This window comes from Apus apus, chromosome 4 (genome assembly GCF_020740795.1).
Source record: "Apus apus isolate bApuApu2 chromosome 4, bApuApu2.pri.cur, whole genome shotgun sequence".
NCBI lineage: Eukaryota > Metazoa > Chordata > Aves > Apodiformes > Apodidae > Apus > Apus apus.
In genome coordinates, this window is record NC_067285.1 from 82,973,214 (window position 1) to 83,117,392 (window position 144,179).

General features: G+C 37.3%; 1 protein-coding gene across 1 annotated transcript; it reads right to left on the reverse strand.

Annotated features, from left to right (window-relative positions):
- Positions 1-6,773: 6,773 nt before the first annotated feature.
- Positions 6,774-117,399, reverse strand: FAT1 (FAT atypical cadherin 1). Its single transcript, XM_051617770.1, has 30 exons — positions 117,382-117,399; positions 106,423-109,708; positions 75,805-76,119; positions 57,773-57,834; positions 54,198-54,527; positions 53,464-53,674; positions 51,259-51,327; positions 49,217-49,356; positions 41,580-41,855; positions 41,156-41,366; positions 34,302-38,369; positions 33,468-33,664; positions 31,951-32,104; positions 30,282-30,515; positions 28,583-28,972; positions 27,001-27,215; positions 26,447-26,584; positions 25,993-26,136; positions 23,618-23,815; positions 18,629-19,430; positions 17,580-17,711; positions 17,308-17,471; positions 16,218-16,680; positions 15,573-15,726; positions 15,187-15,297; positions 14,339-14,970; positions 13,959-14,096; positions 11,880-11,939; positions 9,423-9,458; positions 6,774-8,483 (listed from the first exon to the last, which is right to left on the reverse strand). Exons 2-30 carry the CDS (start codon positions 109,685-109,687, stop codon positions 7,858-7,860), a joined length of 13,935 nt encoding a protein of 4,644 aa, XP_051473730.1. The 5' UTR covers positions 109,688-109,708; positions 117,382-117,399; the 3' UTR covers positions 6,774-7,857.
- Positions 117,400-144,179: the final 26,780 nt, after the last annotated feature.

A 144,179-nucleotide genomic window follows, 5' to 3' on the forward strand; every position in this document is an offset into this window, starting at 1 on the left:
GATGAAAAGTGATTTCAGAAACAGAGCAGTAAAAAACTTCTGCCTGGTTCAGATTTCACACTAGAAACTTCATTCAGGCAGCTGCATGAAAATTCCTGCATCTTGCTGAAATACTAAAAAAAACCCCAACCAACCCACCCTAAACCATCTGAAGGTCAAGTGAATCATTTGTTTTGAAGAGAAAACACCTTGTTCCTTTTACTTAAACAGTCAAAGAACAGAACTGAAGTAATTCATAAAAAAAAAAAAAGAGAAGGCACTAGTACAACTCTCTTCTACACCTTTATTCAGTGCTCCATACTACTGGAACAATTGTCCTTTTTGTGGGAAACCCTTGGTAAAAAACCTGCTTTACAGAAAGGACTCTGTTTTTTCCATTTTTTACCTTCAAAATTAGAGCTGGTTTCTGTGTAAATCTGTTTTTCAGGAAATACTATGCTGATTATCTTTAGGTGGTAATTTTAACTTAATACTTTCACCTGAACCTTAAATGCTACATCGTGGGAACCTGGTGCATGGTTCATCTTGCTCTGTATCCTGTCTTTGTCAGCAGCAATGTCCTGAGGTAGTTTTAGTTGGCTGGCCCCCAGATAACATGGGCCTCTGATCCTTAAGTGTCAAGTCAGTGCCATATTGTTTTTGATACTGCTTATTCTTGTTCATTAATATCCTTTTATTGTGTGGTTTTCATGCTAATACATTGAAAAGCAGTAAAACATCTCAACTTTTCCCGCAGTGGAGATAGATGCAGGGGGGAAAACATCTGCTTGTCTTGAATTCTCCAAGGTTACTGCTACACCTTGATCTTTCATTAGTTTTATATTTACAGATTCTTCAGTGGAACTTTCTGCTTTTAATGTGTTTATTTTAAAACCTTAATTTTTGATGTTTGAAAACTGTTCCTCAAATGTTTCTGTATAATCTTACTCTGCATTGTACTTGCAAAGTTGATTGCTTCTTATCTTCCTCACTTTTATATAACTTCAACCTGCTTGAATTTGTAGGCTTCCTTGCTTTGTGGTTGTACCATGCCAGTCTCCTTTTTGTCTGTCAAGTCCTGGTTTGATAAATAGTACAAGCTTGCCAATATGACATCTTTCTACAATCTGTGCTCCATGCTAAGAATTGCCTTTTAGCTGCCTCTCTTAGTTCTCTTTCAAAAGTGTCCTCACTTCTGTGTTGTTTGGGTGTTTTTGATCATGGCACTAAGAAGCTTTGGCTTTTGATGCTCCAAAAAAGTTTTAAATTGAAACTGTCTTGTTAAATGCTATGTATTCAACAGTATTGTTATTCATTGGGTACTGTGTACTGCAAAGGACAAATTCAAGAGCTGCTCTTGCTCTTTGGGGCTCATGGTGTGTTTTATGCAGTGAAGGACTCTCTCACAGGGCTGAGGTTGAAAGAAGTTGCACAGAAGTTGCATGAAATACCAATACAAATGGGAACTTGGGAGAGGACAGGTACCCCACTGGTCTGCAGGCAAGGTATTATATTTAACTTTGCAGTAAGTGAACAATACATTGGAAACTCAGATCAACTGAGATTTTAATTGTTAATTAGTCTGAAATAACTCCTTTCACTAGAGGATTCTTTTTTCATTTTTTTCATTACCTCTGAGAATCTGTAGGTGTTTGGCTATTAATAGATGTTGATATGTCTAGCTATTGTTAATAGCAAAGCACACTATAGAAATGAAGTATTTTCAGCCTTGTACGCTAGTCACTGGACAAGGACTAACTATTCAATTTACTCTTGATACTTAGAGCATCTGACTTTGTAGTGTGAGAGATAAAATGGGTCTGTTACAAACTTTCTTTAAGACTGTAACCCTGTTGGAGATCGGCCAGGTGGAACACTTGTCAGTGTTGTTTTTTGTTGTGTTTGTTTGTTTTAACTGAAGACTATTCTTTTTTGTATAGAGTCCTAAAATGGATTGATTTAAACAAATTTCTGGCAGAGTGGTTAAATCAAAATCGAACATGAGTATGGGGGAAGATGTTTCTGCCTTTTCCCAAGGAAACTGACTAGTTACAGCCAAAAGGAAAAAAAAACAAAATAAACAAAACACCTAAAGATCAAGGGTGCTTAAAATAACATGCTTCTTTCCAGATACAGGGAAATAATCTCTGGCATTTAAAGTACAGCATAACTGGACATTTTCCTTGTTTGAGGGGTGACTCAGTAATATCTGAATGCAGGTACAGCCTGAGCTGAATGTCAGCTCCTTATTGTGAGAGCTTTTCTCCACTTGTTTTAACAGTAAGTGTGCCATTGCCTTCTGGGAATATAAATACAGCCCTCCCTCCTGCATGCTTGTGCTGCTGGGTTAAGAGGGGAGGAATTTTGGTAATCTGCAAAGTGGCTGTGGACTGTTGTAGGGTTTTGGCAACAGGATTTATTAACCTCCACTAGAACTGAGGAAGTAGAGGGGAAATGAACTGCCCCACGAGACTGAGGAGGTTTAATCTTGAGTCTGCCTCACTTCCTCATAATGTTAAAATGCTAATTGAAGGGATTTTTAGGGTGGCTGATAGGAAAGTCATGGCAGCAATATAGTGATACATTAGGATTCTAGTAGCCTTGTTAAGAGGAATTTCTTTTTAATCTTAGAAAGGCTGTCCAGGGCAGCACAGAAAGATTTGCTTTCTCCAAAGTAAGATGGAACTTTAACTTGAGGAGCACTGCTCCACATCTAGCTCTCGGAAAAGCTTCTACACTGAGCAAGAATTAGCCCACCCTGAATCAGAGGAAGCCTCTAGACCACAAATTTCTAAAATACTGAAGGCATGCCCTACTAAAAGACTGTGAAACTATTTTTAGAATTTAGTTTCTTGGACTTAACGCAAAACCTCTCTGCCTCAGCTGCTCTCTACTTTTAGTAGCTGTCTTCCTGTGATTTTCAAAATTCCTCATGTTTTGCTTCCATGCATTGCCTGGCTCTGAGCTGATAATTTGTTGTTGCTGTGGGTTTTCGGGTGTGTGGTATGGTGTTTTTGTGTGTGTATTGTTAAGTGGGGTTTTTTTTCTGTCACCGTTGTTTTGTTGCTCTTGTTTTCTTGGGGCACAAGGTGCATCTTTTGTCTTTTCCCATTACCCAGATAAAATGGCTTTCTTGCTTCCTCAGCAGGGGTTCTCAAGGTGGGTAATCGGTGAAAGACACATTTCAAGTCTCTACCTCAGGAAAAATAAGCTTTGTTCTCCTGCTTTCTAGGTGTTTCTGAACAGCTATACTGAGTTTTTGGAGGCGAGTTCTCTGAAATTTCACTGGGACAGAACAGCTTTTGGCATCAAAAAAAAGTTCAATACATTCAATCAAGCTCCAATTTTCAGGCTAATTATATTTTTAGCCTTTTTCTCTGTGAGTGGAGGTCTCTTTTCCTTCTTTTTTTCCAGAAGTGGCCATCGCAAGGTACCTGTTGCTTTAAATGGGAGGCATTTGAATTCATATGCTATAAGTTACTGTTAATGCTTCAAATTCTTTGGAAAAGGAGATGGAATTAGAAACTGGAAACTTTTTGATGCACAGCACAGTCTTTTCCTATGTGTTTCTTCAAAGAGTAAAGCATTTTCTGAAATTAATTCATCCTGCTTAGCATGTTTTCCAGTTGGTACCCTGGGGGTTATGTGAATGAGTCATGCTGTCATTAATTGGGCTTCTTGGTGCTTTTCCTCATGCTGAGGGTTTCTACTCCAAACATATGAGAAAATAAGAAACTGAAAAATTATCATCTGGGGAAGAAAGTTTGGAAGGGCCTGTGGCTCAGCTTTGATAACTTTTTAAATGAAGCTGTTTACTCTTGTTATAACAGTTATAATGTCGTGTTCTTACTGATGGCCTCGACTTTTGCGTGACCACTGCAAATGCCTTTTTCTGCATGTGACATTCTATTAAATTTGTGTTATGATCTGAATATGGGAAGATGATTCTAATAAGGTTTCCACTAAACTTTTGTCTCTAAGATCAAAGCAGAGAGCTCATTTTCTCGCTTTGTGGTTGTACTGGATATTCTCTGATTTTTCTCCCCCAGCCCCAGCTGTGGAAGAATGAGTAATGCTGCCAAAAATCAGGTCTGCTTCAGTGTGCTTGCTTTAATAGGGATTTTGTCTTTAATACTTTTAGGAAGGCTTGTATGGGCTTGGAAGCCTTTTAATGCTAAAAATTGTGAAGGGTTATGAAAAGAAAGTGAGGCACCCACCTCATGGCTGTCTGACTTGGGTGTGGAGTGTGAACAGAGCTTTGTTGTCAAGCACATGAACTCCTTGTGTGCAGGCTTTGGGTACTTTGGTGCAGCAGTGGCTGCTTAGTGTGTAGAGATGAGATCTGGGCAGAGCTTGTGATACTAAGTCTGGAGCAGTCGTTCTAGGCAGTTAGGTGAACTGCACCTATTCAGCACTGGTCTGTGTCTGCAGACAGGTGTCAGTCATGACCCCTGACAGAGCACGGACCGATCCATACAACTGTCGTCAAGAGCTTTACAGATTCAAGGTAGCTGTGGTGCATCTCTTTCCTCTCTCCCTAAAAGCGTGGGTCTCGTGTTTTGCAGTTAGGGACTGATTTAGTACCTTTTGTGGCTTGAGTGGATTCAGATTTGTATCCCTTGGGCAGTGCAGGAACTCTCTTTAGACTTGGTTGCCTGGTCCAGTACTTGCTTGACAGAGCAGGGAACGGAGGACAATCTAAGATGTAATTTATACCAAAATACAACTTGACTAAGTAACTCTGGAGGAGGGCCCGAAACATGGCAGTACCTGCTTGTGTTCCTTCATGTTAAGTGTACCCCTCTGACCTTGAAGTTCTAAGACGAGGTGTGTGTTAAATACTGACTGAAAGGACTTTTTTACAGGATTGTCTGTTGTTGCTTGTACTTCAGTACTATTAATCAGGTAGAATTGTAGTTGCTCTCTGCTCTAAGGAAAAATGACATTTCATACACCCCAAATAAAATGTAGATTGGACAGAAGAGCACATGATTAAGGGACTGAAGCCTCTTCCATGTGAGGAGAGGCTGAGTTAGGACTGTTCAGTCTGAAAAAGAGAAGGTTCAGTGAGAAATTTATAAATGTTTATAAATACCTGATGTGAAAATGACAGAGCCAGGCTCTTCTTAGTGATGGCCCATGGCAGAACACCAAGCGATGGGTACAAACAGAAATACAGAAAACTGCATCTGAACATAAACCTTGTACTGTGAGGGAAGATGAACACTAGGATAGGTTGCCCAGACAGGTTTTAGTGTCTCTGTTCTTGGAGATAGTCAAGAGGTGCCTTCAAACCTCAACTGTTCTGTGATTCAGGGTATTGCTTTAAGACCTTTTAATATGGATATGCCAGCTACTCAAAATTTGACTGTGTCAAACAGCAATGCACTGCTGTATTGGAGTTTTAATTGGGTTAAAAATGTCACCAGCTTGATCTTCTGTATTGTTGTAGCCCTGTGTGGGAAAGGGGAGGAAAAAAAAAAAGGATATTCCAATACTTTCAACATAAGGTTTTCTTGGAGTCTCTTTAGAGAGTAGTGAGATTATTATTTGTTTTCAGCATGATGTTCTACATTAGCCTCAGTTCACGGTACTATGAATAGAAGTAAAATTAAGTGTTTATATTCCTGTATCAATTAAAAAAATAATCTGTTTTCAGACCTTTCTGCTGTAAATGCATAACTTAAGAGAACTTGTGGGCCAGGCTTTAATCTTTAGTGGGAGTGTCTATCAGCTGAAAAATGATGGAGGTCTGCATAGTGTTGTCATCTTGCTGACTCTTAAAGTGTCATTCCTACAGAGAAGCAGTTATTAAGAAATTTTGAGCAGAAATGCTACTAAGCTTAACCTTCATAGCTCAGGATGGACCTTAACCAGTGATCCTAACTACTGTAGAGTGCATGATACCCTTTACTGGCAGTTCTGCAAGTTTATTTTAAAGCTAGTAAGAAAATGCTATGGCTGTGGCCAGTGTAGAAAAAGCTCTTCATTATCAGGGTGAATATTGCAGCTTACAGCCAGAACATGATTTCAACTAATTTATGGCAGCCTTTTTACGTAAATCATGAGATTCTTACCTGCATATAAACAATTTAACACTGAGGAATGTCTGTGCCTGGCTCTGGGCTCTGTCCTGTAATTCATCCATTTCCATTAAACAGCTGCCAGGGTGGGTGTTTTTCCATTTTATGCATAAATAACACTCTAAATACAAATCCAGTACCCTGTTCTCCCCAGCTGGTGCATGGCCTAGGCTTAGCTCTCATGCCCCAGAGAATCTGCAATGTTGTACCTTTCCAAGCTACAGAATTTTGAGACAGTAGAAAAAACAGAGGCAGAGCTCAAATGATGCCAGGATATATTAAAAATTCACTAACGTGCTGGGAAATCTGTTCTGACCTTAAGAAGTGTCTCTCATGCAAGAGGCAAATTTATGCTAGAGAACATTGTTAGAGGCTTTGTTCTAGTCAGAAAAGCAGGTGGATAATATACAGCTAAAGTGTATCCTGTCTTGACTTCTTCAAGGTAAACTTCTAGTGTGAACTCGTGCAAGAGTTCAACTGAAATATAATTGCATAAAAATCCCAATGTATTTATCACAAACTCAGAAATTGGCACAGAAATTTCAGCATGCAAGTGCATAACTATTAATCACTGTTCAGGTGATTCAGAAAGGAAGAAGCTGCTTTAGAGAGCCTGGGTTTTCTGGGACTTCAGAAAAAATACTCAGTAATTTACATTGCAGATATTATATGTTTAAAGAAAAATGCAAACTACCGAGAAGGCTACTGAAGTTTGATACCCATCAATCTTTATTCATACTGGCCCGATTACTTTTTATTAAAAACACCATGAAGTAGACACACACTGCCATCTAGTGAGCATCTCTAACATAGCTGCAGTTGGATTGCTGAGGAAAATGTGTTGCTTAGAGCAAGTAAATGAATACAGTACAAAACATATACAGACTTAAAAAATGCTGCACTGAATGCTTTGTCAATTGTATATTATATAATAGAGATACACAGAGCAAAGCTAAAGTATTTTATTAATAATTTATTGTCAGTAAGAAAGACTGGCTAATGGTAATTTTCAGTAAAAACCTTTACAAGACCATTGGATCACAAATATACAGACACTATAAAAACTGTGTCATGGTGGTTTTGGTTCTAAACTGGTATGTAGAGGGTCCCCAACACACTTTCCAAGAAGGGAAAAAATGTTTACAGTTCTAAAATACAGCAACCCATTTAAGACATTTCCATGTAGCTGACCCAGAAAAACATCAGACCTAACCTATGTACATTTGGAATTATGTAAGTATGTTGATTTTTTTTTTATTATGAAATGTCAAACCTTGATTTTTCAGGGAAATACATAGTGATGCCCTGATTATAGTACGTCAGGGTGCTAGATTTTAATGGCACACTAACACCACTATCTTCAGTGGAAAACAAATTCACAAAATATCTACAAAATCTAGTTAAAACTATTAAAATCAAAACTGTACATAAAATTTACAAAAAGTAGGAGAAAAATGACTTGCATTAGAACTATATAAATATATGCATCATGCTACCATGGAGAAGTGGTACGTGATATTTTTAACATAGATAATGTAAGTACAAAAAGGATGTTCAGAAATGGCGCAGCCACTGAAAATCTTGGAACTACTCAATTACAGTAGGTCAGGAAATGGAAATAGGCTGATTTAGTGAAATGAATTGCAGGATCCAATGCTGCCATGCCAGTTTAGCTCACTGAAACAAAAGCATTCATGGTGGCTGGGGAAAAAGAAAAAAATAAAAATAAAAGCTCTTGAAAGTTGTTTTAGAATTGACAAAGTTTCTTAAAGTCCAGGCACTTTTGTTGAGTATGTCAGACTTCTGTGTGTTGCTGAGAATCAAGTGGAGGAATTTTCACATCTTCAAAATGACCATCATCACCACTCTCATAGTCACTCATCATGACTTCAGACTCCATTTCACAGCATGCTGACACATCGGAGCATGAAGCTGTGGAAGCATACACAGACATGGACATGTTGTCTACAGTGGGTGCTTCAAAGTCTCTATTGTACCCTAATGTGTAAGGAGCATAAGGTTCTCTGTAACTGCTGTTGACACCGCTGGTTGTGGTCTGAGGTTCTGACATGTCTGCAGGATAGTGATGGGGAAGGTAGTGATTCAGATTAAATCTCTGCCTGCTTCTTGTAGAAGAACCCAAGCTACCTACGGCTGGCATGTCTCTGGGTGGCTGTATTGACTCAAACTGGTCGCTGTATTCTGGTGGCAATGGTGGAAGCTCATCAGGTGCAGGAAAGTCATCAGGTGGAGGTGGAAAATCACTTTCTATGTCATAACCGCCAGGGTAATAGTCTGTATCGATGGCATTTGGATCTGTGTAGAGGGGAGCTGACTCCTCAACCACTTCGTAATTTGGATACTCTTGGATACCTGGCAACTGAACACTTGGCATCCAGTCTGATGTATCCCAGTGATAACCTGAAAAGTTGTGGGTTTTTTAAAGAAGTAGTATTAGTCTCTTGTCTTCAAGTCAATCTGAACTGAGAAGTCAACATGTTTATTAAGACAATGCAATCACTGTGATTAGGACACTACTTGTTAATTAAAGAGCAGTTTGCCCCAGTTCCACAGAAGACATTCAACACAACACAACTTTACATTATGCCATGCATTAGATATTGCATCACTCAACTCTTGAACTTTAACATTTTCTCAAACATCTCACCTAACATAGGAAGAGCTGTACATCACCTATGGAATGTGCTGTCACAATGCATAATGGTATAGAATTGTTCATGGGATAGCAAAGAACCAACAGCCTCCCTGGTGCAGCTAAATTCTTAGTAAATGAGTAATAACAGTTAGGGTGGTAACAGCTGCCTGTTTTTCTTAAGGATGTATGTAGCATATATAAACCATATTTTTTCTTACTTAAAAGAAGTAATTTCTAATTGGTAAAGTGTCCAAGACCACTTAAAGCCACTTTACCCCTTAAATGAGTTGTAAAGTTCATTTCCCCAAATGCTGTTAGCTCTAGACTAACTGTGACACCTATGATAAAAATCTTTGGCTATTAGTGAAGACATTCCACATTCAAATACAAGAACAAACCAGGAAAATTGAGCTTAATCATGCAGAAATGACCAAACTTGATCCTCTCTTGCAAACTCCCCTTGGGTGAGTTTGTATTGTGCTGCTGGAAACTAGATGTAAGCCTAAGCTCATTAAAAAAAATAACTTTTTCTCATCTAGACACCAAAAAGGAAAATAATACAGAACTGTAAAAAGGTGCAAATCTAGTAAAGAGTAGTCACTGGAGACAAATGCACAGCAAGCAACTGATAGTAAGTCTGGGTTAAAACCAAGTATTAACGGAAATATTTTGGTGAACATCAATGAACTGCATGCAGAAGTCACCTCTTGAATTGCTGAGGTCAGGAACAGCAAAAGTTTCTTTAGGTGGCAGAATGAGAAGAAAAAGGAGAAAACATATGAAGTTAGGAATCAAATAGTAGAACTGATGTGAAGACAAATAATGACTGTCACTATGATGTTCCCACTGCTTTTGTCCATTTTTAGTGGGCAAAATATGCCGCTTAGCTTTACAAGAATTGGTGCTTTTTATTTTTTTTTTATCCTAGGCTCCTTCTTTGTTAGACTTGAATTGTACAATAGCTACTGAGTTAATGTACAGCCCACCTGGGACATAGCTACATAGTGGCAAAATCTGTCATTTGCCAACATCCTCCTATCAGTACATCTAGGGCTTCTGCTGAAAAGGTTAACAAGACTTGGTCTGATTCTCTTTTTCTTTCCTTGTAGCCCCTTGGTTTTCAATACGGGGCTGCATCCATTAGGACTTACACTTTGAAGTATCTTAAGCTAAGATGGGAATCCTCACTTTATTATCTAGCTTCCATACACTGTGTACTGGGGAGACCCGCTCCCCTTTACACAGCAATCCCAACAACTTGTGCTCAGCAGAGAACTGTCCTGTGTTATCAGACAAATTTTAAACCTTTATAATTTATTAATAATTTATCTATTTTTGGAAGACTGGAGAGACAGAAGTTGACTCTTGCAGGGAATTTCCTATTTTTTTTTTTTTCCCAAGCTAACCTAGCCCAGACGGTAACAATGCTATCCACACTAAGGGAGGTATCAGTCTTATTATCTATGACCAAAGACTCCTAAAACATCTCTGGCCTGATCTCCAGGAGAAGGTTCTGGCCACTAGTCTACTCTGAAGACAATATTCTTTTTTTTTTTTTCCTAAGGAAACTGGGCGCAAAACTAAAGCAAAAAAGCAGACTGTGCCTTATGATTTAGAGGACATTTACCAAGGAGTGGGGAGATCTTGGTCCTGTCTTCTGCTTCCGAACCAAAGACCCTTTATCATAAAATACAGAAACAAAACTAGAACCTGATGTGCCCATCCTTCTAGGTGACAATCTCCTAGACTGGAGCTGTGTTTTCTCTTGCACTCAGTACTGCTGATTAGTATGTAACTACAACCTTTCCCTGAGCCATGCAGGGTACGTAGGCCTACAACTGTCCTGGAATGAGACAAGCTACAGTTCATGCTTCCAGGGTATCTGGTGGACAAAACCACTCAGGGAGATTAAAGGAAAAGTCCATCTGTCCCAGAACTTGACCTTGCTGAGAGTGCTTCAAAGCAGAGCTTGTTACCTAAGAAGCTTTGAAAGAAGGAATACTTATTCAGGGTAGAAACTTTGAAGTGTTAAGAAATAGATGAGCAGGACATCTTTAATGTCTCTACAAATATTCTGCAATGCATAAACTATTTGTATTTATCTTACAGTGATACTGAACCACCAAGCAATACTTTAAACTTTGACTTGAGAACTACATCCACTATTTTTAGTTTCTACCAATTAAAATCTCAGAGAAAATCTGAGTAAATTATTTAGTGTTTCCCCTGGTAGATTTTGCCTCTTCTAATCTTATACCTTTCCTTTTCATAAGTATTGCTCATTACATTTTTTTTTTTTACTGACTAGAACTATGGTCTGTAGGTGCACAGTAAGGAAATACTCGCATGTAATTAGAAGTCTATTTTTTTGTGCCTGCATACATTACACAGGATGTACTTCAAGTAACAAACCAAAGAGAATCTTTAGCTACTCTAATTTTACATTCTTAGAAATACTTTGTTTTAAGAAGGGCTTAACATGGACTAGGAAACCTTACTGTTTAAATAAGAAATAGGAAACAAACTGCGGATGTTATTTCAGAAGTAATCTCAGAAGTGGTCAGCTCTTAAATTTTAGCAGAAAATAAATAAATTCCCTTGAAAATGTCTACTTTGCCTCTTTTTAAATATATATATACATACCCCCAAACAAACTTGATGCAAGGCTGGGTAATAAGTAACTACTTAAATTGATAAGGGTGTTATGCCTGGTATCAGACTACTCCTATTCTGCTCAGCTGGACATGGTGCCAACAGATGTGGATTGGAGACAAAATGGAAGCTGGGATTGCTGCTTTTTCATCTACTGTATTGTACGTAATTTCCTTTGGTGCTGTCTTAATTTTTCTGGGACCTTTAATGTGAATATTTTCAGAAGAGAGTAAGCACCAACATCTTTTTATGCCAACATTTTTTTTCCCAAGAAATCACACTTTGAAACCTGCCCACAATGTAGATACAGCATACACAGGAAAATATGAACAGATATACAATATAAATGTATTTTTTTTGCTACAATATAAATATATTTTTTGCTAAAATGTATCAGGAAGTCCAAGTAAAGTATATTTTTAGGTCAAATAAGCTAGGACTATATTACTTTAAAACAAACGTGCATTATTCTGCCAAAGCAGTAAATAAATATTAAAATATGTATATACCTTCTTTTTCCACCGAGTCAACAACAGCATTGACAAGGTGTATTACAGTCACTATGGAAGCTTGTAAAAGGTATAAAAGGAGCAAATTAAAACAAACCTACAGTTAGTATCACTTTAAACAAATATACAAAAAACACTAAAATAGCAGTTTGTTACTATTTCATAACAGAAGATTATTGGTGTACATATACGTTCACTCTCTATCTAGAAAGCAGCTGCATGTAATATGTAAAATACATCTCTAAATCTGAATTTTATTCTCAATAAACCTGGAAAAGTACTTGTAACTACTCCTGGAGCAAATTCCACACAAGCACAAAACTGCTTTAGCTGTGTTGGAATTTCTGAAATGTGGCCTAAACACACCACTTGCATAATACTTCATCTAGACAGCAAGAAGCTAGGCTTTTCTAAAGGCTCGTGTTGTGTGAATTAAGGAGTATTCTATTAGGCCTCCCCTTTTAGACTGTACCCCACTTTAATGGAAGGTCAGGGGAAGATATTTTCACTGAAATGAACTAAAATCCTAGAATACAAAAAACATCTACTGAAAACTTCAGTTGCTGACCTGCTTAAGTTGTGGGTGAACAGTGGTATCACACTAAAAATACCAAATTCAAGTTGTGACATTCTTATTTAAAAACAATCAAAATTGATGTATTTTTTTATGTCTTCCCTTTCCCAATATACTTTTGGAAAGGATAAAGATTTAGTCTTTATAGGGTAAGATGAAGTAAGCATATGCAATTTGTTTGCATGGCTCAGGGATCACATTTCAAACTAACGGATTCAGAATCTACCAAAAAGGAATGAAGGAACAACATCTATGATGCTACAGATACTTCTTCTGAAAAGATGTATCAATGAGTAATCAATACATGACAAGAAACATGAGTAAGAATGTATGAAATACATGGGATGAAAAAAAGGGGAGAAGAACGTGTACTGCACAACACTTAATACCACAGGAAAAAAGCTGAAAGTTGGTATCAGCTCTACTGATAAAACAATGAGTACTGTAGCGTACCATTTTACTTTCACCAATCATTAACACAAAAGTTTATTTTCATGCCGTTAAGAACAAATGACTACTTCATTGGGAAGCAGAATGTTCTTTATTCCTAATCTAAAGGAATTTCAAATTCCTTTTTATCATTCAGAGAGAAAAGTAGAAACTGGAATAAAGGGTCAAAATACCTTAACGTTAGTGAATTAGATTATGAGACAACTGTGACTTTGTCCAATCAGTCTGAAATGGTTCTGAATACATAGATGCATTTGTATCAACTGTAAAAGCATCTGTCGTCACAATGGAAAAGTAAAAGGCTTCCAAAGAATAACAATAAAACTCACAAGTATGTATGTTGATTATATTTTGATGGACTGGAGTTGTGATCAAAGTATTTTTATATTGGCTTTTTTCAATGTATGAAATTTTTTATTGATTCGTTTAATCATGGTGAAAGCCAAATATACTGTTGTACTATAACAAAATTCCTTTTTTGTGCAGCTTCCTTCATTACTAAAGTAATCAAACTTACAAGCAGTCCCTTAAACTCTGCTCTCACTCAGAACTGATCTGATCCATATGGGAGCTGAGGTCGCAGCAAGAAAAAGAGAAGGAAACAAATGAAACTGTAACACCAGAAAGCTTTACTGAAAGCTGAACGTAAAAGTGAAAGTTATATTTGTGCAGAGGCCATTCCTTAAATTCAATCTATTATGAGGTGATAATTAATGATTACCTAAAACAGTTTCTCAAATTTGAATGCACTTTTAACACCTTTTAAACATGAAGCTCTGAACACCTTGTGCTGCATTTTCACTGCTAATATTCTCACAGAAGGATGGATATATAATTTTAAGGTAAAGTAATTAGCATAAGGAGTAAGATAGGCAAAAGACTTTTAAAAAATTAATAGATCTGAGTATTAACATAAGTAAATACAGATATATATTAAATAAGCTATTTAATATATATTCAATATAAATTAAGTCCTATTAATACTAAGAGATATAGATACAAAGACAGCACAAATGAATGTAAGTGATAGTACAAAATAATTGTATTTTACTTACCATTGTCATCACATGATTCAGACTGGAAGGAGCTGAGAGACTGGACCTCAGACATGCTTTCTCTAGCACTGTAAGGATGGGAGTTCTTTTCATCTAGAGGCTTCTTTGAAAGGCAGGGGTCAAGATCTACTACTTTAGCTGAAAGGAAAAGTTTCATGTGAGACAATTCATACATTTGAGATTAAAGAGTCAATTAAATTTAAGGCCAAGATCTATGAATTTTTATAAAACTTAATAGAACATAAAGCCCCAGCAGACTCAAATCCCGGTGAAGTCATAATACCTTTTGTACCAAAAGGCATTGAGAGAGACTTTGCACTCATGTTAAACTTGTACCAGCACACACCTTAAACAGAAAATAAAAAATAACCATTTCTTACTGTCATAGTCAAAATCCCAGCTGGGTTTCTGTATTGAATCGCTGTCTGAAGGAGAGTTGGAGGGAGGTGGAGGTGGCAAATTTGGTGCTACACTGCAGACAGCTACAGCTTTGCGGTGACCATGTACAGAATCTGGGTTAAAAGTACTAAACTCCGGGTGCTCAGGGATAGTGGAACCCTCAAAAGAATTCCTGTCAAGATTGTTTCTGGAGTCACTTGGAATGCTTGGAGTGTATGAAATAGGACGAACAGGAACCTGTGGTGGGATGTCAGAATAGATGTTCTTATTCAGTTTTGCATCAAAATAAGGTCTTTGCAAGAAAGCTGTTGTAGCTCCCAGTTGCTTGTCTTCAGGTTCTGGCTGCTGCTTCTTCTTTCTACTGATCACTTTGCGGCAAACAACAAAAATCACAACTAACAAGAATATTCCTGCGATGAAAACAATAATCCCAATCACTTCAGCTAAGCTAATGTTCCAAGCTGTTGAAACATATTTGTTAAGTACAATGTCTGTGCAGTGTTTTCCTCCAAATCCATGACTACAGTTGCAGTGATATGAACCGTAAGTATTCTCACAAAGGGCACCATTAAGACATGGGTTTTCGATGCATTCGTCGACATCACTCAGGCACCTATCAGAAACCAAGCAGAGCAATGATCATTAGTTCACATCCGTAGCCTCTATTGTAGTCTCCTCACTCTCAAAAATTCTGGATATATTTAACATACAGTACTGTACCCGGCCAGGGAATTTGCTATTTTACCCACGTTCCGGATTTCAACCAATTTGAACTGTTAACTGTTAAATAATACTGTTAAAAACTCAAGAGACATGCAACACTATGTACCTTTCTCCACGAAAGCCTGCTTCACACTCACAAACAGGTCCATCCAAACTGTCAATACACTTGCCACTGTTTTTACAGGGATTGTCTTTGCAATATGGACCCAGCTGGCACCTACAAAGGCAAAAAAAACAAACAAAAAACCCAAAACAAAACAAAAAAGAGAGATAAAAAGAAGCATGAATGAACTATAACCTTACTGCAAGTGAGTATCTAGTGTGGGATTCAGGGCTGTAACACAGGGGCTGGCAAGAACTTCAACTTACTCGAGTGGGTTTCAAAGTCTAAGCTTTAAGTGGGAAACAGATAAAAAGAAAACAGAAGAAGTGTTACATTTATAGCTTATTCTTTAAAGGGGTTAGTTGGTACAGTAAACCATACAAACATACCTTTGGCCTGTGTATTGTCCTCGGCACTGGCAGATAAAATCATCACTGACAGGGATGCAAGTACCACCATAAAGGCAGGGGTTGGAAGCACATGGATTGACATTTACATCACAGTGAGTTCCCATAAACAAAGGTGCACACTTGCAGTAGTAACCTAAAATCAAATACAGTCTTTTTTTAAAGACACACATGGCTGTACCGGATTTAAGATAAAATCCTCCCTGCCAACCTACCTGTTTGAAGAGAGAGAGAAAGGAAAGAGAGAGAAAAAAAAAAATTATTGAAAGATGAAGGAAAGTCTAACAGGTTTTTCTTGCCTATGATTGAAGGATAACTTCCATTTCTCTCACTTAACTCAAAGCTATGAGTTTTCACTATGGTTTCAACATTTTAAAAGAAAGACTCTAAAGCAGTTAAGAGGACAGAAATCAGGTGTTGACACTGAAGATTAGATCTCTGCTTTGTCTACTTAAGGAATTGAGTCTAGAACACAGGCAGACACAGCCTTCCCACCAGCTCAACAACCAGCATTCTACAACTCTCTGGGAAAGCAAGCATTATTGACAAACTTGTTTTGTCCTTCAAGGTAGGGAAGTGGAAAAGCAGTTTTGAAAACTAACAGTAGAAAAGTATAGCACAGCTTACCTCCATTTGACAGTGCATTGCAAATGCCTCCATTCTGACATGGGCTGCTTGAACAACCTTCTGTGGTAGTCAGTAAGCATCCAGGAGTCACATCTACAGATTCTTCCATGTGTGCATAATTTCGTGGCTTACTGTTTAGGGGCAGCTCTTGTCCATTGAGTACAACGGAATCCATACAGCCTCTGAAACCATTGCTCACCTGAGGACTTCTACCATGTCTTGTACCTTGCTGCCGAATATGACCACCAAAAAACACATGATTATCTAGGTTTAGTGTCCTAAGTGTACCAGGAGCAGTGCCAGATGCAGTATGCACCCTATCCAGAACCAGTCGTGCGTAATTTCCATCCACTTCAAGAGATACTGAATGCCACTGGCCATCGTTAATCTGAATGCTCTGAACAGAAACAATCCCAGGTCCACTGCCACAATCAAACTTATACTGCAGCCTTCCATGGTGAATCTATGGAGGAAAGCCACAACATCATCAAATGGTCTACACATTTTTGAAGAGTCCTGATGCCTGTAAAAGTTCATGCTTGCTGGAGAGACAGAATGATAGCGGTGTCCTTAAAACGTATTCCAGCCGCATTAATTATGATTCATTCTATATGGTAGTTTGAATTAAAAAATATATTTTGTATTGTTTTTCCTCTTGTAAAGAAGTCACAGATCATGATCAAAAGTTGACAATACTTCAAGACCTTTAATCTGGTGCTTTAAGTGACTTTCTCTGTGTGAACTTAATGAATATGTCAAGAAAATAAATTTAAAGTTGTTATTTAAAATAGATAATTTTTGTTATTTAAAATAGGTAATTCAGGGGTTTGTTGAGTCTTTTAAAGTTTTATTTTTAAAACATTAAATAAAACTACATAAACCCTAAAGAAAACTCATTCATTTTACACATTAAAAAAATCCTGTACAAGTTTGTTGCCTGGATATATAACACACTCTACTTTGAAGGTAACTGCCAATTTTAAGATTCTATGGAGATGGTGTGATTCAATCTTTTAATATGGCATAAAAATAGTAAGAAGATTGTAAGAAAAAAAGAGGAGGAGATATGCACTAGGAGATTTTAATATACCTCTAAGATACTGTAGTCTGTTCCTCGAGCATACATAACAACTGCATGAGCTGAGTAAGTTCTAAGTCTCATTGTCAGCTTCATTTCCTCTTTGTTCTCATTTTCCATGAGACGGTATTTCACATAGCTGCTCCCAGTAAATGTCACAGCAGAGCCAGCTGATGCTTAGGAATACAGAAAAGCATAAATTGTGTTAAGCCAGGGCTGGAAACAAATTTATATTTGGAAAGTAATATGGTTTTAGGCAGAGATTTTAAGAGTTAATTTCTTACCAGGACACTGTCCAGCTTTGCCGTCTTGGCAAACACAGGTGTATTTTCCTTCCTTTGGATCTCCTAAACATTCAGTACCTTCAGGGCATGGGTTTTCTTCACACACACTACTCACCAGGGGGCATTTTCCTTCTGTAAAACAAAATACATTATTTATTTTGGTGGTAATGGTATATTGTGAAAAGAGACACTTAAGTGCAGTAGCTAAAAGCAACCCAAATGTTGTTCATAGCTATCAGAACAAGGAAGTGAACAGTATGGGACATGACTGGCACAAACACAGACTAGACAAATGGCATATATAGTGGCTGATATTCATAGATACCTTGATTACTTAAACAATTCAATTGGAAAAATAAGGAAACTGGTGTTGTGGTTTAAAGTTTACCATTAGTATCATAAACTTCAACATATAGATATTTAACATGGACAGAATGGGTTGGGGAGAGCAGAAGAGTGTGTTTGTATTTGAGACAGAAGAGGAACAGTCTTTAAATACTTAAGATGTGCAAGTTCACCCAGCAACGTTAAGTCATGATTATAAAAAGCAATGTTGTTTTCCTCAAAGCCAAAGACAAATTCATTTTCTGTTATAAATCCGTATACTTCTATGTATCTTAATGAATATTAATCTCCCAGTTCACCGTGTCATTCCCAGATAAATTTGGAAGCTATGTGGGCTATTCCTCTAAGCAAAAACCAGGAAGTATTCAGGTACTTCACAAGAACTTCCCTATATGCATACAAGACTGAAAATGGCTGGAAATTTCAATCAGGCAACAAAAAAGAAACTTGTTTCTTAAAATGGAAAATGAAGGTGTAACTATAAAAAAAAAATCCCCTCCCATAAGCTCATATATGTAAACTCTTAAAATGAGGTAATGAGACACGAAATAATTACTCCTTGCTCTGAACAAAAATAAGGCAAATATTGCAGTGAGGGTTACAGGATGTTCTTAATCTTGTCCTGTAACATACATTTTCCCCTGTGGATAATGGCTGTCCAACAACCTTTTCAAGGATACTGTTTTCCTTACTGCTTTTCTTACCTTTACAAAGACAAACTGCTGTTCTGTGATGACGGGGAGTTACGAAACTCAATCTGGCTGTGCTGTGGGTTGACATTATGTTCTCATCCACTGTTACCTTTTCTTCACAAAATTTCAAAGGACAATCTAGGCCTGCACAAAGCTTATGGAAAACATCAATTATCCGGACACCCAAAATCTCCTCCAGGTCAGGCACAGAAGAGTTTATCTTGTGGAGCAAAATTCTCACTGGGTGCTGAGAGCTACCAGACTTTTCAATATTTAGGAGGACATCAAGATTTGAAGGAGGATCAGAAGGCTGCAAGCTAACAATCTGGATGTCATTTCTCCTCACACCTAAGATGTTTCTTAAAGCTCTCTGGAAATTGCGCCAGTAATCACCGATGAATTCCTCAGGGGCAAGGTTTGCAAAGCGTATTGCAATGCTGTGATTTAGTAAATCTTGTGTGATTTGTCTGATGTGTACAGTAATATCAGCTGCAGTTGTAAATTTTCCATCTGTAACAGTGACATTTAGGAGGTACTGTCCTACGTCTAACCTTTTGTGTGCTATTAGTTTGCCGCCAGTACTGGAAACGGAGAACAAGGATTCCATTTTGGGGTCCAGACTGTAAGTCAAAGTGTCATAAACATCTTGATCAGTTGCATGAATTTTTCCAATGACACCACCTGAATATTCTTCCCCAAAGGCTGTGATAAAAATTTCTAGAGGCAGAATTGCTGGAGAATAAATGCTTTCCTCAATAACTCTAATATCGATGTAAGTCAAAGATGACAATGGTGGTTTTCCATTATCTGCCACCTAAAGAAAAGTGAGGATAGAGTTAGATTTTTGCTTTATCTCAAATTCTATAAATATTTGTACGGTATACAGTACAGTTGTGTTCTTCTACTGAAAAAAAAGTTCCTAAAGGAAGATGCTTTATGAAAATTGCTTAACTCAGGTCCTGGCATAAAAGTTAATATTGAAAATCAAAAAAAGCTTATATAAGGAGGCACACAGAAATATGTTTTTACTTCTTCCAAGATGAACAGTCTACAGCATTCTCAATATCTGGAAATGCCAGGAAGCTACTAACACTTCTAGCAAATACAGAGAAAATGCACAGTAGCTGGTTTCAGACAGCAGATGGTGCTTGAAGCTTTTTTATTTCAAGCATGGAAACACGTTTTACAAACTTGAAATGAGTCATGCAGTAGAAATTTACAACATGCCTCACAGTTACGAGGAGGTGGTCTTGAATACAATCTAAATGTAATATGCCAAACAGAACTTGGAAAGGAAAACAACACATGTAGAAAGCTGCAATTAATTGTGTTGTCTTTCATGATTTGTAATCATGGAGAGGAAAAAAAAACCCCTGTAGTGCTATTTGCTTCAGACAATTATGTTTAACCGAATCATCCTAATTAAATTTTAAAGCCTCTTTAAACATCACGTTCCCTATTCTCCACCCCCTTTTTGACAAAACCATACACTGTCACTGTAAAAACAAAACAAATAAAAAAGTAGAAAAGTGAGAAAAGAGCATTCCCTTGGGTTCACTTTTGTTCTGAGTACTTGTTTCCCATCTATCGTTTTCCCAGAGCTCTTTCCCAGTTACTGAAAGTGAGCCTACAGAAACGGGCAAAGATGACTCGGAGAAATGTGAAGACAGAAAGGGGATATGCAGGACTCAGAAGATAGAAGATATCCTATATTGTTCAGAAGATTTTGCAATAATTTTACAGTGACTACAAGTAGTTGGTACACTTTGAAGATCTATGCAGAGAAGCTGCTTTTGATTTTTCATACAAATTCAAGAAAAAGAGGAAAAAATACAGGCACAAGGTTATATGTGGATGAGCTCATATCCATAGCATTTTTAAAAGGTAATGCATGTCTCAGAACTACAGGTCTTCATCCATTAACTCCAAAAGACAGGCATGGCTAGAAGTCCACCCTCTAGTTACCCAAATATAAATAACACAAGAGAGAGAGAAAGAGAGCAAGAGCGAGAGCTCAAGTTGGCAAAGTTTTGTTTTGCCTATTCTGCCTAGAAACAAGAGAAGGCAGGCAGTTTAGCTACAGGAGAAAAGCCTGAGGGAAACAAGAAAGGGCTTAAAACAAACAGGCAAGCAGATTTACAACAAATGGACAGCAAGTAGGAAAAAAGAGCCTCAGGAGAAATTATTTTTTCAATAGTGCAGATATTTAAAAATCTGCTGTGGTTTTAAACTGAAGACTTCAGAGTGTGGCACAAAAGACTGTATGACTCATAGCTGAAGATTTCACACGCTAATGCTGTGAGACATTTGTTAATGGATAATCTATTTCCTTTGGAGAGAGGGAAAGCAAATGTGAGTGGCATGCACATGTAGGTGGCTGTTGGGAAAAAAAAAAATACCCTTATTTCTATTCTATTTCTATAGAAAGTGTCGTGTTAAGTAAAATTTGTTGGTGATAGTGGGTGCATGGGGTGTCTATTGGAGGGGTTGTTCATAGGGGGGTTGGTTTTTTGTTTGTTTTGTTTCCAATTAAAGTATGCCTGTAACACAAGCCAATCTTTGCCTCAGCATTCCATTCAGAAAGCAACTAAGGTGAAAGCTGTCACTATTGAAAAGTACACCAGTGAAGGTCAGTTAAAGCACAAAAGTGAGTATCAAGAGATCACATGCAGACATTGGCTTGTGAGTGGCAAGATGAAAGTGCAGAAATTAAAGATAGTGTAAACGTGAGAAGATGCCTCCCTACAGCCTTTGAAATATCTCTTTTAAAACGAACAAGGGAAGAATATTTTCCCACAGAAGTAATGTAGCTATTTTTGTGTCTATCATTGCAACTGATGTCTTGTGACACGGAAATGCTAGTTTTAGCCTTAGATGCCTTCATCCTCATGTATAGTGACTCACTAAGGAGAAGATAATGGCAAATTAGAGCACTCTATTTTTAAAAAGCCATCATGCTGTAAGATGACAAATGACAATTAAAAGACAGTGACATATTGCCAGAATCTAGGTAGGGAACTTGTAAATCAAAGGATTAGACACGTCCAAAATACTGAGATTGGCTAGACCAGCACAGAAAAATGCACATCAGTATAGCCTGCTTTATTAGTTTACAATCTTTCAGAAGCCTTTGTTCTAGATGAGTACATTTATTTTGCCATTAAAGTAGCATTTATTCATTCCCTAGAAAAAAAGGCACTTTTCAAGGGCTCTGCTAAAGAGAAGATAGCTGAAGTACTTACAGGCGGTTTGCAAGCACCCTAAAGCCTAGGAAGTGGCTTGGAAATGAAAGAATTGCATTATTCCACCCAGAGGAAAGTGTTAGATGGGTGCCTCAGACTTCAGAAAAGACAGGCACACTAGGAATTGACCAAGGTGCAGCTAACTCATGAAATGTGACAAAAACAATGTAACAGTTGACACACAACAGAGACAACTGCCTGTCTCTTCATTCATAGGAATATGCTTTAGAAACAAAATAAATGGAAATTAGTTACTGCTTAGAGAAAATATAAAATAAAACATGAATCTTGTATTACATTGATTGCACATGCAGGAAAAAACATTACTGGTTGTTCTTCCCTGAACAACAGGGTGACTTTGGGAAATCAGTGTAGAACTTGAAAGCCTATTAGGCAAGTGCGAGAGAGCCCAGCTCTACTGCTTTTTTGGACTTACGTAGCCTAGGAAGGCCAACAGAGCCATCGCTTAGGTACCCTGAAGGCTTATCTGTCCCACCACTAATTAGCAGGTGACTATTGATTAAAAAAATGGCTAACAGAGGAATCATATATCTCCCTATCCCCTTTTTAATCTCAATTCTTAAACCCTTAACTAAACAATTCTTACCTAAACTACATTTAAATGCAACATTTATCTATGATGGTTCTTGCACTGATGGCTCCTGATGATGTCTTAGTGACTCAACCAGCAAACAATAGTATCCGTGGGATTTTTTTTTTCTTTTCCCAAATAAAAGAGTTAAGAGTCTGTGTAAATATAACATGATCATTATCTCAATGTAGACAAAATTCACTTTACACTGACACAGACGGTACTGCTCTAAAACTCTGCAAGTGAGTGTTTACTCAGAAATGGTATTATACATGAGAATAATTTTGAGACTGAAACTCCTCTGGAAATTAAGTGTAAGAATTAAGGCCAGATATTTTTAGCCTACCACTCTGAAGTCTTCTGTTCACAGCTGCTTAATTTACAAGTGAATGAAAAAGGATTGGATAAGATTTAAAAAACATTTTTTACATTAGGCTACAAAAAAAGTATTTCAGAGAACTTAACTATGCTAATGTAACCTGGATTTCTGGACACGGTCTGGTCTTTTTGCACAACAACAGCAAACGTAGGGTAATTTTTGAGTTTTATGCTGTTTTCCACTGCAAGATTCTGAAATCTCCAAGTACTGCGCTGCAAGTATCAATGCTATGACAAAGGTGACTGACCTGGTTTTCCAAAAATAAAGATGTTTTCAATCACCATTGGAAAAAGAGTGTGGCAACTACAGAAAAATATTTCAGTACTGCCATAATGCACAACTTTCAATATCCCTGTTTCCACGATACCAGTGTAGTCCAGTTCACAGTTTCAAGGGTCAAAGCAGTACTGGCGAAAGGAAGTCAGCAGCCAGTATTATGTGGCTCAAGGGACCTGTTCCCTGCTGGCTTTTCCAGCATCTAACATGAAAGGCAAAGGAGCTTGTCAAGACCACTCACCCAGTTAACATTCACTTACACCTTACCCTTAACTGTGAGTTTAATTAAGCCTACTGTTACACCTGTGTAGATTGCCATTTAAACCAACAGACTTCGTCTCTGAAGACGTTACCACAAGAGATACACCTCAAATGACTACTCGGCATGTCAGTATCTTGAGACAAAATGACATGGGGTAGGCAGGAAAAAGAGTCAGCTCGGGAATGGATGGAAAAAGTTAACTAAATACTTTTACTAATAATGCAGAACAGGTAGAGGTCACGTTACCTACCTTAACATGAAGTAAATAGTGATCTCTCACTTTGCGATTCAGTGCAGCAGCTGTTGTCAGTACTCCCTGCTGGTTAATCTGAAAAGTGCTCTCTTCATTTCCACTCAGGATAGTGAAGAGAAAAGGAGGCCCATTGTGAGAAGAATCCTTGTCTGTCACCACTAGCTGTAGCACACTAAATCCAATAGGCTTATTTTCCTATAAATGTATAATACAATTACATTGGTTTTGTTGTAATTGAGGATACAGCCTGACACTAATTTCTTTTTCAGAACAACAGCAAAAAAAAATAAAATCAAATTACTGTCAAATCAGTTAATCAGTGTAAGAGAAATAAGAATGATAATATTGTTCAAAGAAAAATACCACCCTCTGAGAATAATGATGAAAATTGTTAGGGAGAAAGGCAGTTACTTTTCAAACTAGGTTTTTTTAACATTGTCTTACATTTTTTAAAGTAGCTTAGTCTTGAAACTTTACATTTTGCACTTTTGGTCTGAATTAAGGTTACTGTAGATTAATTACCAAGTCATCAAAAATTTCAAATTTAGTTAAAACATGTGTTAAGAATAATCCAATGCCTTTATTGGGAGGACTAGAAAAACACACTCCCCCTCCATTTGACCCCTTGTGTCCCAAATTAGTGTTCTGACTACAGTTGTGGCTGCTACAGCCACAGTCCAGTTAAAATATAAAAAACAGGTTTTAAAATTTGCATCACAAAATCCTTTCAAGTTGGCATCATGTGGATGCCTGAGGTTTCACAGACACTTCACACAGTTTTGTTTATTATGTATCTGATACACACACACAACCTTACCTAACAATAGTAACACCCCTTCCCAGAGTATTTGTTTTACATTATTGACCAGATCTTTAAAATATTTATTTTAAATGCAAAAATAAAAAGTAGAAGCATTATTTTGAAGCACAGTGATAACAAAATGCTGTCCTTTCACAGCTGCAAGAACTCCTCATAACAAGCATACTCATTGTTCTTCAGAGAGCAAGTCAAGTTAATTATCAGATATTGCAGTTAAAGCTTTTTTTTTTCTCCTTTCAGCAAAACAGACAAGGATCATAGTTTTAAAATACAAATATTTACATTTGGACATCTAAAGTAATTTGATTTTCATAACAGCTAAGTACATTTCCAACTGTGTCCAAATATATCCATCTCCAATATATCAGGAAGTAACCACATGCATTCTTGGGCAACTCCTCCAGCTTTTCTTTGCTACCCTTATACTGAGACAGGCTCATCTAAACTACAAAGTCTTCCTTTTTAATTGAGGGAAACGCTACAGGCATTGGCTGTATAGTCTACAGTTTTAGGTGATACATTAATCAACATTCACTTCAAGAAAGACTGTAACTGGGGAAATCAAAATGCCTTTGACAGTATACTAACATACAAATCTGTTACTTAAAAAACAACAAAGATCCAGGACATCTTACTTGCATGCTCTGTATATTTTTGGCAGAGATGAATCATTGTCCTGTTTCAGAAAGCTACCTTTACAAATTATGTACATGATCTCAAACAGAAGTAATATATTAGGATGGCACAGTGCAAGAGATAACATTGCCTGATACCTAGTTATTTTTTGTACAAGGCCAGGAATCAGCAACAGTAAAAGGACCCAAGGGACTGAGCTCACTTACATTACTGCTACAAAGGTCTTAATGTAAATTCCTTTGTTCCCTTCCATTTATTCTCTACTGGATTCAGGAAGACATGAAGTACAGACACTGCTTCTGCTGTCTTTGCTTTACCAGAGAGTTTTCTGAATCAGGCAAGTACATGCCAGCCATTTGAGAATATGGCTCACTACTACTATCCTTAGGTACAAAATTAGTCAAAGGATTGGTATGTAGGAACATGAAATGCTATTCATGTTTCAACTGCTTTTGATCACAAAGGAGGCCAAGAGGAATTAAGTCTTGAACTATATGCCATGGTGCACACCACTTGTTTCACAATTATATGTACCTATAATACCTTTTTCTAAGCAGTAACTCTAAGATTAAAAATGAATATCAAAATTCTTACATATTTAACCTAATGTATGATGCTAAGAATGTTATAAGCGTAATGCAATGTGTAACATATATATACATACACATGTATGAAGTACATGAGAAACGAACATGCTCAACTTGCAAACAAAGTTTCTAAACAGTGCACAATATGAATTTTGTAACCCTTAAAAGGGGTTAAGAGGTAGGTAGTCTCACTGACAACCTTAAATAATTTGAAACAAAGAAAAACAAAACTGAAGCATTATGTTTATCATATTTTGCAGAACTTTTCAAGTCACAAGTTAACACTTGAATAATGTTATTGATTTAACTGCTTCATTAACTGTATTTACCTGGATTATAACACTATAGTTTCCTTTTGAGAATACTGGAGGATTGTCATTTACATCAGAAACATCTATATTAACTGTGGTTGTGTTAACTCTAGGAGGGTTTCCAGTATCTGAAGCTTGAACTGTCAAGGTATATCCTGAAATCTAAGAAATAAAAAAATGTTCAAACATTCACCAGGGTGCAAAAGAGTAACAAACTCTGCTTTATTTCTAAGGAAGAAATATTTTGATGTACCCCACAATAAAACTGGCCTTCATATATTTAATTCTTTCTCCTCCCACCACACCTGCCCCCGACCCCAAAAAGCATGGACAGAAATAGATGCTTTCACTTTGTTACAGCTATATTAATTTTGGAATACCTGAAATGGTAATTTACAAGTATAATAAAATGTGGTCTTCAATTATGTATAGCTAAATTAATCCCAACTGCTCAAAAATATAAAAAACTTACCTTTTCTCTGTCTAAAAGTTTAGTCACCTTTATTTCACCCCTGGTAGGGTCAATTGTAAAAGGATTTCCCTGATTGCCATCTATAATTGCATAGTGAATGTGGTTGTTTGAAGGTCCATCAGCATCATCTGCCATAACCTAAGGGACAGTACAGTCTCATTTAACACAGGTCAAAATAGACTCTATCATCTTTCAAATAAACTCACCCTGAAGACAAACACAGCTGTTTTGGTTCAACACATTTCATAGCTCTCTCAAGAGAAAAGTCATCCAAATAGAACATACCAACATCACTTAATTTCCTGAATTTCTTTTGAAAATTAGGTCGTGTTCTCACAAGGAGAATGCAAATACATCACAAAATATCATCTATTTCCCCATAGCATCTCACATCCCTCGTGCTGAAACTTTTTCAAAATAAATTTTCAATTCACTTAGTGGCAAACTTGTCTAATAACTGCTCTCCATCTTCAAATCAATACTTTATTCCCTCAAGACTAAAAGAATGACTGTCATAACAGAGTATTTCAAAGGAAAAAAACAATAATACATACTGTAATGACTGATTGTTCAATCACAGCATCTTCACTGATTACTGCAGTGTAAGTGTCTTGGCTAAACACTGGAGTATTGTCATTGATGTCTGTTACATTAATATTTACTGTTACAACATCACTTAATGAAGGTGTGCCCCCATCTGTGGCTTCCACTGTCAAGTAGTACTCATGAGAACTTTCATAATCCAAGCTCTCAATGATAAAAATGGCTCCTAGGGAAGGAAAAAAACAAGAAAAAATCTCACATAAACTCAGTTATTACTGTAGTATCATATATCACACCTTTTTATTTTGGTCTGACAAATACCCAGCTTCTTCAGGGCTTGATTTGTTACTGTAAAGCTGAAGCTACACATACACAGTGAAATGATCAGGCTTTACACCTCAAAGCAGAAAGGTAAGAAGTTCCTGCCATTACCAGTAAAGAATCACAGTTTAAAACCACCTGGCTCACAATTTTTAATGACAAAAATGAAGTAAAACAAAAAAAATGCATGTAGAAAATGTCCTTTACTTAATTTTCAAATTGAAATTAACCAGAAATATGAAATTAACTTTACTTTGACTGACTTTGCAACCACCATTTAATGTCAGGCATGGAGTATGCAGAGGTATAGTAAGAGAAGTGTCAATTTGGATTGACAGAAATATTTGAGTTAAAAGTGTGAGTTTTTAACCAGAGAGTTAACATAGTGCAGTCCCTAACATACATGCTGATCTGCTGCTGGAAGTGTTTTTCTGTTTTTACTCCTTTCAAGTATGTGAAGAAGTTAAACTGGCAAAGAACTTCTATTCCATAGTACCAGCATGCACACTGGAAAAAGCAGCTGGAAAAACAGTAGTTTCAATCATGCTGTTATAATTAACAACTATTAACTATTGGGTAGAAATTTTATTTTAAAAAAATCTAACTTTACCAGAAATTAATTATAGAAAAAAACTATGTAAGAAAACATGACTAGAATTGAGGTATATATTGATTTTTAACAAAGATTTGTCCTTAATAGTGAAAAATTCTGCACAGAACCAAGATGCTTCATGAGATTAAATCTGGCTAATAGATAAACCTAAATGTCCACTGTTATGGTGGATTTATGAACAGAATATTCCAACTTCTCTTTAGTGCCATATCAAACTCCTCTAGAATCACTGCCTTTGTAGACCAATTACTAGTTTTCCCAATCAATTTAAATTCTGATCTTTCTTTTGCCAAGTCTGGACATTCATTTTGATATTATAGCTTTTGTGAAACTATTAGTATACTTCTGTCATTACAGAACCATGTCTTTCCTCCTCCTCTGCCACCAGGGTGGAGAACACACCAGCTAGGAAACCATTACTTTTGCCAGCTAAGTGAATCTAACCCAAGCAACAATAAATAGCAGCAACAAATAAAGTATTCATTTTACATTCTACTGCACTCCTCTAGTAAGCATGCCGGCAACCTGGGTGGACAGCAAGGATGCTGCACATAGATGACACAATGTATTTGGTTGAGTAAGTGTATTAGTGTTGAATTTGGTTGAATTAACTGTGCTTGGTTAGCCTAATGTATATATTCACAGTTGTAATCTGTTACCTGTTGTTGAATCGATGCTGAATTTTCCATGTTCATTTCCACTGAGTATTGAGTATGTGATTTCAGCATTGGCTTCAATGTCCCTGCTTGCAGCATAGATCTGGAGAACTTCAGTTCCAACCAAAATGTCCTCTGATACACTTGCACTATACTCCCTATGTTCAAATACAGGTGGATTATCATTTATATCCAAAACAGAAACTATAAGACTACTTGTTGAAGACAGTCTTCTAGGTAAACCTTCATCTGTAGCTTTCAAAGTTAGAGTGTATACAGCTTGTAGTTCTCGATCCAAAGGCTTCTCCAACTGAATGATTCCTGAGAATTCTTCAATAGAGAACTGGCCCTCTGCAGAGTTCACCAGTGAATAATGGATTTTACGGTTCATCCCTGCATTTTGAAAACAATTGCAGAGTATGAAGCAGCTGATAAAAGGCACTAACATAGTAACAGATCTGATAGCTATTGAAATAACACAGGCATACTAAATATTATTCTTCATGCTAAAGTAAATTTCAGCGAGACTTAAAGGCTTTTGTGAAGGGCAGAATGATTTCCAAAAAGATGTAATTTGATTTAAAAAATTAAGTTAACCCTTCATTGCACCAAGCTTCTGCCACACAAAAAACACTTAGCATGGTTCTGCTTCAGTCACAGTACTAGCTAACATGAAACTATTAGTAATATAAATCTAATTATAAAGTTAGAACAACAGCATTTGCTTAGCAGGCTTAGAAATAACATGGGAGGATATGAGAGTTAGGCTGCATCAAATAACTAGACTCAGTTCCAGTAAGTTTATTTAAGAACCATGTCCCACAATTCATAGGAACATAATTGTTGGAAACATTCCTGTATTAAAAAAAATAAATCAAAATAAAACAAACAAACAATAAATAACAAACAAAAACCCTACAGGTTTATGGGCCAAGCATTTTGCTCCTCCTGAGCCTCAAAGACTAGTGAAGTGTGAAGACATCTGTCTGTTACCCTACAATTCAGAACCGAGCTTTACCACAGCACAAAGCAGGTTGGTTGGTTCACAAAACTGAGGCAACTATAAATTAATATTATTTGATTAATAAACTGATTATACATGGAAATCGCACACCTTTAAAAATATTTTCTCCTGTTGTATTCCTTAAAAAGCCGAAGAACAAACTCTTTCTAATGTAATTTTCAGTTCTTTTTTGCTTCAATACTTGTAACTAAATAGTGAAGATAAAGAAGCAGCAAAAATCTTAACAGGGTACCATATACAGAATGCTACAATCAACAAGGGCTCTCTTTATCACGTGATCATCTATGGCTAGCCTGAGAAGCTCTCATTCAAGAATCTATGAATGCACATGTACACGAACAGACATGGCTTGATATTCCTTTTACTTACACCTGGAGTAAAATGAAGGACATAACCTGTCATAATATTATCACACTAAAAATATCCTACATTTTGTCCCTCTCCCCCCTCCTCTTTTTTGCAGAGACACAAAATGGATGCTTTCTAAGCTACTCTCACATGGCAGTCAGGTGTTACCTGATTTAGTAGACCTAAACATATATTTGAGAAGTCTAATCCTGAGAGGTATTGAACATCTGTCAGTTCCACTGAAAGACTTAACACCTCTCAGGATAAGACTAAATAAACATTACTGTAACTCTGAGACCATGACAAAACTATTGGTCAAAGAATAAATACCTGCATCTGCATCTGTTGCCTGCACTCTTGTCAAAAGGGTTTTAGGCTCTGTGTTTTCAAATACTGTAATGGAGTAAGGATCAGCTGTAAATTCCGGGGCATTATCATTCACATCTTCCAGAGTCAGAATAATATTAGCTTGGCAGAATCTTCCTCCTCCATCTGTGGCTTTCACAAGAAGATAATAAACAGCTTGCTGCTCACGATCAAGTGGCAATAATGTTTTCAGTTCACCTACAAAAAAAATAACATACGTAAGTTGATGCGAGTTGCAAGACTTAAGTATCCCTCATGTGTTTTCCTGTAAAACTATCTGTACCCATAAAACCAAAACAATTTTCTTTTTGAGGATAATTTCATCAGTGACTAAGTCAACAGCTGTACTGCACTAACGAGCTCCACTTTGGGCAAAGCATGTCGGTGGCTTGCCTTTTCAGCTTTAAAAGATTAAGTACTAAAATCCTTTGCCATTTTTTCAAATGCCTCTGAAACAGAAATTAGCTAAAGACTATCTGACTGTGCAGAAAGAGAGAGAATGTGTATACATGAACAAATTCACTTGTTTTTGTGTAAAGAAGATTAAAATATTATAACTCTGGCTTTAACAAAATGCAAGTGAAATCCATGTACAGCTTTCCTGGGCTATTTAGCTGTGTTCCTCCCAGGGTTATTGAGCTGACTCTTCTCCTCTAACACTGAATGAATAAACAGAGCTATTCACACAATCAAATAGTACTTGCTGCTACAGACAAACCTCTAGAAGTGCAACACATACTTCCTCTCTAACATGACAGAAAACACTATGACAGGCACAATGTGAAGACATTGCCTCCTTCTAAACACTACAAAAAACCATTCTGAGATACTGTTTGAGTATTCTAGCATTACTAACTCTGCATTTATGTAGTGACATGCTAGTACAGCACACAGGTGACAATCTAAATCAAGAAGACCCACAAAGTAAGATCCTTCTAATTTATTTTGCTACTGAAGTATTCTAATCTCCTCCATATTTCCACTGTATCTTTATATTTATCTATTTTTTGTTCTGTATTGTTTACTACTACCTTCCTACTGTTTGTCTACTGCAGCCTGCATAGCACAGGATTTTAGTATTAGCCTTGACCTGTATTATAGTCTGGAAAACACAAATGCCGTGAAAATCAAAGTCAAGCAAGTAAATTAATCTCATTTATATAACGCTGCCAATAAAAATGGAGGCACTTTTGGTGTTGGGAAGGAAAATTGATGCTCCATCTAACCTCATCCCATTTAATATGTCAAACCAAATGATAGCAAAGAGAATGTGAATTAAGATATTTTCAGTTTATAAACAATTATTGATACTACTACAATGGATATAAGAAGTACAAAACTTACAGCATGCTTTACTCCGGTCACTTCAGCACAGACATTTCTGTCTTCAGAGCACTTACCCTCTTTATTATTTTATTCTTAATATATTAAAATACCTGCTTTTCCCCTTTTCTTCAACATATTGTTAGTAATTGTGCAGTAGAAACTCACATTTTAAACAGTTATATAAAAAAATAAACCTTAATGGAAAGCTTCAATTCCTGGCATATATTTATGCCCATGTAATAGTAAAACTTTTTTTTTTACATGAAGTGGTGATTGGTATTTTTTATGGTGTATTAAGTATTATTACCTGTGTCTGGAGTAAGCCTGAATTTTTCTGCTCCTGTGCCATGTAGTGTGTAAGTAATCTCTGCATTGGAACGCATATCTGCATCTGTAGCAGATACCTGCATTATCAGTTTGCCAGGAAGGGCATCCTCAGGAACAGTATCAGTGTACAAAGCCTGCAAGATTTTAAAGTTACACTCAAAGACTAAACATACAAAGTAAATAGAAGGGAAAAAAAAAGAGGGAAGCGAAGAAGGAATAACAGATGAGACAATATCCTGTTTGGATATTTGGTAACATATGAAGTGAACCAGAAGATGAAATACCTGCCAATGAAAAGAACTTCAGATTTTCTAACTAATTACCTCACATTTATTAGATTATTCAGAAAAGTAACTAATACTGCAACCATAGGGATTGTTGAGAATCACTACACAGCTAAGAACTCTAAAAACTTGTAACTTAAATGCATTCTCAAAATAGGAGTTATAAATTCCGGTAATTTCATTTTTTCCTCTTTTGGCAAATTGTGTTTTCTAGGTCTGGCTCAATCTAGAAGAAACTAATACCTGCCTTTTTTGTAATTACATGAAATAAAAACTTCCAGTTTAAATAAAAACTAAGAAAAAACACCCACACAGAATTTAAAGGTACTAAACACTTAGAGCTCATCCATGTCAGGCATGTGCATTAAATTAGAAGGACCTGAGCCTTACAACACCAATGTTAACCAAGGAAAACAAGCTAAAAAACACTGACTTACCAGTCTGTATATAACTGCAATAATTTATATATAAGTAAGCAATGTAAGCATCAAGTAAGAAAAAAAAAAAAAAAAATTCTGCCTGGTAACATCAATTTTGTGTTCAACAAGATGGCTATGAAAAGTCCAAATGTGCTACAGTAAAAAAACAGAGCCAACTATAAAAACCCAGGGCTTTCTCATAAAGCAATTATATGACTTGCAGGGTCCACCTTTATATTTTTTTTTCCATTCTTTATTTCTCATGTCCATTTTTGCAGGCTATCAAATCTGGTGAGGTAGGTGGCTTTGCAACAACAAACCATTTATGGATTACGGATTGTTGATGCTGTTGAGTACAACTGTAGGACAATATTCCAGTCTCTTCAACTCTTTTAAGACAGGAAATGCACAAATACCTCAACTGAGTGATGGTATGCAGCCTTCTTTGAGACTTTGCTTCCTTCAGAAAATAGAGCATATCAAGTGTCATGGCTGCAGTTTAAAAAAATTTATTTTGGAGAAGTACACATTAACATGGGAGAAATGCACTATAACTATACTCTTCAAATACCCATTGAGTGTTAAAAGCACACAATTTTTAAACTATTATTTATTTAAGAAACCTGCCCATGAAATAACTTTTCTTCAACAGGATTTTATCTTAATTGTTCAAATTTCTGCTACCAGCATAAAAGGAATTCCTATTTCTAAGTTTCCTGAGAAGCAATTTCAGAGAAAGTTTACATTTTATGTATGGAAGCAGATGAACACTGAAGACACAAGATTGTGCCTACCTTTTCACAGACAGGGCTATTATCATTAGCATCAAGGACTTTAACCTCCACCACAGCTTTAGCTGCAAAGGTCCCATCAGTAGCTGTAATATTTAGAAGGTAATTATCCTTTCCTTCCCTGTCCAGAGGCTTTTTGACATAGACCTTCCATTCATTCTGTATATTTTCAATAGCAAACTGTCCCAAGGGATCACCTCCTGAAATATGGTAAGAAACATTTAGTTAAAGATGAGACAAATTGGTACTATTACTCTATCAACATTAAGTTTTTAGCTAAAGAGAAAAAAATGTAAATACAAATAGGCAGCCATTCTCTGTGGCATTACAGGGAAACAGCTTTATTTTCTATCTAGAAATAGTCAGTAGATGCTCATATGACAGATTTAACTGCAGCCAACAGAATCTATAAAAATCAATGTAGAAATTCACAAAACATTATAGATAACATCATAGCAAGACATTCTAAATAAAAAACCCCAATAAAATATTCCACTGGAAAATATCATAGTCTTATTATGTTGTGAAATTGCCTTATTTTGTTCTTTAACTACATCACTAATTTCATTGTAAGTATATTATTTAAATTAAATTTGATTTATATAAGTAAATAAAAAATGTAGGAAAGCATATTAAGCAAGGCAAACATGAAATGGAAAGGCAAAGATCTGTTTTCTAAAATTACTTTTTTTTCTCTTGGAGTTTTTAATACTAATACTAGGAAATATACATTATTTGCAGATCTATGGTTTATATTTTTCAGTAACTTGGAGTTGTATCTCATATTGTTACACATGCACTTAAATGATTACTCTGACACAACTCTAAAGGATTTACCTGTAATGTAATATGAGACTTGTCTGTTGGCTTCTTCTGTATCAGCATCAGTGGTACTCAAGATGGCAATTACCCCACCAGGAGGGTCATCTTCACTGACTGTTCCTTTATATATCTCTGCAGTAAAGCGTGGAGGATTGTCATTCACATCTGTAACAGTTACTTCAACCACAGACATAGAAGACAGTTGAATTTTTTCACCCCGGTCAGACGCAACAACTGTGATTTTGTATTTGTCTCGTTTCTCATGATCAAGTTCTTTGAGAGTGGTAATCCAGCCAGTTTCCATGTTTATGGCAAAAGATTCTATAACATCTAGCTCTTGAGAAGGATCCAAGCTGTAAGTGACCTGCCCATTGAGTCCTGAATCTAAGTCGGTTCCTTTAACCTGGATGACTCTTGTTCCAGCTGGCATGTTTTCTACAATGAATGCCTCATATGGGTTGGACTCTAACACTGGTTTGTTATCATTTGTGTCTTTTACCTGAATGCTTACCTCTACTGAGGAAACAACATTATAATCTTCAGTTGCATACTGTGCTTGAACTGAGAACTGGTACCACTTAGTTGTTTCATGATCAAGAGTCTTCTCAAGTTTCAACTCTCCAGTTTGTCGGTCAATCACAAAAAAATCATCTCTGTTGCTTTCAGGAGTGTTTCCTTTAATCAGACTATATACTAAAGTCTGATTACGCTCTGCTTTGATAACATCTATCTCAGTCCCAACTGGAATGTCCTCAGAAACTGTGTAAGAATAAAATGGCTCTGAAAATTTTGGAAGAGGCACTTCTGGTGGGAGTATTCTAGCATATACAGGAACAACTGACTCTTTTTTGGGGGTTCCACCATCGACTGCTCTAACAAAGAAGGTCAGAAACTCATTTTCTAAACCAATTAAGCTTTCTTTTGTAGTAATTATACCAGACAATGCATCAATTTCTAAATTTTCTTTAACATTTTCAGACTCTGCTTCAATAGCATATGTGATGTCTGCATTTGTACCCTCATCAGCATCAGATGCCCAGACTTTAATAACAGAAGTACCCCGTGGAACATCAGACCCAATATTTACTTCATACTCTGTTGCTCGGAATTGAGGAGCGTTATCATTATCATCTGTAAGTATTACATTAAGAGTACAGAAAGCAACTTTTCCTCCTGAATCTTTAGCCATTAAACTAATGGCAATTACTTTTTCTGCTTGTGTTTCACGGTCAAGCTTTTCAGAGGTAAATATCTGCCCTCTCTCATTTGCATAAAATCTGTCTTTGGCAAAGTCGTTCACAATGTGGTAAGTGACATGGCCATATGTTCCAGAATCTTCATCTGTTGCTTTAACTTGAGTCACCAAAGTATGCAACGGAGCATTTTCAGCTAGTTCAACCTCATATTCATTCTGGCTAAAAACAGGACTGTGCATATTGGCACTGGTTACAGTTATATGGACTTGGGCTGAGCTTCTGAAGACCCCATCAGAAACAGACACATTAAGATTATAATGTGACTTTAGTGTCTGTCTGCGTAGGTTTGAGATGGTGATAATGCCAGTTTTACTATTAATTACAAAATTCTTTTGGTCATTGCCTGTCAAGATGGAGTACTCCAGGTTGTCAACATCTGAACTGTCTGCATCTGAGGCCTGCACACATGTCACAAAGTGCCCTCGGGGAGCCAGTTCACTAATTTTAGCTTCATAAAGCAATTGGTTAAAAAGAGGAGGATTATCATTGAGATCAGTTACATGAACAGTTACAATGGTATCGCTGCTCAAGGGCAGCATGCCACCATCTATGGCCCTTATTAATAACTTGTGTTGTTTAATTTGTTCATAGTCCAAAGTTCTTGCTGTAAGAATAAGTCCAGTGCTGCTATCTATGTGGAAGTAGTCCTGACTTTTATTATTATCCTCAACCAGCTGATAGGAAATCCCCCTGTTTGTTCCAGAATCGGCATCTGTAGCGCTCACTTGTACAACAGATGTTCCAATGACAGATGCCTCTGAAAGGGTTGCAGTGTAAGACTGCTCTGTAAACACAGGAGGGTTATCATTGATGTCTTCCACTATTATGTCTACAAACACATCAGCATGCGCCCCAGTTAAGGAGTCTGTTGCTCGAATACTCAGTTTGTAGGCTGGATGAGACTCAAAGTCAAGAGGGGCAACAACATTAATAACTCCAGTGTTGAAGTTGATAGTGAACTGGTTGAAAGGATCTCCATCTGTGATGCTGTAAAACACCTTAAGTCCTTCTGGGCTGTTTGCCTGAACATGTACCACAGGACTATGGAGATGAATGTTTTCTGGTATCTCTGCACTGTAGAAAGGCTTTTCAAAAACCGGCATAGCTTTACTCATAACTGTAACTGGGACTATAACTTCAGCAGAAAAGGCAGGGTCTCCTCCATCTTTTGCCACTACTGTGACCAGATACTCCTTATTTAGGGTGTCTGGTTCAAACTTCTTCTTCAGTGAGATTTCACCAGTGGGATCAATTTGGAAATGTTCCTGATGTTCTTTGAGATAGTAATGCACCTCTCCATTTCTGCCTGTATCTTTATCTACTGCAGTGACACGTTGAATAACATGGCCTACTTCAGAGTCTACTTTAACAACAGCATAATATGGAAGACTGACAAAAAATGGGGCATTATCATTTACATCTTCCACTGTGACTTTAACTACAATGTGTGCAACAACTGATGGTTTATATTCCCCAGTCACTTCTATGACCACATCAAAAGATTCTTGCTGCTCACGATCAAATGGTATTCCTGTTGTTGAAAGGACTCCTGAAGTTGGGCTTATTTTAAATCTGCTGTCTGGATTTAGAATATGGTAAAACAAAGGCTCATTTATTCGATTCCCTACAGCAGTAACAACAGCTATTGTTTTCGCCTCTGTGGAATTCTCCTGCACTGTTGCAGAGTAAGAACTCTGTGTGAACTTCAGCTGGCTTGCTTTGCTTTCTTTCACATTAATTTTTACAGATGCAGTGCTTGCAAATCTGCCATCAGATGCTCTCACTGTTAATTCGTATCTGCTTCTTAACTGAGTTGTATTATGTACTGTTATATCTCCAGTCTTAGGGTTTATTGAAAATTTTTCTCCAATGTTGCCATCAATAATGGAATAAATTAATTGTGAAAAAATCCCTGAGTCCGCGTCAGTGGCATTTACGCTGATGACTTTCACGCCTTTATAAGTTGGAACCAAAACAGATGTCTCATACAACTCTCTTGAAAACACAGGAGGGCAATCATTGATGTCAATTACATAAATAGTAACATTAGCTGCATATTCTGCATATAAATGTGGTATTCCCATATCATGTACTTGCACTGAAAAGTGGAAAATATTTGTCTCCTCATAGTCCAGACTCATTACTGTTCGAATTGCACCAGTGCTAGAATCAATAGCAAAATACTTGCGGACAGATGGTTCAACAATTTGATAAACAAGCAAAGCATTAGATTCTTTATCAGCATCTGTAGCTCGAATTACTAACGGGATATTCTTGTCAGTCAGAACCACACTGTTAATTGAAGCTGATTCACTAATGAGTCCTGTATATTCAGTCTGCATAAAAATTGGTGTATTGTCATTCTCATCCCGAAGATGTACCAAAACTGTTGCGTTAGTGGACAAGCCAGCCATGTTTGTTCCTTGCACAATTAGAGTGTAAATAGGCAAAGTTTCAAAATCAAGTATCTTCTGAGAAACAATGACACCTGAGTTTGGGTTGATAGCAAAGGCATCTCCTATATTACCATCTTTTATTTCATAAACTACAGAAGACTGACTGTACGCTGTAACCATTCCAACAAAACTGCCAATGCTGGCACTTTCGCTGATTTCTGTAGAATATTCTTTTGCTGTGAATTTTGGTGAGGCATTATCAGAAACTGTAACAAATATATGCACAGAGGTCACTTCACTCATTGCAGGATCTCCTTTGTCTGTAGCTTTTACCATCAGGTTGTATTCTTCCTGGTTACTACGATCTAATTCCTTCGCAGTTTTAATTATACCCAAAATAGGATCTATGAAGAAGGAATTTCCAATATTTCCTGTAAAGAAAAGGAAAAGTAATTAAGAAAGAAGTATACAAAACTTAAAGGATAATTGCTTATTCAGCTACATACTAAAAGAGATCACATAACAAATATTAACAAAGACAATATTAAAGTTTTTTAGTTTTGTTTAAAAAAAGTTTTTTTTAGCTTCTCTGGAAAGCGTTCCATAATCAAGAGTTAGCAATAATACTAAGTTTACTTGTGGAAATTTTGCATCAAACATAAGACAGCAGAGCCATCCAAGCCTTTAAAAGTAAATGCCAAAAAAATTGTTTCACCTTCCCTTTAAAACCTTTGAAAGATAAGCATTTTTCAAGTTTCAAATTATGGATTTTCTTCAAATTATCATTGTCAGTGAGTTTATGTTTAAGCCAACTTAAATATCTAGTGGAGTTGAAAGAAAATTATATTCAGAAGTTTGCACTGGTGGAATACAAGTTACATTTTATGATCTAAAATAACTAGACTGCTTTGAAAAAAAATAAGTGTTTTAATGAATTCACAGTCATGAATCTTAATTGCTTATGCGAGTATCATTTAAATCACTGCTTCAAAATTAACTCGTAGTCCAATTCAGAAAGATTACCTCTCTCCTTACATCACGTTAATACACACACAAGTTATTTCCTGTGGTAGTATTAAACAAACAATACTGCCTACTGAGGATTACCAGCTACTTGATAAACATTTGTTTTCTTTGTATTTTCAAACATATCTGAACTGCACTGCATGCAATATTCAGGTCATGTACTTAACAGGGAAGATTCAACATTTTATTTTCTTTAAAAATTGCTATATGAAAGCTATGTTCTCAGCATGGAAAAAAAATAATAATTAGGAACTTCTGAGTTATGCACACAAGTAGGCAAGAGGGGGTTTTGTTTGGGATTTGTTTTGGGTTTTTTCAATGGAGGCTCTAAACACAGTGGCATTCTTAGAATATCGCATTACAAATCTAAGCAGCCATTACAAACATTTAAAGAATGTTCCTTCCATATGCTTAGAACGTTAATTATAATGCCTTATAACCTCCCAGTAGATCACAGTAAAACAAATGTAGCATGACAAAAAGCTAGAAGAGAGGAAGAGAACAGGGTGTGACTTCATTCTAGACAGCACACACACACACTTTTTTTTTTTCTTGCCATGTTTTGGCATTCAGAAAACAAGCACTACTGAAATGGGAAAGGCAAGAGACTAAGTTTCATGGACATTAGTGACCTGCTTAGTTAAAAAGTCACATTTATATAAATAACAGATAACAAACATATTATAAGCAACTTATAAGACACTGAAATACATTATTCCTCTTCAGAGTATCATAATCACAGTTTTGTTTTAATAGTGTTGAAATACGTTTTCATGTCAAAATAATACTTTGGGGAAAAAAAAGAAAAGTAAAGTTAAAAATTCCTAGGCTTTACAAAACAACTTATGTTAAACCCACATTTGCACATATCATCTTGGATGCAACAGTAATTGAATAATTTTTTATGTACTGTTTTCTTAAATATAGAGTTTCTTATGATTATTATTGGGATCTTTATTTTAAATTACTTTCTACCTTGACAGTAGTACTGCACTTAAATAATGCATTTTAAATACCTTTTTTTTTTTTTTTCCCCTTCATAGTGCCTTAATAGTTTAGGACCTTGGTAATAGCAGGCTTGCATCTAGATTTAATGGGCTGAACCAATACTTGCTTCCATCTGGTAAGTGAACTCAATGTCATCCTGTTTTTGTATTATTCAAAATTGCCATCATTTGAATTGCATTGTTACAAGAACGTTCAGAAAGACACTCTGACATTAAAAATAAGCAGCAGCACCTAATGCTCTTCCCTGGCTTGCAATCTGAAAGGAGTCTTAATGGCTAATTGCCAGCTATTAAAGAGTTCTTATATACTTTATTGAGCTACAATAGCAGTCCCACTATATGAAGAAAGGCTCAGGAAGTTTGGCCTGTTGAGCCTGCAGAAGAGAAGGCTCTGGGGAGACCTTGTAGCAGCCTACCAGTTCCTGAAGGGGCCTACAGGACAGCTGGAAAGGGGCTTTTCATCAGAGAGGGTAGTGATAGGACATGGGGAAATGGTTTTAAACTGAAAGAGGGGAGATTTAGGTTAGACATCAAGAAGCAATTCTTTACCATGAGGGTAGTAAGGTGCTGGAGTAGGTTGCCCAGGGAGGTTGTGGAGGCCCTCTCCCTGGAGGTGTTTAAGGCCCAGTTGGATGCAGCTTTGTGCAGCCTGGTCTAGTGAGAGGTGTCCCTGCTCATAGCAGGGAGGTTGGCACCTGATCATCTTTAAGGTCCCATCCAACCTTAACCATTCTATGATTCTATGATATAAATTCAGCCAGAAGAAACCATGCAAAGCAATCCCTTCCTTGCTACAGCCATCAGAAAATTTAACATAGCCTTTGTCACAAAAAAACATTAACTAAAAAAAAGCATTTTCAGATTTGAATTTAAGGCTTCTCTAATTTTTAAAGGAAATACCCCTCTTAAAGGTTTAAAGGTAGCTTTTTTTTCTACTACTACTAGAATGCTTCAAATGTATCTAAAGGATAACATAAATAGCTAAGGGAGGCAGATGAATATTTGCCATTGAGGTTTTCTTTTAAATGCTCCTAGGCTGTATCTTAGTGACATTCCACAGAATACAACACACTCACCTGTACTGCCCTCTTTTTCATTACTATTTTTTTCATGTCTACAGCTGAAACAAAGTATTAGCAAGCATCTCTTCAAAATAAACTGAAGATGTAAGAAAGTCAATATACCTGATTCAACAGAGTACACAATTTCTGCATTTTTTCCTTTGTCCTTATCTAATGCTGTAACTTGGAGGACTGCTGATCCAACAGCTGATGATTCATACACTCGTCCTTCATAGGAAGAGCTTGTAAACCATGGAGCATGATCATTTGTGTCACTAACATTAATGATGATTCTAGCATAGTTGCGCTTTACAGGAACATCTTGATCTCGAACCTGAAACAGTTAGCATATTACTAATAATTAGAACTGGTATTTCAGTAGTTCATAAAATATTAGTACTAATTCAAGGTTCAATCTGTACCAGTGACAAGAGACAAAGACTACATAAAAATTAAACAAATATTTGAATTAAGGGGACAAATTAAAAAGATGTTTAAAAAAAAAATATTTGTCATTGACTACAGAAGAAATTCTGTGTTTATTTACCATTACTGTGAGAATATGCTGGTTCATGGTCTCATGATCCAGTTTTTCTGAAGTATAAAGAGTGCCAGTTCCAGGGTCCATACGAAATTTTTTAAGGCTGATGGGATCAGTGCTGCCTTGCATAGTATAAATCAGTTTATTCTTCTCATCTCTGTCTGTGGCACTGACTTGCAGAATTTCTGTGTCTGGTATGGTGTCTTCAGGTATAACAACTTCGTATTTTGAAGCAGAAAACTGAGGCCTGTGATTATTTGTGTCTATGACTTTGATGTACACCTGGAACAATACAATGGGAAGGGGAAAGCATTGATTATATTTGGGAGACTGAGATGGAAAGAAGATATTTCATTAAAAATCACACCATAATACTGAAATAATTCCAGTGCAAGACTTTTTTTTTTCCCAGGGAAGGAGAGAAATAAGAAGGGAAGATGCTCAGTAAACCTAAATCTGCCTTATTCCTCAAAGCCTAACCAGAAAACCATCCAATTGGCATTCACTCACCATCCTGTTCCTTAAACAGTGACAACATCAGACAAGTAAGAGTAATGCAAAGGAATTGGCAGGTGGACAGCAAAGCTCCAAGAACACATGGCTAAATTCAAGTTCTTTAAGTGCTGCACATATAGCCATGCTTTTAGCCACCCAAAGGTTAGCTGCTTTATATAAACTGGTTAAGTGCCATCAACAGGTGTTTCAAATATATACTTATGATTTAAGTAGGTTAAATTGCTTTCTGAAGATACGTATTTGCTTCCCATTGATAGCTGGTGGAGTCTGAAGATACAATTTAGACAAGGTATCAAACTGCATGCAGTAGAAACTAGATGAGATGAATCCTGAGGGTGATAAATAATAAGGAAATGCCATATGTCTCTCTGCATATAAAGAAAACTTCCTCAACTTCAACCTTGAAAAACTAGCATCTTAAGTTAAAACTTGTACCAAGGAAAGACAGGTGTTAAGTGTATCAACAGGAGTCATACCAGTTCCTGAAAGACTTATTGCAGATGCAAGTATATTATGCCAGATTGCAACTACTATCTATGCTCTAATACAATGAGCTCTTCATAATGGCATATTTTAATACAGGCTGAAAATACTTAAATAAACACCAGGCAGACATAGGCAGTCCTTGGATATACTCTACAAATGCTACCATGAGTTTAGGAGACTGTTGGAAGGATCTTATTCTATGTAACAACAGAAAGACTTCTGTATCTACATAATTAAGTCTTGCACCAACCCTAGATGCACCACAGGGCAGACTGATTAATGGAAGTGAGAATCTGGGAACACAAAGACCCGAGTGTGGAACTCTTGGGATAATTTTGTATTTTAAAATAGCAAAGTCCTCCCAAAACCTGGGATATCGCAAGATTTTATCACTGAAATAAATGATTAGAAACTGATTAAAGATAGGAAACAAAGAGCTGGAATATATATTGATTTTCAGTGGGGAGAAAAATTAATGGTAGGTGATCCAAGATACTTATTAGATCAAGTTTTTAAATATACATACTAACAAATTCAACAAGCAAGAATGAAAAGATTATGACCTTAAATATGTTGGGTTTTTTTATTTTCATTATTAGAGAGTTTGTAATAAAAGCAACACAAGTAAAGTTCTGTGTTTTGTTTTTTTAATTCTATATCAATGAAATCAGTGCCTCTTGGAAGAAAAAATACTGAAGAGTCCAGTACAGTCACTTGCACAGCACTTTAGTACAGACACCTGTTCATTGAACACTGGTCCTCTGGAAAATAAAACCAAAAGAATATGGCCAACAATTTTTTTTAAAATGGAGAAAAACACGACTGTCGATACAAACCAAACTATACAAATACATTTGTTTTATAACTAAAAGGTTAAAAGATCATACACAATTACAACCCTTAATTCATGGATACTATGCTTTCAAAATGAACACGTCAGCAATTCCCACCACTCCACAGATTAAGTTTAGACTCAGAAAAACAGTAAGTGAAAAGACAGTGTCAAATTTGATGGATTTAAATCAAAACTGTTACTTAAGTTCACATCTATTTCCCTCCAAATGAGGAAGTATGGAAACTTAGGTCAAACCCTCAGGTGGGAGGGAATGCAACTCCAGAGTAACTGTTAGATCAATCTTTGGAGTGGAAGACATGGCCACCTGTGCTGCTGGTATTACACAAAATGAATACAAGAAAGTAGCTTTTCTAGAATGGAGCACCACAAAAAACCTGTGGAAAGTATTAAATTAAATGCCAGTAATGTAGTGAGTTAGAAAACAACATTGGTACCTGCAAGACTAAGCACATGGCCAATAAACCAGTTTAACTGAGAAGTGATCTGTTGATAGTATAATCAGAAGAACTTAGCACCAACTTCCTCTATTATTAGCTAGTGGAGCAGTTAAAATGACTTTACTGCTAAACATGTAAGGAGACTTCTAATGTTGCACTAAGCAGGTAAAAAGACAGCTCATCATAAATGTATAGCACTATTAGATGTGAATTATTAATGAAAATACTGCTAAGGAATAAACGTAATGACTTAGTCAATACAAGTGGCTTAGTCAGGCGTTCCATTACTTGTCAAATTACTTGCTCAGGCATGCAGTTTTTCTCCACAATGGTAAATACAACTACAAAACCACAATTTGATCTGTTAGTGCAACCGTTTTAAATGCACCTATAATTCAAAGTTATCTTAGACTCAAGTGAAAGGTCTTTAACCTACATTCTTTAGGATTCATTTTTTTACTCACTGATATTGTACTTTTATGCCCCTCCACAGATTCTGGTGGGTAAGCTTAACATGAATTGATGGGCACCCTTTATGTAACTTGGCTAACTGGACACTGGTCTGCTTTAATAAGGGAAGCCACAGGTAGGGGGAAAGGAGTTAGTCCTCTCTATTTGGGACCCACAGGTGGGACTCTAGATTCTCCACAGTTTTGGACCCTGTAGTCCAAAAGAGATCTTGACAAACTGGAACAAACCCAGTGAAGGGCCACTGAAATCAATGGGGATCTAAAAGCTCTCTACCCACTACATAAAAGGGGGCTGCAGGAAAGAAAGCCACTCTTCTCAGAAGTGCACAGTGAAAGGACAAGAGGCAACACTCAAAAGCTCCAATAAGGGAAACTACAATTAGACATAAGAAAAAAATTATTTTCAAGGAGAGTTATTAAACACTAACATAAAAGCATGCTCCGAGAGGCGACACCTCTGTCATCCCAAGCACTTAGAACCTGACAAATACCGGAACAACTTGATCAAACTACAGTTTGCTCTGCTTTGAGCAGGAATTTTAACTAGATGAACTCCAGGCGCTTTTTCCAATCTGAAGTATTAAATAAATGTCCTAAGGAAAGCTTATTTTCAAGACAAGGTTTCTTATCGATGCTGACAGGTGCTAGATATGCAATTTCCTCTTAAATATAAGAGAACCAAATTTTCCTGAAAACTGTTCAGGCCTTCAAATTAAATGAAAGGCACCTGAAGTAATAACTGTGAGCACAATTTGAAAGACTGACATATAGGTCTTTAAAAAGATGGGTTTGTGTACCTGAGAACAAAATACATTAAGAGCTTGTGTTATTCTAAAGTAACATGTATAATACAGCAAAAAACAGGTAAATAAATTCTCAATGAAATTAAATTCAAATGGAATATACTAGTATTACCCACTAGAAATAAGCTGCATAATTAGGAGGTCCACTACAGAAAAGTTTTATATTAACAGACCATAATGTGTTCTCTGAAACAAAATGGTCTGGAACTAAAGAAACTTGATGTATATTGCAAAGTTATGCAAAGACTATGTTGCACAATTACCCTATACTTACAGATCTCACTGAGAGTGATATAACCTGGTTACACAAAGAACAAAGCAGCCCAGGACTTTTTAGGACTATTAATTATTTGCCAGGTGAAACCTAAATTTGCACCAGAATGCATTAATTATTAGTAAGTTATAGAGGAGATACGTGCCGCTGACTAAACATACTCAGTGCTTAACATGTAAACATTATATTCCTTTGGACTGTTGTAGCCTAATTTTTCAGTACCTGATTCTATGTGCTGTTTCAAGTCTCCTCCTTTCTCCATTTTTAATGACATTATAGTTACATTGACGTGTTTATAAAAATTTTTATAAACAACAATTATATTATCCAGAGATAATATAACTGCATTCCAGTTCTAAAACGTCTCTGTGGACCAGTGTGGTGATCCCAAGATAAAAATGGACATTTAATCAATGAAAAATATTCTATCCTTCATTCTCAAAGCATAATAACCATATAAATTTTGCATAAAGCAAGATTAAAGATTCTGCAATAGCACAGCAATAAATGCCACAATTAGCTTTAAACCATCTTAACTATTACTTCCAGTGAAAAATATTGATAGACATAGCAATGACTGGAAGTGGCTATAGCTACAAACAGGGCTTTTTTTTCTCCCTCCACCGAGCTACTTATTAGTTCATATATTTGAACTTACATCCTATGAATAAACTTTTGTATTTAAGGGCAAAAGCTTATAATCTGAATACATTAGTACATTGATTTGGGTATTTTGTAGATGATATTCCTTTCTACTATGACACTAGTAATCTCTAATATCATCTGTCAAACACCAGTACTGTAGGCCTGGAATTTGTCCTTGTTTTGCATCATGCATTTGGCATTTAGATGCATGCAAAATTCTAACAGCCTCCACGCCTACTGTTGCTCTATTTTTCAAAAAACCTATTTAACTGAAGTCCTGAAAGAGTCAAATGCTCTACAGATGCTAATGGCCTGAGGCTATCCAACGCCTCCTATGTCAAAGTCAGATTCAATGCAATGCTTTTACACAGTAAGATTATAGTTTCTTGTGCCCTTCCCCAGTGTCTTGAAAATGTAATTTCCTTTTTCAAATTAAACATAAAATTACTTAATCTGTTGTTAATCAAGGTCTGCTAAATTCTTTACTGTATTTCCAAAGTTTACAGCAATTACTTTGTCAGCTAAAAGCTGTGTATAGCGTATTTTTTTTTCCTAATGCATACACTCAGTATTCAGATTTTTAGCTGTCACTCCATTTTACCTGTTTATCACCTTTTAGAAGCAGCCAACACAACATCAGCACTCAAACATTTATCATCTTTATTTCAGCAGTGAGTAATGGAATTTATACACTGGCAGCCATAAATTACACCTTCAACTTTTATTTCATATCAATGTTTTTAATTCCCCTGAAGTTAAGCCTCATCTGAAATGCATCTACTTAAGGATAGTCCCAAGGGTTATCTTAAACAGATCTGTCCATTTGTGTGGGCCAGGAGTTATGGGGGAGTTAAAATAATCGGTTAAAATCAGGAGTCTGTTCATGCATCAACAGTTGCAGAGTTCGAAATAATCCATGCTCCTCTCTGTCACAGTAATGTGAGACTCAGAACAGCAACAGCATTACTTGTACTGATCCCACAAGCAGAGGAAAAAGGAAGACAATGCAGAGGAAGTCTTTGTGCTCACTTGTAACAGAAACCACAACTTCTGCTCCTGCCAACTCTGGCTGAGAAAGGAAAGGAAAGATACAAAAGAAAATAATGCAAAAAGCAATCCCAGAAGTAAGAGATGATAAATTTGAGACTAGTATGTCAATTCTTCTACAGAAGACTGCTGCAGTAAATATTTATAATGTTCACCCAGCTTTATAAAATACTAAACTAACAAATTTAAAGAAACCGGACAAAAGCTACGCTGTTCCCTTCTGAGAAGAACTAAATCACATAACCCTGAGGAAGAGAAGGGGTGAAGGTTAAACTGTGCTTGTGACATTCCAGTTCTTGGTTGTTACAGAAAACAAAGCAAATTATGGTTCAGCTGTGCCAGCTCAGGTTGCCTGCATAAATTCAGCTATATAAGCAGCAGTGCTGGATAGGATATCTGCAGTCATCAAGACCAAAAAATCAGCCTTTACAAGTCCCCACGCAACCCCAACATACTCTGCATGGTGGCATTTTTGACTGCATACTCAGGAGGGGGTGAACTGTGTATGAAAAGCCTCATGCTGTCTTTCTGACTTTCCTGGCAAAGGGAATTCTCTTTTAGTTGGATTTGTGTTTCTTCTAACTTACACATTCTTCGAATAAACTAATTAATCCATTCCATCCAGCATTCTGTAATCAGTAGAAATTAATCTGCTCAATGGTTTTACTACAACTAGGCAACAAATTGACAGCAGGATTCTCCAAATCTTTTATGGTAGCTGTCACCACCAGCAGCAATGGTACCATGACTATGATAGCAGCAAATTCTGACTGCAGGATGTGTTGTCATGTTTGGAGATTCTTTGTTCTAGAGTACCACTCAACTGTCACCATTAAAGGCAATGGCAGCTCTCTTGCAATCTTCTACTATGGAATTTAGCCTGTTTGACCTATCAAGCCTTCAGATATTAAGGCAGCTCAATAAGGGTTCTATTTTAAATGCTAAACATTGACAAGAAACATTGTTCCTTCTGACTGAAATTAAGGAGACAGCATACAAGACATTAGAAAAGACAACAGAAAATCATACATACTTCATAGAAGTTGAACAACAAGAAATTGCATTTGTAACAGATTTCCATATTCAGAAAAGACAGCACCAACCCACTTGTTGCTCTTTAAGCAAGAGGAACATAGGAACAGGTAATACAGACACATCACTGTCCCAACCCAACAGACTTAAATCAGTAAATAAATCCTTTCCTTTCTATTTGGAAGAAAAGTGGAGCTCCTCTATGCTCATGGCTTCATACACACCAACCTTAGTTAATCTTTTCTTTGAAGTATATTCAGGTGCTGGGCTGGTGAAAGAAAATAGATGAGACAAACAGGAGGGATATACATAATAACCCACTTCATTATGAGTTATTCCCAGTAGTGTAACAAAAGGCCTTAAAGTGAACTTCTTAGAACTTATGAGTTGAACTCCAAAGAGCTGTGACCACCGTGGAGCTTTAGTAAAGAGGTAATTTGAAAAATTCGGTTTGTCTGAGATCGCTGCTTTTTGGATAGTGTTTGGTAATCTCTGCCTCCACTGAAGCTAGAAGAAAGTACTCAGGAAGATACAGAGAAATGTTAGCACCTAAATCTTGTTTCTATATGTACACCATGCAGAAAGAGCAATTCAGTTTCATAAAATGGTAATTGAACATTGTAAAACTTGTCATCCAGAGTGGGAACAAACCAGGCAACCTTAAAATAGTCGCCTTCTACATTTGAAGTCAAGTAATCATACTATTTGGTGATCTGGGGAGAGCTGGATAAAAAGGGGTAATTCAGATAAGAAGTATTAATCCTTTTCTTGTGAGTAAATCATGCATGGAAGGGCTTAGTTTCTGTTTTCATCACTCATGTAGGAATGTGATAGAAGTTAAAAGCTGCTGCTTCAGACTACAGCATAGCAACACACAGTCTTTCACCTGGACCCCCATGCAACATGGCCTTATAAGTATCAGAATCTACTCCTATTTTAAGACAGAGTCCCTAATTTATATAAGCCATGCTTGTTGTCCAGGATGAAAAAAATAGTGCAGAGAAAATGCAACACCCTCCCCAGCCCCCAAGGTACAAATTCCTTCTTTTATAAGTGTTTCATTAGGAAGTCCATTACCTGAGTGCTGATAGATCTGGTTCCATCTGTTGCCTCAACTGTCAAGTTGTAATTTGATTTCTGTTCTGCATCAAGAGGTCTAGCAACAAGGATGGTTCCACTCCCCTCATCTACATCAAATCGACTGTCATAGTTGCCACCTTGTTCAGGAAACCGGGAGAGGAAAAAGTTAATAAAACAGCACTGCTGCACTGTTTTCATGTATGATCATGTTCATTTCAAGATGCTTAATGAAGGTGGATCTATATACACTTACACTTATATACACACATTTATTTTAAATCCTTTGGTTTTTTTCTGGACAAAGCTGATTTGTCTGGCTTATGGAAAGTAAGCAGCTAGGTTCCTAGCAAGATTCTTTACTTTTAACATGAATTTAAAGATTCCAAATAGCAGGAAACTGAGAATTACTACATGAAATGTGATACTTTATTTTGTGCAATCAGGCTAATTAGGAAAAAAAACTACTTTGTATAAAAATAAATGAAAACCCCAAATCAGATATACTGACTAGTTGTATCTTTCGAATCAGAGTACAAATTACTATACTTGTATATGACTACAGATAAGGTTGAAAAAGCTAGTGCCCCCAGGAATTCTCACCTCAATGGCAAGAATCCAAAGAACTCACTAACTCCTACTGAGATAAGCTCACTAACTCAGATGAGTGCTAAATATTTAAATGGCCAATGTTTAAACATGGCCAAGCTCTTTTTCTGAAGCAAGTTATCTTAACTTTCCTTGTGCAACTTTCAAATTACCTTTTGAAATAGTTAAAAAACTGTGTAGATGAACAGCTACACTTAGGCATTAAAACGTTTAATTGATCATCATCATGCCACCCTGAGCAGACTGTCATGAGAATACAATGTCCGTTAAATCCAAATATTGTTAGCAATGATAAATACTACCATTTAACTACAATTGGTTTAGACCTCTCAATAAACTGCCTAAAACGGAGGAAGCAATTTTTATTCTGGCCAAGCCAGTGCTAGATATGGCAAATCAATTTCTCCTAATTATGTGCATGTGTTTTTCTAATTATATTTTACAAGGTTAGCATTTAGATATCATCTGAGTGCTTCTAAAAAAAACAAACCAAAAAAACCCAAACAAAACAACCCAGTTTTTATGTTCTATGTTTTGTAAATCACTGAATGCCTTTTATGAAAAGCAAAGTCTAGAAGTGAGAGGATGAAGTTTCAAGGGTTGCAAGAAAGAACAGTAAATACTGAAATGGGCCCCATTCATATGTAAAAAGGATTTCACTTTTAGAAGGTTCCATTGCATGACAGACATATCAGTTTAGGAAAGATGGGCTGGATTCTGCTTCACTGGATTGAAGATATTTCGTAGTGACCGAGATAATGTAAACTTTCTAGTTTCACTGAAAGTCAGCTCCACTTACTGGCCTAGCAGCAGCTTCTGAATTACACAAATGGATATAAACTCGATAATATTAAAGGGAACAACTTTTTGTTTTTAACAAGCGTACATTATTTTTTTTAAATGGGCTTTGTGCAAGGTGTCAGCTTCAGAAAGTGAGTCTCAACTTTTCTTTTATAGCTGGCATGTGATACAATTTTCTCAGATGGGTCAGATGTCTCAACAAAGTCATCTCCATTTTAAAGGAATAATAGGATAAATGGGTATGAATCTGATCATTAATTTCCCCAATAGAGGGACAAGCTCCCTAACCAACATTTCTTTCTTTCTTACCAAGAAAATCACAGAAGTCTTGCCTAATTTTTGTAGTAGCTGGGATATCTGGTAATTCACTGAAGCAGAATTCAACCCAGACTTCTGCATCTGCTACACTGAAAGTGCAACAGCAACAGTTTTGCTCAAAGCCAAAACTACATGCTCTGAATTGATGCTGTGTAAATGTAACGATGACAAAACAAAACAAAAACGAACCTGTCACAAATGCAACTGTGAGCACTTTGATTTCCGAAGGGTTAATAAAATAAATATTTTATAAATGTACGCTTTCATTTCAGATCTCATAATCTGGTAATAAATTATGTGATCTCAGCAGATACCTTCTGCTGTACAGTTCAGGTCACAAGCCATCTGAAAGATGTAAAATACTTCACTAGCAAGCTTGTCTCCTGGCTCAGCCAAAAAGAAAGAAAGCATGGAAAGCAAGCACAGAACACAAAGGAAAGCTGTCAATCAAATTAATTCATGCTATTAGAAACAGTAAAAGAGGGCAGTAAAGTGACGACCTGTAAGAGTGTCCAATAAGTTCACAACTTAATTGATCACATAACAAACTTTCCAAAACAGTTTTACTAAGAAAACAGTCAAAATCAAATGCTTTATTCTACAGTGTATGGACAAGTTCTGCTCTCTCCCATCAGATTTTTCTGAGTATGTCCTTCTAAAAATAGCAAGAAAATCTCATCTGTTTTCTGTGTTAAGTCTAAAATAAAAATTCTGTAAGTGTCCAAACTGTGCTACATGCGTAGAAGGAGAAATTAAAAATACTATAATTGTAAGAATCCTATTCAGATGTATACACTGTTCAAAATACACAAAGTTGAAGCAAACTAAATAAACTAACAAAAGAAAATTACATCCCCAATCTAATTAACAAATTTTGCTAATTAAAAACCCCAGGTAGCATAATTTCTGTGCTCTCTGACAGACCTCTGAGGCCTCTTTCATCTCTGTGAACCACTCACCTTTTTCTGACAATTTCCCTTTCTTAACCTTTCCTTTAATGCTGTCTTTTTGGTCTACAGATGGTTCTGTTTGTCGTTGACTGGATAACCCTGCTTGAGCTGGAGCACATGAAATCTTGTCCTCACTCCTGCTCACTTAACGTCTTTCTCTATTTTAAGCTTTTCTACTCCCGTGTCTATATGCGTGTGTGTTGGGAGAACAGTAGAAGAGCAGCCTCAGTTTCAAAAGACTGCTAATGCAGAGAGCTTCACCTCTGTAAGAAGGAGGCATCCTGAACTCTTTACTCCCTCTACACAATTCTACAGACCTCTAACACCTCTGTTGGTCTAAATGCAAACACTTTTTACTCAACTATCATCTACTTGTACAGGAACTCTTTTTTTTTTCTTCCCCCAGAATACATCAGAAAAAATGACTTAAATAAAAACTATATGAATATTTAATACATTAGAAATTATTCAATATCATCACAAATTGTTCATGCATGAAGCATGCATTTAATAAAGAGCTGTCTGTTCTCGTGTACTTGAAAGCTGTCTGAGAACATACTCAAGTATTTGGCATTTATATATTTCTGCTACATGTATCAGTTTTACAAATGTTTCTAAGTGTTGCTGTTCTTGGCATCCCTTAGGAAATGCACACCATCAAAACAGACCTTAAAACTAATTAAATATTTAAGAAACAATTTTACAAATGCTGTCCCCGACAACGTAACACCATTATCACACCTAAAACTTTTCAACAATAATCAAGCAGATAAAGGATCCTCTTTCTTTTGAATGTGGTGGAAAAAAAATCCCAATCTCATAGGGTTATTTTAAGACTAGAAACATTTAATTATGAGGTATCTCTCCTGAAGCAAGGCTGTGCTATTCTCCTTAGTTCTGAAGCATGTAGGACAGGACAGAACTTGATTTTATTATCAGCTATACAGTGAAGTCTCTGTGTATTCCTGGTACTCACAGGAGATGTTAAGTCTGAAATTAAAAAGTACTATTAATTTTGTAACCAGAGCATCAATGCATAGTCATATTACTGATTAGAATTCCCCTTTCAATAGTAGAGACTAAGGTATGATACAGTAATAAGAAGAAGTTTGCTAGGGTTAGGAACATTGCAAGCTTTCTTATTAGTACTGAATCAAGGGACAGCAAACTGAGAAGCAGCCCAGAGGACAAGAAGTCAATGTGAACAGTATAATCGCAGTTTGCAGAGAACTGGCATTTTATTTCTTGCCCTAACCTACAGTCTATGAGATTTCTTTGATCTGCTTTTATTTCACTGACAGAATATTCATAAGTCATTCCTGCAACACAGTTTTTTTGTAATTTGCAATGTAATTTTAATCCTGAATATATAGCGTGGCATTGATAAAAAACTTAAGTAATTTTGATTTAAAATGAAACAAAGGAAAAAATATGTATCCACAGCTCAAGAAAGCCAAAACACTGCATTATTTAGAAAAGCAATTAAGAGTCCAAACTGCAATGAGTCCTCAAGTATCTCAGACTCCATGCATTTGTTTCTAAGAATAAAAGCTCTTAAGGCATCCTTACCCGTTATGTCAAACCAAACTGGTGTTCCAAGAGGTTCAACAGCTATTACACCAATCATGTGACCAACTGGGTCACTTTCCATCACCGTAAAAGAAAAAAATGCTTCCTCAAAATAAATGGGCTCTGTGGGTGGGACAGGCTTTGGAATCCATTCTATGTGAAGCCGTGTAGTTGATGATTTTTGTGGCCGACCATTATCTACAGCTTTTATCTGTGAAACAAACACATCTTTTAGGGTACAAGTTCACATAAAACATTATGTCACATAAATGGAGAAGTAGTAATAAGCTCCAAGCGTGTTTGTTTATATGAGATATATCCAAAAAGGTTAAGTGTCTCTCAAAGTGCCACTTGCCCTTCATTATGTTGGGCAACAAATGGAGAAAAAACATGCAGTACGTGATAGCAGAACAAACTGTTGCCATAAATTCACTTTTTATTTTGCTTTCTTCCTGAAAGAGTGTCAAACTGATTGTGTACATTCCCTCACCATATTAATTATCTGTCAAGTTCTGGAAAAGAACAGCAGCTTCTTGGTTCACTTTTCTCAATACAAGCATATAAAATTACCCTCTAAAAACAAACCCAAAACAAACAAACCCACAAAACAGCACTTGTAGCTTTCTTCCTTCAGATACTACAGTCACTCATCTGTGAGCTACTGAATAAGAAGCAATGAGAATATAGACAAAAGAACACTTAATGTATTCATGATATACAAGATTTTGACTCACTGAAAGGATATCATAGTCTCGCGCTGCAGAAAATTTCTTAGATGAAACCACTCCAGTCTTTGGTTCAATAAAGAATTTTCCATGTTCGTCACCATCTTCAATACTGTAAGAGATCTCTGCATTGGGGCCTTCATCTTTATCTGCAGCAATAACTCGATAGATGGGCTCTCTCCTAGCCATTCTCTCTCGTTCTGGCTTACCACGCTCCGGTAGACGGATTTTGTAGAACTTTTGCAAGAACTGAGGCTTATTGTCATTCTCATCCAAAACCTTCACAATCACCCGTGCAATAGTTGATTTTGCAGGAATACCGTTGTCTGTTACGGTTACCTGGTTTTGTCAAAAAGAGTATGTTCATTCAAACACCACCTTCAACAATGCTCTTTTAAAACTGCATTTAACTACAGCCACCTACTACAACTACAAAGCAATTCTGTAACTTCAGTTGCCTAAAGATCATTGGGTAATGCTATTTGGTGAATATTTAGAAAAAGAACTACAAAGGTATATTCAGCTACAATTTTAACACTTGATGTATGGCATGTAGGAATTGGCAGATACATATTAAAGCTATTCCACTTTTTTTGGTAACATTGTAACTGAAATATAACTTGAATAGAGGAACAGCACACAAATATAGCATCTCTAATATGTGCCTGCTCTCAGGCACATGGGTGTGATTCTTGGGGTGCCCTACACAGGGACAGAAGTTGGACTTGATGATCCTGATGAGACCCTTCCAACTCAGCATATTATATGATTCCTATAATAGCTTCATTGTAATAGCATCTTAATATTCATCCAGCCTAGTGTTTCCTTGCAACTTTCCAATTTACTAATTTGATTTTACACCTTAAAAGATGCTACTCATAAAAATGTAATTTTCAGAATTTGACAGGCCTATGCACTAAAAATTCCCATGTTTGAAAGAAGCTTTAAAAATTGCCTTTTAAGGAAGACACACAACAACTTCTTTCAATGGACTAACGGGAATGGGAAATTAAATGAAGTCTGCTCTTCCAAGCAGTAGTCAAAATTTCTACTAGAAAGCTACTAAAAGCTGGTAGGATTTCCACATATACAAATATTTTTTCCCTTTAGTACTTGTAATGGAACACCATCGCCTATCTTCCAGTTTGCAAAAAAACCCAAACCAACCAAGAAACAAAACCCAAAACACATACCAAAAGAGGAAATTCCAGGGGTAAGGGAAAACTCGTCTGTTAACATAAAATTAGCATTCCCCTGAGCCAAGTAGAAACAGTGTCAAATTTTAGGACTAGTTTGAGTTGAATGCAACATCAGTTTTGAAGGCATCAGTGAGTTAACAGAATAGTAAGTTACAAGAGAAAAACATGAAGCTAACCTAAAATAATTGCATTTAAATAGTGCCAATTGGCAGACAGAAAATAGCTCTAAGTTGGGAATAAAAGAATGGGGCATATTACTATTATGTAAGCAGAAGTGCAATCAAGGATCAAATTTAATTGCAAACAAGGAATGAGCCCACCAACCCATCTGGTCAACATTTCAATGCTCAATTAATTAGCCAGATGCTCAGCACTTGGCTCATAATATTCCCCACCATTCTGTGCATTTCTGTGTTTCTTTCCAACCTATTTCAAATATGTCAACATAAAGATAACAAATGGGAAAACTGCTACTTTGGGCCATATTGTCTGTCATTATCACTCTGCAGTTAAGAGTTCTTCCTTTGGATACTTCACAGAGTTTTAAATAAAACTTTAGTAACCAGATGGGATTCAAAATGAAGGAAGAATTATAAACAATACCAGCAGGAAATATCCAATATTCCAACCTAAAAGCAAACATCTTAATCTGCTATCTTTATAGGGAATGCTGAAACCAGGAGGATTTACGTGCCACTGTGCGATACTGTAACCTTAAAAATTTTTCTGACTTTTGTACCTGTTATTTTGTAATAACTTACATGAAAATAACAGGCATGACTGCTAGCAGACAACCACCCAAGACATTACACTTTTAGTGTGATCTCTGGCATAAGTTCCGGCCCAGATCAAGTAGTACACTCCCACACATTACGTAGCTGCAGCCTGAGAATTCACAGGATTCAGGCACCATTCTTTACATGCAACTTGGGACATGCCACCCTGTATGAGGGGATAAGAGCAATCAAAGCCATACTATGCCAGATAGCTTCAGGGTCAGAGTAAGAACCACAACTCATTTTATTTACTGTATAAATCTAATACACAAAAGCCAGCACAATATGCATACGAGTAGAAGTCATGATATGGGCATTTTACAATCAATATATACAGCAGTGGTCAAGAAATAAGATGTGATAGGAACAGCTTTGGGAATTTAGCTCAATCAGATTTAAGGATAAGGATACTCCTGTAGAAGAGTAACATTGTAGTACTAAACCAGATTTGCCAATTAATTAACTTTGCTATTACTAAAACTAGAAACACACTGCTCAGGAAATTCTATCCTATTACTATTTACATGCAAAGATTTCTTTCCAAAGTTGATACAGAAAAGAAAATGATTAAAATTTGGTCCAACAGAGGAATTAATCCAGCTTTCAATACACCAAAAGAATAGAAAAGGGCCAAGAAAACTGTGTTTACACTAGCATTCCACAAAAGCATAGTTTGTGCTATCAAGGAATATATTCACCTCCAAGTCTATGTAGTCCTTGCATTCCTATAAGAAAACTTTTTTTCAGATTTCACAAGTTTTCAGTAGTCCAGACTTGCTTATCTAGCTTAAATGTTAGCTTTGCCCACTCACACTGAATTTCTTTATGTATCACCCAAAACAAGAGGCACCAAAAGGGTTCCAGATAAATCTTCCTATCTAACTATCACTGTGAATATTAAGTCTTCATTACATGTCAAGTAGTGTTCCCACTGCATGGCAACTTGTGGAACTCAAGACTCACAGCTGACCATATGTTTTTCTTTCTTGCTGCTTGACACAAAATGAGAATAGGTAAGACATAAATTCCAGGTGATCAATTAAACGTAGCTAAATAAAAGAAATACATCACCAATTTTATGCTCTTGGACTTTGAATCTATAACGCATATTTTGCAACTCATCCACTTAAGTGACTGATAAATATGTTATGGAGAAAAAAGGTCTACTCACAATCTGTTTTTATTCTCAATGTTAAAAAAAGATTCTGAGCTTTTTTTCCAAAGATCTATATTCAGCAAAAGAAACAGGTGAAATAGCTATTCCCATAATTATACAGGAAGGAAAAAAAAAAAAGTAATTACACTCCTCCTTTTAACAACTGTTTTTTTGCATTGTTTTAAATAAAATCTTTATCTGCAAAATATAAAAACAGAAAATTGCCTTCCATGTATGTATCTTAACTCTTTTCTTAAGAAAAACTCCCGATATACTGTTATTATAAGATAGATAGTTTTGTGCATTGCAGTATAATGAATAGATGCAAACTACTTCTGAAATCTATTTCTCTAAATTCTTCATATAGTAATCAAGTATGGTAAGCTTAACTCTCTGTAAAAGAGCAATGGAGTTACAGTCTCTTTTTTTCAGAGAAATAAAGACATTATTTACCTCCAGTATATGCTCTCCTTGCTGCTCTCGATCTAGTTTTCTAGAGGTGGTTGTAATTAGACCTGTAAATATAAAAGAATAATTAATCAGATCCTTCAAAAAATAATGTGAATGAAAGTTAGGTTAAAACAGTAGTTACTGATACGACCAATTTAAATTTCTTCTTAGGTGGTCTCTTCTATTATTGCAGAACTTAAGCTTTCATTAAGAGAAGGGGTGAGGGGTTTCCAGTCCTTAAAAGCCTTGAAAATATTCTTTTCAGTTTGAAAGCTAAGCTGTTGTAGCCTTTGAGACAGGCAAAGTTCAGTTTCCCAACACATCTGTGCATGCTGTGCTTCTGACAGGAGCAGTGTATGTAATTCTCTGTCCAAACAGTTTTGCAGCCTACATATACCAACAAAACAGCTAGCCTGTACAAAATAATATTAACAAAAGTTATATTACAGCTGTCAAGTGGTCAAACAATTATTCTTCCAAGAAATAGATAATGCAAATAATGGCTGTTTCGATTATGGTCAGATCTGCCCTTGTTTTTCCAACTTTTTTTTTTTTTTTGCCATTGTATCAAATGCTTTATATACCTACTATTCTAAACACTAAGATCTATTATCTTGTCCTACTTAGCTTTTTATGCTTTTACAACACACAGAAGATATGTTAATGACAGGATACATCATTTGGTACTATGAAGTAATAGCCCTTAATTACAAAGAAAGTAGGAATGAATGAAAAAGCCAACAACCAACCAAACAAGGAAAACATGTTGCATTAGTATTGCGCACTTTAGGAAGTGGGTGCAGGGAGAGATACTACCTCCTGTTTATTGCCATATATTCTAAACAAAGCTTTTTCCTAATTTCCTGGATGGGGCTCGTCAAGCCACATCTTTTTACAGGCTTTATGGGGATCAGCACAGAACTATTACTTAGAAATTAACAAATGGCAGAGCAGATGCCTCATCTGTTTCCCTCAGGCAAAGGGACTTGTAGGTGACTTCAAGAAACACAAGCTCTCCTCTATCAAGTACCTCTGGAGAAACCAGCACAAGCCCTCCCATGAAGCATTAATCTCCTGAGATTCATCACAGTTGCAAGGGAAAAGGGTAAATATTTCAGTATAGCCACTAAAGGAGTTGGCTTTTGAATAGCTGGATTGAATATAGGTAGGATCTCTGTCCTGGTTTAAGCCAGGACGAAGCCAATTTTCCTTTCACTGATTTTTTTTTTTTTTTTCAGAAAGGTTTTTTTTAAGTAGTCACAGTGTGTTCTAACTAAGGCTGTTAAGAATGTTTTTGTAACTGCTGGGTCTTCAAGGTAACATCTTCACTCTGCTGGCTCAGACACTATGGGGAGATCTGTGACCCCCCCCGTAGGAGGCTGAGTTAGACAGACAGCAAAATTGGCCAGAGATATTCCATTCCATATATCTACATAAGCTCAGAGGAAGGTCAGAGATCACAGAAGAAAACTTCCTTCCTGTTTCTTCTTCCCTTTTTTTCCGTCCATGGCTGACGTCCAGGGAGGACTCCATCCATCCAGCACCGTCGACCCTTAGGCTCGAGCTCTCCTGACCCTCATCACTCTCCACTTTCTCCAGCAGCAGCTCCAGGATTTTTTGGGACTGTTTGTGGCTAAGGAGAGTGCTGTGGGAGTTGCTGGGGTTGGGGGAGGCAATAGGGCTTTTGCACATACCTGAACACATTTGTATATAATTGTATATATTTTCTTATATCATTAGTGTTTAATTCAAGCTGTGTAGTTTAGTTTTCAATCCAGCCAAGTCTCTCTTTTTCTCTCTCTCCTTCCCTTCCTGGGTGGGAGGGGGAGGAGATAGAGAGCATTGTTGTCGACCCTGAGTCAAACAGTGACAATCTCAAAAAGCACAGGAAGAATAAGGTAATTCCAGCAGAAGTATCTCATTATGCTTGCACTTCAATGAATATTCAATATTCAGTTCACACCCTTTGACAATATTAGATTCCAGCTCTCACAGCAGCATCAAGCACGGAATTGTTAATATGTAAGAGCAGAAAAATGGCACTTTTTATCCACTTTTTCCCCATCAAGAGCCATTAAGACTGGAGCTACCACTAATAAATGCCAACTAATATTTTGGGGAAAATAAAACAACAAAAAAATCCCAAAATAACCTCAACAAACCAAATGTCTTCACTGCAAGCACTCCAGATGGTATTCTACCATGTACCACAATTCTACATTCTTTAATAAACTGCAGTAAGTCTAATTCCAGATATAATTTCTGTTAATGAGACTGGTCAATAGAACTCAAATGGGTTAAACAGAAAAATCTCCAGTAAGCACAAAATATGTATGCTTTGATCTGTTAAATCTTTCAGCCTTTTCAAATGAGCATGCAACACTTCTGTTAAAACACTTCAGACCAGTAACAGAAGGGTTTAGTCTTCACCATATATATCCTGTACATTCAGCAGAAACTAATGCCAACAAAGGAAATGTAACACTTCTGGATTTAGAATCACATACACATGCATGACATTCTTTTTATTTAACTCTTTACTGCTAGCCACTTTCCTAAGTGAAAATTTAGCTGCAGTGAAGTGTTTCACTACAGCTTAAGACTGTAAAAAGTTTTATTATGGCAATGACCAAGTGTTTCCACTTTTTCCAAGTTTTGTATATTATAAAATGCTTAATGCTACAATGACAGATTTCATCACTTGTTGACAAGTTTTCCAAATTAAGGTCATGAGTGTCCCTATGCAGTGCTACTTTTGTGACTGCCCTTTAAGATGGTGGGGAGAATCTTTAGACCTAATATAAGTCAGCTCTCTGCAACAGGAGCCTCTGTTCCACCCTTTCTGCTGAGAACGAAAGTTCTCCAGCATTTAAGATTGAACTCCTCTTTCCTATAGCAGTTCGAGATCTCCTCATCACGCCCCTCCCTCTACACAAAAAAAGGAATAACCACACCTTTGCATACACCACATCCCCAAATAACTAACAAGTAAAAGATTATTTAAATTAATCTCAGCAGAAGTCTGTAACATAATCAGTTGTGCAATCCTTATTATGAGGTGGGGAGAATCTGTTCACTCCTGAATGAGAAAAATAAGAGCATAGGTGAGAAACAGATCACTGTGACAAAGCACTAATTTTCAAAGCAAAACTGAACCACAGAGCATGTTTTGCAGTCATTCTTTCCTGTTTTCCTCAGGTCTTCTCTTATCACTTCCCCTCTCATCACTCCTGCCCTCACCCCACTTACCCCTGCAAAACACAAGAGGAACAATGAGCTCCAGTAATTCACATTGATGGCTACTATTCTACCTGACAGTTAATGCACACTATGGCAAGTCAAGTTAAGCATCCTTGGGAAAACACAAATTTACAACAAATATTTATAAGCTAATGATGAGCAAATGGTATCTCTATCAAATTGGTGCAATTTTTCTATTTAGGAATGTTTCAAAACTCACCTCATCAGAAACGTTTTCATAACAGCTTAATAATTTAGAGATTCTTCTGAGACTAGAGAAGTATTAACTGAAACTATCTCTATATCTGAATAATAGCACATCAACAACAACTTCCATTCGATGCTGAAATTAAAATCTCTCCAAAAAAAAAAAACAACAAACACAAAACATTAGGTGGGCACTGTGTTAAGAATGTTAATATTAAGATGCCCCAAGGCTGTCAGTGTTTAAAAGGCAACTGAAAAATGCCCAATACATTTTAATTTTTTGACAGCCCTGAAGTGATCAGGCAGTTGGATCAGATGATCATAATAGTTCTCTTCCAAACGAAATATTCTATTATATTGTTACACTATTAGCTATCATTATAGCATGGGTGATGAAAGAGGCAGCATCAGAAAAGGAATCCTTGCAAGGGAAGGAGGAAGGCTGAATTTTTTTGTCTTGCTGTGTATACGTTGTGCATTCCCTATTATAGGCACACCTAAATGCTATTTGTGCTTCCACTTATATGCACAGACTTTCCAACTGCACATTCAGCTTAAGATGATCAAGTCTGGCTGTTAGCCAGGGTTAATCCACCATGATCCAGAAGACTAAAGCAGGTGCCAAGTCTACTAGCTGCCTCCAATGACTTTGAACCAACAGGTTTGATTTGCATGTAGTATAACACTACCTGAATTGTACTGTATGAAGAGAAATAGCTTCTCTGCTATTTTAATGCACTGTTACTGAAGGTCATACGGAAATACAGAAAGCAGATACAACATTTTTTTATCACCAACTTCAACAGATAGAAAACACTGGAATTAAATTTGATATGGGAGGTCACATTTTGTTGATAGGGATTTTGTCTTCTGTTTTGAACATAAACCATAACCAGTTAGCATACATTATTTCTTTGGACAGCATACTGCAACTCAAATCAGTTTAAAGCTTTAGTTCAATTTACTTGTATTATTATTTAATCTCTTGTTCCTCCACTTCAACTTCAAAAATTGCACATTACTAATGAATGTTAAAAAACAATTATCTTGGGATTTTCTTTAAAGGGTCCTAAAATGTAAATCAGTATAAGAGTTGAAATAAGTATGGATATTGAAGTCACATGTGTCTGCAATGATAATCTAGTTTGACTACAGCATATCTCAACCCTTATAAACTGGGCCAATCACAGAATGCATTCTGTAAGACCAATTATGTCTCTGAGCAATACAAATGCTGTTGCACCTCAAGGTAAGATTTCCTACTAACCATCCTTACAGAAGAATGTATCATTTTTCCTGATATACTCAGAATTCCACTGGAATAAACAGTTTCCTCCTCATGAAAGTATTTAGTGTGATCAAGTCGTATCTTAAGGCTTCTCTGAGAATACAGTGAGCATCAAGTCTCACTGCCAGGAAGACCTCTTAGACATTGACTTAAACACACCGCAACACTTTCTGAAAGAATGGACAAAATGACTGATGAACACAATAATCCATGATTGTTTCATCACTGCCACAGAAAGACAACTATTTTTTTTTCCTTCTTTCAGCTGATTTCAAGTTAGCTGTAATTTACACCTAACTTGCACTACAATCTGTGACCATGAGAAGAGGCCCATATTTCCTTTCCAAATACATTCCAATACACATTGCAAAGATTGTGTAAGACCCTGTCCTCTATGTAAGCCAATAAAAGGCTTCACAACCAAAGTCAGCAAGTTAACAATAGGTCAAGGAAAAGTAATAGTAGAAGAATTTAGGAACAGATATTGGCTTTCCAGCTGACAAAATATAAACTGCATGTCCTACCAGAGATGATTATAAACTAGACAGTGTGCTATTGTTATATATCACCATGAAGGTGGGCTGCTGAAATAAAAACAAAACCAAAATCCTTACCAACTGTCATATTGGAGAAAACATACCATAAAGAAACTGAACACCTTTGGTTTACACAGACCTAATGACAATTCCTTAGGAATTTGACTTGCTTTTCTCTCCTAAATTCTTCCTTGTCCTAAACACCTTAATATCTCTCAATAATACCAGCAACAGAATTGTCAACAGTAATTTTCAAGTGCTGAAAATGTAATTTTAAACATATAGTTCCAAAAGAAATAGCAGTATCATTTACAAATGCATTAAATGGTTGCAAAAGCCTCTGCTGCTCAAGTAAAGTATTTAAAGCAATAATTTGTTATTTTAATAAAGACTATAAAAATGATACCAATTTTCAAGAGAAACAGAAAGGCCAGGTTCCTCTTACCACTCTCTTAACTAAGTACTCTATCCATTTAGCTACAGTCATTTTGTTGCTTGCTTATTCTCTCTGGTCTCCTGAATCTTGGCCTTTTTTCCAATACAGTTGTTTAGGTACAACAAAGATCACTTTTGCCTAGCACAGCTTACAGCCTGGTGGGTTAGCAGAGTTGTCTAGAAAGCTTTAAAATCACTTAGGGGGCTAAAGGAGTAGTTTTCCACTTCATGTATGAACTTCCTGATCAGGGTGTTTGATAAAAATGAGTGACATGCCTCTGTGAATAGATCATTTTAGAAAAACTGAGAAACCTACTATAGTACACTGTGCTGAAATCAGTGTACCCTTTCTGTTAAGTATAGCATGATTGCACTCAGCTATTGTAGTCTTTTCACAGCTTCTGTGCCTTTCCCTCTTCAATTCCCATCTGCAGCACTACAGGCAAAAGCCAGCAGGATGTTTCCACAACGTACAGGCACCTAGGTAAACTGCATACTGAAAGTTCTAAAATGCTTTGTAGAACTACACACTATTTGCTCTTCAGATCACTTTTTATTTTTATTTAGGCACTTCCTTATTGTTGTTCCAGATGCTGATGTATATGCTCTGGCTTGCACCTACAAAAAAACCCCAAAACATTTTTTGCCACGTTATTCCAGCTGAATAAATGGTACTCCATGAAAAGTAAAGTAATAATTGAGATCTCAGTCCTACCCCAGTCAGGGGTAGGATTGCATCAAATAACTAACCTTGTCCATATGGGCGTGCTTGTGTCAGCACATTAGACATTTATTGAAGTACAACACTATCAGTGTTTATGAGTGTTACTTGTCGCCAAGACAGACTGTAAGCTTTGCATATAGGGTACAGTTAAGTAAGTTACTTAATCCAATGGCTGATATTTCATACCATCAATCACTATGTTAATGAGTAACCAAACAATTTAACTACTCAGTCCTACTCCTATGAAGTTTAAGTGCAAGGTGCACATCTGAAGTTAAGACTCACTTCCTTGAACTATTTTAACAGCACTCAAAGACCTGGAATTTGCTGATGAGGGTACTCATTAATCATTTTAGTGATTACAAACAGAGAGCAAATATAAGCCAACCCACCAAAAATTATTAACGTATGGTATATGGAGGAGAAAAATCATTACATAAACAACTAAGTAATCCAAACCAATAAACACTGCAGAGCTTAAATGTCAACTAGGTATCAAATTAAGTATAAAAGTCTGTTTAGTGATCATATAATTACAGAAAACTGCTTAAATGTATCCTACAAAGTAAACCATATAGTTCTGTATACTCTAATTATTCTCAGAGTATATTATTTTCAGTCTGGATTCGCAAGTGGTATAACCGCTTCTGCAGCAATTCGCCTACTAATAAAACTATTTGGGGAATGATAAAAAGAAATGCTTAAGTAATCACACACCCCGAAATAGGTATACCGGAAATATAAACCTAAGTCTATGATCCCACATTCTGAGCAACTGAAAGCATGCATGTGTCCAGTTTCATGGTCAACCATATTTTGTTGATAGTTTGTTTCTCTCATATATAAGCCAATAAAAGAACTTTAAGTCATAAGCAGCATAAGATGAAATTACAAAAAAGGGTACTTAATACATAATAAACCAACACCTAACATAATATTGAAAATAAAACAACAAAATCCAAGCATGACTATTGAAAGGAAACTAGTACCTGATAATACATTTCCTGTAAACTTTGATCTTACTATCAACAGAACACTTGAAATTTGTTATCTCTCTGCTTACCTTGCAAAAATACTCTTGTCTTCAGCACCATCTGGTATATTAAAGCCACAGTGCTTCAGTAATTAACTGTTTAAGTGACTTGATCTTCACTACTCAATTATCTCATATTGAGACATACCATCTTCAATAACTAAGTACAGAATTATTGCCATGAAATCTCGTATCATCTTGAAAGACCTTTTCAAATCTGAATCTTACTGCACTTACACTGCTTAAAGAAAGAAACCCCACACTTCTTTCCACATCTTTTTTATTCCATCCAACCAAGAAAATGCATTTTCAGATTACTGTAGCCAGCACTTAGTTGTTGTTATGTTTTTTAAAAAATCACAATCAGTTGAGAGAAGTATTTAAGACCAATTATTAAAGGGCTGAGGTTAGTCTTGAGGCCAGTTCCTCTGCCACAGAAGTTTTACAACTTCACGATTACCCTCCCATAAAAATACCGCAACATGTGGATTAGAAAAGATAGACAAATTCACAAAGAAAGAACATACAGAGTCTTTGGAATTTATTCTGCTGGTAAAGCAATTTAGAGTCGGTAAGTATGGTCTCTGAAACCAAGGTAGCTAAAAAGATTTTAATTTTGAACTTTTTGCATTAAGTTAACTGAAAGCATTCATCAACAAGCAGATTTGTAGTTAAATAGCAATGACCATAAGGTGAGGGTCTGCATGCATGGCAACTGCACCTCACTATAAACAACCTCAATTTTCAGAAAGAGATTCAAGAAATTATTACAGCAACTTAAGAAAACACAATTTTAAAGAGAAATATCAGAGCAGGTTTCCAGGTTGGCTATTGCCTTGATGTCAAAATTGCTCTTATGCAATTCAACTATTTTTACAACTGTTTTTGAGTCACAAAGGAGTGTTTTGGTTGCATTACAGCATATAACTAATGGTAGCACTGCTTGAGAATGATTGTAAGTAACACAATAAATTACTGGACTCATTTGGCATTTAATAAAATTCTACAAACAGGAAAATATATTGTGGGGGATTATTAAGTGATTTGCAGAGATAGATATGAAAATAGCCAACTGATTCTATGAACAAAATCCAGTCCCTTCAAATTTTTAAGATACAGCTTATGAAAGGGGGAAATTCACCTTCCAGATGTTCATAAATGAATTTTTTGTGTGTGTTTGTGTCTATATGGTTTAGTTATTTCATGAGGATTTCCTTAAGAAAGTGCATCAGTTGCAAGAGATGGTTAGTCTTGTTTTGTCAATCTCAGAACTGGCCATCCAATTTGAAAATACAATCTTCTAAATTTGAAAATGTAGACAAGTTTAAGAATGTGTCTCCTGAAAAAGTCAACAAACAAAACTGCATTTCTACTGTAGAAATACAAAAAGTTTTTGAAAGACTCAAAAAAGATGAATTACAAATGTGATTTGGCAGAGGCTTTTTCGATATTTATCACAGCACTGACGCGGAGTGTGAAAGTTCTTATCTTGAAGGAACTGAGGTAGGAACAAATAGTAACATGCTAGAGAAAACACTCTATGATCTAATACTTTAACACAGTATAGCATCTCTGTTTGATACCATTGCCACTTTTATCTTCTCCCCTTTGATGTTAAGAATGGTTTATAGACAAAATATATATTTACAAAAGTGCACAGAAGGTTGTCAAATTACACTATGAATTAGCATATTCCCTCTGAGGCCCCCTAACTGCCTACATATCTAAACCCTAAAATAATTTCTAAATGAGAATTAGGAGATTTATACAATTCTACTGCTACCCTTTAATTTTAGTTGCATGTTATTACCTATATTCCTAAGACACAATACTACTAGAACAAGTCTGACATGCACTGCAGTCTTTTACCTCCTCATTTAAAGGAACAGGTTTTGTAACTGAAGCATATGCAAAGACCTTCATGCAACACTCATGACAGAGATGATCACATACACTGGTGCCAAAGGTCTTGTTTTAGCTCTCTGAAAAGCTGAAGAAGAGTTCTATAGCTGACTTCTCGTTAGCCTTTGGCTGCAACTCCACTGAATTTTCCAGATAGGAAAGAAGTATTACTTCATGCAGAACTGTATTTTTGCTGTGATTGATTATTTTCATCAAGCCAAACTAGATGTGAAACAGGGCACTACTTCTCACTGTGTAATCCTCTCTTAATAAGAAATTAATCAATACTAATGTTATAACATTGTTATAAACACCAACTCCATCAAGGTACACTATTCAGAGAGTTTATTAAGAACAGGCTAATACCTTTGAAAGGTGTGTGAAGGTGGTGTTATGCAAGTAGTTCCTAACGGTATCTGATCACCATCTCTTCCCTGGCTAGAAGGATAATGTCTCACGTTACTTATTCCAACTCAAACAGAAAACACGATATAGAGGGAGTCTGTCTCCACCACCATTTCTGCATCTAAATATGGGGAAACTGAAAGAAAATCTGACTTTATTTTAAACTTCTGCTTTAAAACACAGATCATACAGAGTATGATCTTAAGGTTTTATGTAGTCCCAGTGACAGAAATAGGAGGAGGAAGGACTGCTGTGCTTTTTGTTTATTTTGCCAGACCACATAATTTCTCTTTTTCTAAAGCAGATCTGAGTAGATGTGAAGATGTTATTAGAAATTTACATTAGAATTTGTTTTTCCAGTTCCAAAAACCCCACAAAACCTAGGTTGAAAACCACTAGTCTAGTAACACTTAAGGTGTTTAAACAACATTTTAAAAGGAAAATAAACGTAGCTTTCTGCAGAATTAAACTTGCTTTCAAATGTATGGCTATACAAATTTTTGTCTACTTATGTAGCTTTGGTTGCAGGAGTTCAACAAACATTAGGGTTAATTCTGGTCAAATTTTCAGTGAAGATAAAGAAAATTCTAGAGACAGTGTAACCACATATCTTATTTTCTCTGCATGTGACAGGTAAACAGTTGGGCACATGGAGGCTGCTACATGCACTTCAAGTTGTGTGACATAAATGAACAATAATTGAGCCTGACATTGTCTGCCAGCTACAGAAATAACAAGAAAAATTCCAGTGTTTGGATCTTTATTTAACTTTAAATCACATTAGTATGCAATGTAGCAATACTGGTTTGATTCAAGTTCTAAAATATTAGGTCAATTGGGATTAAAACAACAAGTAGTTAAACAACAAAAACTTCCTTTGTTAAAATGAAGCCAATACTACTGTGCATTCACTGGCCCTTCATTTCCTCACCAAGTAATTCTCCAGTGTTATCGGAAACCCGTGGAAGTTGTTTGCAGCTGTACCCATTTCCTATTTCACTTCACTCAGTTTCCAAATCAGGCACACACACAAAGATACTACTTTAAAGGTTACAAACAGTGTAAAATGATAAAATCATTTAAGGTAGATTATTTGCCCATGACCTATTAACATTTAATAACTTCACAAAGCTCTCTAATGATTACTAGAGGCTAACAAATAGAGCAAGAGCCATAGACTCAATGCTTCAAAAATTTAAATCCTGCTGTTCGATAGAACAAACTTTTTCTGTTAAAATAGCATTCTTGTTTGCAATTGCATGTATAAAAATGTCTTTAAATCAGCATGTAATTTGAAAGTTGATGTTAACTTTTTAATGCATGTTTCGAGGTGCTGCATATTTATGAAACAAAAACTTCTACAACATTAAATTGCTGCAGGATCAATTTAGTGTAAGCCCTTCCAAAAGCTTCAGAGAGTAAAAAAGACACAGAAAAAAAAAAAAAAAAAAAGAAAATTAGAGCAAAAGTTATGTCAAGTAATATTAAACCCTAGACAAACACTTATCTACAGATTTAGTCACATTAGGAAATCCAAGTCGAGACTGCTATATCATCTTAATTTAGCTGTCTTGCATGTGTGCATTAAGATGCACAGAGTTAGGCCTTATAGGAAGCACAGGATACAGTATGTTCTGAAATGGGTAATTATTCAATTCTAGCTTCCTATGTAAGAAAAGCCTTATCTAAATGGCCTAACTCCTACACCACAAGATTACTAATTTCCTGAAAGGAATGTCCATGGTATTCTCATGATAATGCTCAAGTGCTTCATAAATATGAATGAATATATCTTCACAACACTCCTGAGCAATAAGGTCATGCAATTATTCCTATTTTATAGCTGCAAAACTGAAGTACGGGGAAATTAACACTCAAAATTAATTTTGTCATTCTCCTGTCTAGGTTATGAAACAAAGTCTAGTTTTTGGAGGCATGCATCATTTTCATATCAAGTTGCATTAAAGGCATAGAAAACTTTACTTTTTCTTCAATATTTCTGCAAATATTACTCAAATCTGTTCCATAGATTATATGGAGCAATGTCACATAACTTCCTGCCTCACTTGCTATTATTGTTTTAAATTTCTGAAGGCAAGGCTCCTGTAGAAAGCATTATTTGATACCCAAACCTGATTCTTTCCCCAGGCTAAATCTAGTTGGTACAACAAATCTAACAGAAATCCTGGGGGAGTGGAAGTAAGCATACCAATTTGGCAAAACATCAGAAATTATTTCTGGCCTGAATACATGGGCAAGGTAATTTAAAAGTAAAAGGGTTTTCCCTCACCCTATACAGATACCTGGGGTTAGGATTTCACAGAATCACAGAATATTTCAGGCACTTTCTCAGTATACTAAGGAGAACTGAACTCCTTTCGCTACGCAAATACAGGTTTTGTTGTTCTAAAGCTTATACTGTCACTTACAAGGAAGTAGTATAAGCTTCTTTCAGGCACCTTAACTCAGCAATCCTAGAGATGTTAATTATACAAAGCCTGTATCATTGAAAGTAGCCATATTTTTAAATCATGGTACAGCAAAACTATTTCATCATATTGAAACAAATACAGGGACTGGGGGAATTCAGTGAGCTCCTTTTGTTTAGAGAGTTCAGTCTAATGGTTCTAGTTCTACAGAAATTATACTCTCCTTTGCTCTTATATTTCTGTGTTTTACATGACTTCTTGAGACATTATTTTTGGTCAGTTAAAGCTGAATACCTTTCTTCTAATTTCAGATAAAGTTTGCAATGTCACAACTTAAAGAATAAAAATAGAAAAAAAATAAAGGAAGCAACAGAATTTTGTTCTAGGAGACTACAATGCCTCTCTGGGGAACTCTAAACATATATTTTATATTGGGGAGCAAGTTTGCATACTACACTTACAGTTCTTACTGGAGGCAACAAAAAGCCTGTATTTAACACGTTCCACTCTCCAGTTTGACACAGAAAGAAATTACATATTTTGACTGAAAGCTCTTTGTAAAATGAATACAGTAGCGCTTTCTTGAATTGGCACTAGCAGATCCACTACTGAATAGTTAATCCAATACAGATTAAAAATCATCAAAATTTGTAAAAAACTCACAAATGTACACTTATATACAACGGTATTATCAACTGCTAATAGTAGATGCCGTACTAGGTACCTGTTCCACTTTCTCTAGGAATTATTGCAATCCCACTATTAACTGTCATGCTTCAAACATTCTTCCTCAAAAGCAATAAAGCAAATTAAATTCCTATAATATGAAAGAATAAAGCATGGAAAAAAAAATAAATAAATTCGTCCACTCAATCTGATTATGTAAAAAATAAAAATATGCAGTAATTTAAATGCAATATTCAATTGTATTTTGCAGATAAAACCTTACAGTTTACATCAGTGAGATGTAACTCACTACAACTATATTGTAAGTGAATCACTGACTTTTAAGTGAAACAGCTCATGACTTGTTCCCCAATATCCATTTTTGTCCATCTCATTGCTTTTTCAGACAAAATGCATCCAAATGCTTTCAATGAAATATGAAAACTGGCTACTATGAAACTTAATTATCAAAATATTTTAAGTCTTTGACTTTGTTACAAGGTAATTACAAAATGTAAAAAGAAAAACACAACAACTCACAAGCAAATAAACCACATCCACAATACACAGTGAAAAATTAATGAACTACTTTCTATTATACATACAAAAAAATATAATTGTACATTTTGAGCTTAAAGCACAAAACCCAGGACTTGTTTACTCTTATATAATCCTTTGCTTTACATGAGTTTTGTTAAAAGCACAAATCTTCTCCTATCATCAGTGCACCAGCTCTAGGGTTAAGTGTTAAGATTAACCATGGAGTCCCAAGGACACCATCTGAATACCTGTCAAATTCTGCTAACTGAAACTCCTTCCATCTAAACATATTAAAATGCCCTGAAATTCTACTGCTTTTTGTCAATTACTTCTGTATTTAATTACAAGCTATTCTCAAGAAGTTAACCAGATATTAAGTATTTACTATAATTTACATATTTGAGCACAGTTGTGCTCAGGATGAGCATGAAAGGTGTGAAATTAGTCTTTGCTCTAATTTTTTCCTGCAAATAATATTCTGATTACTATTATTATTCCACCTTGCCAGCTCACATATACAGCAACATTTTTTCAATACATGAAGACTTGAGTACTAAAGAAAATTGGATTTTGTTTTAGTAAAAGGCCAAGTTACAAAATGTCCTCTGATATCCTGTGTTACATACCCTGCTCCAAAAAGTGAAGCAGCATTTCTGCATCCAAAGAAAAACTTAGCAATGTTTCTTTAAGTTATTTTATAATTACTTAAAATAAGAAAGATGTTTTCAAGTGCCAATGAAGAGTTACTCTGAAGGGGATACTCACAAACTGATCACTGTAAGAAGAACACATAGACTACTTTAGCTAGTAGCATTTCTGAGAAACAGATCAGTTAACCAATAGTTCATGAAAAGGAATTTCGTTTTTCTGTGAAAGACGAACTATATACTACACAGATCCATGTCAGTTTCACAATCTAAAAACTCAGGATTATTGCACAGAGACACAGACATCTTAGTGTGGAGCCTGTACAATTCTAGAAATTAATTATTATTGCATTACAGAGAACAGAACACAGTGTTTTACTTGACATAGATTACAAAGAGGAGATTGCTATTTATAATCTGCATTACTATTATGTGTGGGAGTTCTAGCCGTGGACCGCAATACCATAGTGTTAAATTATATAAAGAGACAGAAAAAGATGGATCCTTGACCTGGAGAGGAGACAATAACATAGTATCAGCTGAAACATATTTTTAGCACTCACAGCATATTTCAGGAATCTCAACACTAGCCTTTCCTTGACTCAGATTGAATGCCATTACCGTCCTCAATTTGCCTTTGGGCCTGGCTGCACTGTGTCCCAAACTAATATCACCCTTACTTTGTCACTTTCAATGTTATAATGGGATACAGTTAAAGACTTGATTCATATTCCAGCCTTATCTACCCTTTAGCTGGAAGAGAAATCTGGGGCCCTCTGAAGGTTTCTCTTACTTTAACAAACCCGTTAGAGATAAAGCCTCACAAGGTCCAACAAGGATAGCATACCTGCATAAGCAACAAGACAAGATTTGATCTCACTAATTCTGGTCAAATGTACCTTTCAGCTGAGATCTATTTTAATTAATTTAATGAGATAAAGTGCACTGTATTATAACTACAACAATAACTATTGTCTTTTAAAGTGATTTTTCCATTCCTTAATATATCAACTCTAGTGAAAGCGCTTTAACCCCAAATAAGATCTATTCAGGTTAAACATATTTGTTTTTCAATAGCTGTTGTGATAGCATGGTTACAATACAAAAGGTAGAGAGGAGTAGGAAAGGACCAGAAGAACGAGGAAGACAAAATAAGCTACAGAATAAATAAGGAAATAGCAACCAAAAACAGCTGGGCAATTACACAGGAAAGAATAAATGAATGCAGGTAGACTATGTTCATTTGCAATTTGAGCACTACAGTAATTCAGTTCTTTTCACCCAACTCACAGGCAATTTTACTCACATTTTGTATCAATATTACTGATTGAGACTACAAGAAATATCTAAGAAGCAGGCACCAGTACAGGTTGGGGGCTGACCTGCTGGAGAGCAGTGTAGGAGAAAGGGACCTGGGAATCCTGGTAGACAGGAGGATGACCATGAGCCAGCAATGTGCCCTTGTGGCCAAGAAGGCCAATGGCATCCTGGGGTGTATTAGAAAGGGTGTGGTTAGTAGGTCAAGAGAGGTTTTCCTACCTCTTTATTCTGCATTGGTGAGGCCGCAGCTGGAGTATTGTGTCCAGTTCTGGGCCCCTCAGTTCAAGAAGGACAGGGATCTGCTTGAGAGAGTCCAGCGCAGAGCTACAAAGATGATTAAGGGAGTGGAACATCTCCCTTATGAGGAAAGGCTGAGGGAGCTGGGTCTCTTTAGCTTGGAGAAAAGGAGACTGAGGGGTGACCTCATTAATGTTTACAAATACGTAAGGGGTGAGTGTCAGGGAGATGGAGTTAGGCTTTTCTCAGTGATGACCAGTGATAGGACAAGGGGTAATGGGTGGAAATTGGAGCATAGGAGGTTCAAGGTGAATATCCGAAAAAATTTTTTTACTGTGAGAGTGACAGAGCACTGGAACAGGCTGCCCAGGGAGGTTGTGGAGTCTCCTTCACTGGAGACATTCAAAACCCACCTGGATGCGTTCTTGTGTGATGTGCTCTAGGTGACCCTGCTCTAGCAGGGGGGGTTGGACTAGATGATCTTTCGAGGTCCCTTCCAACCCCTAAGATTCTATGATTCTATGAAAAACACTTTTCAAAAATAGAAAGGACAAGGAAGAGATTAGTGGAATTTTTTTCCTTTTGCATCGTGTGTAAGCAGGGAAAGACAAAAAGAAATGAAGAACACACACCAACACAGTTTCTGCATTCAGTCTAGAAGACTTTGGGGTTGACTTTTTCTTGGTTTACTTCTTTGGCCGCTTTTGTTATAAAACTAACACTTCTAGAATTTAGATACAGGCTATAACTACGCTAAAGATCTTCTGTTGCTATAGCTATTTCGTATGTCCCTCTTGGCAATGTCTTCACAAGCAGATGCAGCACATGCTGATAAAGAAGCTACTGTCAGAAACAACCCAAACAACATACCTGGGTTTGCACTCAGAGCTTTGCTGAGACAGCAATTACAGCTGAAAGAGCACACAAGTTTTTTATGCCCTGAGCTGAAACAACTATGAAACAGAATGAAGGTCACAGTGTCAAACCAGCCTTCAAAACATATTTTTCACCCAATTTTTGCTTTAAATCCCCTCAAATTCTTTCCAGAAATGGGTAAGAGCTAAATGAATAATGCTTCTGTTGCTCCCTTCTACTTACTAGGTTTGTTACAGATTAAAGTCACTCTCTACGTCTCTACAGCACCTCTAGTCTAAAAATCTCTGGATTCTGAGAAGAAATTTCTGGAGGAGTGATTCAGAAGCATCTCCTGTAATCTGTATTGTGAAACAGTACCTAAATGCAACATTTGAAAAGCTAAGCTGTGCCCAAACTAGCAAAATAGTATTTAATTCTGGACAAGAGGAAATGGCCTCAAGTTGTACCAGGGGAGGTTCATATTAGATATTAGAAGAAACTTCTTCACTGAAAGGGTACATACTGGAATAGGCAGCCCAGGGAAGTTGTTGAATCACCATTCCTGGAGGTGTTTAAAAGATATGTGGTGCTTAGGGACATGGTTTAAGCACTGGTCTGGGTTAATGGCTGGACTCAATGATCTTAAAGGTCTTTTCCAACCAGAATTAATCTGTGATTCTGTAATTAAAACTAAAACCTTCTTTACCATTAGGAAATATCTGTGGAAAAAACATCCAGTATACACACACAAATTTTCTCTACGGCCCATTCAAAAGCAAGGGACAGTAGGCAACCTTTACATTGCTTTCAAAATAGTGCGTAGCTTCAGTTAAAATGGATTTTACTTGTTTCTGTCTCACACATTTCAGTATTTTTTATTCAGTTACTAGAAGGTCACTTGTTTCTCATACTTGTATTTCCCATTAAAACCTAAGTATGTTTTTCTGAAGCCTTCCAAACAACCATTAAACTCAGACTCCTTCTTTTCATTACGTAACACCCACACCTGCAAATTATCTTCCAGGTTCTGTATCTCTTACAGCAGCAAGAGCTTCTTACACAGACAGTCCCTTCTGACTGTGGGACAAGTGAGTTTGGAGTTAATAAATGGCTTTCATTGCTTACTCTGACACTATCAGGAAAAAACAACAACAAACCAAACCAACCAACCAAAACTTTGATGATAAAAAACCTACTTGTGAAAACTGGAAGACTGTTGTAACAGTTTGGATGAAACTATGCTAAAATATATATTCCAAGAGTATATTTACAACACTACATAAGCAAAGAGGCATTGATCACTCTGAAGTGCATCAACTCTGAAGTGAATCTTCCCAAAATATGCATGATGTGAATGTCAAGTACTTTGAACCAACGGCTTCACTCTCAAATCCTCTTCCACTCGTCTGTATTAGTGATACTGACACAGCCCAAGATACCAGGTTAACTTCAACTGTTGTGAAAGCATGGTTACAATGTTAAACCAAAGATCTTGATTTTGCCTGGTTTATGTATTTCTGCACATATGTTGAATAATTAATATGTAGAATAAAACACTGTATTGTACTTACCAGTTTTGGGGTTTATTGAAAAGAATCCTTGTGGATTGCCACTTGTAATCTTGTAGGTTAGTTTTTCACTTGAGCTAGAATCTGGATCAAATGCCTCAATCTGAATGACAGATACATCTTTAGGCGAGTTTTCCATGACCTCTGGGTAATAAACTGGCTCTGTGGTCTGCGGAGCATTATCATTAACATCTCCAACTTCTATGTAGATTTCAATGAAAGATGATAAAGGCACAACGCCTTGGTCTGTTGCATAAACAGTTAACCAGTAATGGGAAGTAGTTTCACGATCCAGGCGCTCTGCAGTCTCAATAATACCTATTTAACAGGAAGGAAGATAAATAGAAAATGCTCAATAAATATGCAGAACTGTGTAAAAGTAGAGTATGCAACAAGCTTAAATAAATGAATAAGTAAAAGTGAACATAAGTTCAAAATAACATTGATTCTACAGGCTACACAGACAAGTATATTGAGGCTAACCTGAAGCTACAAAAAATAAAACTACTGCAAGTTTTCAGCAATTACGCATTACAGATATTGAAACATTATATTACTTAATTTCCTTTCCAACAACCTTTGAGATTTATCAGATCAATTAACACTATTCATAAAAGTTATTTTGCCTAAAAGATTACATATAATGAGTAATTCACAGTCTTCTGGGACTTGAATGACCTTCTTTATTCATCACTGATTACAGTCAATTATATACTGTATTAAACTATCTGATTAAATCTGATTTAGAGATTTAGGCAAACTCTTTGCCATTTAGATGCAAAACTGTTTACCATTATTCATATTAATGAGCAGCTACTTAAACAAGAAGCATTCTTATCTACATGTCCAAACCAATTATTTAACTGAATTTTCTTAATGTGCTTATTTGGGTGCACACAGAAATTTCACTGAAAAGTTATTCCTGAAGCTAATCTTTGTAGCATTAGGACCAACCAAAGGTGGCAATTACTCTAGATATGGAAAGCAGTGCTTAGCTCTATTTTACACACAGAAAATGTATTACCATTTAAGGAACCACTACACAATTCATAAACTTTATAAAAATCTGTCTGCTGAGTCCACAGGAGTTTGTCTGAGGCAGAACTAAATAAGGAATGAGGTACTTAAGTTTTTATCCACTGTGAAGGAAACACAGATCTTACTTTTCTAAGCAGCTTACTCTACAGGTACAGTCATAACATGTCAAAAGGTGTAATCTATTTCATAGGGAGGAAGGGAACATCAAACAGATTCACAGACCCAGGGCACAACAAAATTTTGCAGTTTCCTTTTCCTGATCCAGTCACTCTTCCAGGTTATCTAATTTGAGATATTGTCTAAATAGAATATAAAATTAACCTGGGGCATTTCTGAGTGAGGGATAGAGCAAGCATTTGCAACCAGTTCTGTGGAAAAGCTGAAGGGCTTTGTTATGGCTCTTATTGTTTGCTATACTGAGACACACCAGGCCTAATTGGGAGTGGAGCCAAGATGAATCAAACTATCACTATGACAGCCAGTTTTGGACTCTGGATACAACCACATAACACGACTATGTGTAATGTGGCCCTTGTCCTGAGCTCATTTACTCCACACAAAATATACATACCATCAGTAAAATAGGACCTTGATAAACCATGCCACTGTGCTTTTACAACAGTTTTACAGGAAAGTAATTAACTTTAACTATCATTTCTCTCACATGCTGCAGACAGTTTTTAAAATGCATTGTATCAGCTGAGCAAAATGAGATAAATACTGAGGAATTTCTCATTTCTGTGTTACTTTCTTTGCTTTGTGGGAAGCTGCATAAAGGGTTTGATTATGATAATTTGAAATTTTAAGATGTCAGTAAAATCACTTCAAAAGAGCTAGAGGGGACAGCATCTAATGCTTACACCTGCAAAATACCCATATAAAGCATTCCAAGCAATAGAGCCTTTTCGAACTAACCACCAGATGTCAGTGTGGAAACTGGTTTTATACAGCATCAAAGGCTTCAGAACTAGGAGAAAAAGGAGGGGCACTGCAATTTGAAAATATACATGCATTATATAGTCTATAAAAGTTTTGTTGAAATCAAATGGGAGGCTTTAGAATATTTTAAACATTTATTTATTTTTGCAAGGGTTCATAAAAAAAACTAAGCCAAGTTGTTACTTTTAAGTATATTGGCATTTTCCATTTCCAGCCCTTTCACCTCAGTATTTAAATTTCTTTGATGGCAGCTTCATTATTTACAAAATATTAATCCTATGTAGCCACTGGATTTGCGCCGAGTTTCTGATTGTCAATGTACATAAAAATGGACACTGAAATCCATTTTAGCAAAGCTTTCAGCAGTGCTGTTCTGTTGCTTGATCTGTGCAGAACACAGTGGGTGGGATTATATCCTGAACTGAGTAACCATTATCGTCCTGCTTTCTTAACAGCAGCTATATCAGTAGTAGCAGATTAATTTTAAGATAGCCTGGCCTGATTTTAAAGAAACATAAAGAGAGACTTGTAATGGAGCTCTCGTCCTGTAATCTGCTCACCTGGTACTTAAAAATTCCACCACCTTAGTTATCAAACACTACCTAAATAAAAAAGATGACAAAACCTACTTTGATTTTGTGGACTATCAGTTATCAAGCATTCATTCTCTTAAGTTACATACTTCACTGGAGAAAAAGGGGAAAAAAGTACCACACCAAAAAAACCTGACAACAGTATTTTAAAGAATATGTAAAAGATTATGGTGATAGTATGGATAGGCATGTAACGCAGATGTTTACCTAACAGGTTTTCTGAATGTCTCTTGTTTTTCTACAGTCATTAAGCATGCATTAGTCAAAGTAACACGAAACCTCAATAATTGCATTTTTATTTTTTTTCTTCACGTTTCTCACCTAACAGATCCTAAATTGCTGCAGTTTTTCTGTATGTGCTGGCTATAATTCCAATCTGAAATAGACAGTATCTATGAAAATTATTTTATAATCAGTCAGATATGCAGAAATGCCTATGTTAACTATTTAACACTAATCAGAAGATAAAGTCCTGAACGGAAATTTCCTAGCGGCATAGAGGGTACTTAAAAAAGCTTCCATTTATCCCACTTACAGGTCAAAACAGACGGAATAGACAGATATATATACAAGGTAGAAAACTTGTAAGAGATGGGCATCACACAGAAGTGGACTACTTTCACAGCACTAAAAATGAAGACTCAAAATAACATCATTCCAGTATAAAAGCCATGCAAAAGGGCAAAGGATGACTGAGAAAAAAATTGCCTTCACCCCTTGGACAGTGAGGAGGGTGGAGGAGAGGCCACCACAACCAGTTCTCCTTTACCGCTCAAAGCTGCAGGCACAGCAAGGGAAGGAATCACTGGTCTATTATGGTGACTCAGATTACTTCCTGCTCTTTCCACCCAGCAATAAAATGGAACAGATACTGATCCAGTACACATGCCTGGGGGTGGTGGGAAGCTCTGACTACCAAAACCTTAGTTTCTTCTGCTTCTGCATCAGCACTTACATCACAAAAAACAATTAACACTAAATGGACACAACTACATTGAGTACTTGGGAGTTTTTCCCCTTTTAATGTTACTGTACTTTAACAAAACACCGTACTCTTTTCATTACTTTAGTTGAAATTGCTGCGGCTTCTACAAGTTTAACTCTGTTTCCTGAGTTTGCTATGAGAACACTAATAGCTTAATCTTTAATTTCTATGCAACAAGAATGAATGCAAATGCATATAGTAGTCTACTATACCTTCTAAAAAACGTAAGACCAAAGAAGAATTTAACTAAGGAGACTTTTTTTTTTTCCTTTTTTTAAAAACCAAAGATGATAGTTCACCTATCAAATCACAGGTCTAGAATGAGTCCTTCAAATATCACTGGTTGGAGTGCCAATTTTCTGCTTTTGCAAACAATTATTATAATGGCCTATTTCACATATTTGGGCAGCATAATACTGTATGCTGTCTAAAAGCTAGCATTCAAAGTTCATAAATTCACTGGCTTCTAGTTCTAGTTGTTCTCAAGACATTAGAAAGAAAAATTATGGGAACTCACAGATCAAAGAGAAGTAATAAAACAACCTAAGTAAGAGTTAATTTGTTTTAATCTTGCAATCTGCTACATCCATTAAGCATCAGTAAGATGTTGATCAGTATCATCAGTTTCAACAGCCTATTTTGGCTTCTGGAAGGTATTTTCACCTTTTTTTTCTTTAAGTGGTGCAAAGCACATTTAAAGAGTGAAGCATAGAGGCTTCTGCAATTACATCTGCAATGCTGTAAAAGCTCCATCTCTGCTCTAACTCTTCTCCCATTCACTGAATAATCTTTAATCAGTGAATTTCCCATCCGTTCTTTATACTGAGCCAGTTTTGTAATTTCAACTTTTACAAATCATTTGCTTTTTACGTAGCAAGACAAGTGGATAAATCTTCCACAGAACACCACTAAAGCATCTTTAGCAAGTATGGTAATCCCAAAGACTTGTAAATATTATTGTTAAAAAATGCCATGAAGAGAAGATTCCAAAAACATTTTTCACTTGGCTGGATACGTAATCTCGAAGCCTTTCAGGTGGTCAGGATAAAAAGAAATTCATATTCAGTCAGTAACCACCAGAGGGGGAGTACAAAAGAGCTCTGATGAAAAGCTTCTCATTCATCTGCAAGGGGACATCAGAACTGGTTTTACAATATTCATGTCTGAAATTTTATACCAGATATTGTTCCTACTTGACGCAATAAAACTTATCTATCAATTTCATTAAAAGAAAAGTCCTAAGCAAATATGATAGAATAGAATTTGGACAGAATTCAATATGGGGGTACAAGCTGTTTTATGAAAAGAGTAACTAAAGAAAAATCAGAATATTAACCCCACTCTCGACAAGAGCCAACTTCCAATTTAAATCCCACAACCCAAGTCACTACAACCAAAGCCACCCTTAAAACAAAAATAAACATATAAATCTGCCTCAAATATGACAATCTTACATAAGCCAATTCTATCTAATTAACAAATGCTCAAACTATAATACTTCCAATTCCCAGGGATGATCCTCTTTAAGTGTGCTTATCCATGAGGACTCTCATTAACAGTATTAATGACTCTGTAACGGAAATCAAAACCTGCAATAATTTCTCAGCAAGGCATAAAAAGGCAGTTTAGCAGAATTTGCCCTGGGAGAGATGTTCGAAAAAAGCTAAGAAACCCCTGGCCTGCAACATGATGCTTTAAATCTGATTACAAACTTAATAAATCTAAATTCTAATAAGCTAGGCAAACAAAAAAAGCTTCTTCAGCTGCTTTAAAAGCCATCTCTGTGGGAAAAGCAGAGAATTTAAGAATTGCATGAACAAAGATTTTGATCAAATATGACCTTCAATGAACAACCAATTCAAACCAAAGTTTTGAAAGTGAGTAGATGCAGTCTGATATAAACACAGGCATGCTGTTCCTCAATGGCATTAGTCTGCCAATACAACAACACAGACTGCAACTTCATCTTGAATTCGTAACAAGCAGTAATTCACTGCCACATAAACTATCACTAAGGTCCACAAAATCTTTTAAATTAAAAATAAAATTGGGGGAAATGCTCAGCACATACTGCAGTTTACTACTTGAATCTCTGCTACCTCTGGATAAGCTGCATATGTTTTCCAAAAAGTTGTTAATATTTATGAAATTAGCTTTTTATGTGGACAAGGGTCCAAAGAACCCACATTCCAGAAGTTTACAGTTTTTCTGGTTAAACTTCTGCTTTATATTTTGTGGAAAGAAAGAATCACGTTGGCCTCGCTGATCACTGATTTTGTCACTTTGCTTTTTAAGTTAAATCTTACTAAATACTATAATACTTCGGCTTTTAATGTTAAGCATTTCAGAACAGACAGTTTTCAGGTCATTACTAAAAATCTCCACACCTGAACAGCCGTAATAGGCCAGAAAACATTTTACAAAGCTAGTATTTTCCACTTTTATTCCCACCCAGGCCATCTTATTTAAAACAGCATCTGTTCTAACCCATACTTGGCCTTTTGGTGCAAGTTAGTGACAATGCAGTTTTTCAACACTATCCAGATCAATCACAGATGAATGCAGATTACCTCCTCGGCAGACTTTTTGTTCATACTAATCTCTTCTTGAATGTTCTATTTTTGCCTTTCCTATAATACACCTCTCTTTCTTACATCATTACCTACCATGACATGAGAAGCATTTTCCTGACTTGTATAAATACAGAGGCTATAAGCAGAGCTAACAGTATAAAAAACCAAAACAAACAAAACTGGGAAGTGCATCTGCCATAGGAGAAGACACAGTGCTTGTCTTTTCCTCAGCAGTCCCCGGAGCCCTCAAAAGGGAACATATCCATACTCTTTCATCCTCCTTTTCCGCTTGAGACACAGGCAAATAAGGACAGTCAGCAAGTGTAATCCTGCAAATTATACACGGGTTGCTTTTTTTTCTTCTCCACTTTATGCTCCATGTCAGACATAGTAAGATAAAACCAGATGACTTGGGAAAAAAAGTAGATTAATAGTTATGGCACCCACCTGCATAAGATAAAACAAACTACAGCAGACTGGAGTGCACTTTTAGAAGTACTACATCCATTTGTAATACTACATATAAATTGTGACTCTCTTAGTAATTGTGACCAATGTCATAGCTCAGATCCTTTCAAATTTTACGGCTATTAAAAAAAAATCCTCTAGATCATATATCTGTATGCCTCTTAACTTCTTATTTCTGGTAACTTCTGGCCACCACTTTAGGCAGACATTGGGAAATGCCTTGGAAGCAGCAGCCAAGTACAGGCACAATCTTACAAGCCATAAAGAGTACCATAAAGCGAAGATTTAGAAACATGTAACCTACTAAACTCCTAAGAAAAAAAAAATATTTCTTTCACTGAGGCACTGTGCTACTCAGGTCTCTACCAAACACCAGTGTGTACGGGACAACTGAGCATTAATCCTACAATTCTACTCACATAGCATCCAACATTAATGTCAACAATAATTTTTTTGAGGAAAAACTTCTTTACTGCTAGGGTGACAGAGCACTGGAACAGGCTGCCCAGAGAGGTTGTGGAGTCCCCTTCTCTGGAGACATTCAAGACCCACCTGGACGCATTCCTGTGTGATCTGCCCTAGGTGTTCCTGCTGCAGCAGGGGGGTTGGACTTGATGATCTTCAGAGGTCCCTCCCCATTCCTCTGATTCTATATGTAATATTATTTGACCACTCAAGTCATAACCACTTGATAAAACCAAAAGAAAGACAGTACAATATCACAATGGTCTTAACTCTACAGAAACCAACTATCTATCCTTAAGCACTGAAGATTTCAAGTATGTCATGCCACAGAGACAAGGAACTATTCAGCACTTAACATGTCAGTTGAAAAGATTAGAATCTCCATCCTGTGAACTCCCTGAAAAGAACCTCCTTCTAAAGAAGGAATGGAATGAGATGCTTTTTGCAGAAGTGAAATGTCAGCTCATCCACTCTATAAACAGGGCAGAATGCCAAGAGAGGCACTGCACTCATACTCTTGAAATACTAAAGCCTGTGGCAGGCAGCATGAACTTTAAAGAAATATATACAATCTCTCTTTTAAGAGAAGTGATATTTTTGATAAATAAACTGAGCTGGAAAACCTTCCTTACTTGTATCACATACACACTCTGAACAGGAAGCATGAAGTGTTTATGCTTCAACGAAACAAAAGAGAAACAGCCACCCAGAGAAATAGGATTTGCTCTTCAACTCCATAGCAATGTAAAGCTTATCACTGACAATGCACACTATTCACATATCAGACTTATTGCAAAGATTCACACAGACTAAACTGTACTGTTTCAGAGTATAAATAATCCTTGGTTGCAGACTTAAAGGAGCGCAGAAAGTTTTAGCAACTACTGCTCACCTTTGAATCACACATGAACAAGACACGTTCACTGCTCTCCTCCCTCTTCTCCAGAAGCATTAATCAGGCATAATTAGAAAGACTGTAACCTAGCAATAAACCATCAATATTGCATTTTGCATAAATCATGAAGAATTCAGATTACTTGTTTGTAAATATGTCTGAGGAATATGAACGTGCATAACTAGTAATTCAATCTAGTTTGAAACAGTTTCATTGTTTATTTTTTACGGCTCAATATTCTTCTGTTCTGCCTGAGTAAAACTGAATCTTAAAGTAACAAATTCCGATTTACTTTTAAATAATGTGCCAGTTTTAGCTTTTAGATGCATCCTTGTTAATGCTTTAAAACCCCAAACAAAACCACACCTCAAAAACACAACCACCCTTGAAAAATCCTCCAACAAGTTCTGATTTAGGCTATAGGGTTAGGATTCTCATATGAACCTCAAAAGTCCTTAGATAATATAATCTAACATCTGTCATCAACATAAATGTTCCTAGTTACATATTTAGATTTTACACATTTATTACTTTAGATAATCAGTAAGTTTCTACACGATGGTCTTAATCCTCTTTTTTTTTTTGTATATAGAACACTTCTTCTTCCTAGGTTCTGAAGAAAGGCAATGAAAAAACTTAAAACTTTACAATTTCTGCTTCAGAAAAATTTCTCTTAGGAGAAGCTAGAAAAAATCATGAAAACAAGCTGAAAGTAACACACTGGAATTACAAGTCCTTTGTCAGCATTTATAACAGCAGATTCCCAGAAAATGGAACAGCATTTTATTCATAGCTCTTTGAAATAGAAAGCTGTATACATTTCAAGATGTGCCTTCTGTACAACTAGCTGAGAAATCATGTTTAGACAGGATTGTTAAATGGAAAGCAACTCTTGCTGCTGCTTGAAGGACAAAGTGCTCATTTTCTAACAAATCAAGACTTAGAACAAATTTCCAGTAACTTATCACTAGCAGTAGGAGCAAGCTGATGGAACTGTAGTGAATTCGCACAAGTTCTTTAACTGGTAAATGTCATTTTACTGTGCAGCTCCAAGACCTTCAAACGCATTAAGTCCACCACTGTTTGCTCTCTTTCCAGAGATGAGTTATTGAAAGTTCTGGAAGGTGGAAGAATATCCCCTTCCACCATATGTGGCATATGTGGCCTCCAGAGCACACAAAACCCTTAACAGTAAAAAAACCATCATAATCCAAACAAGATTGGAGATTTTAACTGAAAAAAAACCCCACAAACTGAACAAACTAAAACCTCAATCATAATAAAATTATTATCTGTTTTATACTTCAAATTTAACTTCACTGAACTGTCTAAATGTAATGAAACACAGAGCCAAATCCAGCTTTGTACTAATACCTTCGGTAAATCTGATAGGAGTTCAAGTTTTCAAAAAAACCTGAATTTCATTAAACAACTTACCGTGTTTGAAATTATACAATTTCTGCATGTGACACTAAAACAACAGAGAGAAGCTGGCGAAACAATCAGACACCACCAGTGTGGAGTCAAACCTGGAAGCCTCACTTTTGTAAATGCACAGAAATTAGCAATGCATTCATAGTAAAACACATTTGGGGGCAAAAACTTAGTATCTGGAGAGCCCCAGCATGTGGTCAAATCAAGACCTTGAAATAAAACATAAAACTTAAAACACAGAACAGTTTATGTATCATTTCTGTGCTATGAACAGATGGCAGCAATTTTAATTGTGTTCAAGCAGAAGGATAGAAAGGGTCACTACTGACCTATGCTACGTACAGCTTATAAACAAGGTAGATAGAGGGATTCAAAGAAACACAGAACATTCGACATTTACGAGTAGTTATCACTTCAATAAACCTCTAGAGATAGTATGAAGACCTAGAAGCAATGACATGCTGAATTAAAGCTCTGCACCAAACACAGACTACATTTTAAAACATTGAGAAAACATGTTTTCCACATCTTAGTTAAATGCGTAAAGTAGAACAAAACACAGGACAAAAGACATAATTGGAAGTAGTAAGACCTACTAACAGTCTGACTTTCAGTTCCTGCCACATTGCCTTCTGCACATTTGTACAAAAACAAATCAAATTAATGGAAAACACAGTGTTTAGACCATTTATAAACAAACAAAAAGTACTGAAAACAGGATCTTAAAACTGTCTACAGAAAAGATTATGCCCAGAAATTATGATTCAGTACTAGGTCTGGGCTAAAAGTAATAAACCTGCTAAGGTCCACAAAAATGGTGAACTTACTTTCAGGAAGTCAGGGGGTGGTGAAGGGGAATTTTCACAATTAGAAGATCTCTGATGGGGTTGCCTTAGCACTCAGCTGATTACTTCCAGTTCATAAAATCTTTTGGGACAATGGCAGACAGCTCCTATTGTCAGCTTCATTTATGGTTATTTTAATAGCTCCAGCTTATTTCCGTCAGCTAGGCTGCTTATGTGTCAGGCTTTTGGACAGGCAATATAATTGCTATACAGAGAAACAGTACCATGTTGCTAAAGCTCGACATGAAGAGACATAAAAACCCCCTGATGAGTACACATTAGGGAAATGAAATGTTAACTCCCATGCCAATAGGAAAAATTATTGCAATACAACCACATATGATCTGTCTTTCTTTAAAGAGAGAGAAAGTAAAGCAAGCTTTACTGTTAACATACGCAGTCATTCATTACTTGAGAGAAAAGAGGCTGAAAAAACATGACTGCACTACTACATCAGCATTACAGCAGGTTTATAAAATATCAGTGAAAATGGCACAAACGGCCAGCAAGTTCCAGGCCAAGGATGTGGGCTCTCAGTACCCACAAAAGCAGCTCCTCTTACTGTGTTACATGAGCAGGATCTGATACAAATCATTGCTCCAGTCATCCACGACCTTTTTCTGGACATATTTTTGTCTTCAGTTAAAGACACAAGTGTGTCTATGTCCCAATACAATCACATAGTAAAATAAAATGAGAATAAGGAACTATGTTTAAGCAAAAGTAGCTTGGAAAAATATTGCTATGCTATTCAGTTCCCTTAAATCCTGCTGTCTTACTACAGTTTCATGACCAACAGAGAATTTCTACTAAAACACAGGTAACTCAGAAACAAGTGAATGGTTCTACAGGCCTGCTGTTTGTTTACTTATGAACATCAGAAGCAAAGAAGGAAATATATTTAATGTTCAGTATGTATGTGTACTTGCATGTGCATAAGAAATGCAAAGTACGAATTTCTATGTTCTTTGGTAAAGTTTATAAGAATTTTTAATATAGATACATATACACAAATAAACACTTAAATGCTCTCTAGAGCTCTGCCTTCACCCTGCAAAATCCCTTAAACTTCACTATCAGTCTTCCTAGTACTAAGGAATTGTTGACAATGTGAGCAGTTATACTACCTCTCTACTAATTTAACTGGGAAATGGGGAGCCTCTGAAGGGGAAATTCCTCTGCAAATGGCCCCAGGAATTTCAAAACTAACTGGAGTTGACAGATTAACCTAGGTCCCCCTTAGGCAGAAGAAGAGGCTACAAGGAAAATAATGAGACGCATGGGAAGCCAATTATGCATAAGAGAAAGACATTAAATTGTACAGAAACTGCTTTGTTGATCCACAAGGATCTAGTGGTTTAGACCTCTACAAACTACTAAAATATCTAGACAGCTCTGCAAGAAGTATACTCACTTTTTGTCTGTAAACCTCGAAGTTTAATGACCATCTTAAAAAAGGAAAATTGTTCAATGTATCCCAAGTATCCTTCTCCTGCGTACACAGTATTTCTTTCAGATTCCCTTTTTGGTTGCAGTTTGAACAATTGCAGCCTACCTTGTATTACTTCCACAAAACTCTGAAATCCCAGCAAGTTCAACAGAACAGTCATAGCCTCTAGAAAGAAGTAGTTACAGCTGTGTTCCACAGCAACACTAGCTCATGACTAACCCACATCCAAAAAACTGTCATTTAGCATGAGCACGTTATTTATACTGATTCGTGTTTCGGACTGCTGCAATTTTGCTTCAAGCTTTTGGTCTTCAGACTATTTTCAGTTGCAGAAACTGCTGATCAACATCAGCTCCTAGGTAAATTATGAGCAAGAAAAGATACTCATACCTACCTATCATAAGGAAAGTAGAATATTGAGGAATACATTAAATCAGGATATTAATGTTGTTCATGTTACTGCACCAGGTAGCTATATACACAAGGGCACTTAATTACTGTCAACAGAAATTATGTTAATAAGCAGATTTATGTGTACAAAGAACTGCTGATGTACCTGTGGGCATGTGAGTGCTAGAAGAACAAAGTAAATCAATGTAATCATGAAAATAAAGCACCTGGGATCCAAGACCATCAAAGACATTTTCATCCTTGTTCTAGCAAAGTCAGATTTACTAACCTACAAAGTATCCATTTATTTATTCAGATTTTATTCTACTCATGTATCCAGATGGGATTCCACACTGATCAGTACTTGGTTTACTATTTTTTTTTATTATTTGCCTTTGCATATGAATCAAAATAAACAAAAGGCTACATGAAGAAATGTTTCTGAACTTGTTTGTTTCTGAGTAAAAACTTCAGAACAAGAGAACCATGAAGTTAAAAAACTTTGGGATTAAAAATATACTTGCATTCTCTTTGGTTAAGATTACGCTAATCAAGTAAACACGATATCCTCTGTAAGCAAATTCTTATATGCACATTGAAGAATCAATACTTAACATATAAAAAGGAGACTTGCAACTAGAAAACTGGAAATAACTTATTAGATGTCAAGCATGTTTTTTTGTAAGTGCCTTGGAGGCTTGCTGAGAGATGGGTTCTGTCTTTTTCACATCAACAATGGATAACTGCCTGTATGGTTTCAATCAACCCTTTTTGTGAAGAAAAAAAATAGTAAAGGTAGCAGTAATTAATACAAGTTAACAATAAAAAAAAAAAATCTATAAATTTAACCCACTCTGTATTTATTGCTTAGTAGTAGGACCTGCAAGCATTTGGATAAACAGACTACAAAGTTTCTCAGTTAGAATTTCCATTGGAAACCTATTATTTCCCACATAAACATTTTTCACTAATGATAACTACACCTTTACTAACACTACCAAAGAGAGTAATGTGACTAACTCTCCACCAAACAAGAATTTTGTCACAGAACCGTGACAAAACTAGTTCAACCCTGTCTACACTAGTACAGGCAGTGTAAATGAAGGAAAAAAACAGTATTTTAAGTAACTAGTAGACTATTTAGGCACAAAATGCATTTTGCTTCTGAAACACTGAAGATTTTTAACTTAAATTTACAGAACCTAAGTGACTAGAGATGGAGTTGTACCAGGTGACCTTCTGAAATCTCTGTATATGTACATTACTCTTCAATATATTCTCAAATGCTGGCCATTCTTGTGTTTGACCAGACTGAATAACTCAATTTTGAAAGGGTTTTTTGATTGCCCCTTGAATTACGGATATAACATGGTATATATTTCTTATCCCATTTCCTCCTTGCATCACATAGTGGATCAATATTCACTCCAAATTTAATCCACATAATCTGCAGTAATCTTGTTCTCACTGTACTTGCCACTCCCTTAACTTCTTACTAAACAATGAACATCAAAACTGGCATACCACTTGAGTCAATGACAACTTGACAACTCTACTTTCACTAACAGTTTTTGAGCTTTCTCACACCCCGCACCACTACCTTATCTGTTTCTGGAAAGATTCAAGCTACTTCAAAATTCCACTAGTAATTTTCACCATTCAGTATGAATCTTTTATGCAAGCAAAAAGCTAATTAAAAAGAGCACGTTCTAAGATTATATATATATATATGTATATTTGCAAGGACAGTTCTTTATCTCTGAGGTTCTGTACTTAACACTCAAGTTGCTGTTCAGAAAGCTGAGTTGGAATGATGTGAAATAGTGGGGATCACAAAGTGCTTAGATTTTAATTTTACCACCTTTTTTTTTTAGCCCTATTTTCTCTATATCCATGTAGAAAGTAATCCACTTCTTAACAGGCTGTCATCTCTTCTTACACTCTTTTTACTTTAAAATGCTCTGGACAAACTCAAGACAACCTGATTAATCTGCTGAAATTGGTACTGTAATATTCAAACTACCTTTGAAGTGAACTGTGATACCTTCTTATGCAAAGGCGTAGTCATCTTTCCCTCCCTCCCTGAAGTAATTAACATTCCTTGCACAGGCAGCTGGACATTTGTTAATAATTAACTGTTTGTGTAATAAAGATGGAGAGAAACTGTTAGTCATTCCTCACCATGGTACACAATTACTTTTTTTTTTTAAATTGTAAAATAATTTACAGTAATGGAAAACCTGTTAAAATTATTATTGCACATTCAGTATTTTGCTGACAACATTTGTTTTGGTGAGAAGGACTTCCCATGTTCAAACCCAAGCAATTAAACCAGGAATTTAATAAATAAAAACCCAGCACTTTTACCTAAAACAGAAAGAAATGGGTATATTTTTAAAAGATGAACAATGCTATTTATCTCTTGCATAGTAAAATAATACATAGGACCAGAATTGCAACACCAAATATAATAGAGGCATAACCAGTGCACACATTCCAATCTTATCTAGAATCACTTTGATTCACTCTACCTTGCTTTCACTACAGGAAGGGCACAGCAAGGGCATTCCTCTCAGATCAAACAGTAAATTCCACAGACAGAAGTTTCCACATGTCTGATTCGTTGCAGATTAAACCCTTATCATTAGACAGCAATCTCTAATTTTCATAGAGACAGGATATACCCTGTCATGGTAAATCTACAGGCAAAGGCTGGGGTAGGGGGTGGTTATAAAAAAATAAATTTGTAGAATGAAGATGCATTCTCCACAAACAAGCTATGCATGTCACCCTCACAGCTTTGGAGAAATGGAGGGGACAAGGTACTAGCAATTAAGATCACATACAGAATTCTATTAATACATTCTATCATAAGCTTCTTAGTACTGCAAGTCTTTTAAATCAAACTACCTAACTCCCTCTGTGCATAAATACAACCTGAACTACAGGCAACACATATGGGAAGTCTTTATTCATTTTAGCACATTATGTTACCCAAAACTTCATTACTTTACCCACATGACTGGAACAGTTCTGTAATGCTCATGTACATTTGGAATTTTTAATATATTTTAATCCTAAGTCCTGTACAAAACTTCAATGATCAGAAACTTAAAAAACAAAACTGAGGGTTTTCCATTTTGTAGTGTATTCCATTTAGTGTATCTCATTTTAGTGTAAAGTTTCCAGATTTATGCATCGACAAAACGCACCCAAAATTATCAACTTCAACACACAGGTTTTGGAAGCAATCCATGTCAGTGAGGATTATTTTAAATAGTAGACTGGGCAATAAAATAATGGAACTACAGATATTTCTGTTTGCAGCCTTCCTTGTTATATAGGCAGTTACTCAGTTCTGGTATCAGTGGTGTCACACTGAGAAGGCTGCACAGTTGCAGAACTCTGAGCCAAAAGTCATCTCCACCACTGTTAGGTCAAGGCAATTTATATTCAATAGCTCAGCAGATCGTTCTTTAACCCCAATGCCTATCAAAATTACACAGCTGTTTATAAGAACCATGATTTATCCTTGTTCACAAGAATTTAAAATGAAATAGAAGCAGTTACTAGAAGCACCAATAGAACACAAAGAGAAACCTCATTTCTGAATAAGGAAATTATCTGTTGCAGTCTTGTTGCCAGACTCTTTGGACACTTCTGTTTTATCAAAAATAGCACTGGAATGCTGGAGTTTTCTTTTGTTGAGCCACATGGAGATTGATGAATTGAAAATTAATTTTTGGTCACATTCAGATAACCAGTAATCCATCAGTGTAATCAAGTCACAGATACAATAAGAATTATACACAGATTACTAAATGGATCTGCAAACTGTAATTTCGGCAAGGCCCAAAATATTTTTAAACCCAAGTTCTAAAGCTGCAACTACTGCATGTTATAAGTTGTGGAACTTTGCCAAATACTCATGTAGGTTTGTCCTTCGTTAAATATGTCCAAATGCTGTATGATTAAAGTTGAAAATCTTCAAAGAAAAGAATAAACATTACACAACCATTTCAAGCTCCCCTCCTTTGACCTTAATATGTACTTCAAAAGCTAAGCAGATGCTTAGTAGGAAATAAATCCCCAACTCAACAGATGTACCAACAGTGATATGGCAAGATACACCTTCCATAGCTTTGGCAACCCTTCCCCTTTATTATTCCTCTGCTCAAAAGTGTTTTTCAAGTCAAAGAGAGGCCTAAGCAAGTTAACAGGCCCTTAATACGTACTCTGCTGCTCGAATTGATTGCTGTTTATAAGGCAACCTTTGGGACCGCATGTGGCTCAGCCTCCACCTCCCTTCATCTCCTACAGAGAGACAGCCTCCAGGCAGCTGTTTTCATCTTACCAAGTTGTAACCTAATCAACACCTTTCAAAACAAAACAATCTCTTACTTTCAGCATCAGTGGAGAAGAGGAGCTCCAGCTTTTGTATGGGATCTCTATTTGGCAGCTAAGGTGATGTTTTACTCAGCAGGATACCTAAGAAAACTCTCAAACTATGCTGGAAGATCCCCTCACAACAGCAAAACACAAGATGAAAACTAATTCAGCTTTTTCCAAAGACACACTCTAAAGGCTACATTAACAACCTAATAGCACTTTGTGAGTTGTTCCCATCACAAATGTAAATTATATAGCTTCCTTCTAGCTTTAGAAAGAAAAGGTAATTAGCTAACTCCAGGCCTCAGGACCTTGGTCCAAACCCAGGCCTCTTTAACCTCTGCCAAACTGAAACACAACATTAGCTCTGAATGTCAGGCTTGGCTCTTAAGAGATCTGATGCACCTGGGAAGAAACATGCACACACCCAGCAGCACCACCAGCCTCAGAACTTAGCCTGAACGTAATCATACCGAGTGCAGTAGTGGAAAGCTGCCAAATGTAGTCAAGACCAGATGGTCCCTGACAAGTTAACCAGGTAAACTCTCCTGAGTTTGAGTTCCTATATGCATGTGACTAAATTTAGGCAGCCAGGTTATCAGCACGAGCAGTAAGTCAAAATAAGAGATCCCCAAAGTTAGTTATCTAGTAAGAAAAAGATTCCTAGATTGGGCTTTTTTTTCAGACAGCAGCACATTTAGGACTTGTCCTCAATCTAGTTGATAGTAGGTCTCTGTCTCTTACCTTTATTTCTTTAAAAAGACAGAAATTGTGTTGCACCGGGTCCATATTTCTCCAAAAAAAGTTTTAAAATTTCTACTAGTACTAGAGGGGGATCTACAGATGCAACAGTTATTCTTAGTAAGCTGCTGTTACAGCTATTTGTACTGTCTCATGAAACAGAATCTGTGTGCCAAATGCCTCATTTTTAAAACCATAACAAATTGATGGAAAATATAATTTAGTTGCATGAAATTTTAGGCAAATGCTTTTTAAACTCAAATTATTACTCAATTTAGGCACAGTTAATCTTATTTTAACATAACTCATGTTTTTCTTACACAATGGCCCAAGTCTGGCTTCATGCCACTGAAGAAAAATGCCATAAAAACAGAATTAAATCACACACATCTTCCTCTGTGTCAACTTCACTCTTATTTTCAACATCATACTGAACACACTCAAACCCGCTGCATATCATTAGCTAGAAATCAAAACTTAAGACAATATCCCATTTTAAAAATAGTCTACACAGTAAGATTTTAAAATATCTGTAATCAACAAACATAAATATGCCTCCTCGATTTACGTGTTCCACATAGACACAACTGTCTTTCCCACCCTGCAAGACCAAGCTAGTATTTCAGCTCTGCTCCATGTACAGCATGCTTGAATGCAACTGAAAATTCTGGTAAGGAAGAGAAGTTATGCAAACATGAGATATAGGCTTCAAAAAACAGGTTATTGTGTTTGGGTGGGCATGGTACTGTAGTCAGCTTCATTAATTTATTGTCACAACAAACCATTTACTCTGGCAGGCATTGGAGAAGTTTGATAAGAACTCTTTTGCAAAGGATTCACAAGACTGCCAGTCAGAGAATTGAAATGGGTACATCTTATATCCCAGTCACATCAATTTGTTCTCATGCTGGTAGTCTTTCTCAATTGAATACCAAAGAAAGGGAAAGCCGAAGCACAGCACAAAATAAATATGCCAGAAATAAATATGCTAGAAAAAAACAATGAATATATATCAGCATTAAAGTACTTTCCAGAGCAGTTAACTACAAAATTAATCTTCACTTTCCCCCCTCCTTTTTTAAAAAATAAAAATACTGTATTATTTTTATTGAAGTCATCTCAGAGAAATAGATTCTCTCAAGAATTAAGAAATCAAGAAATTTCTGCATCTCTGACCTAAACTCCTTCCTGTTTCCAGAATAAGAACTGCATTTTTTTATTATTTAGCAGAGCTCAACTAATATTTCTTGAACAGATATATTCCTGACATTTCTCAAAAAGAAAAAAACCCAACCAATGCCAAAATACACTTTTATCCTTATAGACACACAAAAAAATGCCTCTCAAACTCAGAATGTGTCACTTTAGTTCCTTTAAGAGTTTTAATTATACACTCTTCAAACAAAGGGAAAATGTTTGCCCTTTTATTATTTTCCAAAGAAATAATGAGTTTAACGCTTTGAGCTTGAATTGCAGGTCAAAATCTGGAATGTTTCAGATGCCAGTGTGACGGCTGTCTGGCCAATTCCAGAATCCAAGAATAATCTGCATAAATCCTCTGATTAAGAAAAAACTCCTCTCTGCTGACCAGAATTTCATTCAAATTTCCAGCGTACATATTAGAATCCAGTTTTAACTAACTGCTGATGTGCCAATGCAGTGCCTCATTTAAAAGATTAGCCTTCAAAATTAACATCCACATGCTTAAAAACTTAACTCTATCTTGGAATTTACAGAACGTAGTAAGTAGTTCTACCAGGGTTTTGTTTGGTTTTGGTTGAGGTTTTCTTTGGTTGTTTGTATTTTTTTACACACCATAGCAGGATAACCTTAGAAATTCTTATTCTAGCACATTTACACCTCAGCCACTGAAGCTAGCTGCTATTGCTATACAGGCAAATCATTAACTTCAGTATCATGTAACGTGGCAGTACAGAATTCAGTGTAGGGTGAAAAAAACTTGCCTGAAAAGCTAATTAGATACCTGGGACATTGGTCTGTGATCGGAGCTTCACTCATGTCTGTATCCAAACTAGCTAGTGTAAAAATTTCCTGTGCAAGAAGCTGCAACCACTTAGTATTCTACCAAAAGAGTCCCCTTAACTGAGCTCTCTCTTCAATATTGGGAAGAACTACTGTGTTTTGCAAGAAAACACCATGAGAAGATCCTCAAAGGAGAGGGCCTTCTTCCATTTACTTCTATTTTTTAACTGGTCAAAATACACAGAGAATTTTAATGTCAAAACCTTTGTTCTAATGAGACTGTATCTGTGGACAGAAGCTAAGAAGGGAATGTCATTTCACAACTTCCGTAAACAACCAAGGACTCTTAGAATCTTAGAGCAACTCTTCCTCACAGCCTATCATATCAAACCCACCAGGAATATCATTTTCTGACTATACAGATAACCTAATCGATTACAATTTTTAACTTAATGCTTAGCAGCTTTCCTACAAAAAGATCTGCTCAGTATTTTTTCTTTTAACAGTTTTCAGTAACCTGTAACCTATTTCTCAAATCTGGAAGGACTTGGAACAAACAGCACACAGTCACCATATGACTTTGACAGCAGCAGGTTTAGAATATCTGTAGTAGAAAAATGGAAAATATTAGGAACTTTTTGGTTTATTGGTTGGTTGGTTTTTTGGGGGGTTGGTGTTTTTTGTGGTGTTTTTTTTTTTAGGTTTTGGTTTTTTGTTTTAAATTAAGCTAAAGGAAACTAAGGTCTTGTATATCCTGGTGCTTATATTCATAACTTACACAAAAGGGATAACAAACTACAGTACATGGGAGGTGCAACTTCAACATGAAGCATTTACTGAAAGAGTGAGAAGAAAGCCCCATATTTGTAAGGCAGTTTAACTAGAATTAACTGAAAATCTAATCATACTAGTCTCAGTTTTGATTAAAAGTGTCTCCCCTACCTTCAAGTGGTTTATGGCTGTTTCAGTACAACAAACAGAGAGGAAACTGTCCCAGGCATTGGAATTTGATTCTCTATATTGCTAAACTGATTTTGGCCTGTGCCAGCTACCAACCTTTCAAGAAGCACTGGAGCATAGTTAGGAGTTGAAATGCAGCAGATAGCATTTCAAACAGACAATCTGGATGTAATCCTAGTAAGCACTGCCTGAAAGTACAAGAGTTGTTAGGATACATGCAGGCCAGCTGACTTCTGCTGCAGACAACACTGTTGGATTAATAGCTATCCAATAGGTAGTTAAGTGTTCTGCTCCACTGATGATCATAGTATTTAGTCTTTCACAGAATTATTGAATCTTAGGGGTTGGAAGGGACCTCAAAAGATCATCTAGTCCAATCCCCCTGCCAGAGCAGGGTCACCTAGAGCACATCACACAGGAACGTGTCCAGGCGGGTTTTGAATGTCTCCAGTGAGGGAGACTCCACAACCTCTCTGGGCAGCCTGTTCCAGGGCTCTGTCACTCTCACAGTAAATAAGTTTTTTCTGATGTTTACGTGGAACCTCCTAGGTTCCAGTTTGCACCCATTGCCCCTTGTCCTATCACTGGACATCACTGAAAAAAGCCTGGATCCATCCTCCTGACACTTGCCCTTAATGTATTTGTAAACATTGATGAGGTCACCCCTCAGTCTCCTCTTCTCCAAACTAAAGAGACCCAGCTCCCTCAGCCTTTCCTCATAAGGGAGATGTTCCACTCCCTTAATCATCTTTGTGGCTCTGCACTGGACCCTTTCAAGCAGTTCCCTGTCCTTCTTGAACTGAGGGGCCCAGAACTGGACACAATACTCCAGATGCGGCCTCACCAGGGCAGAATAGAAGGGGAGGAGAATCTTCCTTGACCTACTAACCACACCCTTTCTAATACACCCCAGGATGCCATTGGCCTTCTTGGCTACAAGGGCACGTTGCTGACTCATGGTCATCCTCCTGTCCACCAGGACACCCAGGTCCCTTTCTCCTACACTGCTCTCCAGCAGGTCAGCCCCCAGCCTGTACTGGTACATGGTGCTGTTCTTCCCCAGATGCAAAACTCTACACTTGTCCTTGTTGAATTTCATTAAGTTTCTCCCTGCCCAACTTTCCAGCCTGTCAAGGTCTCGCTGAATGGCAGCACAGCCTTCTGGTGTGTCAGCCACTCCTCCCAGTTTAGTGTTATCAGCAAACTTGCATTCTGTACCCTCATCCAGGTTGTTGATGAAGATATTGAACAACACCGGTCCCAATGCCGACCCCTGAGGGACTCCACTAGTCACCAACCTCCAAGTAGATTCTGTCCCATTGACCACAACTCTCTGACTTTTTCCTTTCAACCAGTTCACAATCTATCTCACTACCTGATTATCAAGACCACACTTCCTTAGCTTATCTACAAGGATGCTGTGGGAGACAGTGTCAAATGCTTTACCGAAATCAAGATAAACCACATCTACTGCCCTACCATCATCTATCCATCTAGTTACTTCCTCATAGAAGGCTGTAAGGTTGATCAAACATGACTTCCCCTTGCTAAAACCATGTTGACTGCTCTTAATGACCCCTTCAACCTTGATATGTCTAGAGACAGTGCCAAGAACAAGATGTTCCATCACCTTTCCAGGGATGGAGGTGATGCTGACTGGTCTATAGTTAACTGAGTCCTCCTTCTTGTAGACTGGAGTGACATTTGCTATCCTCCAGTCCTTAGGCAACTCTCCTGTTGCCCACAACTTATCAAAGATGATGGAGAGTGGACTAGCAATGACCCCCGCCAGTTCCCTCAGCACCCATGGGTGTATTCCATCTGGACCCATCGATTTATGGATGTCCAGATTGCTTAACTGGTCCCTAACCCAATCCTCTTCTACCAAAGCAAACTCCTCCTTCATCCTGACTTCTTCTGGGGCTTTAGGGATCTGGGGCTCCTAGGGAGTCTACAGCAGTTAAGACAGAGGCAAAGAAGACATTCAGTACCTCTGCCTTCTTTTTATCCTCTGTCACCAGGGCACCCACCTCGTTCAGCAGTGGGTCTATATTGCCTCTAGTGTTAGTTTTATCTGCAATGTCTTTGCAACTGCCTGTCTTTATATCAAAACACAACAACTGTGATTGAAAACAACAGCAACGATTTGAAAAGCTCAAAAGCCAAAGATCACTAAATAAACAGAACCTGAAGCTACTTCTTATGTGTAAATGTAATAATATCCTGCATTTTGAGTAATGCAATTATTAGAATACTATGAAGATGTGTTAGCATGCATATTATGTGTTAGAAATGCTGTGTACCTTTTAGGAATATAATTCAGTACTTTGCTTTAGGTAATTAAAATCCTATTAATTCTTCCTAATGAACTAGTCTTCCCAGCTGGAAATGTTTCTGGTAATATTAAAAATAGCCATTAAGCTTTATTGATGGTATTTTATGCACACCACGATAGTGTACTTAAATTAATTTTCTTCCACATGTCCCTGTCAACTTTTTTTTTCCTAACTTGTTCCTTCCACATTCTTTACCAAAACAAATAATCTTTCCATATAGTGGGAGCAAGGTTACACTTGAAAAATAAATGGTTCCAAGCAAAGACTACACAAGAAGGATAAATCTGCTAAAGGTTACAAACCACATCTCACTCAAAAAAAATCCCAAATAGAAAATAACCAGAGACTGGGAAAGCATCAGAAGAAAGAATCATGTGTCTGCCCTGCTCTTATTCTTCCTTACACTACTGGAGACAATGTATCAGGCTAGTCAGATCTCTGTTCTAATAAAGCACACTCATATCTTTTTAAGTCAGCAAATTAGTTTAATCACCTAAAACTTTGTTGGTATTCTTACAACAGAATTACTGTTATTCTGTAACATTCATGGCCTAATAACTTAAATTCAGGTTAGTGAAAGAAGAGTAAGATTTCTAGTAAGGAATAACTATACTACTGGATTAAACACAGTAATAAGGTTATCCAGACTGCAACATCTCCCTTAACACCATTCTAGAAGTACATTATGTGCTGGGAAAAACCATCAACTGCAGAAGTTTAGAAAATGTCAGCTGGTAGCTTTGCAAGTTGAACTACCTGGAAGGTTTCTGGTAGCAATGTGTTTGCAAAATTCATCATGGTTTATTAAAATAGTTCAGACAAACTGTCATCATTGGAAGTCTTACTGTGTAGAGTCTACACATAACACCCTGACCCCTGGGTGCGTACACAGGGTTGTAAATCCAACTACTCTACTGCAACCAGACTCCAGGGAATTAATGACTCCTGAAACTTTGTTTCTGAACATCAGATTCTAGATGCACTCCCATCCTCTATAAGAATCGTAATGAGACTTTCTTGGGCTAAATGACCCAGGACATCTACAGTCCCAAAGCCTGCTGGCTCACTCCCTCGGCTGTCTACAATTCGAGCACTAAAAGGAAAAATGAAAACCAGAAGAAGACAACCTCGAAACAAGATCAGAAAACAACTCAGTAATAAGCTAGAAGCTCTGGTATCTCAAGGAAAGGAACAGCCTACTTGGCAAAAATTCTTTGGGGAAATCAAGATATGGAGCAAAAGTACTAACAGTTCTCGTTTTTATAGCTGCAAATCAGTGTGGAAACTCGCTCACCGTGTGCTCGTGTTCCCATGACAGTGTCATATCCAACCCAGTGCAAAAAACTGGATGACACGGTTCACCTCTACAACTGAAGTACAGGGCATATTTCCAATACCGTTTTTACATACTAGAGTTTGTCTTTCATACCACCTTTGAGGAATATAAATACTTAATATAAATGCTCTACCCTTATATTTGGCAAGAAAACATAAACAAGAAGCCATTATCCTTTTCCCTGTTTGTCTACTGGGATAACTGGGACAAGGAAGGAAGAGGCAATAGCCTTGGTCCCACATAGTTTCTGCTTTAGGTTCGCCTTTGGCAATTGCTTTTGTCATTCCTTAGAGGTCTTCTAAATGGCAATAGCAACACGGTATTGACATGATTTATCTCCCTTTTATTGCTCAGCACTAATGGGATTTAGATGGTGCATGTGGGGCTTTTTTGCAGAACATTGGAATCTGTATCAACACAATGCATTCTATTATTAATACATCCCAATCTGCTCAATTCCTTATCAAATTATTTGGGAAAATATTTTACAACTGCTTTAGTAGGCAATTTATACAGCTAGCTGATCATCTCAATTTGCAGATTTCAGTCTAGCTCACACATAAAAAGCTACCTATCTTGAATTCCAACTTCTCCTGAACACACATACCTAAAGAATAAACCAGTTGATTTTTTGTATCCATTCACTGCACAAAAAGGCTGTTTTAACATTTTTCCCTCATACTGTTTGTGGGAAATTGTTCTTTTCTTCCCCACATAAGTCTAAACAAAATGCCTTTGAGCCAGCGAAGGCCTCTCCTGATTATCCCCAGCTAACGAACTAAAACGGACTTGCTCCTCAAGGACAACTGAACCCAAAACAACAGACGTGGTCCGGGACAGAAAGGATGGGTGACAAGTCATCCTGTGCCCCTGGTAGTCATCACCCTAACTTGGGGCTCATGGACGCTCATTGGCTCTGGACAGTGACACTGACTGGACAGGCGGGTCATGGGGGTATCAAAGGCGGCGAGTGCAGCAGGTAGGCCCTTCCCTCCTCCCTGAGGCTCGTTCAGATGCTTTCTGCATGGGACACCACCCCTGCTGCAGACACTGGTGCTGGGACCCTGCCTGCATGCCTGCCCTGGGTCCAGCCTGAGCCTCAGCGCCGAGCGTGCCAGGGTCCCGAGCCCTGGGGTCGGGGCCGGAGCCCCCTCTCCATGTTGCTGCCGGTTGAGGGGAAACCAGCGGCTGCTGCACCCGCTGCCGAGAGGCCGCCCCTCCGACACCATGGACCTGCCGTCCTGCCTTCCGGCCGTCGACCAACACGGGACAAGCCGCCAGAGGGTAACATCACCTCAAACACACCCCCCCACACACACCTTTCCTCATACTCGCACACACAGCACGACCTCTTAAGGAGGACTGATGTCGGGTTTCCTTCCCTCCTTCCTTTCGTCCTTAATCCTCTCCCTTAAAAGCACCAGACCTTTTGCATTACCTCCCTAAAGGACACTTTCTCACTACCTACATATTTATATCCCTGGTAGCCATTTACATTTGCATTGTCCCTAAACATCATCCCTCGGTTTGTGTTAACCCTTAATAAACCAATTAGTTTGTGGAGTAAACCTTGGCTTTAGAGGCAATTTCTGAGTGTGGTGAGGTGGGGGGTGCTTTCTAACTACCACCCTGAAACACGGTCCTGCGGTGGCCGTTCCTCCGTGAGAGGCAGCGCCACGTGTGACCCTCGGTCTTATTCACAAACCCCTCCACATCGGGAGGGGGAGTTGCAAAAATATCCTGACAGCCAGTAGACCCCCGGTACCAGCTTGTGACAAGTGGTGTCAGAAGTGGGATAACGGGGGTTATTTGAAGCCCCCCACACTGTGAAATTGCTTAATTGGATTAAAAAAACAAAACAAAAAAACACTGTTGTAATACACATTCTCCGTGTATTATGTAGTTTTAATTTTACCTCTGTACAGTAACAGTCACAATACACTGTTATACTTCTGAATCATTATATATTGTACTATTACCTCTCATCTCCTTCCCTTACCCATTTGGCTTCCAGTGAACAGTTTATGACTGGAGATAGCACGAGGACAAGCCTCAAAATCTCCTAAGTATCATTTATTTTCCTTATTTATACTTTCAATCTCTCTAACTTCCTGGAGAAATTAGCTTTATTACTTTATTACACTTCACAGGAGAAATACTTATTTTAGGTTAGTTACCTGTTAATTGTGTGTGCCCTATTTCTTGCAATGCAAAAAAACAGTGACATGAGGAAGGTGGTATAGAATTTATTGCAATTTTGTAAATTTCTATATTCCTGCTCTCCTCCTTTCTTGACCACTATTGCCTTTCCAGGTTAAGGAATATTTCAAATTCACCCCGATGTACTTTTTTCTGTGTCATCAAAGCAATTAGGCAACAAAGAAATCAACACAACTCCCAAGTCTGGCAGAATGGATGCATTAGGCTGCCTCCTTAAGAGATTTACTTCTAACAGCTTGGACAGGACTGCAGAAAACTGAACCTATGAAAACCAGCTGACCTAAAACAAAGAAAAGTCTCAGAAAAAAAGTACTCAGGACTTAGTGGCAACAGTATCTTAAATTCTCTTGTGAAAAATCCAGAATTACAGGTACAAATATCAAACACTAAGAAATTTCCTACCTTTTGAAATGTAAAATTAAAAAATTAATGAACTTAGAAAATATAACCTGAAAGCCAGCAAAAATTCCTAGCATGAGACTAGTTATTTGATGCTCCTATCATCATCAGTCATGTAGTTTTTCCACAAATGTGATGGCTGACCTTGATTCCTAAGAAGCCAGGCACAAGTATTCCTCTTAGCCAACAAACAGTTAAGTGTTGGCTCCAAATAACTCTATTAAATCCAGTTTATCCGTCTTTGAACTGAAAGCGTAGAATTATGTTTTCAAAGACAGCGGGAAGATTCATGTACCTCAAGGATAAAGTGAGAAGACACTTTTAGCAAGCTGAAAAAGTTACCAAGTTGCTTGTCAGATCTCCTCTTCCACAAATTCTTTCACATTCTTTCTTGACTAATTATCAGTCTGCTTGCTGTATCAAGGCCAGTTAATTTTGCAAAACATGACAAATATTCAGCCACTACAGTATAAAGAGTGCCTTCTGTAACAATTCCAATGGCTTCTTAGAAAAAAATAAGTGTCAAAACAAAATTTAAGCTACATTGTCAAGCTTGTAGGTATGTCATGTTCTTTCCCCGATTCCTTTTTGATGGAAATAAAACATCTATGAACACAAATACATTCTTCCCCATGCCAGTGTCTTCAGTAGAATTTTTTCACTAAGATTAAAAACTAGCAACCTGTCTTCACAACCACCCCATTCCCACCAAATCCCTCTACTTCAATCCCTGAAAAACTGTAAACACTAAATACCATATACAGAAAATGCCTCTCCCCCACCTTGAAAACACAGAGCCACCGTCCTGGATAAAATTATTAAATAGATGCTGGCTTTGCCCCAAGTTCTGCCAACTCTGTAAACTTGGCAGATAAAAAGAAACTTAAACTCACACCAGCTCTTCAGTAAAGCAAGCTAGTCCTGTGCCAAAAGACTGCAGAGGCAACACATGCAGACAGCTAATTCTGCCACCACTGTAGTGTCACAAAAATACACATAGAATCATAGAATCATAGGGGTTGGAAGGGACCTCGAAAGATCATCTAGTCCAACCCCCCCGCCAGAGCAGGGTCACCTAGAGTACATCACACAGGAAGGCGTCCAGGCAGGTTTTGAATGTCTCCAGAGAAGGAGACTCCACAACCTCTCTGGGCAGCCTGTTCCAGTGCTCTGTCACTCTCACAGTAAAAAATTTTTTTCTGATATTCACCTTAAACCTCCTATGCTCCAATTTGTATCCATTACTCCTTGTCCTATCACTGGTCATCACTGAAAAAAGCTTAACTCCATCTTCTTGACACTCACCCTTTACATATTTGTAAACATTGATGAGGTCACCCCTCAGTCTCCTTTTCTCCAAACTAAAGAGACCCAGCTCCCTCAGCCTTTCCTCATAAGGGAAATGTTCCACTCCCTTAATCATCTTTGTGGCTCTGCACTGGACCCTTTCAAGCAGTTCCCTGTCCTTCTTGAACTGAGGGGCCCAGAACTGGACACAATACTCCAGATGCGGCCTCACCAGGGCAGAATAGAAGGGGAGGAGAATCTTCCTTGACCTACTAACCACACCCTTTCTAATGCACCCCAGGATGCCATTGGCCTTCTTGGCTACAAGGGCACGTTGCTGGCTCATGGTCATCCTCCTGTCCACCAGGACACCCAGGTCCCTTTCTCCTACACTGCTCTCCAGCAGGTCAGCCCCCAGCCTGTACTGGTACATGGTGTTGTTCTTCCCCAGATGCAAAACTCTACACTTGTCCTTGTTGAATTTCATTAAGTTTCTCCCTGCCCAACTTTCCAGCCTGTCAAGGTCTCGCTGAATGGCAGCACAGCCTTCTGGTGTGTCAGCCACTCCTCTCTAGTTTAGTGTTATCAGCAAACTTGCTCAGGGTACATTCTGTACCCTCATCCAGGTTGTTGATGAAGATATTGAACAACACCTCTGCCTTCTTTATATCCTCTGTCACCAGGGCACCCGCCTCATTCAACAGTGGGCCTGTATTGCCTCTGGTATTAGTTTTGTCAGCTATGTATTTGAAAAAGCCCTTTCTATTGTCCTTAACCCAACTTGCAAGGTTAAGTTCCAAGGAGGCCTTAGTTTTCCTAGTTGCCTCCCTACATCCTCTGACAACATTCCTATATTCCTCCCAAGTGACCAGCCCCTCCTTCCATGATCTATAGATTTTCCTTTTCCACTTGAGTTTGCCCAGCAGTTCCTTTTTTAACCACGCTGGTCTCCTAGCTCCCTTACTAGATTTTCTACCCATTGGGACACACTGAGCCTGTGCTTGCAAGAAGTGGTCCTTGAATGTTGACCAGCTATCTTGAGCCCCTTTACCTTCTAGCACTCTGTCCCATGGGACTTCCCTTAACAATTGATTGAGGAGGCCGAAGTTTGCTCTGTGGAAGTCCAGGGTTCTAGTCCTGCTGGGTATTCTGTTCCTCCCACACAGGATCTTGAACTCCACCATCTCGTGGTCACTGCAGCCAAGGCTGCCATTGACCACCACTGCTTCAACAAGGCCCTCCTTGTTGGTGAGCACAAGATCCAGCAGCGCTCCTCTTCTAGTCGGCTTGTCCACCATTTGCATTAATAAGTTGTCGTCAATGCACACAGATGTCCACATACACATATATAGATATACAGTAACATATTGGAGTAAAAATAAAAGTATTTCTTCACTCTTCCATTCTCACTACTGTTATCTATCACTTGGATAATAAACAGGCCAACTCAGACTCATTCTGTAAGACAACTAGACACTCTCCTAAGATACTGTAATGCACAGTAAACTTGAATGTACTCATGTCAAAAGAAATGTATAATGATACACAAATGAATAGCCTGCACAATTAGCAAAAACCTAAAAGTGAAACTAAGCCTTGGAAAGTACTCAATTCTCCATTTTCAGAAAATCTGTTATATCATCTTAGCTACATACTTTGTTATAAGCAAAGCTAATAGAAGCAATGCTACATTTCAAGCTCTAGTCGGTTCTTTAACCACAAACTACATAATTTAATAACTGACTTAGAAGAAAACATTGCCAGTAACAGTTTGTTCACCTAAACCTTGAAGAGTTAAGTGTCTCTGTGAGTCCATATTACCCACAGTTGTGACTGTAGGAAGTATACAGAACACACAGAATGGCTACTGGATGAACCAGGTACGATTGCTATTTCATCCTCAGTTACATGGTGTTTTTTTTTTCCTCTGTAAGACATCAACCACATATGTCATAATTCACCTATAGGTAACCTGTAGCTGAATTTTGCATAAGATTTCTCCTCCATTTATTTTAAGGTGCTTAGGCAGTAACACAGTATCACTGCTCTATTTTTATCAGAGACATAAATGAATGGATGGCTACACATATGTCAAATCAAAATGTCAGAAGTCAGCACTAGAATTTTATTGAAATCACAATTATGTTTCTTCTGAATACTGGAATAGTAATACTGAAATATTTCTGTCAATTTATGCATTAATGAAATAAGTCAACAATTCAGTTGCTTCAATTTATACAAGTTTTTTTAAAGGCTGCATCTCAGCTTTCTTTGACAGAAGCCTTTCCATGAACAAGGCACTACTTATTAACTTATAGATAGGCAACTATAACAACTCTGACAGGTAACTATCAAAACCAGCACATATGACAATATCACACCCACACGCATCTCCAGTAAATCACAGCATCAGAATCATCATGGTTGGAAAGGACCTCTGAGATCACAGTCCAATCCTCAACACTCAAAAAAACAACACAGAAAAACCAAAACAAAACCCCACACATACCAAAAAAAAAACCCAAAAAAATGAAAAAAACAAAACACAATAGAGATGTCACTTAAGATTAAAAAGCAAGAAAATTCCTGCAGAAAGCCACTTGCTACCTTAGCCTCTATTTTGTATCAATAGTATTCTTGTTTTTGCCAGGTGGTATAGATTTTAAGATCTAAGAATGGCTTTAAGTAGGCCAGATAGAAATGAGGACAACAGAGAAAAATTATGTTTCAAATGTATACTTATAATTTCACTAAAGCGGTAGACAGAACTATACATGCAATTGGTAACATACTTTTGTCCTGACAAGAACATCTATGTCTTTTGTGACAATTTCACTTTTTTTACCTCTTTGCTGGCATATGATTTAATTTAGGAAATAACAGAAATTCACCTACCTTTTTCTTCATCTATTCGAAAAACTCCTATGCCAGATCCATCTCTGATGGAGTATCTAATCTCCCCATCTCGTCCTGTGTCTTCATCATAAGCAGATACTGTCATTACTGAGGAGCCAACAGGGGCATCTTCTTTTACAAAGCCTTTATCTGCAAATACAGAGAACCGTGGAGGGTGCAAGTTTTCATTCACATCAACTATCTCAACCTCAACATAACAGGTGGAGGACAATGAAACAGGTTTTCCTTTGTCCTTGGCCCGTACAGTCAAGTTATAAAGTTGTTTCTTTTCATAATCCAGTCTTTGTACAATACGTATTGCTCCACTTAGTTTGTCAACATCAAAGGTGCCATCTCCACTGTCCAAAAGACTGTACCGCACTTGACTTGACAGGCCTAAATCAGGATCATAAGCTTCTAGCCACGTAATAATAGTTCCCTCAGGAAGATCTTCTCGTATTTTCACATGATAATTTGAAGGAATAAATTTAGGAGGATTGTCATTAATATCTTCTACAGAAACCTTCAAAATAACTGTTGAAAATAATTGAGGTTCTTCAGTAGGTTGGTCCCTAGCCTCTATTTTCAAGAAATAGACAGGCTGTTCCTCACGATCCAGAATGCCTACAACTTTCACAACTCCTGTCACAGCATTAATAGTAAACTTGTCTGTATCTGTAAGAAGAGAGTATTTCACTTCTCCATTAGCCCCCAAATCTTTATCAGTAGCTTCAATTTGAATTATTTCACTGTTTGGCTCTTTGTTTTCACTCACTTCAACAAAATAGCTGTCTTGCAGAAACTCCGGTGGGTTGTCATTAGCATCTAAAATTTTTATATCTAAAAGGTGCCAGGCAGACTTCTGTGGTATTCCAAGATCATAGACGGTAACATTTAGTGTATATTTATCTTTTACTTCTCTGTCAAGAGGAGATAAAATTTTCAGCACTCCTCTTTCCATATCAACAATGAAACTACTATCTTCATTACCTCCAGAAATAACATATACTAGCTTTCCATTGAAGCCAGTATCAAGATCAGTAGCATTCATAAACATTATGCTGGAGCCCACAGATTGGTCTTCTCTGACCTCAATGCTACTGGGGAGAGTACTTTTAAATTGAGGTGAATGTAGATTCACAGAGTGAGTGTCAAAGAAAACATCCTCAACTTCTCCACGACTATGCAATTTATTTGCTTGTAGGAGCCTCTCTGCAAGCATTTTGGCAACACCAGTTTCTTCACATTGCAAGTTGACCTGTTTGCGACTGGTGGCTACAGTTATGTTGATATACAATGGTTTTGCAAAGTTTTCTCCATCTGTAGCTGTAATTTTCAAACTGTGAAAAGACATTTTAGCTCCAAGGCTATCTACTAGTGACTGTTTGAGTGAAAGTACTCCAGAATTTGGATTTAAGCTAAATAAATCCAGTTCATTCCCAGATTCAATTTGGTATCTCACCAACTGGAGCTCATCAGCATCAATAGCAGATACAGTTGTTATATGTTCTCCAACACCAAGATCCCTGGGAATTGTTCCCTCACAATTTATTTTCTCAAACAGAGGTATATTGTCATTCAGGTTATTTAACATAATAGTAACAGGAACTTCAACTTCTCGACGATATGGTATACCCCAATCAGAAGCTCGAATCCTTAAATTGTAAACCCTTGGCATTAATTCATAATCCAAGTCTTCTGAGGTACTAATAATCCCACTGAAATGGTTTATCACAAATGGTAAAGGATTTAGGTTTGCAATGCTGTAAGTCACATAACCATTTTCCCCTTCATCAGGGTCTTTTGCACTTACTCTCATGACACTGGTACCTACTGGCACATTCTCATCAAAGGAGGCTTTATAGGATGTCTGAGTAAATTCGGGAGGATTGCTGTTCATGCCTAGTACTTTAATTGATACTTTTGCAGAAGCTCTTCTGTCACTAGTCATAACTTCAAGTTCAAAATGGGATGCATATTGTGCTTTTATAGGTTCTAAAGTGGTAATGAGACCAGTGTGTGTGTTTAAACTGAATTTTACTTTGCCTGGTGTATTTTTAAATACGTATTTTAAATGTGGGTAACTAGGCAGAGCTTTCACCACTATCACAGGTGTGTTTGGAGGGGCAAATTCACTTATTTCAGCTCTGTATATATCTTTTTCAAATCTGACAGGACCAGACTTAAATTGTGGTGATGTCACAGGAACAACTTTGACAGAAGAAAATTGAGGAGGATCTCCTTTATCTTTAGCTTGAAGGGTAAGGTTGTATCCAAAAGGGTGGCTCTCCCAGTCAATGTGACCAGTGGCTTTTATTCTGTATTCTTTACCTCCTGGAACAGACCTCACTGTTTTGAACTGTTGAAGTGGATCCCCTGCAACAATATTTAATGATGCTATTTCCCCATTTGAACCCTGATCATTGTCCTCTACAGTTACAATTGCATAAGCTGGATCTTTGTCCGATTCTGATGGAGTCAATGTCACAGCTGTAATAACAGGGGCGTGTTCGTTTGCTTGCTCTACATGAACAGTTAGTTTGGCCATACTGCTTATGCCACTGCTGCCATACAGCTTCAGCCCACGGTCCACTGCAAGAATTTCCATCTCATAATGCTTAGTCTCTGAGTAGTCAAGTCTACCAGTTAGAACTACCACACCGCTAGTTGGATGTATAGCAAACACATCAGTTCTTTCTTTAAAGCTGTAGTAGAACTCTCCATTTGTTCCTATATCTGCATCTGTTGCACTGACTTTTGCGATGCTTGTCCTTATTGCTGTGTTTTCAGGCAAAGAAACACTGTAAGATGTTGGAGAAAACAAAGGCCGCAAGTCATTTGTATCCAGTACCTGTATCCTGACCTTAGTGCGTGTTTCAGCATTTGTATTTTTTTCAACTGCTTTTACAGTCAGCATATAATGGTCTTTTACCTCTCTGTTAAGGATAGCTGTGTTTCCTCCCTTGGTCCGTATTCTCAAAAAGCAAAAGTTTCCAAGAACATATTCTTCAGCTTTGAATAAGTTCTCATTGTCACCAGAAATTATTTTGTATCTTAGGTCCCATAACGGATTTGTAATGTAAATGCCCATTTTCACCGGATGCCCAACATAAGTCTTGGCTGCAGAATTCTCATACACAGTGGCATTATACTGTAGTTGTGTAAATTGTACTGGTGGAGCATGATGTGGCCTTTGATTTCCTTCACAGTTTCCAAAATGCTGCACCAGCAGCAGCAGCAACAGCATAGTCAAGTATCTTCCCATGGCAGCAATTACAAAGAAACCCTGAAATGAGAGAGATATGTTAAAGACTTAGAACTGTTCAAATACTGTTCAAATAACCTTGATGCTTAGTTTAGAATTCACACTTGAAAGAAAACCAGAAGTTACACATAAAGGTTATATCCGTTTTTGCAGAAGATTTCAACACGAGAAATACAGTAGCAAAAAAGCAGATAAATTAAAACTCCTAAAAAAAGTCAAGAATCTGCAAGACCAAAAGTCTAGGAATTACTACCATGACATAAGGGGAACACACAAAGTCAACTTCAAATAAACAACTCAGTGAAGCAACATGTCAGGAGAAGTACAACTGTCTTGTCTGATACAAGTGAGCAAACTAGATCTGAACTAACCTGGAGTAGTGAACATTCTCTCCACTCCTCTACTTAATGTTACATTGTCATCTAATAAAAAATTCTTCTCCCTCATTTAACTTTGATTGTAAAATGACCCATGTCCAATAATGTGGAAGCAAACTGGCTGAGTTGGCTTGAAGTCACCATGAAATCTTCAAACTATCCCATGAGCACTTGTTCCAAGAACTACAAAAATTATAAACAGAGAATAATTCTGTATGCATTATATTCTCTCCAGCTCTGAGTACCCTTATACGAGTAGTGGATAGCAATGCATATAATAAAAAACATTTTTACCAGCATCACGAAGTTGTAAAATCAATAAAGAATGTGACACATTCCTTTATTCCCCTCTCAGAACAAACATGAAACAAACTAGCATCAAGAGCTATGAGAACAGGAATCTAGCAAAACAACTGGAGGAACTACTAAGATATTGTCCTCAAACACACTCCAGAAATTACAGGGAAAGAGCCTGAAACAGCAAGACAGACATGGAGACACAACCTCACTGGCTTTCTCCGTGGAAGACACCAGTGTTTCATTTCCAGTGCCAAAATCCAGGCAAGATCGCAATAGGAAGAATGGCAGAAAACTCAGGAACGACCTCCGGGACCAGCTTCTTCATCTGGGTTTGAGTAAGTAGTACAAGATCTTTTCTTTCACTTTCCCATAGCTATCCTAAACATTTTTCCCTTACATCTCCTTTAGCATCTCCTCCCTGGCTAGTCTGTTATACTGTCTCATCACAAAAGGTATCACAGTTTGTTGTCTCCTTCCTCCACTCAGATTTCCTCTTACAGTTATTTCTTTCTCTCCTAATTCCTACCTGCTCAGGTAGAAACATGAAAGATTGCACTGGCTGAAATTCCACAGACTGCCTCTGCCCACTAGAAAGCATTAGAGCAAATTCATCTACTTGTGTCAACAGTTCACTCTAAAACCTCAGAAGCAGCTAATTCAGTCATAGGCACTAGTAAGTCAATGGTTTTAAGAAGAAAAAAAAAATATCCTCAGATACTACAGGAAGTACTGGAGAGGAGTAATGAAAACTTAGCTAGTATCCTTTTCAGAGGGAGTGGGGGCAGAAGTTTGTCTTCCAAACCTAACAATTAGGTTACATGCTTACAGATATAACAATAGCAAGAAATAAAAAAAATTAATGAGCAAACAATAAAAAGTATATAAGCTGCTAAAAGTATGTCGCTAGCTGGAAACACTACTTATAAAGTCTTAACACTGGATGAAGGAAAGGTTGGGAGGGCAAATGAGTGTTAGGTTGGAACAGCTACCAGTTTAATGGGTTAAGAATATTATTCCTCTATCTACTCTTCTTCCCAGGCTATGATTTGTCCTGGGAATAAACAGACACTTGGGTACCCAGGGCTTCATCCTCCTAGTGGCTTACTTGCCAAGTAGGCAAACATTTCCATCCAAATAAAACCCAACAAAAATACAACCTTAAACCCTGCAATAAATAACCAATACTTTCAAAACCCCAAGCAATTTAAGATGCTATTAGGCTCTTTCAAAATACATGTTAAGAAAATATTGCATAATTTTGAAGTAATCAAAAGAAAAAGGTTCTTTTATTCCATCTTGCTGGAATTTTTGAAGCTGCTTATTATGAAAAACTATTTAATGATCAGATCTTATGCTGATCACTAGGATTCTTTTTCATTTAAAACAAAACCAAAAAACAACTATCATCAAGTCCAAAAGCCAGCTTCACCTCTGATGCTAGGGTATCCTGTAGCTTGCTGTCTATACCTGTGTTTGGCAACAAGCTGTTGGAAGTGGTGTATTTAATATATAAAACATTGCACCTGCTTGAAACTTTTATCATTTGTTCCTCACATCTCAGGCACATTAGACACAATGTACACCACACTAGGATGCATTAGACTGCATTAAGATATTCAAACTCTTCATTAAAAATCAAAGTTGAACACATATAGTTTTACTATTACCATAAGTATTCTTTCATGTCGTAATACCCTAAACACCTTTTGCTGCTTCTCTGTAATAAACTTCAAGTGGAGTCTGATCAGAACAGGCAACAGGCAGCCTACTGCCCATGATGACACAACCACCAGTATCATTCCTCAGCAGCAATTTCTAAGGTTTGCTGAGTCACAATCAAGAGCTTAAGAGTATCTCTCAACTGAACAGTCAACCACATTCAATAAAAACAAGCTAGTAATTTCTGTTATATGACACTTCTTCCATCTTGTCATAATTTACAGAGCTACTGGAAACTAAAAAATGTTGAACCGGGATTAGCCAAAAGTCAACATAATATAATCTTGATAAATATCTTAAGTATTAAAAAATGCTAGTTTTAAAGACAGTTAACTACTAAGGGAAAATAGGACAGTGTTAAGATAACGTGATAATGTGTTAGATATAAACTCAGACGGCACATTATAATGAGCCAGAAAGACTGAATTTCAGAAACATTTTAGCCAAAGGCTACACTTTGAACTCCTAAATTTTTTATTATCTTTGGAATGTGACCAGTTTAGGATTTTCTGCACCCGTTTTCAACACGAGTCAAGCATTTGCTTAGCAAAACATCATAGCTCAAGGTTTATAAGAAGTGCACATGGTATTTTTTTCTGAAAAACTACTTTCAAAGGATAATTTATTTATATGCATATTCAGAGCTGGGATACATGAGGTAGTTTTACTACTTTGCTACAATGTTAACAAAAATACTAACACATCTACACTGTTACCATAATTTGTATATGGGGAAGAACTACTAACACAACTTAGAAATATGAACTATCTTTACATTAAAGTATAAGAACGAGCAAAATTTCAGAGGTAGCAGACCTCAAACCGATGAGTTACAAATGGAAATTATTTTGATGAGAGCAGCTAGAAAGACTGTTTCTCTAAGCAGTATATTAACGGTATCTAGACTTCAAAGTTTATAGTTCAAGATTTTAGAGTTTTAATCATAAAATACAGAACTGTGTAAGTTACAACCTCAATGCCAAGGAAACCAACAAAAAAGGAAACAGACATTACAAGTTTGTCTTCTACCTAATGTATCAGTGGGGAGCATACATTAAGATATTTACTCACCCAGAAGCCAAGCAGGTCACAGGTAGAAAAAACCCCACATAAATCTGGCCACACAGATCAAGTCATGATGAGCCTTAGTCCACTCCTATCCCTTTCTACAAGCAAAATCTGACAGTTAGCCCAGAGAGACTTCCAATAAGACTAAGCTACATCGCTTACATTAGCAGAATAAGACTCTGAGCATGGCCTGTTACAGCACTCCGGGAACACACCATAGGAACATTTTGAGGATTAAATGTGGTTCCTTAGTGCTGTTTCTACAATGCTTGCCTACTAAAATCTTTCACTAACTTTTAATAATTGTAGTGGGGGTTTTCCCCCTACATATGCACCAGTCTCTTTGATTTGTGATGTTATTAACACTAAAATGTCTCTAACAATCAAAGCATCACCTATTTAAAGGTCAATTTCCATCAGCATATGCAACTGATGCCTTTTGACACAAATGCACTGGGAAAAGTTATTACCGCAGTAACTAAACTGTCATGACAAGACTCCTATTGTAGAAGTCTATGAGAGATCGTGTGGCTTTGTGGGCTCTACTAGCTATAGTTAAATCTACTTTTTCAATTGTTTGAAAGCAATTATTTATGTAGTGTTTGGAAAAAAAAGTAACAAGGTTTAGCTGTTTCAACATGCTTAATTGTCCAATAAAAAAGACTTAACTGTCTTTTACTTTTCTGAGAGAGGGGGTCTGTTTTGGTATTCAGAAAACTAACACATGATGAAAGCATAAGGTAACGTTACTTTAGCAAAGCTGGTAAGTTATCCAAAAAATGTACACTGTCCCAGAGATTAACATAATAGTTTTAACTTGTGACTAAAGTCCAGTAAATTTTATGCTTGTATTCTCCACATTATGAGTTAATCTGACGAGATACTTTAATTTATGCTTTCGAGGTCTTTGCTGTTAAAAGGAAAATGCAGCTGCTGATTTCGAAAAGGAAGCAAAGATTTCAAATCCGGAGTGAAACAAAGTTTCACACAGATGATTTTAACTATTTCTCTGTAGAGCAGTTACTAGTGTATCTAAAACCGAACTCCCCAGTTGTGCAAGGAAAAGCAGACCTCCAAGCTCTGAATGAAAATAATTTGATCCAGATTTAACATGGCAACAAAAATAGTTTTGCTGAGCTTGAACTCGCTTTTAAACTTTAAAAAAAATTGTAAAACTTTGAGAGTTTACAGGGGTGTTATGTTTGCTTACTGGCACTGATAGCAATGATAACTTAGTCATATGAAGATCTTTCGCATGCAAAGTAATAAAAATCAGGAGACTATCCTACCACTGGGAGGACTACTAAAGCTCACCTTCCAGTCTCCTAAAAGTGAGATTTTAGGATTTGACACAGAACAAAAACTTTAAAATTAAATCGTTTACAGCGTTAAAGCATTTTACTCACTAAATAGCTAAATATTTTAACATAGTTAGACAAGTGAATAGGAAATGCACATCTATCACACGGCAGTTTCTTTTACAGAAAGACAACAAATGTGGTGAAAGAATACAGGTAATAGTTCCCATGTAACTGCCTAGGGTCAAACTGCATTCAAGTAGTTTAAACCGTAGGAAAACATTAAATTCGAAGGCAGTTCTTCTAACTTATTGGTGCGTTTCCAAAAAAACACGGTTTACAACGCGTGGATGTAACCAGAGACACACCCTCACGACCTCCACGAGATTCAAAAGAACACCTTTCAAATAAAGCTTTGTAAAGAAAAATAAAATAAAAGAAACAAAGCAGCACAAGCCGCTTGATACGTTCAGCCGGGATCTCCCAGACAGTGGCTGCTCAACGCTTCTTCTTTGCGGACCCTGCTCTTCATCTTTCGGAGGAATCCGGCGAGGAACTCAAGGAGGGACGCGGTGTTAAAGTGCAAACAAAGGAAGAAACTCACCCCGAGGTACTTGCTGGGTGCGAATCGCCCCTGCCGGCTTACCAGGGAATTAAGTTCGCAACGGCCCATCCGAGGCATCCGAAGACACCTTACCTCCAGGGGAAATATCACCGCCAGCCCTTGTCCTCGGCACAACTTACCAACACAACCTGCCGGCGAAACCGCTGCCGGCTCTCAGGGGAGCGCGGCCGCGGCACCAGCCCCGCCGGCCGCCGCGGGGGAGGCAGCGGGGCGCCAAGGCCCGAGACGCCCGGCGGCAACCCGGGCTCGGCGGGGGACCGGGGGGAGGGGACCGGCGCCGCTCCGCAGCCCCTTCCCGCGGGCCCCAGTAGCACGAGGCGGCCGCTCGCCCGGCGCCTCCGGGCGGCCTGGCCGAGCTCCCAGCCTCGCCTCAGAGCCGCAACTTCCCGAGGGGGCCCTCGTCGCCCGCCCTGCCACCCCCTCCCCGCCTCCCCCCGCCACCAAAACTTCTTCTAACTCGCCTAGCTGGCTCGGCCCTGCCGCACCGCGCCTCACCTCTCGGCAGCTCACTGCCTGCGGGGCGGGGGCGCGGGCCGGGGCCAGGTCCTCATGCTGCCCGTCGCACCGCGCCCTCTCTCCTGCCGGGCCGCCAGCTCTCCTCGCCGGTGCCCCTCCGCCCCCTCAGGGCCGCGGCGCCCCCCGCCGCCGTATTCCTCCGCGGCGCTGGCCTGCCGCCCCTCCGGAACTCGTTTCTGCGGCGCTCCGCGGGCGCGGGAGGAACAGCGGCGGCCCCCGCACCCCGGCCCGCCTCCCCGCTCAGGGCCCGGCCCCGCCGGGGAAGGGCGAAAGGCGGAGAGGGAGACTGGGGGATGGGCGAATCAGAGCATAAGCCGTTCCACCCGGTAGCGCGACTGTGCACGGGGATGCCAGCGGGGTCGGCGTTGGGGGGACCCCTCACCTCCGCCGAGCTCGCCCCGCTCCAGCCCGGCCGGGGCGACCGGGAGGAGGATGCTGGTCCGGGGACGCGGGCGGCTTCGCGTGTGGCGAAGTCCTCCCTCCGAAAGGCTACTCAGAAACTTCGGAAAGCTGCTTAGGGGGATGGCGAAGGAGACCGTCAGAGTCCAGGGGAACACACGGTCCTCGCTGGTGGGGCTTTGCCGTCCGGGGAGCAGCGGATACCCGGGACAAGCCCCGCGGTCCCCACTCGCACTGGTAGCAGCGAGAACTGCCCTGCGGCGACCGCAGCGCCTCGGCGGCCGCCCCCTCTCCCTCCGGAGGGCGAACGGGGCGAGGGGCGGGAAGCTGGATTGCCGCCCCCGGGCCACGCCGGCGGGCTTGGCGTCTCGCCTCCCAGCCCGGCGCTAACGGCGACCGCGGTCCCCGCCACCGTTTTAAGGAGCAGCACCGTGCCTCGGCGCCGGGAAAACCAGCGGCGGGGCTGCATCTGCGGGGCCGGGAACAGCGGCGACGATCCCCCCGCCCGGGGAGGGGTTACCGGGCACCTCAGGCGGGGAGCGCCCTGGAGGCGTCATGCTGAAGGAATGTCTGCTAGCCAGCCGCAACGTTAAAGATTAATACTTCGAAATAGTCCTCCGAGGATTCCCCGCTCATTACTAACTGATCACGCTTAATAACGATCAAACGTTTGCCGGGGGAATCCCGACCCAGAGGGCTCAAGGCGAAGCTGGGCTGCGGACGGGAGACGTCGGCCGGTGTGCATTCACCGCGCATTAGCCCCACCATGTCTTTTATTACCACACAAATAAATAAAGCCAGCTGCGCAGGGGGCCTTTCTGTAACTAAACCCTCGCGCGCCCGGGGCTGCAGATCAGAAGACTCCGGCCCCTTCAAGACAGCGTCGGCTGCCCGACCCCCCGGCCCACAGGCTTCGCCGTACCCCGCCCGGGGGTCCGCCCCAGCAGCCCGCGGCACGGGCACCGGCCGCCCCGCGGCGGCGGCGGGGACGCAGTTCCGCGGCGGGCGGGCAGGGGGCGCCGCGCCACAGCGCACGGGCGGGCAGGGCGCTGGCAGGCAGCCCGGCCGCTCGGCCCAGCAGGGCAGAGCAACGCCGGTAGCCAGCGGCGCCGAGAACTGCTCGGGCTGCAGGACGTTGCTGCGCTCTCCGTGAAGGTGGCGGTATAGTTGGGGGTGCCCTCAGCCCCAGGTACGCATAGGTTTGGATAAAGTCGCTGTGCATATTTACCAATACGTATATACCGAAACATACATATACTACACAGTTATAAACTACATGTTGAAGAGAAAACCTGAGTATTTTCAATAACGCAACAAACCAGAGCTCAAAAACACCCACGGAAATAATCTAAACACGTTGCTGATAATAAACTCATTAAACAAAGAACTCACCAGACCAGCTGGACTCGGCTCTCTTCTCCTAAAGTCCGCTCCAGCTCAGTTCGTCTCCGCACGTTTCATCCGCTCCTTTATTTTTTGTTCTTTTGAGGGGAAGCGAGCGATGCCCCAGTGCCCACACACCTCTAGAGCGTGAACTCCGCCGCGGCCCCGGCGCTCAGCGTGGCCCCGGCGCGCAGCAACCGCGGCGCCCGACCCCATCGCCACAGCGCAGCATGTCGGTTCCGACCCATCCGCTGCTTTAAACTTGAACGAGGGTGGGAAGGAAAAATAGACGGGGAGGGGGCAGGGGGAAAGAAAAAAAAAAAAAAAAAAAAAAAAAAAAAGGAAGGCGAAAGACAGGGACAGATCCAACTTTTTAAGACATGTCCAGGCAAAGAGCGGGCAGAGTTGAGGAGTTGCAGCAGCGGAGAGTAAGAGTAGGGAAGCTGCGCCTGATCGCCGATTCCCTCCCTCCCTTCTTCCTTCCCCCGCCTCCCTCCTTCCCAACCCTCCCTCTCCCTCTGTCTTCTTTCGCACTCCGTCCGTCCCCCTCGGACCCTGCTCCCGGCAGCACCACCCCCTCCCTCTCCTCACCGCTGCAGCGGAGCGCGGCGGCAGCAGCAGCAGCAGCAGCGCGCACGGCTCCGCGCGGGGCCGCTGCCGCGCACCTGAGCCGCGGCCCTCTGCCCGCAGGTGAGGCGGGGAGGGGCGAGGGACCCTGCACACACACCCCTCCCGCTGCCCCCAGCCCCTTCCTGCGGCCACTCTCCGCGGCTGCTACCGGCGAGGGGCCCCGCTGGCTCCGCCGCCGCGCCGCTCGGCTCGGCGCACGGCTGCGGCCGTTCCGCGGCAGCGCCGCACGGCTCCTCCTCGGCGGGGCACAGCCACCCAAGTAGCCGGGTGGCTCCAAGTGGTCTGAGAACGGGATTCGCACACTCTCCTCCAGCCGCGTTAAGACTAGAATGGCTCTCCTCTCCTTCTCCACAATCGCCCCCCGCCCCCCCTTTTTTTTTTCTTTTTTTTTTTCTTTTTTTTTCCTGTGCTTTCTTCTTTTTTTCCTCCTTTTTTTCCCCCCTCTCCTCCCTTTTTTTTCCCCTTTTTCCATTCTGTTTTTTCTTTTTTCTTTTTTCTTTTACTTCTTTTTCTTTTCCCTTCTTTTTCTTTTTTCTTCTTTCCCTTTTTTTTTTCTTCTTCTCCATCCCCCCAAAAGAGAAAAATGGCAGCTCCTTCCAAAAAATAATAAATCATAACTAAGCAAAACATATTTATCCTGTTGTTCTCCCTCATTCAAAATAAGTCCGAACCAATTACTCCTCCTTGACAAAGTCCAGGAGAGATGACAGTGCTAAGTGGCAGGGATCAGCTTGAGAGCAGGGTCCTGAGTGGTGGGGTTTAAAAAGTTTTGGGAAAACTAGAGAAATGACTTTAAAAGTTATTTACCTGAGAGAGATAGTGTAACACTAAATTTGTAAAGCACTCTGGGATTCTCAGAAGATAAAATATTATTTTATTATACCATTTATCCTGAAGGATCTTAAAGTTGTGGCCTTCCTCCAAAAGTCAAATTGACTTTTGAAGACATTGGGTCATTATTTCCTGTAAGATACACCACTAAAATCTATCAGCCAAGTGAGCGTGCAGTACGTTCTGTGTTAGGAAGAGCAGATACAAACTGCAATATATAAATACTAAGTACATTTCCAAATAGTGCATACAAGCCAATTCAGCCTGGGAATGATCACTTTGAATTAACCTGTCTGGAAAGTTTAATGTCAAAATTCTCTGGCCTTGTAGATTTTCACAACAGCTGATTGATTTACTGAGAACCTCAGAGTTGCTTTCTAAAGACCCTGAATGGAATTATACTAAGACCTTATCCAAGTGCCACTGGCCAAATGATCTTTCCTTCTGTGAAAACTGTTTCTAAGTGATCTTCATAAAGTAAACTGCATTGGGAAGAGCATTCCAGAAAAGAGCTAAAAGGAGAACACTTTAAAGGCTGAGGGCTAGAGACAAATGTAAACCACACTTCTACTCACTACAGTTGCAAATATTTCATAACTTTGGAGTATAACCTTTCAGATTCATGGCTACATTGTGACTGATTGCTGAGTTAAGTAATGAAAGGCCAGGGCAGCAGAAAATCCTTAAACTTTTGTCTAAACTTTGATTCTCAATTTCTGGAGAAGTGCAGGGGTAGATAATTGCAATTACCTCCTGTAAATGGGATTGTAGCATCTCTCAAAAATAGCTGTTAAAGATAAAAAAATTAGGGGTTTCTGGTGTGTATTTCCTCTCATACACATGCTATGCTGACAGTAGGTACTTTAGATGAAGGAGAAAGGGATATTCCGTCACTCTCCAATGGTGGGTAATGGTGCTTAGCGCTTCAGGTAAAGTACTGGAGCCAAGATGTCCAGGCAAGTATATTCATATGTCTTCTTGATAGATATAGTTTTACCTTCTAAAATAGGTTTCTAACATAATGAATAATATTGACAAAGTCACTCTGACAGTTACTGAATATTTGATTTTTATTTCATGTTTTCTCTGCCCTTTTGATTTTTGTTCTTGGAAATAGCGTAAATAATGCTATTATAATAATTGTTGACTGTCACATTTAAAGATGAATCTTCCCCATATCTTTTTGATATGCTATCCTATTCTGTTATGTTTTGCTAACCCATAGGAAAGGCACAGAAGAGAGTACTTGAAATCACACTTCAGCGCCTAGGGCATCATGGACTTCTCTGAGAAACTTCCAGTCTTATAAGCACTATGGCAAAATATGTTCAGTGCTCCCTGTCATCTGTTAAGATATCTTTGTCCTTATGAAACTACCTAAACTGAAACAAGTTTTAGATCAGCTGTCAATTAAAAAAAAAAACCACACAGGTTGTCTGGATTAGGCAATTTTATTTTAAGAAACACGAAAAAAACAACTTGGGAATTATTTCCTAAAAACGGAAACAGAAATGTGGTATCAGACTACCAGCAAGCAATTATGTTAGAGAACTCTTGTCATAAAATAATAAGACAATCAGAAATTATATTCCCACATAATTATAGTAATCTCCCTGTAAGGCATTATGGTACTAATACTCTTCTCACTAATCTACCTCAAAATCTAGCCTCATAGATCTTAACTCTTGTTTGCTATATATTTAACAAACAGGAGCTGATAGATCAACTGGGTAAGTCAATAGATTGGAAGTAAATACCAAAGTCAAGTGTCCTCCAGAGAAATTTTCCTGCTACCAGCCCCAGGTATGTATGTACATGGGCAATGATATCTGAAGTCCTTTGGACTGATCTCTCAGCTTCCATTTTACAAAAGAGAAGTTAGTTTCAAATTGTAGGAACTTCAGCTGCACAAGGATTGAAAGATCAAAATCAGCACTTTGAATTACACTGGCTCAGAGGTGGCAAAGGCGAAGATAATTATGGCTTGGTCTCTGTGAGGGCAGAGTAGTTGCAATTGCTACACCAAGTGCAGCTTCAAAAAAGCACTTCTGAACACAATAGCAGCCTGTGACTCAGGGGCAATCAAGGGCCCATAAACATTGAGTCTCTGTGGCAGAGGGCAAATATATCTTCTCAGTAATGGGGTCAGGTGCAGTTTCAAGCAAGTTCTCTGTCAGTTAAATACGAACTGATCTGACTTTGTTTTTACAGAAATAATAAAATTGTCTACAGTACAAAAAGCTAGCACAAAACCTGACCCTATCTGAATTGCATTTACAAAGAGTGAAGGTGGCTGATTAGCAGCTGCTCCAGCCATTCATTCCTCATCTGGCCCCAGTGTCTCAGGACAACACTTTAGGAAGAACTCCTCAGCATCCCAATTAGTTGTAGACTTTGGAAAGCAGAACAAAAGAATGGAACTCCCAAATACTTGGTAATCATTCTCTCCCTGGCCTGCAGTTGAGGATGTATACTCCTTTACCACCCTGTTTGGTTTTCTCATTTGTAAATGCAGACCTGGGAATAAAAAAAATCATTCTACCTTTCTGTCTGTTCTTGCCTATTCTCTGCAAACCTGGGTTGAACCACAACTGCTCACTTCCACTCCTCTTACCCCCTCTTTTTAGAGGGAAAAAGGGGGCAATTTTTATGAGATACACATTTGAGAGATTGCTGGCATTTTTATACCAAAACAAAACTTTTGCTAAACCCCTGGCAGTTTTTAGGATTTTCTTCGTATGTATCTCTTTATCTGCCAGAATTTGAGCAACAATATTTAACTTTTAATAGTTTAATTATTTGTATTGATTTTCTTTTACCCTAGAGAATTTTTTTATGTAAAATATCACTGTTTGATTCGGTACCCTGTCACAGTGCTTTTCGAGACTTTCAAGGCAGCAATGCCAAAATAATAGTAGTATATTAGTGTTGGTATAATAAAATGCTAAATTACTTCAGCTGCTTGACAACCCATTGTGTGCCCTTTGAACCTAAAGAGGAGTTTTTACTGAGGCTACTCAATCAGTAGACTTACAAGCTGCAGCTATTTGTGGATATGCATTAAGTACACACATATACTATAGTAGAGAAAACCTGGAGTAATTCCATAGAGGAAAAAAAAAAAAAGGTTTAAAAGATTGTTTTATGTTTCTAGGTATAACTAGTTCTTCAGGTACTAATGGGGGAGAGGACACCCAAATATTTGAGTAATTATTTTCTGAGCCTTTAAACCAGCAGAGACCAGGAAAAGGCTATCCTTTATTTTCCAGCAGCAGGAATGAGAAACACAGTCTCTAAACAGAAGTGAGCTAGGCAGCCTCATATTTACAACATTTTGATCTTACAAATTACCTCTATGTACATCAACTTTTGAGAAGCATTTTAACATCACTTCAGAAACTAGACACTTCTCCACATCACACTTTTCTTCACCAGCCTATCTCAGGCTGAGGGCTAGACAAACAGATTACTTTAAGTTTGCATAATAAATAATTTTTTTAAAATCATATGAGGTAAGTTTGTTTTTATGACATTTATCCTACTCTGTGCTATACTGGCAAACTGGAACAGAACCAGTTTCACTGTTATGGACAGTACTGGTATTTTGATTAAAGGTTTGCATAGAAATTAGGGTAAGGATTTGTGCTAGTGCATCCCCAAAAAAAGTGAAATATCCCACTTATCTTCGGTATTCCCTACAGTGGAATGATAGCAGTATGGAGATCTGGAGGGATTTTTGCCTTGTCTGGTCACAGAGGGGAAGTTTGCTCCTCCCTTAGGTGCTGTTATCTTCCTGCTGAGTGGAGCTTGGACTGCACTATGAAGTTCAATACCACAGAGCTCAAGGCAGAAAAGGCATCATTTCTCAGTGTCATGTCTATAACATGAGGAACTCTTGAATTTAGATTTAAATAATTAAAGGACTTTTAAAGTGTTCAAAAAGATCAGGAAAGGGCTAGGCTACAATGGTGGTTAAACCTTTGTGTGTGTGTATATATATATATGTATGTATAAAGCTGAGTAGACTGGTATTTTGGTTTTGTGAAGCATAGTTTCAACACTGAAGTTAGGAGCAGGATTCCCAGGCTTACCAGTCCAGAACCAACATGACTTTGGCACTCAGGACAAAAGAAGTTCAAGAAATCTGCTCTCTGCTGCATCTTAAGCTTCCTGGTTTCTTTAGCTGGTTCTTCAGCAAATTTGGCAATTTGAAGCATAAGGCTTTCAAAACTCAAAAAGCTGTAGTCCAGATGATGTTAATACATCATAATTCTAAAAGATGGTGATAAATCGGGAACTAAACTTTGTTGGTTTTGAGTAGTTGGAATTAGTTGTCCAAGTTCAATTAATCCTGGAGCTGGTGTGAGTTCACAAAATTCAACTTTTAGAAGCTCAGGTGACATCAGTGTTATGTAGTATTATGGTATTAAAGTACTGTGTTGTGTTTTTTGGAAAGGTACTGATCCTTCTGGTTCTAAAATTTGTCCTAAAGCTAGAATTAGGGTTTGAAGAACTGCAGAGAAAAGTATAGAACCCCAGCAACTCTGATACTCATAAATGTCAGGAATAAAGTTGGTCTCTGTATGGGTTTACCTAGTGTTCATGGATTGATAGTCCAGTTTTAATTTAGTGTAGAATGATTAATGTTGGAATTTAATTCAATGAATGTCTTCAAAATTCTGCAGGTCATAAAGAAGAAGGAAAGGCATAGTTGTCTACTGTCATTATGCCCCTTTTATTGTGGCCATTGTTACTTTTATAAAGCCTGGGTTTCGACTTATAGCTTATAAATCTTATACATAGCATAAAAGTCTAGAACCCAATTGACTTCAGTGTATTGTAGGACTTAAAGAGATTGTAATTTAGCTGGCATCTACAAAGTCACAGGCCTCACTTTAAGCGGTATTGCTTACTCCTCCAGCTTTAATTAATCTTAGGTTAAGTTTTGATTTAGGATTTGCAATTCCAAATAGTTAAAAACCAAGCTGACTTCAGAATTTTGAAGAGCTGATAACTAGAAAGGAAGTTCTTTTCCATCATCGCTAAGTCTCTAAGTAATACTATACATAGTCCTTATACTATACATAGTCCTTCTGCTTCAATTAATCTAGACTTACAACTAAATTTAGTGTTTTCAGAGACAAAGAATGAAGAACTCAATGCTTGTCTCTATGCTTTTGAGATCATAAAGTTTTAGTCTTTTATGTGTGTAAAGTATTGAATCCTCTTTTACTGTGGGCTCGGAACCCTTAGATTTCATCAAGATGAAGATTCCTGGTCTTTGCTAATGATTTTATTCCTAACTAGTGTTAGGATTCATATTTCATTAAGCTTTGTATACATGTATCCAGTTTCTGAAGTTCGATATATTTGGGAATATTCTAACATCCGATGGAAGAGAAGGCTCTCATGACTAGACATTCCCATCGCATATGATGTCTTACCTACTGTATACTGAGTTGTGTGATCCAGAAAGAATACATACATGAAAAGGCCCTTCTTCAATGGTGTTCTTCTCTATATTATTAATCAAAATCCAACTTATATCAATGGAAAGAATATGAGTTCAATGAATGCCCATTGGATCTTGCAAGTGCCTGAATACCTCAGTAACAAAACGAAGGTGCTCATCATGACAAAAAGTCTTCTTTCCTTTTAGCTGTCAAATTCCAGCATGGTGTCATAGCAAGGAAAAGAGAGCCTATGCTTTAAAAAGAGTTTGCTGGAGGGAACAGAGTGCTGATACACAGCTGTCTGCCAGGGATGGTAGAAAGAATAATGACTTCATGAGTACTGGGGGGCAGTTCTGCACTTCACAAAATGTTACGCATCTAGCTGAAATGAATCCAGTATGTGAAGCGAGAACCTCTCCTGCAAGGACACAGTGGGCAGGGAAAGAATTGTTTATGAACTCTTTTTATTTGATTTCTGCCTTACCTATTCACTGTGATTTTTTTCCCCTTTTAAGAAGTCTTCTAATTTAAAAGTTAATAAAATCTACTTTTGCTGTATTTGCAAGTAATTTACTATCCTTTTTGGAAGTTCGGTGTAAGAGTAAGGTCTTGGTCTATCCCCTCTACCTGATCTGGGTTTCCATCATAATCCTTCTCATAGAACTATGACATTTCTTTTCTGGTATGTGCAAATGAATTGTATTATCGAGACAAAATTTCCAAATAAAAGGATTAATATATAAATTCAGCATAAAACTCATCTACTTGTTCCCATTCTCCCATATATTCTATATTACTGAATAGGATTTGGCAATTGTTTTTTTCTCTTCCCCTTCCTGCACTTTAAACACTTCTGTTTCTCTTTCATTATAAACATTGAGAACACATTTTGCTGCCTTCCTTACTCCTTTTTTATTTTCAAAGTTCTGTATTTTAAATAAATAAATCATTAAAATACTCACAGAACATCCAAGATCAATGTAACACATCATTCTCCATAACAAAGCCATGTAATATTTAAGCTCTAGTGTCTTTACTATCTCTAGTACTCTGTACCATATTTAGTACTGTCATGGCACATCAGATAGGGTTATAACTACGTAAATTAGCCAAATAATGAACACTGTGGAAATGTTCATTCAGACCAATATTGTATCACTCTGAATGTGTGGAAAAATTTTGTCATAAAAATGGGATCACATAAAGGTCAATGTCTGTAAAATAAAAGCATATATCAAAATAGGATCTAAGCAAGAATCAATATCAATATATCCCATTTTCTCATCATAACCATCTATAAATGTGTCAGTCACAAGAAATATATCCTGTCCTTCTCTGTTTGTAATTGCAACATCATTGCTTACCTACAGTAAGTTATAGAGCATGCTTTCAGGCAAGAATTGCCCTTAAAATAAAATTCTACTGTATTATTATTTTATATTGACAATCTTTATAAAGCTAGTGTCTCAGAAGCTGAAGCTGTATAATAAAATTGGTATGCCACCTTGCCATCTACACTCAGCTCCTAACCAGTTTATCTAACTTCAGGAAAACTTGCTTCTGTTCAAAATAAACAGAAGGACATACTTGCCAAGAAGGTCTCACACGGAGAGCAGAAAGAAGAAAGAGAAAGTTGATTGGTGAAGTAAACTGGATAGAGTTCAACAGATTCATGGGAGAGAAAGGAGGAAACGTTTTCACTTTCAGAGAGGGTGCTAAGCGAGCTACAGAGGTGACATTCAGTTAAGATGTTCAAACTTGCCATTGTACCAGGGATTTTTTGTGTGTTTCATGTACATTTTTCTATTAAACAATGTAGTTTGATCTATTTGCACCTTGAAAGCATATTTAGCCAGTAATAAACACATGTGGTGATTCATAGGCACAGGAACAGGTTACCCAGAGAAGCTGTGGAAGTCCCATCCCTGGAAGCATTCAAGGGCAGGTTAGATGGGGCTCTGAGCAAGCTGGTCTAGTAGAAGGTGTTCCTGCCTATGCAGGTGGGGGTTGGAACTGCATGATCTTTGAGGTCCCTTCCGACCCTAGCCGTTCTATGATTCTATGGTTCATCTGTACATGTCTTGCACAGATGGAATTTTTCAGACCTATGGATGGAAATTTAGAAACTTTGTTCAAGGCTGTTATGTTAAAAAACCTACTAGACCCATTCTGATATTTTTAATAAATCACAGTGCTATCCAAAAGCTGGAATAAAGAATACTTCAACATGTATTTTATCCAACTTCAACTAGTGGATTAATACCAACAGGATTTTTTTTTTTTTCCATTAATCAAGAGCAGCCTACTCAGAGAGAACGAGGAAAATTGTTGCTTTAAAATATACATTTTGCATTGTCAAGGCATTGTATCAAATGAAATAATTTTGAAGAAAAATCATACCTAATCCTCAGTTTCCTTGGATGATGTTTAATTTGTATTTTCTGTCTTCCCCTCCTGTCTTTCCCTTTTCAACAGGTTCTAAGGATCTTTCTGCTAATGCTGTCTGTGTCACAACAGTACTTATCATCCCATGACTGTAATAGGAATCATAATCTGAATGCATGCCAGAAGGCTGACTTTGATGATAACTCCTTCTCTGCTCTCAAGTTATTGGCTTTTCTCTCTGCTCGGTTTTCTCTCCTATTACTGTTACCACTGTAAGTGTTCAGGAATGGGGCACTCCATTGAACCTTCATTTGAACTTCTGAAAATCTGCCCAAGATTAGCAGAATATTTTACCTAGTGTTTCTTCAATATAAATAAGAGGCCTTTCTGTTTCAGGAGGTCTTGTTTTTGAGACTTTTTTCCCACAAACACAGTGAACCCAGATTATTTTTAACCATTTGTCTACTAAAAAGCTGATCACTTTATATCCCAAGTAAAACCAAATAAAATAAACGCAAGAATTTATCACCTGTACTTTCCAGTGAGGATTAGGGTATATCAGGGAATCAAAAGCAATCGAGTGATTGTATCTCTTGAAGCCACTTCCATAACTCTCTCATAATCCTTTGTGAAATGAAAGTAAAATGCAGACTGAAAAAGATTTGTGAATTTCACAGAAATTTAATGTTTGTGTTTTCAGTACATAACTGAGCTGGCAGGAGACAAGTTTTTTACTCAGCTACTTCAAATATTCATTCTATCTCCTTATTCCATCATTTGGGGAGGCTGAAATTACAACGTGAAACTATGTAGTGCTGTATGCAAGTCTTCTCATCCTGCTTGATATAAATAGTCAAATATATTGTTAAATTAAGTGCATAGTCTGTATGGTCATAAGGACTGTGCAGCCATGTAATTTTGTGAATAAATGGACCTATTAAAATGATTCTGTTTAGTTCTTCTGTACTTTTTGATGAAAACAGGTGTTTTCAATCAGGTAGGCTCATCGATAAAAGATTCCACATAAATAAAGTAGCTGTAACAGAGCACTACTTGCTCGTATTATGCTAACTGTATTTGAAAAACAACTTATGAAGATTCTGACTTTTTAAAAAAATATGTGGCAACACTGACTGCTGCCTTCAGTTCTGATAAAAATATTTTACCGGATTATCTTTACGCACAGTGGACTGTATTTCTTCCATTGTATTATCTCCAATTGTGTTCTAATTGCAAAGATCGCTGCACAGAAGAAGTTCTGACCATGGAAGAGTTTTCTGCATTTTGATGAAATATCAAATAAAAAAGTTAAATTGCATGTAACCCACACTTACTAAGCATCATAGGGTACATTTGAGTTTAGTGGAAATAAATAATTACAGAGTAAAAAGGCTAGCTCAGATGACGGATGCTCAGGGGAGTGAGAATGGATTTTTCACTGCCAGGTCACTGGCTTGAAGCTGACCCATTTCGGTGGAGACTGAATGTAGTTACCTTCTGATACCTCATCGTGGGCTGTAGGAAATTTGTGAATTTATCTAGCCCTGTGTAGATATGTGTTTAGGACAAGGAAAAAGATGTCATAGACACTTACATTTTCAGAAGATAAAAAGGGATACTTCTGGAGACTTTATAAAAAGACTAATACTTTAGGTGAAAATGCAAATAAGCAACACAGTAAATTATAATAGCAATACAGTAAAGCCTATACTGCCATACCTCCATGTCTGCTTTATGCATCAAGGACCTTAGTTTCTCAGACTATTACAGATTACCACAGACAGTAATTATTATTTTGAAAAGATACCTCTGGTTAAGATCTTGAAATATTTCTTCAAGCTGGTCTGTGTAATAATGGTCTAGTCTAACTGAGACCTTCATCATTTATTTATGTGTGCATTTCATTCTGCTATTAAATACATATTTTGTTTGGCTTCTTAATACCACGATGACCCTTTCACTAGTTAGTATATATTCTGAAACAGGTATAATAGTAGAAAGACACACCTAAGCAGGTTCCCCTTCACAGCTGAAGTGTGAGGAATGCTGGTTTTGTGTTGCTTTCTTGATTTTTTTCCTTCAGAAAATCTCATTTTCTTTGATTCTCTCCTCCTCTACATAAAAACTACAGAAAATTAGGAATTTTCTTTCTTCACTTTATCTTTAAATGCACTTGACTTCTTGGTCAAGTTCACAACATATGTTGCTGTTCCATGTTCTGTTCAGTAGCATTTAATGATTTCTACTCAACAAAGACACATAAAATCTGTAAAATGTATTATTGTTGCCATTATTAAATATTGCTACAAATAGAGCCTAGATTCTTTGCTAATGCTTTCAGAGACAATTTTTCTTGGGATCTGTGTACACAATAAAAAAATTCCTGCTCCAAAGATTTTATAATGTGTGTTTGTACAAGCCAAATAGGCAGATACAAACTGATGTCAAGAAGTATTCAGAACCAGTGAGACTGTGATGGTCAGCTGGAGAGGACTAAATATCACTGCCAGTAAACTAACTGTGTAACTTATTTGAAGAATGTCAAGAGATGGCTGTGCTTTGAAATAATTTTCGATATGTTGTGCTGCATTGAGAGTTTCCAGATTCAATATGAGAATGTAAAAGTAAAATGTTAAATAGAACTTGCAAATTGCCTACTATTCTAAAAAAGGATCCCTCCATGCTTTCCTCCATGTTTATGTTGTCAAGGTGTAGAAATTACTTCATGAGAGATTAACTAAGAGGAAGCAAACACCAGAGTGCTGGTGAGGAAAGTTCTGCAACTGATTTCAGAACACAGATGTTTTCAGTCATGCTAGGATACACATGGGAAACAAGGACAAGGATTCCTTGCCATCACCATGACGCTCAGTGGCTCCATAAGCAAAGTAGTTATGGGTAAGGATTAATTGATCAGCCTGGACACATCTACTAGCTTGAGGAGTTGATATTTTACTCTGTGTAAACAGTTTTCTTTCAATTCTTTTACTTGCATTTGGATTGATATACCTGCATTGTCAAAATGTTTTTTTGGATATGACCAGTATGAACAACATGACTCTCACTTTATTGAGAAGCCTGGTTCCAGCTGTTTTTTTTTTCATTTTCTTTAATGATATTGTTTGTTTTAGATCCATGACCATGGAACACTCTTCTTTTTGCTCTCAGAATCCAGATGAATCAACTCCCTGGACATGTTATTAGACCCTAGAAAGTTTTTAGGAAACATATAGGATAGAAGAAGGCTACCTGGGCAAGGGAAGCTCACATTTTTGGTATTTCCTTTATCTGACAGTAAATAGAAAGACTTAAGAACTGAACTTTTAAATTCATTGGCTAATTAGGTAAAATAAATGCAGTTCAGACATTTTACCTTCATTTCCTTTGCAGAAAAAAAAAAAAAAGTAAAAATGTAGCAAAGCTATCCTTCTAGTATAAGTCAAGTAATTTTAGCATGAAACTGCCACGTATCATTGATCTATCTGAAAATCCAGTGCTAAGAGTCTATGTAACTACCATCTTGCATTATATAACCATACAACCACTGTTTACTTCATGACTTCAATGTGTTTCATTTCATAATAACCCTTTGTGGTTTAGTATATTAATTCCATACCTGAAGAAGAGACACACAAAGGAGAGCTTTTATTAACATACTCAAGTCCTATTTTTAAATTATTTTACTGCCAAAGTCTCACTGAGAACTATTGCTATTCAAGCACCTACGGGTCATATTTAAAATTATTAGTTCTGAAATACGGAGGCATTAAAAATAGGTCAATAATGTCATAACAACAATAATTAGCATTTTACATGAGGCAACATCAGAACCAAGTGCATGCTGCTATACTTTCTTTAGCTGTTAGTGCTGGTGCTGTATCTGATCCTGAACAGTGGAAACTGTGGTGACAGCATCTACTCCTTAAGCTTCTATGTAAAAGCGAACTTGATGTATGGCTTCAAATCGATTTTTTTTACTCTCAAGCCTTGAAGAAGAGTATGACCATCATTTAAGAAGGTAATATGCTATCACAGTGTAATCATATACTGAGAGTTTATAGTTTGGGGGCTGAAAACTTAATGGGTGACGTAATTTAAAAAAAACATAGAATAGAGAGCAAAAACCAACTCTTAGCCATCTGAGGACCTGTATCTCAAGGTATGGTGACTCAAAACTTATTCTGTATTAAACTCTATGAATTTTTTTTTATATTCCATGATAATTTTCTATCAATAAGAACATTTTCATGAAAAAAATTGCAGGCTTGCAAGTTGATGAAATTTAGTTGCACTATTAAAGATCGTGAAGAGACTTAGTAGATTAAGTGCTATTGACACAAATTTAGAGCAATATGAAGTAACACTTCTGGTATAACTCTAAAAAGAAATATGCAAAGGTAGCAACTGAACTGAGCTGCCTTAGCAAGCAAAGGCAATTTCCTAGTGTTACCTTCTAGCATGTTGTTATCTAAGATATGAGAAATTTGGTCACCAAATTAATTTGTGTGACAGAAAATGCAGTTAAATTATTATAGCTGTTTTCGGAAGTGCCATAGTAAGTTAAGCACTTACCTCTCTCAAAAAGCTACTGCAAATGGTGAGTTGCCACTGAACTCATCTATCCACATCTGTAAATTATATTAGGCCCAAAACACATTTACAGATCACAGGGATAATATAAAAAATATTAGTCTGAAATAACTCAGTGGTTCTTGCGAGTCTGCAGACAGGCTGAAATTAGTGACAGTGTTAACTATTTAATCATTAGCTGAATGGTAGAAGAAAAAAATGAGAGAGATTATGAGAAACTCTGACATTTATGTTTGTTCTGTTAAATAAGAAACACCACTTCTGGCTGAAAAGAAATTCCCAAGACAAAGTATTAGATGAGCATTTGGAAGAAATATCTCTAGTTACTTGCCTTATATTAGCATTCTTCCCTAACCATTCCTGTCATTCCAGAATTACACAGAGTTACTGAGGGGTTGAAGTGAGATCATCTAGTCTAACCCCCTGATCAGTCAGGGTAAGCCAGACCTGGTTGCCCAGGACTGTGTCCATTTGTGTTTTGAGTATCTCCAAGAATGGAGGCTCCATGCCCTCTCAGGACAACCTGTGCCAGTGTCTGACAATCCTCATGATTAAAAAGGGTTTCTGATTTTCCTAGGGAGCTTCAGGTGTTTTAATTTGTGCCTATTGCCTTTTGTCCTGTCACTGGGCACCACTGAGAGGTATCAGGCTACCTCATTTTCTCTTCTTCTGATATGTTATTTTTACACATTATTAAGATCCTCCTGAGCCTCCTCTTCTCTAAGCAGAACAGTTCCAGCTCTCAGCTGCTCCGCACCTGAGGAGTGTCCAGGTCATTAACAAATGTGTTAAGCAGCATTGGCCCTAGAATTAACCCTGGGATACACATTGACTCACCTTGTTGGACTTTGTGCTGCTGATCACAACCCTCTGAGCCCAGCTGTTCAGCTTTTACCTGATGTTAATGTTCTTCCCAAGACATCTCTGTTGTCCACTGTTAGACCACAAGATACTGGGCTAGATAGACCGATTATGACAATTCCTATATTATTTTCTTCAGTAACTAAGGTAGAAAGATATTGTTCTTAAATCAGACAACCTCAGGGTAATCTTTCCTCCCAAAAACACCCTCAGGCCTGCAAAGCTAGAACTGCCATGAAGGGATTTTCTGTAATCAAATTCCAAGCAAATAATGAGAACCGCTTGGACTAATGTACCCTTTCCTTGATATTAAAAAGATAGGATAGCAATAAAGCTGTGATGTTTTTAGTTACCTAGGAGAAAAAAAAAAAAAAAAACAAGTCAGATATTACATGAATATTCAATTTTTTATTTAATTTTCATGCTAAGCACCTTTGTTCTTTAAATGATCTTGACAAACCTAACCCAAAAACTAAGTCCATAGAAATAAATGTATGTTCTCCTGAATAGTCTTGTTTACCATAATTTACTTTAAATTACATAAGGAATAAATTAGTGTGAAATTTCTTGTTTAGCTTCAACCTCTGTATGTGTTGTATTAACTCAGTCTGATCATCTATGTTCACATGTCACATGCCATTCTATTATTCTTTGCTGGCATATAAAGAAAAGACAAAACATTTAAAATATATTATAAAAATAATACATCAAAAGGAATAAGGAGCTTTGATCCTCACATCTAATTAGTTGCACACTGGATAGTTTTAGCTCATACAAATGTGGTATAGTTACTTCACTGTAAACAATTAATAACAATGCATGAACAGTTGTTTGTTTTGTCTTCATTCATTCCAAATACAACAGCACAGACACCTACCGTTCAAGCATCAGGAAAGAGGTTAAAGCATGCTATGTCTGACCTCTTCATAGTTATTTATGCTATGCAGGGTCTGAGAAACACTCTTCTTTCAAGGGCTTTTCAGTAATTCAGCTCATAAACAGGTAGAACATGTATGCGCTTCCCTGAGTATCATTTTTAAGTCAATACAGATGCTCTCATTCCTATCAGTAAAACATGAAGAGCTATAATTTATAATAGCTAGTACACCAAGACCCATTTATTATACTTCACACCTATACAGGAATTTATGTATATTTTCAGTTCCCTTGGGATATATGAAGACCTTGGGGGGAGAGACATAGTACTGTTTAGGATCACAAGACACATCACAAGCTTCTTTGATCTAGTTATAAAAGGAAGCATAAAAACCCCCCACTTTTCTAATGAAATTTTTCATGTAACCACCAAATGCTTTAACTTCTTTCACAGCGCTAAAAAAGCTGTGGTTCAAACCTAAAATTCTAAAGATATCTCTCTTATTATACTCTGTTATGTTTGCAATACTATTTATCCATAATATACAATCATTTTTTTCCATTACTCATTGACAAAATCCTGCCAAGCACAATAGATATGAATTGCCCATGATGAGTGAAATTTACCTTCAGTTACATAGCAGTAACTCATTGATTTGGAAGAGTATGATTTCACAGTGAATGAATCACTGTAAGTGTCTGCTGATTTATGGTCTCAGTATGTTTGGGTGTGTTTATGTGCATGTACATATAGATCACATAATTCTTTTGTAGCTCTGGATACTCTGCAATTTCTCAGGGACTGCAGACACTGAGAAAGTGAAAGGTGCATACTTTTGCAACAGGGATCAAAGCAGAAAAATAGTACAACTTAGATAACCTTTCCAGCAGGTTCCCTCCATGGTGGTATTCCCAGTTAAACACCTTTCCCAGAGCTTCATCTCCTCCCTTTCTGTGCTTTACTGTTTCTGCACCAATGGCTGCAAGTAGGAGGTGCAGTGAAAGGTGAAACCAAAATGTTCTGATGCTGTGGGCTTTGATCCTTCCTGCTCTTTTAGGATCCCTTGTATGTGGAATCCTCAATCAAATTCTGAGAAACTTCTGGGAGGCAGAACAGCCTTGAAAGAGTTTTTCATTCCTTTTTTTGTTTCTGCAGTTTTTCCCACAGAAGGGCGTATTCAGATTCCTAAAGAAGGCTTTGAAAGGGATCCAAAGAGACAATCAGATGCATGTGCAACTATTTTTTCACCAGGCAAGAATATATGGAATGTGAATGGAGTTTCAGCATTACTCTGTGAATGTGAGTATCAGTCAAAGCTGGGTAGACAAATTCCATTAAGTTCTAGGTAAATTAATGTGCATATATCCATTAGATTACTCACTCTGAATAACTGAAAGTAGGAAAACCTGTCTGTGTTCAGTTGTTAATATAAAGTTTAATTAGAAGGAAGATCTTTAAGGGTAAAGAGTGTCACCAAACAGCACAGACTTCAGAGTGTCTCAAGAACATGAGTTTACCAAGTACAGGATTTCTGAAGGGAAAAATTAATATTAGTCATGCTTCTGTTGTACAAATAGTAATATTTAGACTTTCTATCTATAGAAGTATCCTAAGTAGGAATAATATATAGGAATATATAGGAATAAATATTTTCCAAAGACTAGGCAGTATTTTCTTTCTCCTGAAGTGAAAAGATGTATTTGAAATCCATGCAAATCATTAAGTCTTCAAAATGAAAATTAGTTGAAATATATCTGATTTTCACATTTAAAGTAGCTGGTAGATGCAAAAGCATTTGCTCTTAATTATTGCCTGTCATTTTTATTATCCTTCTGTTTAAAAATATCCAAGCCATCCAGCAAGACAACCCCAAAACCACAGCGTGATCTAAGTGACTACTGTGAGTAATATGAGGAGACTGAGCAAGAAGATTTGCAAACAGCATACTGCTTAAGTTGATGGTTTTCAGGCTTCTAGATCCATACCTCATACCTAAGATTAAGTGATACAGTTGCAGTAGTTTGGATTGATTATTGGATAACATAGAAGCAAAACCGTGATACATTTGTAGGATACATCCATTGCTATGAAAAAACAACCATTTTTAGCAATTATTTACTGCTTGTACAGTTGTTTTAAGATAAGAAGTCCTTAAAGTTACCTTCTGTTATTTGCAATTTTAAAATTTTATTTCCATCCTTACTTTCTAGGAGTACTTTATATGTTTGTACTTGATGATCTATGTGGAAAAGCATATTCCTTCTAGAAATCTAATTACTCCTCCTTATGTGACTTTTAATTTTGAAACTGAGCTTTCAAACTGTAGAGAAACTATAGAGATAGATAGAAAATAAAATAAAATAGCTCCAGAGCAAAATCATGCACTTTGTTTTTATGCCTCTGTCTAAAGAAAAGACATACACTGAGTATTTAGAAAAGTAGATTAAAGTTATTGTTGTTTGCAGTGTGCTTATTGGATGTAGTTTGTAGGACTGTAAGTGAAACATGACCCATTCATGTTTGCTTGACTCTTCGCAGTTTACTGTGACCCTGCATTGTGTTTGTTGTGTCTTTATTTAAACTTTGTTCCTCTGAGAGGAGCTGTGGCTTCTGTGTTTCTCAACATCACTGTATCCCATGGGTGGCATTTCCCTCTGAGCCTTAAAATGCTTAATTTCAGATGTTATATCACACCTCTGAAGAGTAACTTAAGGAAAATATAGCTATATTTTCCCAAAGGAACTGAAGCTACATCAGGTTGAATTTCACCTTGTAGGTTATTTAACCACAATATCATGTTATGCAAACTGCAAACTGAGGGCAAACTCCTGTCTGCTACTGAAAAGATGTCATTGAATGGGAAAAAAAAGCAACTCCCATTGCCTTCCACTGATGTCTTAAAGGCTGATTTTTAATTGTGCTGAACTGGTGAATAAAATTCATTTTGAATAGGAGTTACCTACCAATAATTTGGCCCTTGCTTGGTAGCTCAGGTATATAAAATCAACAGCTGACAGCCTCTCAGTCTAATCATGTTTACAGACAGCTGGATGAGGGATTTTTTGTTTGTTTATTTGTTTGTTATTTTCTAGTTTCAGCTGATTTTAGGTGCCCTTTCTCTACTTTTTCATTAGCTTCAAGTGTCTAAACTCTGTGGGACAACCTGTTTTTACATTAGGGATGTCTTTTTTTATTATTTTATTTTATTTAATGGAAATTTTCTAAAGTCTGTGCATCATCTGAGTCCATCTTCTATTCTTCATATCTTCAGATCTCCCCCATTTTTAACAATGATCAAATTACAGTGAGTGAGCAAAGGATCAGTGTGTAATAACAGGACTTCAGAGACAATATCTTTATGCAATGAGTTTGGATGGGAACCTGCTTCCTCATGTCAAAAAATGGCTGCAGAGACCAGAAGAGAAAAAACATAGAACTGTAAAAATATTGGAGAAGAACATATTAATGCTATTTCATGTTTTTCAACATCTGAAAAACATTTTTGAAACATCTTGCTTAAAAAGCCATAGAGATCTTGAAAAGGTACATTTTTCAACAGAGACCCATGGGAAGACACATGGGTCAGGTCCTTCAAAACTTGGATGAATGCTCATTCATTCACCTGTGATCTTTGTCCCTCTTTGAAACACTCAGCTCAGTTGATAGTCTTTGTTTTCCAGAATAGTTCCAGCACCTCTCTGATGTAATCAAACCATGCTATTCCTCACCGTGAGAAGTGCAGTGATGAGGGAAAGAGATGAAGCATGTTCTTTTTAATTCCATAGAGACAGTTCTCTAAAAATTGAATACAAGGATGGTGAAATAGAAGAAGCAATTCAAGAATCTGAGTCTGTGCTTTGTAGCAATGTTGATTATGGAAGAAGTTAGCAAAAAGCAAGAACTCTAGGACTTCTTGAAAGTCTGATTAACCTGTAAGTATGGCTGTAGGGACTAGGAGCTGGTTAATTGCTAGTCGGGTGTAAAATGACAGATATCTCCTTTTATATCTGCTGCTTTCTGCAGGGTAGAACATAGAGAAATTCTTTTCTCCATCCTTTTCTTAGCTAATTTTAAAGTTTTAAAGTTCATTCCCCTTTCTAAGAAGGTAGGTTGTACAAACAGACACTTTCATCTGCATCTTAGTCTTTAAAAAACTTCTATGCTTCTTAAAAAATCCACTACAAAGCACTGTGATATACTGAAGAATAATGCATTAAAATTTTCTCTCTTGTGTTTATAGTTACCTTTGGCTATCAAAATGCAATCTTCCATTTGTCCCTGTCAGAACTGTGCCCTGAGCGTGTACCACCACAGAATGAAAGAATGTCCTAACAAATGCTTTTAGACACTATGCTGGATCATTGCTTCATGGTAGCATTTTAATACAGTTATAAAGTTGCATCTTCCAGTTAGCAAGAAAATAAATTATTTGTCTGATGGTGATAATACTGTTAACAGCCTTTTAGAGACTGCAGAAAAGGTTTGAAACATTTCTTTTGTTTTGAGTAGCAACACCACATACTACAGTGCTGGATTTGTAATGGATGAATGGTTTGTACTGGGTTTGTCCCTCTCATCTCTCAGCATTTTCCTATTTAATGTAAAGAGGAATTGATACAATACAGTGATTTTACATGTTGAAAATACGAATAATAAGTGTTGTATGCAAAGTTTTCAGACTTCTCTTTTTGTTTCAACAGACTTTAATCCCTGCATTTTTCCTTCCCCTTTCATGTCTGTGTTCATCAGTTTAGCTTGTACATACAGTTCATATTTGAATACAGCAATGAATATAAGTTCATTCTCAGTTCATATCTTCACTCCCCCCACTAACCTTTCATATACTTGTATATTATTAAGTGTCTCCTCATTAAGTCTTTTTTTCTATCTAACATATTCTGCTTCTCCTGATTTTAGATTAGGCCTAAACAAAATCTTGCAAAATTAGATCATTACCTTTCAAGGTTTAAATTTTAAGTTAATTCACAACCTGCTGCAACATGTAATGCCCAAACATAGGTGAACAGATAAAGAGAAGGTATGGGAGATGGGCAGACTAAAAATATTAAAAACATAGATTATTGGGAAAAAAATTGGAAAGAACTAAAAAAAAAACCTGAACCAAACCCAAGCACACCACAAGTGTAAATCAAGGCAGTTCCAAGTTGATGCTGCTCCACCCATTTTTAACTGCTGAGGATCTGGGCCTGTGACTATCAACTCCACTTATAGACATCTTTCATGACATCACCTGTATTGAAACCGATTGCATACTAATTCAGTTTAGCTTGTGTTCCTTCCCAGTGAAATGATGTATCATTCAGCATGATCGTAACCACCAGCAGTGGCATCCCCAGCAGTTGGCCACTTCCCTTCTGCTGATTCACAGTAGGCTATTTTTACACCACATTATGTCGTGCTGTATCAAAGATGTCTCCGTTAATTTCATGCAATCAGCAGGGCTCTTAGACAGGTTAAGGGACTTGGAGTTCAATAGCTCTGCACCAGGTTATCAGAAGTGGAGCCTATCCACCTAGATCAGAGCTTTGGATTCCAATAGACAAGCAAGCATTTAAGAAAAAAATTGCCTAATTAAGATTCAGTCTCTTGTATAGAGCCAGCACTTATTGCTATTAATAAGAATGGGACAATTTAGGAACTTTTCAAAACGTAATCTAATTAATGAAAATCCTAAAACTTTGGATGAGTCTTGAGAGATATGATTCTATGATTCTATAAAGAGCAGAATTACAGTTTTGCCTTAGGAATGTGCTTTTTAGAAATTCTGTGCATGCATGATTTCTACTTTTGTGCAATATCAAACGCACTTAAATTGGACAACTTCTTTGTTCCTATGAAGTATTTGGATTTGTGCATGCACTGTTTGTAAATATGGCCATTAGTTATGATTTGCAAAATGGCATTTATTTGTATACCTGTTCATTTTGCTTTCAAAAATTACTGTTTCTGCCACATCACACTGTATTACATGGCTTTTTTAAATGTGTTTTTGAAATTTAGCCTTGATTGTCCTTCTTAAGACATAAGAAGAGATTAAACTTCATGTATCAACTTCTTTCTCTTTAAAGCTTATTAGCATCTAATCAAGATTAGATATGTGGTCAGACTTCTGGGGGAGGTGTGTCAGCATGTAGAATCCAGTGCAAATTATTCCATTTTTGTTCATTCTAGTTGAGGTGGCAGAAAAGATATATTACTGCTGCAAAGTTAAATATTTTTATGAATCCCCCAAAGGAGTTTCTTTCCGTGGTTTTCTCGTTCATTCAATGTTTATGATGTTTGTTGTTTTTTTTTCTTCAGGAAGTTAATGCACCAAATAGAGGAGAACAGTTTTCTCTGAAATAGTATGATTTACTTGAGACAGTAGTGATCATTATTCTACAATTTTAAATAACTATGTTTCTGATTTGTCTTCTATCACAGAATATTTTATTAAGCTGTTAGCGCAAAGTAAGTGCCAGCAGTATTATAATAGTCAAACATCTAATATTTACCAAAATACGTTTCTGACCTAGAGAAGGTGCTGTAAAATATTTTGAATCAATGGAATTTAATTTAAAAAAAATTCTTAACTTCCTGCTATAGAAATATAATTTGTGTTGTATATAAAATTACGAAATTGTCTCTACCTTTTGCATAAAATTTCCTGAGCTAGATTTTCCTTCATTAATTTAGAGGGGGTTGTCTCATCTGCTGATTTCAGGAAGAGCAAGAACAAATCCTCACTTCACTATTACTCTCCTTAAACATCTTTTTTCATAACCATGTAGTCAATACTTTAAAAATAAAACTTTCCTACAAATTGCGGTAGCATATAATTCTCTCTCCTCTGAGAATCCATACATTCCCATTGACAGAGGTTTACCACAAAGACTCTCTTAAATGACTGTCATCTGTAAGGAATGCACACATAAACACTACATTCTTCTCTGGGAGCTTTCTTTACAAACTATAATATCCTTAACCAAAAATAACAGCTGCCCAGCCTTCCTATCTCTCTCTCTCTTTCTCTCTCTGTCTCTCTCTCATTCCTCCCCCCTACCCAAAGTCTTTCTTTGGAATTTTGTGTATTGTGTAATGTTGTCTCTAAAAGGAAAATGTGAAGTTTTAAAAATCTGCAGTTAAATCTACCAGGGAAAAAAAAAAAAAAGTCATGCTTGTGTTTGCTTTTTATGTTTTTATCTCCTAACTTGCTAGTCAGGCATTAAATAAAGGAAACACTGGGTCCTTGCCTTGCCTTGCCTTTCTTTTCAATATGTTTCCCGTTTTTCAAGACAGCTACTTCTTTCATCAGGAGAAGTCCTAGATCCAAAATCTTATGCTATTATTGACCCAAAACTCCTCTTAAAATTCCTTTTAACCTACTGAAGACTGCTAAAATTATTTATTGATTCCTTGTCTATAGATCTACACCTCTAAAAATAACTGGAAAACTATCAGAATCTGTAACATATGCACTTTCTGTGCAAAACAGAAACCCTGGTTGTTCCTCAGAGTGTTAAAATTTTAAGCTATCATTAAGAAGAGTGAGTCATGACATTTAAATGATTGACACGATATCATGGTCTACTACCAGTCTATATTTTATCAAATACAATTTTAACCTGGACAGCTGAATGAACCATGTCAAGAGTGACTACATATGACATGTTGAGTAACCCTCATATAGCTTGGATTCATGTTATTATATATGAATATAACACAGACTAAACGATATTTCAGTTATGCAAAAAAACCACAACTAAAGTACGCTCAGGAATTATCTTCTGTGAGCCATACTGCCTATAGATTTTCTTAACTGCCTTTGACAACACTTGTAACGTACTCAGTTTAAGAATAATTTTTCCAATTTGTTTTGTATAATCTGATGAAAATGGAGTAAAATAATTTTCACACCATCTCTGCTCCACATAAACATACACATAATCTGTTATTTCTTGAAATAGTAGGGTAGATTTCTGTATAATTTAGGAAATGAAATTGAGTTTTAAGACATGAGTTTTATTTAACTGAGTCCTATTAATTCCTTTAACATTGGCAGTAAACAAATTTAGTACAGGTAAAAACAATCTGAAGTGACAATACAGACATAGATGTGTTTGAACTGTACCAGAATTAAAACATCTATGCATTTTCAGCGTTTTGGTTTTCTCCCCACTTTAAGTCTGAAGGTGCCACTGCAGCTTTAAAACTGATTTGAAATAGATTTCAATAAAACTTAGAAAACACGAGTGTAAATAGGTGCATAGACTAGTGGAATAAAGTGTTTGCCTTAAATATAGTAATTTAACAAGGATTTATTCAATATTTTTTCTAAGAATAGCAGAAAAGTATTGAGTAAAATTGAGAATGTTAGTGTTGAGATCTGTTGCTGTAATCTTGTGGTTTTCTTTGTTTGTTTGCTGTTTGTTTAAATAATGAATATCATCATTAAACAAGTGTTGGAACGCACCTATAAAGATAAAGGCTTGATTTCCACCAGTTTCTCCAAATGAATATTGTGGACCAGGCCTAATAGTAAAATCCATACTCTGGATAACAAAGTATCCACACCCTGTATACTAACTAGGGCAGTCAGATTCCAGGACTATTACCAAATAGCCAAGTTAGCCTTGTAATGAAAACAGTTTTTAGTCTCAGCTTCTTTTTTGCGTGTGTTCATCTGATGTCAGATGAACATCAACAAATGATCTGATGTCAGATGACATCAACAGGCCATTTGCCAATAACTTTGAGTTAGTCTTAGCCTTAGAGTTTTATAATTTATCATTAGCTCCTTTGAACTTTTCCAGATTATAGGAGGAAAGAAAGCAAAACTCAGCTGGACTATGGTCCAACAAGTGTGGCATACAAATGTCTTGGTTTTAAAAAGATGCTCTATAAAAGATTTGTCATATACTTATTTATAAATCAAGACCATACGGCATGGCAATTTAGCTTCCACCAAAAAAGAATAAAGACAGTGTTACCTGAAATACCCAGAATCTGAGGTATATTATAGTGCCTCTCTCTGTATCCTTCAGTATAATATAGTGACTCTCATTCTCCTTCAACTCTAATCTCTAAGGAATCCTAAGAAAGAGGGCTCTTTAGAAATGAAGCAATGATCAGATATTGATTACAGAGATAGATATGCCATTTTAAGATATTACCAGTGGTGCTGCTCTTTGTTATTGCCAGTCTGCTGAAAAGCTGAAAATCTTACATTATCTTCCATATAAAGACAGCCGATTTAGTTTAAATACTGTTCCCCATGTAGAAAAACTAATCAGACTGACTTTGAAAAGAAAGAGAAGAGCAAATAACATTGTTACAGATGGAGCGTTTCTGATGTCTTTTTCTTCTTCCATTCAAGTTGTTCTATTATTTAGAAGATTCCAGCCATTTTTCAACCTGAATAACAGACACATGGATATTATTTAATGACATAATATATAATAATTTAATTAATTGAAATAGCACAAAGAACACCCGAATATAACTTAGAAGACCTTAGTGCTGTAACTGTCAAGCAATTCCTGCAATTTTCAGTTTTGTAATTCTATTGATCCAATTACTACTTCTGTTCAGTTTCACCATCAAGATTCAGTGAGCATCAGAATCTTAATTAAATTGTTCACATTTGTACTTACAGAACTGCAATGCATTAGATGACAGAGGTGATAATTCCTTTCTGAAAATTGTGAACAACTTAAGTAAGAAATAATAGCAAGTACCTAGCACAATGCCAGATCAAATAATTAGCAGAAAACAATCCTCAAAACATAGGTTTTTTTAACATGTACTTTTTGTCAGCCAGAGAGAGTATTACAGCCACTCTCAAAACTTAACCTGAGTCTATCTTATATTATATTTAAAACTATATAGTAGCTGGTTTATTTGTAACAGGAGTAGTAAGCCATAAATAAAAGGTTAAAAAATGCATTATCAAAATAATATATTATATTGCTCTGTTTAGTTGTATTTAAAAACAAGAGTATATGCCTTTAGTGGGCTCTCTGTTTTTCTAGGAGGCATTAATTTATTGTTATCTTAGCATTGGTGGGATATAATTTATAAAAATTAGTGCCTAAGTATATGCTAAAATATCACTGTATAGAATGTTCTTTGTTGTCATGAGTCTCTGATTTATCATAATTTCAAATATGTGCTTTCTCCATAATTTTCCCAATGAACCAGAGAAATACAATAATGATCAGTTTTTATATTCAACTGCACTAATCAATAATAGTTTGCAGAAGCAATAATTTAGTTTAATAACATTCTGAAAAAGAAATGGCTAGCAATTAATTTTACTTTTAGGAACCTTGATTTAAATTTCTTAAGAAGTGTACATGGAAGCTGAACAGCTTCCTTTGAACAATTATTTTGCTTTAGTTGTTGGTTTGAGGTTACAGGATTTAAAGGGGGATTATAAATATAGGACACGATTATGGTGCTTGCTTTATGGGGACTATTTAATACAGAACCACTGAAAATGTTAATTATTCTTCATTAATATGAGGTTCCCAGCAAATATGAAATATAAGCAAGAATGTACCTAAGCACAGGAAGCGTGATCCACAAACTTTCTTTGTGGTAACAAATTAAGCCCACGAGACTGCTCACACATGAAATTTGTAGCCTTGAAAAGGTGAAGATTGATTAAACAATGCAATTTCACCCATTTGTTTAACTTACTACCTAGACATTTGTTCACTAATTTTAGAAAATAAAGATGTTTAGTTATTCCTAGCTAAACAACTGTGAATTTTTAGCTATCAAAGTAGTCTCTGTCACAATCTCTTTACCCTGTGATATTAAACAATGCAAGATGTGATTGCACCCCTTTATAATAAATTTATTTCTAACTTTTAGGTATACTGCATCTATGTGTTATCTTTAAACTCTATAAAGTGAAAAACTGTTCAAGCAGATTTGTCGAATGGTTATGTTTTCTTAGCAGATAATAAGAGGATGTCACTTTGAAGAGGTTAACAGTAAAAATGAATATATTTTGCATGAAAATAATTTAGAATCATCCTATTGCATACTCTCATACTTTCTTGGAATTATATCTCATGTATCAGTAAGTAATGTAACAAGGGAACTTCTTTATGCCTGATATAAATCAGTGATTGCTGCCTTAATTTAAAAACTGAGTGATGATAAGATGCTGC

Bases quoted from the DNA above. Each gene is read 5' to 3' on its own strand.
- FAT1 (XM_051617770.1), bottom strand. From the start codon at position 109,687: ATGGGAAGATACTTGACTATGCTGTTGCTGCTGCTGCTGGTGCAGCAT. The intron at 26,585-27,000 runs GTATGTATTATT...ACTGTCCCTTAG, and splicing joins TTGAACAATCAGTCATTACA to GTTATGGCAGATGATGCTGA. The intron at 19,431-23,617 runs GTAGGTAACGTG...ACTTTTCTTTAG, and splicing joins ACTATTTACTTCATGTTAAG to GTGGCAGATAATGGAAAACC.